This window comes from the organism of the source record quoted next, unplaced genomic scaffold (genome assembly GCF_019419815.1).
Source record: "Pyrus x bretschneideri cultivar Hongxiangsu unplaced genomic scaffold, Pyrus_bretschneideri_v1 Contig28, whole genome shotgun sequence".
Classification (NCBI taxonomy): domain Eukaryota; kingdom Viridiplantae; phylum Streptophyta; class Magnoliopsida; order Rosales; family Rosaceae; genus Pyrus; species Pyrus x bretschneideri.
In genome coordinates this window covers 2,242,521-2,386,319 of record NW_025999590.1, presented here as the reverse complement: position 1 = coordinate 2,386,319, position 143,799 = coordinate 2,242,521, and the positions used below count along the sequence as shown (strand labels likewise).

The 143,799-nt window shown below is 36.5% G+C and overlaps 12 protein-coding genes, 2 long non-coding RNA genes and 2 pseudogenes across 14 annotated transcripts; 5 read left to right on the top strand and 11 right to left on the bottom strand.

Moving 5' to 3' along the window:
• Nucleotides 1-5,168, bottom strand: part of LOC125467999 — a 6,379-nt pseudogene extending 1,211 nt beyond the window's left edge.
• A 25,186-nt stretch (nt 5,169-30,354) lies between these two features.
• LOC103949771 lies at nt 30,355-36,178 on the top strand (annotated as a pseudogene).
• Nucleotides 36,179-37,879: 1,701 nt separating this feature from the next.
• Nucleotides 37,880-41,771, bottom strand: LOC103949674 (glutamate receptor 2.7). The gene is made up of 5 exons (XM_009360783.3): nt 41,314-41,771; nt 39,777-41,122; nt 39,354-39,666; nt 38,845-39,251; nt 37,880-38,682 (listed from the first exon to the last, which is right to left on the bottom strand). The coding sequence occupies exons 1-5, from the start codon at nt 41,594-41,596 to the stop codon at nt 38,128-38,130; spliced, it is 2,904 nt and encodes a 967-aa protein (XP_009359058.2). The 5' UTR covers nt 41,597-41,771; the 3' UTR covers nt 37,880-38,127.
• Nucleotides 41,772-49,736: 7,965 nt separating this feature from the next.
• On the bottom strand, nt 49,737-53,277 carry LOC103949772 (glutamate receptor 2.8-like). The gene is made up of 5 exons (XM_009360893.2): nt 52,995-53,277; nt 51,513-52,855; nt 51,118-51,430; nt 50,612-51,018; nt 49,737-50,370 (listed from the first exon to the last, which is right to left on the bottom strand). Exons 1-5 carry the CDS (start codon nt 53,275-53,277, stop codon nt 49,783-49,785), a joined length of 2,934 nt encoding a protein of 977 aa, XP_009359168.2. The 3' UTR covers nt 49,737-49,782.
• Nucleotides 53,278-55,649: 2,372 nt separating this feature from the next.
• Nucleotides 55,650-57,623, bottom strand: LOC103949675 (transcription initiation factor TFIID subunit 10). Its single transcript, XM_009360784.3, has 6 exons — nt 57,448-57,623; nt 57,299-57,363; nt 56,671-56,733; nt 56,404-56,461; nt 56,266-56,316; nt 55,650-55,923 (listed from the first exon to the last, which is right to left on the bottom strand). Exons 1-6 carry the CDS (start codon nt 57,559-57,561, stop codon nt 55,843-55,845), a joined length of 432 nt encoding a protein of 143 aa, XP_009359059.1. The 5' UTR covers nt 57,562-57,623; the 3' UTR covers nt 55,650-55,842.
• Nucleotides 57,624-58,424: 801 nt separating this feature from the next.
• LOC103949676 (uncharacterized protein At1g32220, chloroplastic) lies at nt 58,425-61,699 on the bottom strand. The gene is made up of 10 exons (XM_009360785.3): nt 61,515-61,699; nt 60,958-61,075; nt 60,679-60,767; nt 60,309-60,364; nt 60,165-60,220; nt 59,820-59,913; nt 59,655-59,734; nt 59,465-59,507; nt 59,140-59,231; nt 58,425-59,047 (listed from the first exon to the last, which is right to left on the bottom strand). Exons 1-10 carry the CDS (start codon nt 61,568-61,570, stop codon nt 58,874-58,876), a joined length of 858 nt encoding a protein of 285 aa, XP_009359060.1. The 5' UTR covers nt 61,571-61,699; the 3' UTR covers nt 58,425-58,873.
• Nucleotides 61,700-68,769: 7,070 nt separating this feature from the next.
• On the top strand, nt 68,770-69,777 carry LOC103949677 (protein GLUTAMINE DUMPER 5-like). Its single transcript, XM_009360786.3, has one exon. It carries the CDS (start codon nt 68,963-68,965, stop codon nt 69,545-69,547), a length of 585 nt encoding a protein of 194 aa, XP_009359061.1. The 5' UTR covers nt 68,770-68,962; the 3' UTR covers nt 69,548-69,777.
• A 6,431-nt stretch (nt 69,778-76,208) lies between these two features.
• On the bottom strand, nt 76,209-76,952 carry LOC103949681 (protein BOLA4, chloroplastic/mitochondrial). Its single transcript, XM_009360790.3, is given in 2 exon segments — nt 76,209-76,835; nt 76,837-76,952. Coding segments are annotated over 2 exon segments (477 nt in total). The 5' UTR covers nt 76,870-76,952; the 3' UTR covers nt 76,209-76,391.
• Nucleotides 76,953-80,727: 3,775 nt separating this feature from the next.
• On the top strand, nt 80,728-82,022 carry LOC103949680 (zinc finger protein CONSTANS-LIKE 4). The gene is made up of 2 exons (XM_009360788.3): nt 80,728-81,439; nt 81,525-82,022. Exons 1-2 carry the CDS (start codon nt 80,741-80,743, stop codon nt 81,846-81,848), a joined length of 1,023 nt encoding a protein of 340 aa, XP_009359063.1. The 5' UTR covers nt 80,728-80,740; the 3' UTR covers nt 81,849-82,022.
• A 1,646-nt stretch (nt 82,023-83,668) lies between these two features.
• LOC103949678 (probable protein phosphatase 2C 59) lies at nt 83,669-88,967 on the bottom strand. The gene is made up of 9 exons (XM_009360787.3): nt 88,773-88,967; nt 88,328-88,597; nt 87,023-87,150; nt 86,125-86,223; nt 85,863-86,021; nt 85,469-85,555; nt 85,298-85,389; nt 84,982-85,056; nt 83,669-84,103 (listed from the first exon to the last, which is right to left on the bottom strand). Exons 2-9 carry the CDS (start codon nt 88,405-88,407, stop codon nt 83,945-83,947), a joined length of 879 nt encoding a protein of 292 aa, XP_009359062.1. The 5' UTR covers nt 88,408-88,597; nt 88,773-88,967; the 3' UTR covers nt 83,669-83,944.
• Nucleotides 88,968-92,813: 3,846 nt separating this feature from the next.
• On the bottom strand, nt 92,814-98,662 carry LOC103949682 (uncharacterized protein slr1919). The gene is made up of 14 exons (XM_009360791.3): nt 98,363-98,662; nt 97,974-98,100; nt 97,640-97,874; nt 97,430-97,471; nt 97,189-97,260; nt 96,940-97,075; nt 96,615-96,772; nt 96,379-96,463; nt 95,670-95,872; nt 94,951-95,112; nt 94,161-94,310; nt 93,743-94,003; nt 93,332-93,610; nt 92,814-93,202 (listed from the first exon to the last, which is right to left on the bottom strand). The coding sequence occupies exons 1-14, from the start codon at nt 98,418-98,420 to the stop codon at nt 92,954-92,956; spliced, it is 2,217 nt and encodes a 738-aa protein (XP_009359066.1). The 5' UTR covers nt 98,421-98,662; the 3' UTR covers nt 92,814-92,953.
• A 3,188-nt stretch (nt 98,663-101,850) lies between these two features.
• Nucleotides 101,851-102,676, top strand: LOC103949683. The gene is made up of 2 exons (XR_667558.3): nt 101,851-102,287; nt 102,364-102,676. It is a non-coding gene; the product is annotated as an uncharacterized LOC103949683 (long non-coding RNA).
• A 10,465-nt stretch (nt 102,677-113,141) lies between these two features.
• Nucleotides 113,142-114,324, top strand: LOC103949685 (protein ENHANCED DISEASE RESISTANCE 2-like). Its single transcript, XM_009360793.3, has one exon. It carries the CDS (start codon nt 113,231-113,233, stop codon nt 114,146-114,148), a length of 918 nt encoding a protein of 305 aa, XP_009359068.2. The 5' UTR covers nt 113,142-113,230; the 3' UTR covers nt 114,149-114,324.
• A 6,004-nt stretch (nt 114,325-120,328) lies between these two features.
• Nucleotides 120,329-123,139, bottom strand: LOC103949689 (aspartyl protease family protein At5g10770-like). Its single transcript, XM_009360797.3, has 2 exons — nt 122,891-123,139; nt 120,329-121,891 (listed from the first exon to the last, which is right to left on the bottom strand). Exons 1-2 carry the CDS (start codon nt 123,072-123,074, stop codon nt 120,585-120,587), a joined length of 1,491 nt encoding a protein of 496 aa, XP_009359072.1. The 5' UTR covers nt 123,075-123,139; the 3' UTR covers nt 120,329-120,584.
• A 1,930-nt stretch (nt 123,140-125,069) lies between these two features.
• Nucleotides 125,070-127,318, bottom strand: LOC103949688. The gene is made up of 4 exons (XR_667567.3): nt 126,516-127,318; nt 125,936-126,039; nt 125,683-125,713; nt 125,070-125,581 (listed from the first exon to the last, which is right to left on the bottom strand). It is a non-coding gene; the product is annotated as an uncharacterized LOC103949688 (long non-coding RNA).
• Nucleotides 127,319-137,644: 10,326 nt separating this feature from the next.
• Nucleotides 137,645-140,231, bottom strand: LOC103949686 (aspartyl protease family protein At5g10770). The gene is made up of 2 exons (XM_009360794.3): nt 139,987-140,231; nt 137,645-139,203 (listed from the first exon to the last, which is right to left on the bottom strand). The coding sequence occupies exons 1-2, from the start codon at nt 140,168-140,170 to the stop codon at nt 137,897-137,899; spliced, it is 1,491 nt and encodes a 496-aa protein (XP_009359069.1). The 5' UTR covers nt 140,171-140,231; the 3' UTR covers nt 137,645-137,896.
• Nucleotides 140,232-143,799: the final 3,568 nt, after the last annotated feature.

Genomic DNA, 143,799 nt, shown 5'->3' with positions numbered 1-143,799 from the left:
ATATAATCATCAAGAATCTGGCCAAGTTGCTAACCACTCTCTCCCCTGTAAAAGTGGTTTTAAAAAAAAATGTACCAAAAATAAGTGAATGCCATTAAGATTTCTTATTTTGAAATTAGCTAGTAAAGAGATCGATAATTACTATGCGAAAACACCACGGTGGAGAAGGCGAACCAAAAGCTTGTGCCAACTTGATGTGAGGGAGGGCCGCGAAAGTCTTCATTAATTTGATGTTCAAGTACCCAGACGACGAAACCAATGAAGATGAAGAAACAAAAAGTCGTAAGCCACAAGTCCCATGTCAAAGGCTTCAAGAAAACCCATGCATTTTTGCTCCTGGTGTCTCTGATTGGCACAACCATTACTACCCCCGATTCTGTGTAGGGCATCGTAAAGTCCACGTACAAAGACCTGTTTGCCCTAATCGTGGTATCTCCCACCACAGCATCAAATTTCTGTCAACAGAAGATGTAAACAGAGAAAAATATAAAATGCGGGTCCAAAATGAAATCAGTTCTGATATTTTTATTGTGACATATAAGTTTACCTCAAGATATACTTGATAGACCAAATCATTGTAAGTGCCAGCCATTGTTCCATTACAATTCTCATAGGGAATGAACTCGAAAGGAAGAGCGTATGGTAGTACTTCAACTGCAGCCTCAAAGACATCAATGCTGAACCCAGTGACTTCCGTTGTGTTAGTGCTAGGGTTCTTGGTTACCTTAACAAACTCACTAAAACCAATTTTTACAGGAACTCCAATTCTCAGCTTCTTGTCATTTGTTGGGATCTCCCATCCCTTGGGAACAGAGAGAGAATCTCCAGGCCATATAATTGGTGAAAGATTGCACTTGGAAGTTGAAAGTTTGCTTGTGTTTGCTGAATTCAGTGTCTTTACCATACCATTTTCCGGTGTCCAAAATGCAATAGTTCTTACTCCATCACCATTTACATTAACTATCTTAAAATTCGATGCCTGAAGTTGCCCATCGTCAAGCCTGAAGTCACCAGCTATACCTTTGAATGAAGTATTAGATATGGCTTGTGAAAGTTTTAGACCATATTGAGACACCTCAAACGTATCAAGATCTGTTGAGTTGACGGAATCATTCCTCTTTTGAAAATCAGAGTTTGTATTAAACCCAACTTCTTCTACTGCAAAGGCTAGTGCAAAAGCTGCATCATAAGCCCGAAATCCAAATGCATCGACATCAACATCGATGATGGCTGGATTGTCTTGTTGGAATCGTCTTTTCCACCGCATTTTGAAATTTTTAAGCTTCTCTGTTCTTGGAATGTCAGTTTCCACACCTAATACCCCTTGCATTGAATTCAGATCTGGCGGAGGGATTGACCATAAACGATTTCCTACCCCGTTGGTCATGATCCAAACATATCCTTTTCTCATCATTCCTACCTCTTTTGCCTTGGCAAATAGCTTAGTGCAAAGATTGGGCAACATGTGCACAATGAAGACTCTAGTTTGCATTGTCATTAACTTGTGAAGCTCTTTTTCAATTTGTACATCTGTAGCTGATGCGGGAATGACACTCCGATAAGGGACATGAGTATCAACCTCTTGCAATGCATCAATTAAAAAGGGTATGACTCCCTCGCCGTACGTATTGTCTACATAAATTGGCACAACTTGTCTCCATCCGAAATTTTTAATAATGGCACTTATGGCTTTCACTTGGTGAGAGTCGGTTTGTGTGATTCGGAAGAAGTAAGGACTTTGGAGTGAAGTAAGAGAGGGGCTTGTTGCAGAAAATGATAAAATGGGCACATGAGCTTGGTCTCCAAGATTAACAACAAAGCTAGCCTGCATTGATGTCACTGGCCCCAGGATTGCTTGCACTTCTACTTTCTTTATCAGGTCTAGAGCTGTGTCCCAATAAAAAAAAAAAAATTGATTAGTGTGATTGACTAATTTGATGATATTGACTGAAATTAGGGTTCCACCATAAAATCAATTGGCAGTGTGGAGAATAACCCAAAATCATATAAGCCCCCTTAGCTAGACTTGTACACCATTAACTCTCAACACCCCCTTGCACGTGTAACTGATTTTCAAGTCTACACATGAACAACATGTGTGTGATGCATGAACACGTGTGGCCCTTTGGGCTTTCAGGGACAACTTGCTCTGAATATCATGATGAAATTAGGGTTCCCTCATAAAATCAATTGGCTATATAAGAAATAGCTTAAGATCATATAAGCGCTTAGTTAGACTTGTTCGTCACCAATGTGGGACAAACTCTCCACACACCATCAACTCTCAACAGATATTAGACATTCTTTTTCTAGTTAAAATGGTTAAATCTTTATGAATTGCATAGTTAAGTATGATCAGATTATACGAAACGATGTCAATATTCTCTAATACCCCGATCCACAAAGAGACAACATTTTGGTTGGTCATTGAAGAATTTATAAAGCTTGACGGACCAGCTGCCTAACACTGTTTGATGAATATAATTAAAGGAACTTTAACGAAAAATTCATGGTAGTGTTTATTTTAACGAAAAACCGCATTTTATACTAAAAAGTCAACCTTGATATTATTTACTTTACCCTTTATTTTGTCTTTATCGTTAAAACTCAAAATTGTTAAGCTTTTTTCATTAGTTTTCCTTATAATTAAAAGACAAAACTGAAAATCGTACCGTTTTCCCCTCTTGCTCACATCCCCTTGTATTAAACATGTGTGGTTGAAAATTGTAGGGTTTTGCACGTTGCACTTACAGACACACCCTTGACATAAGTTGTTAGAATTCATTTAAAAATGTTTTTAAAATGACTGAAAACATTTTTGGTAAAATTGATTTTGGGTTCCAAATTTTTCAAAAGAAATATCAGATATGTGCTTCTTGCAAAAAAGTGTTTTTTCAAGATCCACTCATATTTTTATTAAACATTGGTTTCAAAAATATTTTCACCAAAATGGTTTCAGCCATTTTAAAAGTATTTCCAAACGAACCTTTAATTGTTACATTGATTATTTAAGGGGGAAACTTGATATAAGTCCAATTTTTTAGTCAACAGTAAGAATAATCCAATTTATTAAAATAAGTCCAATTTCTTAAATTTAATTATTTAATTATCAATAATTATCTCTTCAATGATAAGAATTATTATAAAAATCAAATTTCTTCGTAATTATCTCTTTAATTATTTCTTTTTATTTTATTTTTTTGTTATTTCTTTGTTCTTCCTCCTGCTTTAAACTCCATTTGTAGATTTTATTTTTAATTTTTATAATCAACCTATATTGCAGGTTAATTGTATTTTATCTACCTATATGACATATTCTTTTTTATAAACATCCTGTCATAGATTAATTGTCTTGTTTGTAAGTATTTTTTTTCCTACCTTTTAGTTAGGTTTCATATCTCAGTTATAGGTATAATATACATTCATACATTTATTACTTGAGTTAGGGTATAATGTTTTGTAGATAGATTTATGTTAGTATATATAACATCTCACATCGACCAATGGAGAGAGGGCGATGTGCCTTATATGTACATGCCCACCTCCATATAACACGAGACATTTTGGGAACTCACTGGCTTCGGATTTCATCGGAACTCCGAAGTTAATCGAGTTCAGGCGAGAGCAATCCTAGGATGGGTGACCCACTAGGAAGTTCTCGTCTGAGTTCCCAGAAACAAAATCGTGAGGACGTGGTCGGGGCCCAAAGCGGACAATATCGTGCTACGGCAAAAAACGTGAGGGCGTGGTTGGGGCCCAAAGCGAACAATATCGTGCTACGGTAGAACCGGTTTGGATGTGACAGAATGGTATCAGAGCCATTCTGTCGTTTGGTGTGAGTGTGCCGACGAAGACATCGGGCCCCTAAAGGGGGTGGATTGTAACATCCCACATCGACCAATAGAGAGGGGGTGATGTGCTTTATATGTACATGCTCACCTCCATATAGCACGAGGCTTTTTGGGGACTCATTGGCTTCAGATTCCATCGGAACTCCGAAGTTAAGCGAGTTCGGGCGACCAATGAAGAGGGGGTGATGTGCTTTATATGTACATGTCCACCTCCATATAGCACAAGGCTTTTTGAGGACTCACTGACTTCGGATTCCATCGGAACTCCGAAGTTAAGCAAGTTCGGACGAGAGCAATCCTAGGATGGGTGACCCACTGGGAAGATCTCGTCTGAGTTCCCAGAAACAAAACTATGAGGGTGTGGTCGGGGCCCAAAGCGGACAATATTGTGCTACAACGGAACCGGTCTGGGATGTGACAGTATATTAGTTTTTTTTGTTATAAGATATTGATTAGATATTTTGGAGTTGGAAAATACATAATATTAGAAGATTTTAATTGATTTTTAATATTTTTAGAAAATATAAAATGAGTATAAGTATAAAAGAAATAAAAACATATAATTAGATAATTGGATTCACCCCTAAAAACACTCTATGTTTTTAGACTTGAATCTAAAAGTCTCTTATTTAAACAAATTCATATATAGCACACTCTAGGCATGTATCATCCATTATAATAGGACATCATCATATGAGAAAGAGAAAGAGAGAGAGAGACAGAGAGAGAGAACCTGCAGCAGCTGCACCAACAACAGATTGCTTGGAGTCCCTAGTGTTCAAAACAAGCCTGGTCTTGAAGTGAGCATGAGATGTATAGAAGTCGTCGATGGCCATTTTTATGCAACTCAAATACATCTTCCCGCTCTGATTGGGTTGATCGAGGTCAACAACAACACCCACATTCACTTGGATAGTTGTGTTTTCCACCGCCGCAACCGCCGCCACATTGAAAATCCATGACAAAAGGAAGAGAAAGCATAAAACGACCATACAAAGTTTCTTGACGGTACCCATGCTTATTTGAACAAGTGCTTTCTTAAGTTGCAAGACACTTCTATTTGTGAAGCTGAAGCATATATAAATATATGAATATGCAGAGTAGGTACACATGAAAAGTACCAGGAAAATCACAAATGAAATGTCCCTGGAAAATCCTCAAAGAATCAGCCGGTCGTCGTCGCCATGACCCAATCTATACGGGCAGAACAAATACGTAACCATATAATATGAAAATTAAGATATGTACATTGAATTAACAATATTATATGGGAAATTAAACTAATTATTATTGACTTTGTGGTACTCTCTCTGTGGACAGACCGTAGTAGCATGAGTCTCGACTATTATGTGGAGTGTGTGCATTCATCCAATAAATTTTTTCGTACTCATTTCTGGTATCCTTCTTATACTCATTCCTATTGTTGTTGTCTTTTGGTAATTCAGCAAACAAATTATAGTTTGAATTATTTTTTTGTATGTGTTAAACTGTAATTTGCAAATAAACTAAGATGAATAACTTCTTACATGTAAAGACATAAGCATTATTTGTAGTTTAATACGCCTAAATGGGAAATAGTCGTAGATTCCACCACTTAATTCAAAGTTGAAGCATACTCCTCTTAAGTCTTGATTACGCTACATTGAAAGCAGCCAACTAGAATTTAAAATTACGGATATAGAAATTTAATTGACGGGAACTACCTATATATAATCTAATGCAAAACTGACTTCGTATAATACAGAATAGACTTTGAATTGTTTTTATCTTTAAACTAATGTAAATTGTGAAAGAAAATTTGAAATTGAGTGCATAGGGGAACATTCACTCTACAGAATGTGGCTATGCTCATATCTACGTATTTGAATTGTTTTAATAATAAAGAATTAAATGAATGTAAAGCTGGACAGAGAGCTCAGAAATTTTGAATCTACGTGATATGTGGTTCAAATTAGAATTGAATAATCAACTTATATAAATAGGTTATTCTAGGCCACTCTTTTCTGTTTCTTTTTCTTTACCACTTAATATTGTTTTCTTGATTAATTAGGGATAGCAAGCTGAGATATTGGAACTATGTCCGGAGACGAATGACAAGTAGTAGATGGAGTTTGTTGCCCTTCATACAATCCGAAATCCTTGTATGTGTGGTTCAAATAGCTGAATGGACTTTCTTAATCAGACGAGTGTATGGTTGAGAGTATGGAAGATGTTAAACTTCCCCTCATACCGCCGAGGTTTAGAAAAAAGGAAGATATGCATTGCAAATGACGCCAAAAAGAAAGTCATCTACAAGGAATGGAGTATTCATTTGAAATTTTCAAAGATTATAAATGAGGTACAAACTTTTTTTTTCTTAAGTCTAATTAATCCACCACTTGATTCAAAATTCAAGGATGTAGCATACGTTCTTGACCTAAAAGGCTCAAGCATTTGCCTTACGACTTTGTCTTAGAACGTCACATATGACTTCCTGATAGTGTCAAATTAATAATTTAAGATTCTACTAAGAAGACTCAAGTCCACGAAATGCAAAACTGTATGGTTAAATGAGATTTTCTTTTCTTTTCTTTTGGATCATTGGGGAGGGGGATTTAAACTCAAGAACTCTCCCAGCATTGTGGGGGCGGATACTAAACAAATGCTGTGCAATGTCAAGTTTATGCAAGCCACAATTTAAGTCAGAATTTTTTTTGTTTTGGTAGTTCATGTAGTTTCATAGGAAGTTAAGACTAAAATTTTCATCGGAAGAGGTCCCAATTCCACACAGGCTATGGATTAATTAAGAACCAAGGCTCATCGTCACAACCTGTTGCAATCATTTACTACCGTGAATTAATCAATAACTTGTTTTCTTCCATTGAACCTATGGCATCCCCATCCCCTCAAACATTTAGAGATGGACACCTCTAAAAAGTGGTTGAAGAATATTTTCATTGCAATTAGCAATTGAGAAATATGTGCAGTATTAATTTTTACGCTCATATTTTTTAAGATCCTCGTACCGTCATATATGTCACACGTGTGTGATTTTCTATATATATAGAAAAAAATTAAAATGTCACAAATGTTTTGTTGAAAAATATGGTGGGGGAGATACTAATTTTGTTTCCTTCCAGAATTTGGAAGTTTAAAGAAGAGAAGCCAGCCCAGCCATGATGGCAATGGGGGCGTCATTTGCCTCTAAAAAAACAATTGACCTATTCAGTCAGATCCATGGTGGTTTCAAAGATGAATTTCAGCTCTCCAAATTTCTCATGTGGCATTTGCGGTGGCGGCGGCCGGTTCAATGCAGAATCAAAATTTCTGAATCTGACTCCAGCTTTACATGTATCTATTGTACTATATAAATGTTTTGTACCTAATGGTTTGATTAACGAATAATATTTATCTGCCTAACTAGGTCCTAGTTTGTGTGACCAACGCTTCCCAATCCCTTCTCGGTCTAGGTTTTTCCTGTTTTCCATTTTGTCTCTCCTCTCACCTGTCTTCCTCTTCTTCTACTTCTTTACCCGGCCCCAACACCAAACTTACCAAATCCAATTACGTTGTCTGGCCATGACCTATGGAAATTTGTTGCTGGTTTTCATCCCATTCCCCCTGCTACGATCCCCGACCCCAAACAAACAAAAAATAAAGATGGCAACCATGCTCAACCATGCTCAACCATGCTCCCCTTATTCCTATTGAGTAACCGAATCTTTCTCATTACCTCAGATGAAGCCTTTTCTTATTATATTAGTCAGTTTTTTCAGAAACGGTGACACTATTTTTAGAAATAGGGGTAGAGATGCACTTTGGTAATTACTGTTCAGTAAAGGTAATTAATGTTCACTTGGGGGCTATTAGGATGGAAGTGCTCTAAACGATTTCCTACCCCGTTGGTCATGATCCAAACATAGCCTTTTCTCATCATTCACAACTCTTTTGCCTTGGCAAATAGCTCAGTGCAAAGTTTTAAGTTTGGGCAACGTATGCACAATGAAGACGTTGGTGAGAGTCGGTTTGAGTATTCGGAGGAAGCAAGAGCTTTGGAGTGAAGTAAGAGAGGGGCTTGTTGCAGAAAATGATTAAATGGAGACATGAGCTTGGTCTCCAAGATTAACAACAAAGCTAGCCTGCATTGATGTTACTGGACCTAGCCTAGGATTTCTTGCACTTCTACAATCTTTATTAGGTCTAGAGCTATGTCCCAATAGAAAAAAGTGATTAGTGTGATTGATGAATTTGATGATATTAGACATTCTTTTTCGGGTTAAAATAGTTAAATCTTTATGAATTGCATAGTTAATTATGATCAAATGACGTACAAAACGATTGTTGAGTAATAATCAACAATCAATGACAAATTTATATATATAGAAATAAATTTGAATATGCTAATAAGTGATAAATGCAACTCAATAAATTGAAAGATTATGAATAGACGAAATCAATATCAAACAAATAAAACAGTGACCAAGGCTAGCGTACCGCAATCTCTTTGATACAAAATTTCATCTCTACTCAATGCTTGTAGTTCAATGAACATCTGCTTCACCAGGATTCAATGATCAAACCAAGATTCTAGCACCAAAAAACTTGGTTTATGATGAATGACTTGTAAGAAGGATGATTTTTCTACACTCCAAATGCAATGCAGATGGATCCACCATCTATATATGCATGTTCGCAACATGTAATGCATCTGCTCTGAGGGGTGCATTGCTCTTTGACGTTCTATCGTCGTCTCAGATTCAGATGAAGTCTTTGATTAATTATTTATTTTATTAATCATAAGTTATTTAACAAATTATTAATTTTAATTATATTTTATTTATTAATTATTACACTACAAAGCCAAACCCAAGGTTTGAACCTAATTTTGATTTCTATGGTCCATCTCTCAAATCATTTTGTAAGAGGGCAAAGTGTTATAAAGTGTAGAAAACTTTTGGTGATAACCAATGTGGGACAATGAGCTATAATGAGATTTATATTTAAAAACTCCAACAACGATGCCAATATTCACTAATGCCCGGAATCTACAAAGAGAACATTTGGGTTGGTCATTGAAGAATATACAAGCCTTGACTGGACCAGCTGCCTAACATGATTTGAAGAATATCATTAAAAGACAAAACTGAAAATATACCATTTTTCTAATAAAATCTATGGTTTGACAGAAAAAAAAAAAAAAAAAAAAGAAGTTACCGTTTTCCTCTTTCTCACATTCCCTTGTCCTATATTAAACATGTTCGGTCGAAAATTGTAGGGTTTTGCACAATTCCGCTTACGGACACCTCTAACATAATCTGTTAATTATTACACTAATTATATAAACAAATTCATAAAATAAAAATAAAAATCACAATATTGAATAAAACTTGAAAAAAAAAAAAAAAAAAAGTCAAATTCATATATATAGCACACTCTAGGCATGTATCATTCATTATAATTGGAGATCATCATATGAGAGAGAGAGAGAGAGAGAGAGAGAGAGAGAGAGAGAGAGAACCAGCAGTTGCGCAGCAGCTGCACCAGCAACAGTTTGTTTGGAGTCCCTAATGGTCAAAACAAGCCTGGTCTTGAAGTGAGCACATGATGCGTTTTGGTTTCAAAATGAGAAAGAAGCCGACAACCCCATTGGTTTGATGAGATCATGTTATACCATATATTTTATCATATTCTTAGTTATAGTTTATTGGTTATTTTGGTAAAATTTTGATACTTATTTTCAATGTAGAACATTCGACTTCCTCCAGCAAAACATGATCAAACAGATGAATTTTGAAGTGATTCCAATTGAAGGATGTTTGTGAGTCTTTCAAGATTGAAGTCAGTTCAAGAGAAACACAAACATCGATGGAGGGGACCCTATTTGATCACAAAGATTCATTCACATAAAAGGGCAATTATAAAGGCTTCAACTACTGATAAACATCAAGTCACACCGTACCTACTGTTAGCCTTTGATGCTGTCAAAGAGTGGTTAATTCTAAAAGAACAAATCACGTGATTACCAGTTTCTTTCAAATCTGTCTAGCTATGGACGTTAACTAAAGTGCTAATTAGGAGGTAACCCAATTTTTTTTAAACTCTATTCTTCTTATGTCGTTCATTTTTTTGTTCTTTTCTTCCTTTTATTCTTTATCACAAAAAATAAAAAATAAAAAAATCAGAAAATTGAAAAACACAAAAATAGAATTTTTTTTAATTAATCAGTATTTTATTTCTAATTGGATTTTTATTGTGTGATCTTTGCAGGTTGCATTTGGAAGCAATTCGGCCCTAAATATCTACTGAACGCGCAAATTCAACTGAATCATGCATTCAGCAGCATTCATCATCAACAAAAAGTGCAGAAATTAATCGATGCAGAAACATGCACAGGCAGAGTTCCCGAAATACTCACATTGGGGTTGGCGATGAAGCCCTTTTTGCATTGCTTGGCACCCCATCTCACTCAACCACTCGGTCGCATTTTATTTAAAATATTATTACATACAAGTTTGGGGATGGGATCCAACTTCCAAGCAACACAGAAGAGAGCACAGGATCCCTTTGGTGCAACGTTTAGCTCAATATTCATCACATTTATTCAGGGCAGCATGCATACAAAAGAGAAAAAAATACACGAGTATAATGGAAACTGCAGGTCTATGGATGTAGGACAGAGACCACACTGGATGCAGAGAAACTGATTCAACTCCTAGCACAAAACCGGGATGCATGCACCAAAAAAACTTAATCACAAATTCAAGCACTATTTTCAACAGATGTATATCGAAAAATAAGTTTTCGGGGGGTTGAGACTTATACCTGTAATTCTGACCGTGAGGATTTTGAGATGTCTGCTACTTGGTTTCCCTTTGGATTTGTGCACCCGTGCCAATTCTAACTCTGCGCCTCTTCTTCTAACCACGAATGGGATCTGCATCAAACCCAACTCACATGCATGAGGAGTCCAGAGTCTTTTTCAGAATAAATAAAGCACTGAGAACATATTGTGAACCAAAGGAAGATCGTGTACCATTTTTTTTTTTTTTTTTTTTTTTTTTTTTTGAAGAATCGGTGAGCTGGGGCTGCGGATATGGCGAAGTTCTGGGTTTCATTTCTCAAATCCGAAGTTTGGGGGTTGCAGGTTGCAGTGTGATCAAATGCGCTCCCCTTGGTCCTAGCAATGGTTGCAGGTCGTGGCACGAATAGAAAGTAGAGATGGGATGAAGCTTAGAGATAAGGAGTTTTCACGGCTCTGGGCACGAGTGAAATGCCGGAAAGAGAGGAGTAATGTTATTCATACATCTTTTTATACTATTTCTATACCACCTTAGATGGTATCTAATGTGGATAGTCACATCATTTGAAAATTTCCAAAACCAAGGAAAGGAATAAGAAAGACTCCTCAGATACCACAATCATCATTTAATTAACTAATTTTTCTTAATTATTATTTTATTAAATAATGAATTAAATTTAAAAATCTGATTAATCTAAATGATATAGTTGTTTACATCAAAAATACCACATAAAGTGGTATGAAAATATTGTACAAAAATATGATTTGAATAACATTATTGGGAAAGAGAGAGATCTCAACGCCTAGGGTGTGAAAAATGAGGAAATGAGCAATGGAATCTGAAAAGCTTAAATACGGTTTCTATCGGCCCGTGTGGCTTCATCAGTGTTGTCCGTGCGTGTTCCATGTGTGCCAGCCTGGCAGGTTGCGGGTTCGACTCTCCAAAGCACTGAGATGGTCATTTCTTTTTCATTATTTTTCTAGTGCGTATTCTCCCCGCACCAGGTCACCATTTCGAATCCAGGTGCCTCTGTTTTCTTTTCTTTCTTTATTTTTCTGTTTTATAATTTCTTATTTGCTTGTTTTTCTTTCGTTTTGTTTGTTTATTTATTTTTAGTTTTTATTAGTTTTCTTTGGTAATCTTATTCATTTGAGTTCTTTTTATAGTCTTATTTTATTTTTGTCATGTTTATTTTATTTTTCACACCTTGAGGATAATGTGTGATTTAAGTTTGGGATAGGAAATAAGAATTTTTAGATTTTTTTTTTTTTTTTTTTTTAGTCAAAGTTTAAAAAATTTCATCCTTTTTAAGTTAATATCCATAGATTATTTTAAACATTAGAACAAACGGACAGGGTGAAGGTTAATCCCACAATAGAGTTTTTTTTTATTTATCGTTGCATAGACACTAATTCATGAGTTATACTTTGAAAATTTGCACATTCAATTCAACATGGTTTGTGGGGGATGAGATTGAAATACTTGCTTTTTGTCTAAGTAATTTTTAATTTTTGTTCTAAATAAAGTAAAGTCAATTGATGTTATCAATAAAGTAATAATTGTTGCACCCGAGATTTTGCTTAGTAACTGGGCCAGGTGTCACATCCCGGCCCGGGCGGGACCACTTCCCGGGTCCAACTCCACCGTAGCACAATATTATCCGTTTTGAGCCCTCAGCACACCCTCACGGTTTTGTTTCTGGGAACTCACACAAGAACTTCCTAGTGGGTCACCTATCATGGGAATGCTCTCGTGCGCTACTTGCTTAACTTCGGAGTTCCGATGGAACCCGAAGCCAGTGAGCTCCCAAAAGGCCTCGTGCTAGGTAGAGATGAGAATATACATATAAGGCTTACAGGATCCACTCCCCTGGGCGATGTGGGATGTTACACCAGTCCTACCTAATCAACAGTGATTCTCGCGTCAAATGGTAGAGTCTTGACATGGAGCAGGGTAGTTAATTGGTTTCGTAGCCTTTTCAGCTCGAGTTAATAAGTTATTAGGGGTGTTCTATGCCTAATGCCCTAAAGCCTTTGTGGTTTGGGAGTTATTGACCTAAAGCTTGTTACATGCGTAGGATCGAAAGCTTAAGGGAACTAATATTGCACAACCACTATTGTTACCAAAAAACAAAAAGAAAAAAAGCGAAAAAAGAAAAAAAAAAAAAAATATATATATATATATCAAATTATTATGTGTGAAGTGTTAAATAAAGAGAACGAAAGGTAGGGATTTTAGTCGAGTCTTCTTAACTATGTTGGTTCACTTTACAGCAAATGAAGTTCATGAATTCTTTTCTAATTGATTCTAAATGAGACTCTGAGGTGGGATTGGTTGGAATTTTTGGAAAGTTGTTTTGATTTTTAATGTTTTCTATGGATTGCAACTTGAGGATGAAAATTTTGTCTTAGTTGAGTTTTAATAAAAAAATTTAAGTTTGTTAGTTTTTGTTTTTGTTTTTGAGTTTTGTTTTGCTTGAGGACAAGCGAAAAGCTAAGTTTGGGGGTATTTGATGAGTCCATGTTATACCATATATTTTACCCTATTCTTAGTTATAATTTATTGGTTATTTTGGTAGAATTTTGATGCTTTGTTATATATTTTCAATGTAGGACATTTGACTTCCTTTAGAGCAAAAGATGATCAAACGGATGAATTTTGGAGTGATTCCAATTGGAGGAACTGTGTCAAAATTTCAGATTTTTCTACTAAGCCGTTTGACCGTGACAAAGAAAACAAGACACAACGCGCAGCTTTCCAAGATTGATATCTCTGGACATTTTGGGTATTTTGAAGGTCAAGATGGCATATATTAAGAAAGCTCCTTATGAGGATTTGTTAGGTACGTCTCAAGCTTTAAAAAGAGACATTTTGGGATCAAATCGGAGTTGATTTGGTCGGTCAAAAGTCTAATTTCTTGAGAAGTCTGAATTTTAGTTCAAATAAGAAAGTTTTTATTTCCTAATTATCTTATTATATTATGTTTCCTAGTTTTAGAAGACCTTTTCTAGGTAGGATTTTATTTTGTAGTAGTATAAATAAGGTTATTTAGCCATGAGAGAAAGGGAACACATCAATTTGGAGAACTTAGTTAGGCTTTGACGATTTGTATTTCAAGGGGTTTTCTATCCTTTTTTCTATTTCAATAAAATTCCTTTTGTTTTATGGTTGTCCGTAACTAATTGCCGTTTGATAGGGCGATGCCTTGAGCCTTAGAATGAATATGTAATTTTTATTTAATTGCTTATGATATTATGCATGCATGCTTTAAATTATTAATCACTATGTTTAAACTGTCTCTATATCTTAATGCTTAGCTACCATTAGGATGTTTAGATAAGTAATCAGATGCAATTCGGTTGGAATGTCATCAGAGGATTGAGTATTGCTTCTTGTGATTGATAGTTGTAAGTTCATCTAGGGCGAATGTCATGTCTTAGGGGTTGCATGGTTTTCAAAAGGTTTTCACCAAGCGTAATGATTCATGCGTGTTTTTATTTTATCCGAATACTATAGACAGATTGCATATTTGATATACGTTCTAACTTGAATGACGCAAGTAGAATATGCATAAGGAAAACCTAACCTTCAAAGTTGCATGTGTAATTTATAAGTAATTGGTAAAACTACATAAGATTGTTAAGGGGACGGCGGAACCCTAGTATCCTTTTATCATTATTTTCTAAGATTGTTCCCTTTCAAATTGGTTTCTTTAATTGTTTTAATTTAAAATTCGTTTTTAATATTCTAGGTCATAAAATCAACATTTTCGAAACTTTGTTTTAAATAGTTAATTAAGAATTAGTGTTAATACAAATTATTCAATCAATTCCTGTGGAAACGACCTTGCTTGAGCTGCTATACTACGATAATCTTGTACTCTTGCAAGTATTTGTAAGTGTTTTTATCCCTACTTTTGCAAATGGTAAAATTCCTATCAGTTTCAATGGAAGAGAAAAAGAAAAAGAAAACAAAAGAAGAGAACTCTAGGGTCTTTCTACGATTTTCAATTGAATTATGTATACATTTGTCCTTTTTGTGGTGATTAATCAAACAATGGTTATGTAAATGGAATTTGAAAGATTAATCAACTAATCAAACAACTTAATTATATGTTTATGGAAAGGACACCTAGAATACACCCACCATTATCTTGTCATGTGTGTATGGTCGGTAGTATGGAAGATGCTTTGCAAATGATGCCAAAAAGACAGTCATCTACAAGGAATGGAGTATTCGTTTGAAACTTTCATAGATTTCAAATGAGGTATAAACTTGCTTTTTTCTTAAATCTAATTAATCCGCCACTTGATACAAAGTTCAAGGATGTACCGTCATATATGTCACACGTGTGTGAATTTTCTATATAAAAAAAACTAAAAAGTCACAACTGTTTAATTGAAAAATATGGTGGAGGGAGGAAATACTAATATTTTCGTTCAAAATAATTTGGAACTTTAAAGAAGAAGAAAAGGCAGCCCAGCCATGGTGGGTTTAATGGGGCATCATTTTCCTCTAAAACAACGAATCTATATATTTGTAGAGTAAAAAATAATCTAAAAAAGCATGGAGCTAATACATGGATTATTTCTCAAGAAAGACAAGACTATCCCTATTAAATGCGCAAGGAGAAGCTTCATTCACCTCGCGCAACTGAGGTAGAGCAAACAAATATCAATGACTGCACAAGGCACCTCTGATCGTAGGAAAAGTCAAATGTATTTATGATAGAATAATCATTTATTTTTATAATAAATACATTCCTAATCAGAGAATACCTCTTTGAAATAAATTATCCTAATTCTATTTATTTAGGATATTTACCTAATTATTATAAGATATTTATTTACACAAATATCTTATAATATTTCACCCAAAATACCACCTAGGGCCGGCTACCCCTAAACCCTAGAGGACCGGCCCATCTCCTCCTTTTCTCCTATAAATACTCCATTTATCTCCAAAATGCAAAAAGCTTTAGTTACCCCTAAAGAGGCTTTTTGCTTCCCACAAACACTCAAACACATTCTTTACAGAATTCTAGCTTTAGTATAAGAGATTCTTTGCCCAAAGCCCCCCTCCCCCCCCCCCCCCCCCCCAAAAAAAATTCATCGACTTTAGCATCAGAGATTCTTTGCCCAAAGTGCCCGCCCCCCCCCCCCATTCATCTTGAGTACGTGAGGCTTTTGACCTTAATATTAGGTGTTATTATTTTGTAGATGCAGATTCGTCAATCAAGAAAAGGCAAAAATTTGCATCCACAATATTCAATCCGATCCATGGTGGTTTGAGAGATCAATTTAAGCTCTCCAAATTTCTCATGTGCCATTTGCGGTGGTGCGCTCACTTCATTGCAGAATCCAAATTTCTAAATCTGACTCCAGCTTTACGAAGGTTTAAAGTCCTTTGATTGTTTTCAGGTATTCATATTCTTCTAGTAATTTATCAATAATTCTTGTGAGAGTTCAGCATTTTTATTTGTGAGCTTATTTAGTTAATCAAATCTATAGCAGGATAGTTGCAATATACGGAAGATTTTAGAGTACTAGTATTTGTATCATTCTAACCAAGTGTAATGTTAGGGAGGCCAAAATTTTAAACCAAATTTGCAAACCAAATGATGTGTCACCAATAGAAGATAAGCACGTTAATCAACGCTTAAGTAATAATCCAATCATCAATAACCACATCATTTGGTTTGCATATTTAGTTAAAAATTTTGATCTCCCTAACATAATCCTTCTAACCAATCATGTATGTGAAATCAATTTGTTCGAGAATTGATAAACATGTGAGGCTCGTAGTCTCTATTAGAGGTCAAAAGTCAATAGTGTATACATATATATGTGTATATGTGGGTGTGTGTGTGTGTGTGTAGCGAGGCTATGTAAGGGACGCCTCAATGTTAATAATGAATTTCACATTGATGGGAAGAGGGACTTTGTAAGGACTTATAAGAAATTGGGTCATCCCCCATATTATCAATTAGTTTATGGTGGAACCCCAACTCTCTTCATGATATCAGAGCAAGTTGTCCCATATGTGTGAAACTCAATGACCACACGTGATCCATGTCATCCGATTTGCATTACCCACGTATTAGACTTGAAAATTCGCCACACGTGAAGAAGAGTGTTGAGAATGAATCTCACGTTGATATGAACATGGATTTTGCAAGGGCTTGTAAGAAATTAGGCCACTCTCCATATTGTCAATCAATTTTATAGTGAGACCCCAACTTTTTTCTACTAATTCTTTATTAGTCGAGATGTATTATAAATCGTTATCATTGTATCTGTTATTTAATAAAGAATATATAATTACCATTTTTGCATTTAATTACATGAAAAGAAAAAAGACAATAGTAGTGAGTAGGAGGGACAATATACACGGTTGTCAACTATGTAATATACATTAATGGCACACCAGGTCAATAACTAGGTTGTTATACATTGTTAATTCATCGTAAGATTTTTTTTTTTTTAGTAATCCTTAATAGTTACATTAAGCGAAGAAATGCCGAATTAATTCATTTTGTTTTGTGTCTTTGGAGTTTTGAATTCTCCCGCAGGGGCTTTCATTTCACATCTACCTACTGCATATAAAAATTAGATATCAACATCTCGACATGATAAACAATAATTCAGTACGTACCCAACCATCCTTAATTTTCTTCTTGTTATTCTTTTAAGTATTATATTATATATATGTGTGTGTGTGTGTGTGTGTGTGTGTTTCATCTTCAAGATAGAGTAGCTTGCAACTAGAAATGCTTGCATTCGAGTTAACATGAGTGCCATCAGCTGGAGACTTTTTTTCTCTTTCTGCTTTCTCTTGTCATGGATTTTCGGTGTGGCCGTGATTGCAGCCGGAATCACAAGGATCCCGGTGAATGTGGGAGTTGTTGTCGACCTTGATCGACTAGTAAGAAAAACACTTTGCGCGACGTACGTAACTTCGTCGCGTAAAGTAAAAAATCGTTGCCTAAGGGCTTGCGCAACGCAACCTTCGTCGAGTGCTAACCGTCGCGCCAAGGCAGTGACGGTAAGGTTTGCACGACGAACAAGTAACGTGCGTCGCACAAAAAAGGGGTTTACGCGACGCACATCCTATGTCGCGCAAAGATGCTTTGCGCGACACACATCCTACATCGTGCAAAGTATCTTTGCGCGACGTAGGATGTGCGTTGTGCAAAGAGGCTTTGCACGACACAGGATGTGCGTCGCGCAAAGAGGCTTTGCACGACGCAGGATGTGCGTCGCGCAACACAACGTAGGCATGTGTCGCGCAAACCCCTTTTTTTTTATAAAAATTATTTTGTTTTGGTCAAAATTTTTTTTTTTTTTTTTTTTTACTTTTTGATAAATATTATAATTAAATTCTAAAGAATAATTAATTAACCAAGCAAAAGTATTTAATTATAAAATATATGAAAATGTACATACAAAATGTTTGAACAAAAAAGAAAAAACTACAAGTGAACTAGGTTTAATACATCAGGCTACTGGGTATCAACAGGGCAAGGTGGCTCTGAGGTCGAAGGTGGAGCAAGATGAGATGATGGTAGTGGGATTTGCAGGCTGGACATCTATATGGCTTGCATAAGGTCTCTCATCGTCCTGGCATAGTTCCTCATCTGCTTGCCCTGGGCCCTCAACTGCGTCCCATCAGTTCACTCTGGGCCATCATCTGCGCCCTCATCTGCTCGCCCTGGGCCCTCATCTGCTCTTCCTGGATCGCAAGCTGACCCTTTAAGGTTGTCACTTCCTCCTTCAATGCATCAACCTCTGTTGTGTTCGATCTGGAAGAAGAAGCACCTGTCTCACGAATCCACGCTTTGCCCATACACCGAACAATGACGACCTAAGTTCTGATCCAAGACATCAGTCATGATCTAAAAACCTACATCCTCGGATACCATGACATCCTCGATCAGGGTCTCCAGGGGAAGCTGCGATGTTGCTTCTTGGAGAACAGCAATACTCTTTTCCACCATAGTAGCATGTATTAATAAAGAAAAGGCATATAATGTTTAATAACAAAATATAAATAATATTTAAACGACTCATACATATAAGAATATTAATAATTACATATACTTACATGAAGCTGCTTAGTGTTCTCATTATTAGGTCGTTTATAACGTAAACGTCCTTGAACATGTCGATCTCTGGGAACTTAGAACCCTCATGAAGAAAAAACCATTAAGAAAATTCTATTAATCAATAATAATAAATCAATTGTATAAAATTTCAAAGTTAATATACTTTTACCTGACATCGTGCCTCAAGCCTATACAAAAAGGGCTTCGAACCGGAATGGTGGAGAAGTGTCTTTAACGCCCGAGCTTTCTAGCCAACAACAGATTTCTTCTGTTAAACACACAATATACATGTTAGTACGACTATTTGAAATAAATTAATAAAAAAAGCTTAAAAAATAACTAAAACAATAATAAATTATTATTAAAATATTATGTACATACCACAAATTCTGGGTCCATAAAATGTTTGCAGAGCCACTCCCAATCCTCTAGCCGATCCTGGAACTCCGTTGGAACATGTAGGCGAGCAATCTTTGGATTATCCCATCGCTTAAAATACATGTGAAAATTGTTCTTCCATTGTTTGTACCGGATTACAAAGGTCTTCTCTAAATAGGCCATGGTCTCAGGGGATATGTCCTCAAGATCATAAATGACCTACGAATATGAAAAATAATAAAATAATAGTAAGAAATTTAATAATATTAAGATAATATATTTTGGTTTTTAATATTTGTAAACAAAATTACAAAAATGATAAAGGCTAAAAATTAATATACTAACCGACAACTTGTCTCGCACACAGTTGCCTCGTCTCCTCAGGAATGTCTGCCCAAGACTCCGACTGGAAAGAATAATTTTGTTGAACAACAACACCACAGCTACTAGCAATGCTGCTATGCTGTTGTGAGGTAGCCGCTCCACGATGTCGCGAGTTATACGCAATCTTGATCTTGGAGGCGCCCTGACGTGCGCTCTGTGCCTGCTTCAACATTCGACTAGGCCCCCTGGTGTTTTTTTTAGCTGGCCAAAAATACTTAAATGGTGAAAACCCTAAGCTTAAATTTGAAAAAAAAAATTCGACACAACCTCCTCTAATAGTATAGCATTTCCCAAAACCTTAAAACAGTAAAATAACAGTAATTCACAACCCACAACACATTTTCACAATCCAGGAAATTTTCACCATCATAAAAATAATAGTTTTAAAATGAAAAAAAAAATACAACATAGTGAGAATTAGAAAAAACTACCTGGTTGGGAGGCCTCACCCTTGACTTTGGATGCCAAGGAAGTGTGAACAGAAGGATCTGGCTCGCGGTGGCACCGATGAGGCCATCGTGCACTAAGCTGCTGAACGGACACTGATGATGTCGATGAGACGGGCACCTGGGACGCCGTAGAAGTAGCCTCAGTAGGGGTGTAGGCTCCCTAATCAATGGAGCACTCACGGTTGGAGCAGTAGATGCTGCTAATGCGGGAGGCGCATTGGTCACACTCGGACGACGAGTGATCAACTCCGACATCTATACATTTTTTGAACCATAAAAATATAACATTAGAAACTATGGGTCTTTTGATATGGGTCCAAAACCACTAAAAACTGAACCTATTTCAAACGTCAAAAGTCAAAAGTCACTAAAAATTGAACATATTTCAAAAGTTGGGCTGTAAGATTGGACCTATTTCAAAATTTCCCTAGAAACTAATCCTTTCTTGCATTTGAAACTAGAAGAAAAAAGCAAAGAAAACTGAACAAATAAATCGTATGTGAAAAAAGCATTGATATGACATCTTCCTAGTAAAAACACATTTCAACCCTGATTTAAGAAAAATACATTTAAAAAATCAATACGCTACCAAAATCAGCAACAAAAGTGAAGCACACAACAACAAATAAAAGGACCATGGTAATACATAAACAATGCAGCTACCAAATGCCAATATGGAAGTAATCCATGTTTAAAAGGTCAGTCAAACACTGCTTCTATTTAACAAAGCTAACATAAATAACAGTAACTGAAAAGAAATATTTTATAAACTCAATAGAACCAGAAAACACGTCCTGTACATCTCAGAAAACTCTGCCTACCATATGTTGTTCTTGTTTAATAACTATGCATATTCTTTTACAATTGAGCCATTAAGAAAAAAAAAATGAAAATTCTCCATAAAAAAAAAAAAACATTTGATAATTTTATCAAAAAGAATGACAAAAGATAATATAAGGTGGTTTCTCAAGGATCAGACTCTTCTAGTTTTTCCTTTAGAAATGTACGTTCCAATAATAACTGCAGCAATATCCGTTTACACTTAATAGTTTTTTTTTCCTCAGCAAAGGGACGTTTAAAAACATAAAAGGACTTCCATTCAAAGGTCAACCAGATAACAAGCACACATAACTCAAAATTATTCATCCCTGTAACTATGACTTTCTAATAATAGATCCATACAAACATTTGGAAACGCAAAAGCACTTCCTGCCTCATCAACAACTATTATGTATTGCTCACCTGAACATAGCAAGCCAATGTAACAAACATACCAAAAAACCTATGTCCAAAAATAAACGGCTCATGGTGGAAATGAACTTTTGCAAAATCAAAGTGCATTTTTTCTTGTCATGGTATTACCTGCCTTACCTTTGGATGAGGTTCTTCAACTTTAGATTGCTCACCTGACAATTCAATGAAAAAAGTTCAGTAATTATGAATTAAGTGCATAAACTCAGAACAACTAACTTGATTTACTTTTCATTAATTACACAAGCACCAACAACAAAAGATTGTTAAGACAAAGAACATGATCAGACAGGGAAGTATTTCTTGATGCAAACAACAAAAAAGAACATAAAAGCAAACATTTTCACTGAGTAAAAGATCTTGCCCTGTAACCCAATGACTCTAATTAAAAGGGATTATCAGGACTTGCAACTTGTCACAGCCAGCAAGCACATTGGCACTTGCAACAGCATGCAACATGTTTGCTCTAGCACCCTTAAACAGTGACTGAGCACCCTCGTTTTTTATTTTTCTTAAATGCATCCAAAGAGCTACTATATTTAACTGTTGCTTCTTAGGTCATCATCATTCGTGGCACACTGTGTCAATGGGGCTAAGAAGCTAATCTAGCACCAATCGTAATTCCCCATCCTAACAAGAAAACAATAAGCTAGCAAAGAAGCTATCATGCAGGCCACCAATTAAAACCACATGTTTTAGAGAATCGTACATTCCAAAGTAAAGTCCACAACACACGATAATTCCAACACAACTAAACCATTGAACTGCCTTTCAACCACCATTCTTGGCAGCCTTGGCATCACTTGCCAAGCACTGACCTCGTATTCAACGGGATGATGCTATTGAAGATGGATGCCCAGAAATTGTTAGCATTTTCCTCCATGTTCATACACAAAACACACATAACGAAAATCGCAATTTGACCCTAAACCAGAACCAACATCCAATTTTATCTGGAGATTTCAACAAAGTACTCAAAAACCCATCGCCCTTACCTTGATTTTGGGACTTGATTCGTCGGGTTCGAAAGCGTGGCGGCCCATCGTTTAGAATGAGGGGGATAGATTCGCATGGTGGTCTACGGGAAAGAGAGAGGGAAAGATTCGCGTGGTGGTTCAAGGTTTGGGGTTCACGGGAAGGAGAGATGGAGAGATGAGCGAGAAGGAAGAAAGAAAGAGTTAGAGGTCTACAGGAAGAAAAAGTTGGGGTTCAACATTTGGGGAAAGAATTGGAAAATTGAAAAAAAAACCGCCTATTTTTCACTATGGTACCGCCAAAATTATCACAACTAGCGCGACGAACATATACAATTTGACGTCGCGCAAAGTGGTTTTTTTTTTACATAAACCCCACAATAATATATTTGTGACATCCCACATCGCCTAGGGGAGTGATCCTTAAATGTATATTCTCATTCTTACCTAGCACGAGGTCTTTTGGGAGCTCATTGGCTTCGGGTTCCATGGGAACTCTGAAGTTAAGCGAGTAGCACTCGAGAGCACTCCCAGAATGGGTGACCCACTGGGAAGTTCTCGTGTGAGTTCCCAAAAAATAAAACCGTGAGGGCGTGGTCGGGGCCCAAAGCGGACAATATCTTGCTACGGTGGTGAAGCGGGCCCGGGAAGTGGTCCCCCCCGAGCCGGGATGTGACAATTTGGTATCAGAGCCTAACCCTGGTCGCGAGTGTGCCGACGAGGATGTCGGGCCCCTAAGGGGGGTGGATTATGACATCTCACATCGCCCAGGGGAGTGATCCTTATATGTATATTCCCATCCCTACCTAGCACGAGGCCTTTTAGGAGCTCACTGGCTTCGGGTTCCATGGGAACTCCGAAGTTAAGCGAGTAGCGCTCAAGAGCACTCCCAGGATGGGTGACCCACTGGGAAGTTCTCGTGTGAGTTCCCAAAAAACAAAACCGTGAGGGTGTGGTCGGGGCCCAAAGCGGACAATATCGTGCTACGGTGGTGAGCGGGCCCGGGAAGTGGTCCCCCCCCGGGCCGGGATGTGACAATATTTTTCTAACAAAAACACACAATAATTTTTTTTACATATATATCATTCAATTTCTTAAGTGTTATAAGTACAAAATAAATTAATTAAAATATACTTAGTATATATCATTGAACTTCATGGGAAATGCGTGCTACGGTGGTGAGCGGGCCCGGGAAGTGGTCCCCCCCCCGGGCCGGGATGTGACAATATTTTTCTAACAAAAACACACAATAATTTTTTTTACATATATATCATTCAATTTCTTAAGTGTTATAAGTACAAAATAAATAAATTAAAATATACTTAGTATATATCATTGAACTTCATGGGAAATGCATTGTACGAAACTAGTTTCAAAGATCCAACCGTCAAACTTGTTTGTACATGTTTAAAATTAATCAGAGTCCATTAATTTTAATTTTCAAATTAAGTTTTCAATTAAATTAATTTAAAAAGTTTTGATTAATAAACACAACTGTTTGAAAAGAGTTGTACGGTTTCAGATACATCCAAAAGGTATTTGAAGATGTATGAAAGAGCTTATATAACTGAAGTCTCAGTTCCATCGTATATCATCTTTCCATTTTCCCATCTCTCCCATACAAAACCTTACAGAGAGCAAACACACAAAGCTTCGTCAGAATTCTATAATCCAGTACAGGTTGTAGAATTAAATAGTTGTATCCTAGTCGAGCAGACGTCATAGAAGCACAAGAGTGGGATGAAAATATTGTTTGAAGAACATAGTTTTTGCGCTAGCCTCTATATGTGATTCAATCAAGTTAGTATCAATTTAATTCTTGTATTTATTTTTGTTATTTCATTCTGTATTGCAAGTATATTTCGTAAATAAAGAATTAGTATTTCAATTTCTGTTATTTTATTTATTTTTTGAATTGTTCTCCAACACTTAGTTATGGTTTATTGGTTATTTTGGTAGAATTTTGATACTTTGTTATATATTTTCAATGTAGGACATTCAACTTCCTCCAAAGAAAAACGTGATCAAATGGATGAATTTTAGAGTGATTCTAATTGGAGGATGTTTGTGAGTCCTTCAAAATGATTGTAGCAAAATTTCATATTTTTCTACCAAGTCCTTTGACCGTGGCAAATAAAAGAAGTCCTAGTGCACAGCTTTCCATGATTGACGTTTATGGACGTTTTGGGTATTTTGAACATCAAGATGGCACATTTTGAGGAAGATTCCTTCTGAGATTTGTTAGGAACATCTCAAGCTTTAAAAAAGACTTTTTAGGACCAAATCGGAGTTGATTTGGTCAGTCAAAAGTTTGATTTATTGAGATGTCTGAATTTCAATTCAAATAGGAAAGCTTTTATTTCCTAATTATCTTAGGGAAGTGTTATTGGCATTCCAAAATTCTCATTCTACACTCCTCACAAGTGTATTTTTCTATCCTAATATAGAAAGTTCGGAATGTAGAATGAGATTTTTAGAGTGCTAATAACAATTCCCTTATCTTATTATATTATGTTTCCTAGTTTTTAAAAGACATTTTCTAGGTAGGATTTTATTTTGTAGTAGTATAAATAAGGCTATTTAGCCATTAGAGAAAGGGAACGCATCAATTTGGAGAACTTAGCTAGGCTTTGACGGTTTGTATTTCAAGGTGTTTTTTATCATTTTTCTATTTCAATAAAATTCCTTTTGTTTTATGGTTGTTCATAACTAATTGCTGTTTGCTAAGGCGATGCCTTGAGCCTTAGCATGAATATGTAATTTTTATTTAATTGTTTATGATATTATGCATGCATGCTTTGAATTATTAATTATTGTGTTTAAACTATCTCTATATGTTAATGCTTAGCTACCATTAGGATGTTTAGATAAGTAATTAGAGGCAATTAGGTTGGAATGCCACCGGAGGATTGAGTATTGCTTCTTGTGATTGATAGTTGTAAGCTCATCTAGGGCGAATGACAGGGGTTGCATGGTTTTTCAAAGGGTTTTCACAAAGCGTAATGAGTTATGCATGTTTATATTTGATCTGAATGCCACAAACGGATTGCATTTTTGATATATGTTCTAGCTTGAATGCCACAAGTAGAATATGCATAAGGAAAACCTAACCTTCAAAGTTGCATGTGTAATTTATAAGTAATTGGTAAAACCACATAAGATTTTGTTGACCCTAGAAATTACAAAGCCTACGTGGTGCGCAAGCCGAGTAACTAATAAGATAACTACGTCCTTCAGTTGAATGCGGGGCGTGCCAACTCGTAGGCCGAGGAGTAAAATTTGTTGATGTTGTGTTGAGCGCGTTGCTGACTTCTTTATCTTGCGACTGCGGTAGAGGAAGGAACAAATCTCGGCCTTCGGATTCTCGAGCCTGAAAACAAGGCTGCTAGTTCTGCGAAGTTCACAAATCGTCGGTGCCGGATTCGGTCACAGTGATTATATTCGTGAGAGTATAAGCATGTCGAATTAACACCAGACTGTACGGACACAAGTATTCAAAGGTGATGTATGTCTTGATGGTGAATGTGGTTCGACCGTCAGAATGCCAAACTATGAAACTCACTTATGAGTATCCAATCAAAAAATCACTCGGCGTTCAATGCGCCGAATGTCGTAACTCGTAACACCTTACTTCGCCGAGAAGGCTAATAAGATGACCTCTGCCAATAAGGATTCGGAAACCCTTCTCGACCGAGACTTGGATAGGTAACCAGTCGGCCTCGATGTAGTGCTGTTTATCCAAACTGAAGGTGTTTGCCAGTTGCCTTCACATTGCTGTTTATCCAAACTGAAGATGTGTCCGTGGAGAAAAGAAAATGAAAAATCTCAAGATGTTGAGAGGTTTTGCACAGGGCAATTGTGTGTTGAATTGGCGGTCCTCCAATTGTTGCATAATGTTTTGTATTTATAGTACCGAATCCTTCTTGAGATCGAGTCAAAATCATATCTGGATTGGAACTTCTTGTTCTGTTCCAACTTTGCTTCGACCAATCCTACCCCCATTAGGACTTTGTACTCACCCCTTTTTGAGGTTTTATTCATTGTTGGTCGAGAATCCTAATTGCCCTAGGACTTCCTCATCCCATTTGCTTATCCGAACTACTCCTTCTTGTGATAAGACTCGACCATCCTTGCTGAATGGCCTGAGATTACCAGACAGCCCATAGTATTTTGGAAACAGCTTTGGGCCGAGCATAAACCTACACTCGGCCCAACAATATCATTTTGGGCCCAAACAGATTGTTAAGGGGACGATGGAACCCTAGTGTCATTTTATCATTATTTTCTAAGATTGTTCTCTTTCAAATTGGTTTCTTTAATTGTTTTAATTTAAAATTCGTTTTTAATATTCTAGGTCATAAAATCAACATTTTCGAAACTTTGTTTTAAATAGTTAATTAAGAATTAGTGTTAATACAAATTATTCAGTCAATCTATATGGAAACAACCTTACTTGAGCTACTATACTATGATAATCTAGTACTCTTGCAACTATTTTTAAGTGTTTTTATCCTTACTTTTGCAGGTGGTAAAAATCCTATCAGTTTCAATTGAACAGAAAAATAAAAAGAAAACAAAAGAAGAGAACTCTCGGGTCATTCTACGATTTTCAATTGAATTCGGCATACATATTGTCCTTTGTGGTGATTAATCAAATAATGGTTATGTAAATGGAATTTGAAAGATTAATCAACTAATCAAACAACTTAATTATATGTTTATAGAAAGGACACCTAGAACACACCCACCATTATCTTGTCATGTGTGTATGGTCGGTAGTATGGAAGATGCTTTGCAAATGATGCCAAAAAGACAGTCATCTACAAGGAATGGAGTATTCGTTTGAAACTTTCATAGATTTCAAATGAGGTATAAACTTACTTTTTTCTTAAATCTAATTAATCCGCCACTTGATTCAAAGTTCAAGGATGTACCGTCATATATGTCACACGTGTGTGAATTTTCTATATAGAATGTCACAACTGTTTAATTGAAAAATATGGTGGAGGGAGGAAATATTAATATTTTCCTTCAAAATAATTTGGAACTTTAAAGAAGAAGAAAAGGCAGTCCAGCCATGGTGGGTTTAATGAGGCGTCATTTTCCTCTAAAATAACGAACCGATATATTTGTAGAGTCAAAAATAATTCAAAAAAGCATGGAACTGACACGTGAATTATTTCTCAAGAAACACAAGACTGTTCCTATTAAATGAACAGGGAGCAGCCACATTCACCCCGCGCAGCTGAGGTAGAGCAGACACATATCAACACCTGCTCAAGGCACCTTTGCCTGTAGGAAATGTCAAAGGTATTTATGATAGAATAATCTTTTATTTTTATCATAAATACATTTCTAATCAGAGAATACCTCTTTTAAGTAAGTTATCTTAATTCCATTTATTTAGGATATTTACCTAATTATTCTAATATATTTATTTACACAAATATATTAGAATATTCTGCCCAAAATACCACTTAGGGCCGGCCACCCCTAAACCCTATAGGGTCAGCCCATCTCCTCATTTTCTCCTATAAAATACTTCATTTATCTCCGAAATTCAAGAAGCTTTAGCTACCCCTAAAAAGGCTTTTTGCTTCCCACAAACACTCAAACACATTCTTTACAGAATTCTAACTTTGGCATCGGAGATTCTTTTGTCAAAGTCCTCATTCATCGTGGGCGTGTGAGGCTTTTGGCCTTAATCTTAGGTGTTATAATTTTGCAAATATAAATTCATCAATCAAGAAAAGGTGGAAAATTGCATGCACAATATTCAATCCAATCCATGGTGGTTTGAGAGATCAATTTCAGCTCTCCAAATTTCTCATGTGCCATTTGCGGTGGCGGGCTCACTTCATTGCAGAATCCAAATTTCTGAATCTGACTCCAGCTTTACGAAGGTTTAAAGTCCTTTGATTGTTTTCAGGTGTTTCATATTCTTCTAGTAATTTATCAATAATTCTTGTGAGAGTTCAACATTTTGATTTGTGAGCTTATTTAATTAATCAAATCTATAGGAGGATAATTGCAATGTACGGAAGACTTTAGAGTACTTCTAGTATTTGTATCATTCTAACCAAGTGTAATGTTAGGGAGACCAAAATTTTAAATCAAATTTGCAAACCAAATGATATGTCACCAATAAAAGATAAGCATGTTAATCAATGCTTAAGTAATAATCCAATCATCAATAACCACGTCATTTGGTTTGCACATAGGGTCGTCTCTCAGATTTTGGGGGTTCTGTGCGAAATTTACAAAATGGCTCATTTTTAAGATAGTTTTTATTTTTCAAAAAGTCGGACAATATCTTGGTACTAGAAAATAATAACTTAAATCAAAACAACATTTAGGACTCACTGATTCTGATTGTAAGTTTACAAATGTCATTAAATAAGTAAAAAGAGTTACAGACATAACATTCACTAAATAATCAAAAACAGTTCAATCTTAAGCAACCAAATAAAGAAAAAAAAAAGCTTAAAAAACTGTAACTTTAAAGTTTCACTTGAATATATAGTATTATTATATAATAAAATTGAAAAGAAAAATGTTTTTTAAGGTGGTGTTATTGGCACTCCTACCATCTCATTGTGAACTTCAAATTTTTACATTTAGAAAGAAACAAATTACACTTACAAAAAGTACACTATAAGATTTTAAAGTGCTAATAAAAGTATATTTTTAATAAATAACATTATTACATATAAATATAAGATATCAAAAAAATTTTGGGGGCCCTTCAAATTTTGGAGCCTTGTGCGATTGCACCTTTCGCTCCCCTTCAATGCTGCCTCTGTTTGCACATTTAGTTAAAAAAATTGGTCTCCCTAGCATAATCCTTCTGACCAATCATGTATGTGCAGTCAATTTGTTCTAGAATTGATAAACATGTGAGTCTCATTGTCTCTATTAGAGGTCAAAAGTCAATATGTGTGTGTGTGTGTGCGCGCGCGTGCGTGCGTGCGTGCGTGTGTGTGTATACAGGCCATTTAAGGGCAAGGATCCCCATTTTTCAAAACAAATGGGGACACCCTCTTGACCAGTAGATTTGACTTTAATGAAATTATGTGGCTAAGATTAAATCACAGGCCCCAGAATCTCAACCACAGAATTTCATTAAAACCAAATTTAACGGTTAAGAGGATGTCCCCATTTTTTTTGAAAAATGGGGATCCCTTCCCTTAAAAGCTTCATATATATATATATATATATATATATATATATGTGTGTGTGTGTGTGTGTGTGCGCGTGTGTGTGTAGTGTGGCTATGTAAGGGATGCCCCGATGTTGATAATGAATTTCACATTGATGGGAAGAGGGACCTTATAAGAACTTTTAAGAAATTGGGCCATCTCCCATATTGTCAATTGGGTTATGGTGGATCCCCAACTTTCTTCATGGTATCAAAGCAAGTTGTCCCATATGTGTGAAACTCAATGGTCACACGTGATCCACGTCACCCGATTTGCATTACCCACGTGTTAGACTTGAAAATTCGCCACACGTGAAGAAGAGTGTTGAGAATGAATCTCACGTTGATATGAACAAGGATCTTGCAAGGGCTTATAAGAAATTGGGTCACTCTCCATATTATCAATCGATTTTAGGGTGAAACCCCAACTTTCTTCCGCTAATTCTTTATTGGCCGAGATGTATTATAAATCGATATCATTGCATATGTTATTTAATAAAGAATATATAATTGCCATTTTTGCATTTAATTACATGAAAAAAAAAAACAATAGTAGTGAGTAGGAGGGACAATATTCACTGTTGTCAACCATATAATATACATTAATGGCACACCAGGTCAATAGCTAGGTTGTTATACATTGTTAATTCATCGTATGATTTTTTTTTTAGTAATCCTTAATAGTTACATTAAGCGAAGAAATTCCGAATTAATTCATTTAGTTGTCTTTGGAGTTTTGAATTCTCCCGCAGGGGCTTTCATTTCACATCTACCTACCGCATATAAAAATTAGATATCAACATCTCGACATGATAAACAATAATTCAGTACGTACCCAACCATCCTTAATTTTCTTCTTGTTATTCTTTTACGTATTATATTTATATTATATATATGTATGTATGTATGTATGTATGTATGTATGTATATGTTTCATCTTCAAGATAGAGTTGCTTGCAACTAGAAAAGCTCGCATTCGAGTTAACATGAGTGCCATCAGCTGGAGACTTTTTTTCTCTTTCTGCTTTCTCTTGTCATGGATTTTCGATGTGGCCGTGACTGCAGCCGGAAACACAAGGATCCCGGTGAATGTGGGAGTTGTTGTCGACCTTGATACGCCGAGTGGGAAGGTTTATTTGAGTTGCATCAAAATGGCTCTGGACGACTTCTATGCATCTCATGCTCACTACAGGACCAGGCTCTTCTTGAAAACTAGGAACTCCAAGGAAAATATTGTTGGTGCAGCTGCTGCAGGTTCTCTCTCTCTCTCTCTCTCTCTCTCTCTCTCTCTCTCTCTCTCTCTCTCTCTCTCTCTCTCTAACATGAGATTTTGAACTAGCTAGTTAGCAAGTATTACTAGTTACGGAATGCTTTACCTTTATATACATATATACATACATATATATAGGATTGGACAGAGATCAATCCAGACCTTACTGTCCAGAGCCTAAGGAGCAGACAATTTGGACTACTCAAATTGAATTCGGCAGTTCCTATTAACTCATTCTGCTGGTCTACCTCACACAAACCAAACACTTCGATTTCTCATTTACACAAACCAAAGGCCTAGATTTTTTGGTCCTTAGGCTCACATGATTGTGATACACATTTTGACACCCACATTATAGGGCCCACTTCATAATGTATTTCAACAATTTGAACTGTCTATATTTTAAAACATCATTCATAAATCATATTAGACAAATCTAAAACTATTAAGACATTCATTTGTAGTAAAGAAAATAAACAAATATGGTTCTACAAAGAACCTCTAAATTTAATGCAACAGTGTTATAGTTTTGGATTTGGGTGATTTTTGATAGACGTGATCACCTTTTAGAGAAGACCTAAAATATAGACGACTCAGATCGTTGAAATACATTACGGAGTATACTCCATAAAAAAGTGTATCAAAATGTGTGTAAAAAATGTGTGTCCTCAGATCCTAACCATATATATATGACCATGTCACATAACTCAGTCAAGGAAAATGATTTGTGCACAATACTTTTTCTTCTTCTACACACTCTTATTTATTATATATGTCCCTAGATTCTCCTCTTATTTATCTAATTTAAAAGTCATAAACAAATCTTTCTCAAAAAAAAAAAAAGTCATAAACAAATAGGGGTGTACAAAGAAGTAAAGACATGTAGAAATCGTTTCCTTTTAGTCAAAAACCTGTATAGGACGAGGTTCTCTCTCTGACATGAGAGTTTGTACTTGTTAGCAAGAATTACTAGTTGTAAGGAATGCTTTAGATCATCTCCAACCCATGAGATAAAACTTAAAATATAAGCTTTAAAACCCCCTCCCCATCTCCAAAACTAAAATAAGCCCTGGGAGAATATATATCTTTGGGCTAAATTTCCTCCATAAATTAAGTCTGGCTTAAATTATTCTGAACCCACCAAACTATCGTATTTCAAACATTTTTTGGGGTTTTTACTTATAATCAACAACTGTGATCAAATTAGATCAAATATAACAGTTAAAAATAAAAAAAAATTGACGGTCCAAAATTAAATCTAACATCTAAAAAAATTTTAAAAAAAAATATTTAAATCAAATTTCATTTAAAAATTTATAAATACATATGTATTTGTATGATTTTTAATTACTTATCGGAATTTAAATATTTTTAGATAAAAATGTTCATAAAAATAAATTAGGATAATCTACATAAATTTTATTTTCAAAAAAGTTAGCAAAAAAAAAAATTAACCATTATTTAATAATCTCGGTCTAAAATTTTAAGCCATAACCATTGGGGGAGAAAAACAGTTTTTGGGTTATGGCTTAAAATTTTTTGGCTTAAATTTTCAAGTTTTATCCCTGAGGGTTAGAGATTGTCTTAGCTTTATATATATACACATATCGGGTCATACAATTCATTCAAGGAAAATGATTTTTGCACGATAGCTTTTCTCCTTTTCCGCACTCATATTTATTGTATTCCTTGGTTTTTCTCTCATTTATTTAATTTAAAGACCATAAACAAACAATGGTGTGCAGAGAAGAAAGGCATGTAGAAATCATTTCTCTGTAATTTATAAACAGAAATAATTTCCCTTTAGTCTAAAAATCTGTTTTAAGTCAAATCTTGAGTTTTGTTCCAAAAAAAAAAAGAAAAAGGACCATGTATTAATCAAAATCTTGAAGCTCGTACATGAGTGTGCGGTTGATTTTTTTGGATTACCTGTTGTTATGTAAAATTTAAGAAAGCTTGCACTAGAACCTAGAGATTCAAATGACAAGAAAACTAAATGTTTGAATAGTAGTAACAACTTATGAAAAATAATCCTACTCAAAATTATTCATTGGCGATTCATAGAACTTCATCTTTGTGATCAGAAGCATTCATAGTAAAAATAGCTCTATAAAGATAGCATATGCAAAAAAAAAATCAATTAAAACTAAGGTCTTTTAATCTTATCAAATTAATCAATCACAATTTTGAACATTCTTTTTTTCCAATGGAACACAGCTCTGGATCTGATTAAAAATGTAGAAGTGCAAGCAATCCTAGGGCCAGAAACATCAATGCAGGCAAGCTTCGTTGTTAATCTTGCAAACCAAGCTCATGTCCCAATTTTATCATTTTCTGCAACAAGCCTCTCTCTTACTTCGCTCCAAAGCCCTTACTTCTTCCGAATTACACAAAGCGACTTTCACCAAGTGAAAGCCATAAGAGATCTTGTCAAATATTATCGATGGAGACAAGTTGTGCCAATTTATGTGGACGATATGTATGGGGAGGGAATTATACCCTCTTTAATTGATGCACTACAAGAGGTGCATGCTCAGGTTCCCTATCGTACTGCGATTCCCCCATCAGCCAATGATGATCAAATTGGTAACGAGCTTCACATGTTAATGACTAAGCAAACGAGAGTCTTCATTGTGCACATGATGCCTAATCTCTCCTCTAGACTATTTTCCAAGGCAAAAGAGATTGGAATGATGAGTGAAGGCTATGTTTGGATCATAACGAATGGGGTAGGAAATCGTTTATGGTCAATCAGTCCTATCCTCCAAAATGCAATGCAAGGTGTATTAGGTGTGGAAACAGATGTTCCAAAAACAGTGGAGCTTAACAAATTCAAAATACGGTGGAGAAGGCAATTCCAGCAAAACAATCCGACCATGAATGTGATTGGTGTGGATTGTGATGCTTTTGCACTTCGGGCTTATGATGCAGCATTTGCACTAGCCTTGGCTATTGAAGAGGTTGGGATGAATACAAGTTTTGGTTTCCGAAAGATGAATGATTCCTTCAACTCAACAGATCTTGAAGCTTTCAAGGTCTCTCAACATGGTCTTAAACTTGCCCGAGCATTATCAACTACTAGATTCAAGGGCATAGCTGGAGACTTTAGTCTTGTCGATGGGCGACTTCAATCATCAACTTTTAAAATAGTCAACGTAAATGTTGATAGGGTAAGAACAATTGCATTTTGGACACCGGAAAGTGGAATGGTGAAAACATTGAATTCAACAAACACAAGTACACTTTCAATTTCGAAGAAGTGCAATTTTGGACCGATTATATGGCCAGGAGTTTCTCGATCTGTTCCAAGGGGATGGGAGATCCCAATAAAAGGCAAGAAGTTGAGAATTGGTGTTCCTGTGAAGGTTGGTTATACAGAATTTGTTAACGTAAGTAAGAATCCTGGCACTAACACAACGGAAGTCATCGGGTTCAGTATTGATGTCTTTAAGGCTGTACTGGGTGTACTGCCATATGATCTTCCTTATGAATTCATTCCCTATGAAAACCCTGATGGGACCAGCGCTGGCAGTTACAACGATTTGGTCTATGAAGTAAATCTCGAGGTAAAATTTAATCGGCATTATAAATGCTGGTATAACTGATTTCAGTCAAGATTTCATCCATTATATACTGTTCCTTGATTTAAAATTCTGTCTTTAACTCAAGTATAACTGATTGGCGTTGTTCTCATATTTGTTAACTGATTTGATCATTTATCGTTTGCTGGACAGAAATTTGATGCTGTGGTGGGAGATATAACAATTAGAGCGAATAGATCCTTGTTTGCGGACTTCACAATGCCATACACAGAATCTGGTGTAGTGATGGTTGTGCTAATCAGAGATACGAGGAGCAAAAACGCATGGGTTTTCCTGAAGCCTTTGACATGGGACCTATGGCTTACAACTCTTTGTTTCTTCATCTTCATTGGTTTTGTCATTTGGGTGCTTGAACATCGAATTAATGAAGATTCTGTGGCCCTCCCTCGCATCAAATTGGCACAAGCTTCTGGTTCTCCTTCTCCACCATGGTTTTTTCACATAGTAATACTCCATCACCACTTCCTAGTTTCAGTTTATGAATTCCAAATATTTTGACTGTTAAAATTTCTTCCCTCAACCTATGCCTAGGTTGACACATTTGTTATACTTTTTGCAGGGGAGAAAGTTGTCAGCAACTTGGCCAGATTCTTGATGATTATATGGGTATTTGTTGTGCTAGTACTCACACAAAGTTACACAGCTAATTTAGCATCACTATTAACAGTCCAACAGCTCCAACCAATCACCCAGGTAAAGGATCTTTTAAAAAGTGGAGTTCATGTTGGTTACATGAATGGTTCTTTTGTTTACGAACTCCTGAAAGAAATCGGTTTTGAAGAGTCAAAGCTTCAGGCTGTTAATTCCATGGAAGAATCTGATGAAGCACTTTCCAAAGGGAGTGGAAAGGGTGGCATTGCTGCTGTTATTGATGAAACCCCCAACATGAAGCTTTTTGTTGCAAAGTATTGTTCCAAATATACGATGATTGGTCCAATCTTCAAGACTGATGGCTTTGGCTTTGTAAGATCTTTCTCTCCTTTTATATATATACAAACAGCACGCACATGGAGGCAAGAAAATGACTTCTTTGATATGACTTAATTTGCAGGTGTTGTTGGTATTCACAAGAGTTTACTAACTCAATACCAAAATATGTGGGTGATAAGTTTACAAACTCTATCACACCTCTCACTTCCACTCTCAATAAAATTGGACAAAGAAATAGAGAAATGAGGGAAGCAACAAGCTTTGGTAAAACACTTGGACTTTGATATATGAAAGAAGTAGCAAGCTTGGTGATAACAAACACTTTGAAATATTAGAAGAGTTTACAACTCTTAAAGCTTACAAGCTGAAAATGAGAATGGAAATGGGATTTGGATGATATTATCTAAGGCTTAGCAAGATGGCCTATTTATACAAAAACAGAAAAAATAAACAATCCAACAATACATATAATGAATGATGGTGTTCCACATCTTTACACCCTTTCAAACACATGCAGCAACTTTGATAGTTGGCATACACATGCATTGCATCATGGCAGGTTGTAATACCTTCCTTTCGGCTAACACATGGAGAAACACTGCTGTCTTCCTGCTAGCACATCACATGGCAGCACACTTGCTGTCTTTCATCACCATTTCAGCTAGCACATGGAGGAAACTTTAGACTTTGTAGTTGCAGCATGTGTGGATACAACCTGTAAAGAAACTAACAACTAGCAGCAACCTTTTACAACCTGTTTTTATTTGAATTTCCAACAGGTGTTTCCAAAGCGTTCTCCTCTGTTATGTGATGTTTCACAGGCGGTCCTAGAACTAAGGTAATCTCTCACATTCTGGTGGAGAAGAAATCATAAAAATGATAAAACCCTATAGGCTGACGCCACAAATTCCACCCAAAAAACCATATATCCAGAGACGCATGACCATGGTGTTTGTTGCCACTCGAATAATACGAAGTCCTTAACTCTGTCGTTCAAATAGCTGAATGGACTTTCAGGCCAGTTATCTGGTGAGGTTTTGGCTTCATCCTGAACACCAGCGGTTCCATCTTATTGTTGAGCTTTTGAAAGTACGAGAGCTCATATTTTTGCCATAAAAAGTTTCGAGCGTGACCCTAATCCTTCTCCAAGTAGAAACTCTTGAATCACCATTCAAGACACGCCTATTTTTATATAGAAAAGAACCTAAAAATATGATGAGAGATAGAACTGAAGCCGTCCCAGCAATAAGAAAAGGGCCCCAAAAGCTGTTAAGGCCAAGACTGTTGCTTGATACTCTTGGATTTGAATTATCTTAGCAACTGCTCTCTTGACTGAACCTTTTTTTTTCAATGCTCATTATCTTCTCTTCCTGTGAAACGTCATGTACGAGAGGTGAAAGTTTCGGAAACACCTGTAAGCAAAAAAAAGGAAATCATGTGAAAAAAATCAAGTCCAAATAATAGACAAGTGTTATAATTTATTAAAGAGTAGTGATGAATAATTACTATGTGAAAAAACCATGGTTGAGAAAGAGAACCAGAAGCTTGTACCAACTTGATGTGAGGGAGAGCCACAAAAATCTTCATTAATTCGATGCTCAAGCACCCAAATGACAAAGCGAATGAAGACGAAGAAACAGGTTGTTGTAAGGCACAAGTCCCATGTCAAGGGCTTCAAGAAAACCCCATGCAGTTTTGCTCGTGGTGTCTATGATTGGCACAACCATTGCTACACCAGATTCTGTGTAGGGCGTTGTAAAGTCCACGTACACCGATTTGCAAAATTGGGATTCGGAGGGAGCATTGCTCAAGTCAACACCTAGGTCTGCAACACAGATGATCGATATACAAGCTTAACGAACTTCACGATCAGTCAACTAAATGAATTTTTCTAATTATAAGGTTTTTTAAATACGGAATAATCTGAACAAAGTGGTCAGTAATATTCTTGGATTCTTGTGGACTGAAGAGCCAGAAAGTCAAGCTTCTAGTTTCAGCAAGCCTGATATGCCCAAAAAGACATATATACATACTCAAGACACCAAAATTCCTTTTCGCAAGCCACAGTCTTTTGAAACGTGTCAATTTATACCCTAAATCCTAATAAGAGGCCGCAGCGCTTCATAAGAACAAAACATTTTTTGGCTTCTCTAATTTTTCAAAACGTGTAAGTTAGTATCCTAAACCCTAATAAGAGGCCAGAGCTCTATAAGAACTACGATCATTAACTAGTCTGGGCCGGGCCATCATATCCAGCCCTCCCTCATTTTGTATTGGGCACACATTGATTAGGTGCAATGCAACCGAAAACTTAATTTGTGTGTGTGGCAAGTCAACGTCCTCATATATATGAAAACTGGCACGCATAAATCGTAACAAATATTATTGTTTGGATAAAATATACTAGCCGATTAAGGAGTGTGATTAATTCTTAAAATTTTAAAAAGAGTATGAAAAAAATAATGATGAAACAATTTTTCTTAATAAGTGCATATTTTATCTTAATATTACATAATTATTGTTTTGTCCTCCTTCTGTAAATATTGTGTATTAAAAGTGAGAGTAGGAAAAATAGGAATATGATTGTCATTTTATCAAAAGATACAAAATTACTATTTTGTCTTCCTTATGTAAGTATTGTGTATCAAACGTGATGGCAAAATAGGAAAAAAAGTGGTAAAAAGTTAACAATGAGGGTTCTCTTAATAATAATAATAGTAGTATAGATAAATTTATTGACTTGAGGTGTACATATAAAACAAGTTAATTAACAAAGTCTCCCAAAAGGTTATATACAATGCTACCATATTAATCCTCCCCCTCCCAGAGTATTGAAGATTCAACTAATAAAGACCCAACTTTAGCTACACTAACTTGACCTAAATCGCCCTCACATATATATACATGGATGACTATATTATTATCATAGAAAAAATTTACAAACTTGTACGTGTTAATTAATTATTGGTTTCCTGAGCTCCTTCAGGAGTATTTGGTATTTCACCAACAGGTGTTCCTTGTTCTCCGAAGAAATCTGAGTCTGGATCTGTGTCGTTTGAACGGCCTGATTCAGGGCTTGGCGGGCAGGTGGTGTTATTGTTTGGTGAAGCCTCAACAGCTGCAGCTCCAACATTAGAGGATGTTCCATCTCGAGCGCCACACTTTCTAAAAGTATGAGAGCTGAGGTCTTTTTGGTCAAAGAATCCAAGCATGACCCTAATTCTTTTCCATCCCGAGGCGTCCGTTGTCATGAAAATGTGCCGATGCCTATAACAGAAGGAGACTGCAAATATGATAAGAGCTGATAATGAAGAGACCCCGGCAATGAGGAAGAGACCCCAAAAGCTATCAAGGCCAAGACTGTTGGAATTAGAGATGGTCGGTTTTGTATCCGAACATGTGGTATCTGCTGTGAACCATTTCTTTTCAATGTCCTTCATCTCATCTCCCTCAGTCACGTTGAGAATCGCCCTCGAAACATCTGACACAAGAGGTGAACCTTTTGGAAAGACCTGTACGGGAGGGACGTATATTATTAGACACACGAGTGGATTTGTAGTGTGTATTTTGTGCGTGCGTGTGCGTGTAAGGAACATATATATAATACACAATATACAACAATAATGTGATTCATGTAGGATTAATTGTGAGCGAAGTAAAGAGGGAGCGCTTACAAAGCCAAAGCCATCAGTTTTGAATATGGGGCCAATCATGGTGTATGTAGAGCAATATTTTGCAAGAAAAAGCTTCATGTTGGGGGTTTCATCAATAGCAGCAGCAATACCTCCGTTTGCACTCCCGTTTGTTAAAAATTCATTACATTGTGCTGAAGAATTATAAGGCCTTAGTTTGGAGCGATCAACACCATTTTGTATCAGAAGTTCGCCGACAAAAGAACCATTAATGTACCCGATATACTCCTTCTCCTTTATAAGAACGCTTAAATTCGTAAAAGTTGGCTGAAGTTGATGAACTGTTAATAGAGAAGTTAGACTGGCTGTATAACTTTGAGTCAGTACCAGCACCACAAACACCCATACAATCACCACACACCTTGCCAAGTTGCTAATCACCGTCTCACCTGTAGATTAATCAAAGTAAAAAATGTGGATACAAAAATAATTAATTGTTGAATTTTGAGTAGTATATAAATATGGTTATGAAGTTGTATAGTAGTATTTACGGTGTGCAAAAACCATGGTCGAGAAGGAGAACCAAAAGCTCGTCCCAACTTGATGCAAGGGAGGCCCTCGAAATTCTTCGTTAATACGGTGTTCAAGAACCCAAACCACAAAACCAATGAAGACAAAAAAGCAAGAACTTGTCAGCCAGAGGTCCCATGTCAAAGGCTTCAAGAAGATCCATGCATTTTTGCTCTTGCCGTCTTTCATTGGCACTACCATTACCACTCCTGATTCCGTGTACGGCAATGTGAAGTCCACATACAAAGACCTGTCTGCTCTAATTGTTGTGTCCGCTCCCAACGCGTCGAAATTCTGTGACATAAAACATGATAATATATCACATCACCAAATTATGAGCACTGCAAATGATCATGAAAATTGAAAAGATTGAAGAAAATCAAGTTCATATTAATTTCACATACCCCAAGAAAAACTTGATGGACCAAATCACTGTAACTGCCAGCACTTGTACCATCAGGCTTTGCAAAGGGAATGAAGTCATAAGACACAGCATATGGCAATTTTCGCATTGCAGCATCAAAGACGTCGATACAGAACCCGGAAACTTCGGTTGTATTGTTGCTAGGATCACGTACCACCCTCACAAACTCAGCAAAACCATCAATTACGGGAACTCCTACTTTCAACCTTTTGCCATATGTCGGGTTCTCCCATCCCTTGGGAACCGAGGTAGAATCTCCTGGCCATACAATAGGTCCCAGATTCGATTTAGAAGTTGAATATGTAGTGTTTTCTGTGATTGTGAAATTCAATTTTTTCACAAGTCCACTCTGTGGTTCCCAAAACCCAATTGTTTTTGCTCCATGACCAATAACATTCACCATTTCAAAGATGGAAGGTTGTAATTGCCCATCAACGAAACTGAAATTCCCAGCGAGGCCTGTAAATTTAGTACTTTCCAAGGACTTGCCAAGTTCTGGACCATTTTGAGAGCGCCCCAAAGCTTCAAGATCAGTTGATGAGTTGGTGGAACCGTTCATCTTTTCGAAGCCAAAGTTCCTAGTCCCGACATTTTCAACTGCCATGGCTAATGCAAAAGCAGCATCATAAGCCCGGAGTGCAGGAACATCTAGTTCAGCATCAATTATGTTTGGATTTTCCTTTTGAAATTTCTTTTTCCATCGAACTCTAAAATCCATACGCTCCACCGTCTGGGGCACATAAGTCCTCACGCCCAATGCACCTTCCATTGAATTAAGGACTGAAGAACTCATTGTAGTTATATGATTGGTTAACCCACCAGTCATGATCCAAACATAGCCTTCATTCATCATTCCTATCTCTTGCGCCTTGGCGAAAAGGCGATTACCAAGAGAGGGCAACATGTGCACAATGAAGACTCTAGTTTGCATCGTCATTAACTTGTAAAGCTCTGCCTTAATTTGATCATCACTGGCCTCCGGAGGTATGACACTTCGATATGGGATACGAGCTTCAACTTCTTGCAAGGCATCGGCCAAGTAAGGTATTACTCCCTCACCGAATTCGTTGTCCACATAGATTGGCACCGCTTCTCTCCATCCAAAGGCCTCGATGATAGCACTTATAGCTTTGACTTGAGAGGAATCATTTTGCACAGCTCGGAAAAAATATGGACTCCGAATTGAAGTGAGGGAAGGACTTGTAGCTGAAAATGACATTATGGGCACTTGGGCTTTCTCTCCAAGATCAATTACAAAGTTGGCTTGCATCGATGATTTCGGTCCTAAGATTGCTTGCACTTGAAGATTCTTTATCAGGTCTAAAGCTATTTTTCAATAAAAAAAAGCACAAGTTACAGTTTTTCTTCTTTTCAAATAAAAGTAGTCTTATCAGATAAAAAGCTACATACGTATGGATGGGAGTCAAAATTAAATTGCAAAATTTAAATGAAACCACAAGATGAGAGAGAGAAGGAGGGCGAGAGAGAGAGAGAATGAGAGAGAGAGGGACAGAAACCTGCAGCAGCTGCATCGACAACGTCTTCTCCCGAGTATCTAATGCTCAAGGCCAGCCTAGTTGAAGAGGAAGCACGGGAGGTATAAAAGTCGGAGAGGGCCATTTCGATGCAGCTCAACCAAACTTTTGTACTTGATGAATCAAGGCCATCAAGGATTACACCAACTTTCACCGGGATTGTTGTGTTCTGTGACTTCTGTCCCATGACCAGGGAAAGATTACTGCTTAAAGAAATAAGCAAGAAAAAAGAACAAACCAGGTTGGTTCGTGTCCTCCTCTTCATGTTGGTATGCCTTTTGCAACTCCGGTTGCGTTATTCAACTCAAGTAAATATATGTATATATATAGAATGGAAGGATTGCAGACCAATATAAATCTGTTAAGATATTAAAAGAAATAAACCCTTCGATTGACAAGTTTCCGTTTACCTTGACCAAATCAAAGTGCTACACGTGATGTTGAACGAAACTATACATACCAAATCAAAATATTTTGGAGTATAGCATACTTCAAAGGGATGCTAGCTAGCAAAACAATGAAGTCGATCGACGAAGACCGACAAACACAGAAGAGTAATTATGTTAATTTGTCTTCTTCATCCCTCAGATCTTTCTGGAAGATTAGTACTTAGCAAGAGGTTAAGCAACCGGTCTGGACTGATTAGTCAGTTTTGACTTTTAGCTATATATCAAGATGCTTCCAGGAAATTTACAACTTTGTGTGGTCCACCAAAATGTACATATTTGATTTATATGCTCAACCGTTGACCCATAAATCAAATCATATGCTGCCTGTCCAAGTAATAACTAACTTGTTAGTTATTTCAATGTTTCCTGTTTCTTTCAATTTTTCCGTGACGGGTATAAAAGTCGAAACACATCATAATCGGTGTAATATTCTGTAAGATTCAACGAACTTAATGGAGGAAAAAAAATATAAACTCATGTATAGTTGTAGCAGAGTTGGAATATGCTTAAGAAAATGAGTATTGGATTTCCCTTCTTTTTCTTTATCCTCAAGAAAAAAGGGATTCAAACTTAGAGCATCTTCTAATATTGGGAAGATAAGTAATTAAGAAAATATTACTCCTATGGGAGACGCATCAACTCGGGCTGTTAATTTATCTACTCATGTTTTGGCCTTATCACTAATCACTACTCATACATCAACTCAAGAAGTAAAAAAATTGAAGATTTAAGAGCCGGCCGGCATGACAAATATAACATCATGGCCTGATGGTAAAATAAGGAATCAAAATTAAAATAAGTAGTTTTTCCATGTAATTTCCTTGATGGTGACTGGTATGTCCTCACTTTAACAACCAAAATCTTCTAAAATATATAATTATCGAAGTGTTAAAAATTACTAAGAAACTAAAATAGAAATCTGGAAACGGAAATTTTATTTAAATCCATGTAACTTCTTTCTACATTCAATTTAAATTTTAAATATAAATTGTCTTTTTTATCCTATTGCATAATTACCATTAAGTACAAAAATGAAATTAATAATAAAACCAAAATTTATCAATAAACCCACACACTATAATTAAATCTTACCATCACTAATTGTTTATCATGCATTCATTCTGGCTAAAACCCAAATAACTTTTATAGAGGAAAACAAGTTCTAATTTTTTATTGATGGATGGTGATTTTGAAGATTTGAATTCTCCAACTACAGTATGACTTGATTTATGAAAACTTTTTGTCCATCTGATTTTAATGTTTTTTAGAATGTAGAAAATGAGTATTTGGGTTTCAACTTTTTCTTTTTCGTCAATCCAGGCTAGTCTATCCTCCTATACAAAACCCTTTCACTTCAACTTCATTTTACATTTGTTGCCGTTCCGATTGACATTTGTTCTCCTTGTAATTAATTGCTTGGGGTAGTGCATGTTAGTGAGTGCAGGTTAGATCTTTCATCAAATAAAATTAAATAATTGCAGCAAAAAACACAAATAAATAAAATACAGCAGCCATAGAAAATGTTATAATGTTGTACGGAGCTCCAGTAGAAATTGAAACTTTACCAAAAAAAATCAAATAAGATGTAGTGAAGCTAAAATTTGCAGAGAAAATTTTGAAAAACAAAAAGCTCTGTTTCTAAAGAGCTCATCAAGGTGGAAGGGAAGACAAAGGACTCAGATGATTTTTGAATTTCAAGTTTCTTTAGGATTTTATTTTATAATGGGTATAAAGATAAAATACATTTTAATTGGGTTTGGGAGGGTACTTTGGTAATAAATTTGAATTTAAAAAGATATTAATTTTTTAATTAAAAGTAATATGAGTTTAGAAAGTAAATTAGACGTAGAAATAAATTAAATGAGTTCAAATAAAATTTTTCGTATGGAAATCTTAAACGGAAAGCAATCAACTGCGGAATCTGGACTTTTTTTGGTGATAGGAATCTGGACTTTGGACTTTGAAGAAGAAAGCACAATAATCTTCCAGTGTTTGAAGTTTGAACTTTGAAGAGGATTCGAGAACAAAAAAGAAGTCAAGTCATGGAAACAGTAGTTAGTCTACGATTCTACCCTATACTTGTTTTATATGACATTAACTATTTTATGTGTAGTTGGAAGTACCCCAGTCCAACTGCCTCCCCCCTCCTACCGGAGACATTTTAAACGATACAACCTTTTGAAATGAGGTCAGAATTGGGGAAGGTGGCAAATGGCAATGGTGTGCTTGACTCGCACTACAAAACTAGGGTCTTAAAATTAAGATACTTTTCGGTTGTTGAGGCTCATTTGATTATAATAAAACTTTTTTTTTATTAACAGAAGTCTTTTTTTCCCTATTAAAAAAATAGAAGGAAAAAAAGGTAATTTATTTAACGTAACAAAATAATCTCAATCATATGATTGGGTCATTTAGAAATTTGTGCTTTTAGGTATAGAGTAGTTGTCACACGCTTACATTTGTGACAATTTCCTTGTTTGTATTTTATTTTCCTAAAATAAAAAATCTATGATCATTTTTCTTATGTGGACATTGTCAGTCTTCTAATTTATTTTTGTTTTAAATTGAAGAAGAGAAGAAGAAAGTAAGAGAGAACATGGGATATTTAGATAGTTTTGGAGGTGGCTAGCATGTTAATTTGTTGTTTATGTCATAATTCTGAGGAATTTACGATTCATCTTTTCTTTGGTTGTCGGATATCTAGGCAGCTATGGAGGTGGCTAGCATATCAATTTGGTACCTATCTGTCTTTTTTAGATTCTCTAATTGCTTTTTGGAATGCCTATGTACGTAAGCTTTTTTCCAAACAATTGCCCAATCTTTGAATTTTTACAAGTCTTTCTACTATTTCAGCTATTTGGAAAGTTTGAAATAAGTTTATTTTTTATGGTCGCCCAATCTATTTTCGTCATATTTGCATGTCTATCAATTTTGGATCATTCATGGTGGGGAGTTTATTCCTAGTTATTCTCAAGGTTTTGACACTCGTATCATTTTTTCTATGGGGGATCTAGCATATCCCTCGCAAGACGCCAACTATTCTTCATGTGCTTTGGTCTTCTCCTTGGTTTCCTTGGATTAAACTTAATACAGGTTTCGACTTTTACGTTTGGTTTTAGAGGGGTTAGGTTTTATGTCCCCCCCTCTTTTTCTCATATCTTTATTGTTTGCGTTTCTAGAAGGGTGAGGTTTATGCCCCCCCCCCCTTTCTTTTACATATACTTTGTATCCATTTTTCTTGTATTATGAGGGGTTAGGTGTCACGTCCCGATCCCAACATACGTTCAGGATCGACACGTGACGTCACCAATTACATGTATATCTAACATAAAACACCTTCAGGATATGAGCAAAGCACAACTCACGATCCAACTGTGTAGTAATTTTTTGTACACTTTATGGCTGCATCTAACCTCCTCGTTAGACTACCTACGTAACCTTCTCGTTATTCTCAAGGTTTTGACACTTGTATCATTCATAGTTCACCATTCATTACACTTCAACATTTATCACAGTATGTTCAAAACGAAAAAGCAAAGCATTCCTCAATCAATTATTAGAACTTAACAAGCATGAAATTACTAGGTTCAGGGCTACATAACAAACCCACATGATATTCAAGGTTTCCATTGCATCCATCATATAAATCACTATGTTTTCAACACGATACCTCCAACCACAGCATGTATCATATCAAATAACCAATGAAGCATAGTATTATTCTCAAGCCACATTAATCAACTAAGATAATCATAATAATAACAATCATATCCAACGTTATTCCACAATCCTATCAATTAATCCATTCATGAATCAAAGATGCATGATCTTAGCATTTAACTACATTTATCAACCAATGTGATAACATATCATTTCACAAATTTAATTAAAGAACTCTAAATAATTTCCTACTTGGATTATGAGTAACAACATGGTAAATCTAATTTTTTTTCACAATGTCTATTGTGAATAATTCTCATTCACTCGAAACTAGGGTTCTAGACTAACCTTTTGGAAATGTACAAGAGTAAGGATTACGAACCACTCAAAGGAATCCAACCACATCGGGTTCTGAACCACTCAACGGAACCAAAATATTAAGCGGTTTCTCGTAATCTACCCAGATCTGTCGCATGTAAAATCAATGCCTACATCATGGGAATGGTGCACTGGCAAACCAGAACTTGGATAAGTTGCGAAACTCGAGTGAGTGACAATAATACAAGTATGTGATAATCAATAAAAAGAAAGACCATCGATCACAGTTTACAAACCTCAAATATAAGTTCTTAATTATGAAAACATAGTCAAGTCTCTAAAAACTCTAAAAAAATCATCCAGACATCTAACGGCTTTTCCAACTCAAGCCCCAAAGATTCTCAAAAACTATAGTTCATAAATACACTAAAATCTAGGGCTAAATGGACGTAGTTCGGCCGAAGCCTACATAAGTAACCAAACAGGAAGTGGCCCTCTATAGCGGATTAACCAAGCAGACCCACCCCTGAGTAACCATGTAGGTAATGAACCCCCATCACAGATTAACCAAGCAGAGTCATTCCTCCGAATCTGCTAGGCAGTGATCACCCTTAAGTATGTATGGCCATAAGGATAGCCCATCACAGATTAACCAAGCACGATCCATAAATAATATAGTCCTCCACCACAGATTAATCGAGCAGGGTCAAGATAACCAAGTAGGTAGTGACCCCCCATCGCGGATTAACAAAGTATGATCACTCCTAAGTATACATGGCCATAAGGATCACCCATCGTAGATTAACCAAGCATGATCCATAAATGGTATGGTCCCCTATCGCAGATTAACCAAGCATGATCATCCATGTACCACTGCTACATGGTGCAGACTCAGTGTCACCTAACCGCGTGACACTAGGGTAACGATCATCTACTAGCCCTCAGTTTAACAAACATTTCAATAGGCACTTCAAATAACTTTTTCACAAATATTTCCAGTCCATGAATCAAATCACATTTAATAAAAATAGATCGATGGCCAATTCTAAAAATCACATTTATACAGAAAAACACTTTTATAAAACTAAGTCATATCCGCAAAGGATACTAATATAAGAAAAACAGGATAATAATCATCTCACATATATTAAAATCACTCACCGAGACAAGTCTGCAAAGCCCCACTGAGTCTCTAGTAATACTAATTTTAGTAATTCAATGGTTCAAGAACTATTGACCAAAAGTCAACTTTCAATCAACGATGGGGTCCACACCCTAGTAATTTAATCCGGAAGAACCGCACATTGTATTTCAGATCCGTAACTTCCTTGGGTCCACATTATGCTCCTATAATAACATACTAAAATCTCATCACGATCTGACGGTCGGATCTCTACCAATCTCAAATTCAAGTGGCGGTCAACAATTAGTTTTACAAACTTAAAAATCCACTTCGGGTGAGCTTCGATTCTCCTTCCTTGGTGCTCCAACGTCCCAAAAACTGGTTGGATCTTGTGCCTAAGTCCAAGGGGAGTTGATTAAGGATGGTGATGGGTGGTGAAACTCGCCGGATCGGAGGAATCAACGTCGAGTACCTCCGATGCTCCGGTGGGGTTATACATGGAAATGGACCTTAAACCTTCGAATTTGGGTGGAGATGGTAGATGGGAAGTTGTGGAAGAGGTTGTAGGTGATGGATGGTGATGATTCGACGGAAAAAATGGTGGAATCCGTCGGAATTAGGTCGGGTTGGTGCGCAGGTGTAAGGACCAACGGGAAGGTTGGGAGCTTCCCTTTTTTCTTTTTTTTTTTTTTTTTTTTTTTTTTTTTGCCCTTTCTTTCTCCCCTTCCTTGTAGCTAATTGGTCCCTTTCCCATTAACTGATTGGGCCGAAACCAAGCCCTTGATTGATTCTCATTCCCACCTAATGGGAGTTTAATTTATTTAAAAATTATAGTTTAGTAAAACGATTTTAAATGTTCGTACTTATACCGTTACAATCCGGACTCGGAAATGGTTTTCGTCTATTCACTCGTGATTTTGAGATCTATTTGAAAACATTAATTGTGACCTCAAAAGGTCAACGAATTTTAAAGATTAAATACAAAAATTCAAACCCGATAACTAAACAATTTAATTCCTAAAATTAACGGAATTAAAATTAACTAATAAAGATAACGTAAACGTGAAATACGAATTTAAATTACAAGATGCGTAAAGAATAGTGAAATTTCGGGAATGGGATTTCACATGAGGTTTATATCCCCCCTGACTAGGTATAACTTCTTTTTCGTTATCAATAAAAATTTCCATGTACCATCTATTTCCATAAAAAAAATTTAAAAGAACGTGGGATTGGGGAGAGAGAGAAAAAGGTTTTTTTTTTTTTTTTATAAAAATTTTGTAAACAAAATATAGCAAAATTTTGTTTTGTAAAATTATGTTACTATCCTTAACTTTTTTGTTGTGATAAAAGACTAAATAGTTTTTTCACCCTCTTTTGGTAACAAGGAAAGTTATATTAATATGTAGTTTAGCTATATTATTTACTACTTTAATGTGGTTGCTTTAATTTTTTTTTTTTTAACAAACGATATTATCTAAATTAAGGGAAAGAGGGTGGACTAGTCTTACAATGGACTAACAATAATAATGTGGTTCAAATTCACCTTTAACAAGAATCAAATCTAATACCTCTCACTTACAAATGAACAGAAATATCACTAGACCGTAGTACTAAATGATTTTTTAATTTACTATTTTATATATGGAGATGAATGAATATTAATACAAAAATTGTTTTTGCTGATCTATGCTTGGAAATGAAATGATCATAATGGATGTTGAAATATGAAAAAAAAAAAATAGTCAAAACTATGAAATTATATATTGACTCAAACTATATGTGATTAAAAAAAACAGATATTGACAATACTCAAAATATATGCGAATAAAAAAAACAGATATTGACACAAAATTACAAATAATTTGTACAATATCAAGGAACTTGTCAAAGCATTTTTCAATTAGTTATCAAATTTTAAGACATCGCTTATTTGCATGTAGTTTTAATATCCTAGTGAATAGGGTATTGAGTTTTCACTCATATATTCCAAGTTCGAATCCCCTCCCCCTCACACAAAAATTATTGTAATGGTTTCGAATCATTCCCCATCCCCTTAATAATAATAAGTTTATTAATAAAAAAAAAACAACAACAACAAAAGGAAATGGCTTATTGATTGGTAATAACATGTGATATCTGAATGTCACACTAAAAGTTGGTCACCACAGGAAACTCTATCCAAAGTTCAATTGATACTAAGTAGAGTTGTTTATTTTGGATGATTGTGCAGATTTAGTCTCTTAACTATCACCTCAGTAAAAATTAGGTCTCTAAATTATTTTTTCGGTAAAATAAGTTTCTAAATTCATTAAAAATTGCTAATTTCACCCCTACTATTATATTCAAAGCTATTTTATCCAATTTTTCGTCAACTTAAATCACTTGACATATTTTAGAGTGTAATACCGTCATTTTCTCGCCTATAACCCTTAACATTTCATATAGGCTGCGAATCTAACGTCTAATTTACACATACACTATTTCTTATGTAAAACTACCAATTTACCCTACAAAGTTAACTCTATACACTATTTCTTTATGAAAAACTAACAATCTACCCTCCAATATGTACCATAATCAAGTAATGTAACCTAAATTGATGGAAAATTGAATATAATAGCTTCGAATATAATATTATGGATGTAATTGGCAAATTTTTATAATTCAATAACTGATTTTTCTGAAGAAAAAAAAAATTAGGACCTAATTTTCACTAACGTAATAATTCATGGACTAAATTGACAGTTCATCCTTTTGCTTATATAGTTTAGGGTTTAAGTCTTTACAGAAAAAAAAAAAAAAAAAAAAAACAAATATAAGTAACCAAGTAGAAAATGGTGATACAAATTCCAGTCAAATAAACTACACAAGAGAACTAAGTTTGCTTCGGAACCCACGTCACGGCGTCCGAAGGATTTCTCCTGGCTGTTGCGGAACTCTGTCTGAAGTTTGAGCCTCGGACCTGTTCTGTTCACCCATGCGTGGCTGAGCTCCTTCAGCTGTAATATGTATTTCTGGGTGGTCTGAAAGGCCTGAGGCAGGGCTTGGTGGGCAGGTGCTGTAACTGTCTGGTGAATCCTCGACAGCCGTAGCTCCAAAATTGTAGGTTTCTCTATCTCGGGAGCCACTACTCTTTCTAAAAGTATGGGAGCTAAGGTCTCTTTGATCAAAAGTTCTAAGCATAACCATAAATCTTCTCCACACAGAGTCACCTCTTGTCGCGATGAAGATATGCCAATGCCTATTAAAGAAAGAGACTGCAAATATGAGAAGAGCTAAAGATGCGGAGACCCCGACAATGAGGAAGAGGCTCCAAAAGCTATCAAATCCAAGACTGTTGGAATCGGAGATGGTGGGTGATGTATCTGAACATGTGCCTTCCGGCGCAAACCATTTGTTTTCAGCATCAGTTGTATCATTTCCCTCATTCACGACCAGGATCGCCCTTGAAACATCTGGCACAAGAGGTGAACCTTTCGGGAAGACCTATATAGGTGGGCACCCCAAAAAAAAAAAATAAATAAATAAAGGAAATCATATGAGGAACATTAGAATGATAAAACCATCTCGAACTTGCTCTTGTACAGCGTAGATTTGGTACCAAATCGCTAATAGAGGTGAGACTCAATGACGCTAAAATTGAATCCTACCGGTATTAGTAATGTGGTACACAATGTATAAGCAGGTGACACATTACTTCTGAGAGAAGTAAAGAGAGAGCTCTTACAAAGCCAAAGCCATCGGTTCTGAAAATTGGGCCAATCATGGTGTATTTCTTGCAATATTTTGCAAGAAACAGCCTAATGTTGGGGGTTTCGTCGATAGCAGCAGCAATACCGCCTTTGGCACTCCCATTTGTCAACAATACGTCACATTCTTCCCTAGACGTATAAGGCCGTAACTTGGAGGGATCAACACCACGGCCTATCAGAAGGTCGCGGACGAAAGAACCCTCTTTGTACCCAATATACTCCCTATTGTTTATAAGATCGAGTATATTCGTAAAAGTTGGCTGAAGTTCTTGAGATGTTAACAATGAAGTTAGACTCGCAGTGTAACTTTGCGTTAGTATCAGCACTACAAACATCCAAACAATCTCCACAGACCTTGCCAAGTTGCCAATCACCCTCTCTCCTGTAAATTGATGAAGTAGAACATGATGATACAACAATTAATTGTTGAATTTTAAGTATAACTATGAAATCTTTCACGGTTGTACTAGCTAGTACTTACGCTGTGCAAAAACCATGGTCGAAAAGGAGAACCAAAAGACTGTGCCAACTTGATGAGCAGGAGGACCGCGAAATTCATCATTGATACGGTGTTCAAGAACCCAAACCACTGAACCAACGAAGACGAAAAAGAAAGCACTTGTCAACCAAAGATTCAGTGTCAAAGGCTTTAAGAAAATCCATGCACTTTTGCTCTTTCTATCTTTCATTGGCACTACCATCACTACCCCTGATTCTGTGTATGGCAAGGTAAAGTCCACATACAAGGACCTGTTTGCTCTAATTGTTGCGTCTGCTGCCACTGCATCGAAATTCTGTCACAGATTATTAGTATTACAACTAATGATAAAATTGTTAAACAAAGTGAAATCTAAACTAGTTTCTAGTACTACATACCCCGAGAAATACTTGATGCACCAAATCATCGTAAGTGCCAGCACTTGTACCATCTGGCTTGGCGAAGGGAAAGAAATCATAGGCAACATTGTACTTTAATTGGCCCATTGCAGCGTTGAAGATGTCAATGACGTAGCCAGTAACATGAGTTGTATTAGTGCTAGAGTCATATACTACTTTCACAAATTGAGGATAGCCATTCTCCACAGGAACTCCTACTCTCAATCTTTTGCCGTCTGTCGGGATCTCCCATCCCTTAGGAACTGAGGTAGAATCTCCGGGCCATATAATAGGTCCAACATTGGATTTAGAAGTTGAATAAGGATCACTTGTGTTTTTCGAGTTCAATTTTTTCACAAGTCCACTCCGTGGTGTCCAAAACCCAATTCTTTTTGTTGCATCACCGAACACATTTACCATTTCAAAGACGGATGTTTGTAATTGCCCATCAACAAAACTGAAATCCCCACCAAAGCCTCTAAATTTAGTACCTGATAAGGATTTGCAAAGCCCTGGACCATTTTGGGAGATCCCAATTGTTTCAAGATCATTTGATGAGTTGGTGGAAGCATTAGCCTTTTCATAGCCAAAGTTTTTAGTCCCAACATTTTCAACTGCCATGGCTAATGCAAAAGCAGCATCATAAGCCCAGAGTGCAGGAACGTCTAATTCAGCGTCGATAATTGTTGGATTCTTCTTTTGGAATTGCCTTTTCCATCGATTTCTAAAATCGACATATTCTTCTGTTCTGGGCACATAAGTCCTCACACCCAGTGCACCTTGCATTGAATTGATGACTGAAGCATTTGTTGTACTCAAAAGGTTGGTTAACCCATTGGTCATTATCCAAACATACCCTTCATCCATCATTCCCTTCTCTCGTGCCTTGGCAAAAAGGCGAGAGCCAAGAGAGGGCAACATGTGCACAATGAAGACTCTAGTCTGCATAGTCATTAGCTTGGAGAGCTCTGCATCAAGCTGGTCCTCAGTGGCTTCTGGATGTATAACACTTCGATATGGGACATGAGCTTCAACTTCTTGCAAGGCATCTACCAAGTAAGGTATTATTCCCTCACCATAATCGTTGTCTACATAGATGGGCACAGCTTCTCTCCATCCAAAGGCTTGGATGATAGCACTTATGGCTTTCACCTGAGAGGAGTCATTTTGTGCGGCTCGGTAAAAGTATGGACTTCGAATAGAAGTGAGGGAAGGATTTGTTGCTGAAAATGAGATGATGGGCACCTGGGCTTTGTTCCCCAGATCAATTACAAATTTGGCTTGCATCGATGACTTTGGGCCGAGGATTGCTTGCACTTGAGTATTCTTTATCAGGTCTAAAGCTGTTAGATCAACAGAAGGCACAAGAAGTTAGCTACAATGCTTCTTTTACTTAAAATAGAATCATATTGTTGCAAACTGAAATAAAACACGGTCGACGGAGAGAGAGAGAGAGAGAGAGAGAGAGAGAGAGAGAGAGACCTGCAGCAGCTGCATCGACAGTGTCTTCTTTGGAGTCCCTAACGTTTAAAACCACCCTGGTGGAAGAGGAAGCGTGAGAGCCGGTATAGAAATCTGAGAGGGCCATGTTAATGCAGCTCAACCAAACTTTTGCACTGAGTGAATCAAGGTCATCAAGAATCACACCAACTTCCACTGCGATTGTTATGTTCGGAGACTTCTGTCCCATAGCAAATGAATTAATGCTTAAAGAAACAAGCAAGACGAAAGAACAGACTAAGTCGGTCAGTTTCCTCTTCGTCATGGTCGTATCTGCTTCTGGATGGAAAGGTAGTCATCCAAAGATACTTGGATCGGTATTTCTGATTCTAATGTAGTTATAGCATACAGAAAACTCGGGGTGTAAGATACGTGGTTAATTACATAACAATTTCGTCGTAAATTACTAATACCTCTTGTTGGAGTAGCTCCAAGATAAATTTTGTCAAGAATTAATAGAAACAAATTAAGCCTGTGTACGTAAGTTTCATTTACCTGGACCAAATCGCCTTACAAGCTAAACATGATGGTGAAATGCGTAGTACAAGACAGAAGTACAATTAGAATAATGATATCCAACTGTTTTCTTACTCCCCAAAGAGCTTCTGGAAAGCAATGAAATATTAAAATTATATTAGCATAGTAATTGTGAAGGTTAAGCATCAATTGGTCGGCTTTTTTAATTTTTAACAAGATGATATTTTCAGGAAATTTACCAGTACTGTGGACCCCATCAAAATCTACATCGTAATAAACCTACATAAAATTACTATATTTGCCCTATTTTAACACAGAATATATACTGTTATTGTCAATCTCTGCATTTGGTTTTGGCCTCATGCAATAATATCTACTTGAAGCTTAAAATAAAACATAAAAACCCAGGCCAAAAGGTGTGCAAGTTTTCCATGATCATACAGAGAAGAGATGATCGATACTTCCGCGACGGTGAGGCCAATTTTAACACCTTAAGTCAAGGATGAAACTTAATTGTCATTAGTGGCTTTATTGAGGATTAGTCAGCCTTGATCAGGAGTTGCTGTTAGTTCTGGGTCCTGAAGGTCAGCCTCATCGGCAGCAATAACTGGAGATTCATGCGATCTGTGTCACGGCCGAGGAAACACTAGCTAGAAGAAACAAGGAAGAAAACATAATGAGAGAGGCTGGTTCTTTTCTTCAACTCCATGCAAAGGTAATGAGTATAGAGCCTGAAAGTATTGTGCCAACTTGATCCGAGGGACTGGAGGGCCACGAAAATTTACAGTACACAATGTCGAAACCAGTCCAGATGAAAAAGCAAAGACTTATCAGCCAGAGATCCCATGAAAGAGGCTTCAAGAAGATCCATGTATTTTTTATCATGTTATTTATTGCGAAGAAATTTATATGTAATTTTGGGATGAAAATTCACGATTACTTAACCATTCGAAGCAATTTCTTTGCACTCTCTCCATCTGCAGAACGTGTTGGAGTAGCACACAGATAATACATTTAATTGTTAGTTAATAAGGAACTAAAAGCCTCTGCAGGTTCTTTGCACTCTCATCAAAGTAATACCTTTTTTTTTTTTTTGAAAAAAAACGATATTATCTACTCTAAGGAGAGGGGGTGGGTTAACCTCATAATAGACTAACAATAATGTGGTTCAAATTCGTTTTTGGCAAGAATCGAATTTAAGACCTCTCACTTACAAGTGAAGAAAAACATTATTAGACCGTAGTACTAAGTAGCAGTACTACGTGTTTTTAAAACACACAAAAAAAGTACATTAATACTAATGTCAATTTTGTTTTGAATCTCCAACTGCTAAAATGTCACATAACAAAATTAGTCTACATGTTACACGCTTGATTCTACACAAGGTTTTAGGTTCGATTCTCGCTAGGACGAATTTAAACGACATGTTGTAGTGCTAGCTCGAAACATGCACCTTTTTTTTCTATGTGTAGCCTACTAAACTCTTTGGTTGAAGATGGTGTTTTACCGCAATGGCGGAAAGCAATAATGCACACCATAGTGCGGATTCAATCCTCACCAATCCCACTACCCTTAACATTTTTTTTTTATGGGACTACCCTGAACATTTGTTAAAATTCAGTAAACTAGGAGAATTTTTTAATTTTTTCTTAATTTTATTATTAAGAGGGGAAAAGATTCGAAACTATTACAACTATTACAATAATTTAGAGAGTAGGAATTTCAAATTTGGAATGCATGGGTAAAATCCCAACAGCATATCTACTAAGATATTAAGAACATGCAAGTTTGGAACTACTTTACTCGACTAGAATATCAAATTTTAATTACCACAGACAAATTATTAGATTATAATATTGATTTTCGAATTTTGTTTTCTTTAATTCCTTGTTCTTTTCTGCTTAATGTTGTGCATAATCGTTATATTAATTACAAAGCAGTTTCTAGATCTTTGTAGTTTATGTTCACGAAAAGCAAATCATAGAATTGCCTAAAAATGCAAGCACTTTACAAAGACACCGTAAAACTAATTGGAAACGTGAGAACAAATTGTGCTCATCCAATCTAACTTTGAACAAGGCAAGTACTGAAAGGGTTCAGGGTTAAGAGAAGATGAAGAACCAACAACGTTGTTTCAAAAATCACTACTACGACACGAAATAAACGAGATGCAATCGTTTTACTAATTAATCCATACATGTACAAGTTAACTACTTCATATCAAGAATATCTTCCGCCGAAAAACACCAGTAGACGAAGCAAAAGAAAAGAGCGATCGAGCATCACCTAATCCATGTAGAATTACTAATACAACCACACACTGTAAATGGAATAACGCGAATCCAATTGCAAATTACTCTTCCCTTGTTGCAGGATCCATCCCAGTTGAAGGGCTGTCCGCAAAATACTCTTGGTGCTTCACATTGACGCCATGCTGCTCAATGGAGAATAACAAGATGAGCACTTTAGGTAAACGAAAACTAACATAGAAGCAATAAGTGAAAACAAAATCAGTTTAAAAATCTATTTAGGGCCAGGCGATCTAGATTGAGCTATTCTAGAACTGAACACGAGACTTTACTAATATTGACGATTCTATGAATCCCACGCTTCTACAGAAAACGTACAAAATGCAGGAATAATATAGAGGAGAACAAAAAAAACCCATTTGTAAGTTCAAAAGGCTCTCCAGTTTTGAAAGAAATAGAGGAATACTGAGGTGCATGAAAAAGGTAGCCTATCAAGCTAAAGTAATTCAAAAGAGTGTAGTCATTACCTCACGCAATGCCCTTGACAGGTCTTCCATCGTCAATATTAGACGCTTATCCTGTTGCAACATTAAAGTTAAGATGGCATGTGATTAAAATTTAGATAAACATAAACACTCATCTCACCAGAACAATGATTGGAGTACCTTTTGTTGTTTGTCCCTTTTGTCTTTGACTACAGAAGCCTGTCTCGCTTTGCATTGCCTGTTTAGCGGCATAAGCATGTAAATATCTTCCCCAATTGTAATACCTTATACACTGGCTAACTACAAGTACAATAACCTACGAATATAACTAATTAATACTGGACCAACAGCCTACTATTGCAATTATACATTTCTTGTCCAATATTCGACAAATCATAAATGTGAGCTTGTGTCATGAGGCAAGAGGTGAATAACTTAGTGACTTACTGAAGAGCATCAGTTGCAACCTCAGAAACAAACTTTTGCGTGGCGACAGCTACCAGCCTGATTCTGCAAATGAAGTAAAGTACACACTTCAGCATACAAGTGCAAGCAAAGAAATACATCCAATTCAAATTGACGAAAAACAGAATAAAACTAGTGGCACTTTGCCATTGTCAGCTCAAATGGAATTTACACTGAATTTCCTCTACATTAATGGTTGCAACGGTGCAATCTAATCTATGTCAAAAAGTACAAACTTTCACCCATCAAACAGGTGACCAGTTAGCGCAAATTCGAAACCGCTAATTGGAACGAAGGCTAGGAAGCAAACGAACGAATGTATAACATAGATACGGTTCCCACACCCAAACGAAAAGAAGGAAACAGATCATAGACAACAGTGAGAGTCTCATACCAGTTACAGAGTCTACCTACAGCTTAATTCACATAGCGTGAGTATCTAATGAACTACAACTCTGAATTTTCGACCAGAAACATGCTTTACACTTAACAAAATCAAATCATACTTAACAAACTCAAATTATTAATCTCACAACCCTAACCGCAACTGAAATCTCAACTGAGCAAATTGCAAATCGTCCCAAAATTTGAAATTGGAACAAGTACCTACAATCGAACGTCGGGGCACTGGAAGCCGCTCTTGGCCAAGTAATGCTCCACGAGCTCGTCGGGTATCTGAAAGCAGAAAAAGTCAGGATTTCGATTTCGATTTGATCGGAATTTGAAGGAAAAAAATAAGATTGGAAAGTAGGGTTTTACGGTGGGGGTGTAGTCCATCAAGGAGGCGAGGAAGTCGGTGAGGGCGGCGTCATCGTCGTGCTTTCCGCCGTCGCTCGGTTGCTGGTTCTGGTTTTGAGTTGGGTTCTGGTTCATCTTCTTTCCCTCTCTCTCTCTCCAAAATACGATCTTTCGTGATGAGTCTTCGACTTTGATTTGCAGATTTATTGGCCTATTTTATAAACAAGTAATTTATTTAACCGGGTCGGGTTGTACCTATTTCCTCATCCAACTATCCGTTTTGGTTACTAGTGCAACTGACTGTGCAGAAGGGAAAGGGATTTCTTCGATCCCTTCTTCTTAATCCATCAAGTTTAAAGATTCGGCTAGTTAAAATTTAATCCAACGGTTACAAATAGGAATCCACTTTAAAAATTATAATAACTTTAACCGTTTGATCAAATTTTAATGGTCCGGATCGTCAAACTTGATGGATTAGGAGGAAGGAATCCAGAGATGATCCTTTTATGTGCATTAGTACCCAATAGGACTGTAGGATGTGTTCCAAACTTCCAACTAGCCGGTTTAAAAGTGCTTTTCCAAAACAGCCCTACTCCGAAAAAATAGTAGCAGCTGCAGCTGAATCCAATCACAAATGAACATATGTCCACCTGTGATTAATGGATGCTATTGTTTCAGCAATCTTTCTAAAGAGCGGTTTTACAAGACATATTTGTCACAACTTCTGAAAGCTAAAAGTGTTTTCTATCAACTAGGAGGCTTTTAACTACATTTGACAACTTATTGTTTGAGTTGTAAAATTGTAAAAAATAAAAATAAAAAAAAAACACCATCTAGCATCTTCAACTCCCAAGTGCTTTTTTAGGAAGCATTTAAACTTATAATGAGAATTCCAACGTGTCTATAACAAAAGCACTTGTAAGCAAATGCTGATTCCAGTCCCACGTAAAAAGTCTCAAACAAGAAGTGCATCAATCTTATGAATAAAAATCCAAGTGTGCTTGCAACTAATAAGCATTTGTTAATTATTATTAAACGACTTCCAAACAAAAACACAAGCTCTTATTTCACCCAAATAAGAGAAGCAACACAGATGACTATTTTAAGGTACTAATACCAATTCTATAAAAATCTGAGGATCGGACTTTGCTATTAATCTCAGGTTGCAAGGGACCAAGATACACACTGATAAATCAAGTGAATCAAAAGTAGCGGCCACCCTCTTCCAGCCAAACTTTTAACATGTTCAGCTGGGGAAGAAATTATTGAACAAGTAAATCTCTACTTTTCACACGTTATTAAAAAAAACCCCGATGTAATCTTCGTATCAAGATTCCGGTTAACAGAGAAAAACCAGGATCTTCACGAAGAAGACTTTGACACCTTTACATCACACTCTGCAGTCTGCATTGACGAACCAAACAAAAACGAAAGGGGCACTACGCGTCTACTTCTTCTGGGTATAACGCTGGATCCCTTGGACATCTACGATCTCAGGAGGGAAGACGGGATCAGTAGCTGCTCTAACGGCAACATTTGCCACGGAGGTGACATTCACTGGAGGAGTAAAGAGAGGCCCAACAAGCGGAAGCTGGCTCAGAGGTCTTGTATATTGAAATAGCTGCAGTCATATGTTTGAATATAAATCAGATGATATATCTTTTTCTCGAGTGGAGGACTAAATGCAGAATATATGAAGAACTACAACTTTACCATCTCAAGTGGATAACCAATTACACCGAGAGGTAACTTTACACTGCCAACACTTCGAGTCCCATAAATAAATCCAGGCCTCAAGATCACTCCTGAAGAGGGCATGTAAAGTGTTACACAATAAAAGTGTCCAATATTGTCAGAAACATAAGCCATATAACTAATGCTTCAGTCTCCTGTGCTTGGTCTCAAGAAACATGGTAACTTAATGTTTTATGAAGATATTGATTGAAATTAATGAGACAAGATGTAACCAATGGCTAAATAAAATTTCTCAGATCCTAGCCATCAATCGAAAAAATGATGATAGAGTAAGAAACCTCACCTCCGTAAGGAAATTTGGTTAGCAGCTCTGTCTCTGCAGCTCTCTAGATTGACAAGATACAGTAAAGGATTTTGTGTCAGATAAGATTAGACATGTTAAGCATTACAAGCAGACTAATTATGCTAATTCTTCCAGCAGCCCCTAAAAACTAGCGACCAACATACAAGTAAACTTAAACAAAGCATGGTACCTTTCCCTCATAATATCCCCGCAATAAGTAATTTGCCACACCAAAATCAGCAGCAGAGATATAAACAAATCTTTTCACACCTGCGGATCAACACCAATTGTCTAACAAGTAAGCCAAAGAAGTAGCCCGATACAAAAAAAATAAAACATATATATGTATATATACCTTGTTCAGCGGCAGCTCTAATTGCATTGATGTTAGCAGTCCCATTAATCTTATACATGTAGGAATTGGAGCCAAACCCACCAACACAGGATATCTAGGACAAGAAACCATATTAGGAAAAGGAACCAAACATCTGATCCATTAATGAAAGCTAAGCATGAAGAACAAAGGGGTAGACAGTTTCCATTCTATACAATAAACACATTCTGAACCAAAATTTGAAGAAGGGGGGAGGGGAAGGACAATATATCACATGGTTAGAGAATATGTCAGTGTGTGCATGTGTCTTTACTACGTATTGGCGGATGGGAATAAGGTTAAACAGAGCATTATGGGACTTCATACCACAGACGTGACACCATCGAGGGCATCCTTCCATGACTCAGGCGATAGAAGGTTTCCTGAAAATGGAAATACTTTTAAAAGGTGTTTCTACATTAAAAAAGAAATTATGGGTCATCAATCAAATATTATTGCAAGAAAGTAAACCTTGATGCCAGGTCATACTGTCGGCCCATGAATCATGTAATTTTGACCTACCAGACCTGAGGAAAAAAAAATAAGATAGCACTAAAAGTGAGGTTCCAATATCGAATCAAAAAACAAAAAAAAATCAAATAAAAGGTGATACAATCATAGAGGTATAAAGATTTCTTTGAGTTGGAAAAGAATTAGGTAAAATGATCTTTGAGTTGGAAACAATTACTTCACAGTCGGATAGTATTGCGTTCTTATATATCATACAAGCATTGAGATGGGCACAGGCCTAAACTGAGCAACACTAATGAACAATTCATTGCCATCAACTTAACACCAGCACGCAGATACCAACCATCAAATACATAAAGACGAGTTATACCTGCTAAGGCTAGCGACAGACAAGCCCCGCTCCAATGCTTCTCTACAAACATGTGAGCCAACAAATCCATTTCCACCCAAGACAAGCAACTGTATTAAGAAGCTTAGAAGTCAACAAACATAACACTATAGCATAGAGATAAAAAATAAAAATAAAACAACAAAACCTTTTCCCACTAAATGGGGTCAGCTGACACTATAGCATAGAGATGAAGACAATAAAATTATATCACGAAAAAACAGTTTCCAATTTTCAATGCTTTTCGAAACAAGATAGTACCTTCTCAGTTGGCGGAGGGGGAGTGTTTACAGTCTCTGCTTCCACAACTTTGAAGGGTTCATCAACCTTATCAGAGTCTGTTGTCAGATACCTACCATTCCTCGGTGCATCCGATACACTGAATTTACAAAATCAGGAAGTAAGGAAAACCCAATTCTCCTCTTAACTATCTTTATTTAATTCATTTTCCAACCACAAATTCAACAATGTAGAACAACCCATAGCAGTACAAATAATCCGAAAACCGAATAATATCCATGAACCCAGATGATTAAATTTCGTATAGAACCCCAGAAGTAGAAAACGAAACCTAATAGTCTAAGATCCCAATTAGTAAATTTAAGGTTTTTGCATTAGTTTCCCAATTCCCACGCTTTCTCGACAGCCAAACACTCACTGCATAATAATTCGATAAACAACAGCACCAATAGATTCAATACCAAAAAAGAACCACAAACACATTCAAAACCATAAATTAGCAATGCACTGAGTGCAGCTATACAAATTGAGTATTAATTCCAATTTATATATATAAATAATTGAAATAAAAAACTTACAAGAGCCTGGGAAGTGATGATCTTGTATGGATCAACCGCGAGACGACCGTCCTCATTTTTTCGAATTCGCGGTTACACACAGTCCCCTTTTTTCTAGGGTTTCTTAAATTTTGGTTCTTCAATTTGCTTTCTCGGAGAATGCCCGGAGCGCAAGTAACCGGAAAGTCTGTAGCTTCTTGTTTTACAGACAAGAAGGAACAGATGGCGCGTAACTGTGGAGACAAGTGGTTCGTGCAAGGCCTTAGGGAAAACGCAACGTGTACACACTCACACCGCAAGTTTTGTGTTTCACGTGGCGCGAATATGGTGTTTTCTTTTTTTTTTTTAATTCAAAGTTTTTTTTTTTTTTCTCTATTGCCGTTATGTCATTTTATTTGCAAATTTTATTAACAAAACTATTTTCTTTAACATTACCTTTCAATTAATCTATTTCGATTTATTTACTAGGATTGAGGAGTGTAAGAGAACGGATGTACTGCTCATAACTAACTGATCTGACCTAAATTCGACTTCTAGTACCACAACTCGCAATTGTACAATCTCACAAACAAAGCACCTTAGTGACTTAGTCCCCCAATAGTTTCACATTGATACCTTTAATTTTACAGAACTTTAATGAAAAGCTTCCGGTACTATTCACTTTAACGAAAAATCATATTTTTACACTAAAAATTTAATCTTGGTACTATTTATTTTATACTTTATTTTATCTTTATCGTTAAAACTCAAAATTTTCAAATCATTTTCATTAATTTTCTTCTAATTTTAATCAACCACTGTCTGCAAAGATGGGCTACTTTTCAAGATGGATCTACCGAAGTTCTTCTGACCCAAGACCTTCTTGGTTAGTAAACTGGCCCAATTTATGGATTCTCATTTTCTGGCCTTGAAAACCTTGTTGCTTAGTCTACACTGGCCTGGATTTTGAGCCAAGCTGAGACGGGCTGAAATTTTGAGCCCAATATCGTGTTGAGAGGAGTGTGGAGCTTTAAGACTGAGGAGTTCCTCCTCAATTTACTGTGTGTTCGATTCGTAAAACTTCACGTTTATAGTTGGAACCGTTTATATTATATACACTTTGTAATAAATCATCTCTATAAAACTTCAATTAAAATTAAGATTGTTTAGTCAATTAACTATGACAAATAGATTGACGTCCATTGAGGAGCCAAGTTAATTCTTATTGTTTTCAGTTCCTGCATTTGATTGCAACAAAGATTATGGAGGTAAACCTTTGTATTAAGTACTTATATTTTAACCAATGGAAGTTCTTCTTTGCACATTTTCTTCACAAGTGAAAGGTTGAGATTTAACTAACTGATAATTTAGTTAATGCTCAACTGTTTAACATAAAAAATAATGTGCAGATAAGCCAAGCTCTTGTAACCAAATCTCAAAAATTGAACATTTTATAAAAAGAGGAACTTAGTAGACAGTATCGCGTTTTAGTAGCATAAACGAGTCACTAAAGCAGTGTCAAATCAGCATGATCAGATAAAAATCTTAGTCCCAATCACTCAGATCTTAATAGTTACGAAGAAAACCAGATTTGATATATTCCTCTCTCTCTCTCTCTCTCTCTCTCTCTCTATATATATATATATATATATATATATATATCTAATCCAATTTGTTCTACTGGCATTGGCATCCATGAATCCATTCCAAAAAATGAATCTGTCCAGTGGCCTCCACTGTGCACGTTGACTCTTTTGCGCTGTGAGTGAAAAAGGAAGAAAAAGAACATCCTGCAAACCCTGATCTTTTGTGAATGCCAAAGGCCAACACAGTGGAATTGAACATCTGATTAGAATCATGATTTGGAATAAATAATGGAAACAGAATTTTGGAATTTTGAATCCATCAAATTTTCACACCTTGCATGGATGCAGATATGCAAATATGCAGTAGTACTATGAGAAAAAATAGAAAGAGACATTATCCGAATATTAGCCAAAGTGCGCATAAACTAAGAAAACGACTCGAGTCTGCCCTAGCTGTAGCCTTTACTTCTGAAGCAAATATCTACTAAATTGCTCTACGAAAATGACATAAAACTAACTTAATTCCATATATCTGAGAAATACAACTTTTAAAAGTGTGAGAATATATGCAGCATCCAGGATGTTGCAGAACTCACTGCCCCAATTTAAGATTTGGTTCTTGTCCAACGTATGTATATGCTTAGGTACATGAGAGAATTGCTTTGTAATAGTTGCAACTCTCATGGTGCATGTTTTGAGAGAGATAGATACAAGGGTATATAGATTACAATCGGGAATAGCTAAGAATCCCTCCAAAATACTGAAGAAAAACATACCTGGAATGGAACTAATATTTCTACACCAGGCATGTCGCTCCTTAGTATTGTAGAAACAATAGTCTCATTATTTTTTTTTCTTTGAGCAAAAACACTTACATTTCTTAGAAAGTAATGCAATACATATGTGTGTGTGTGTGTGTGTGATTTGGTGCAATGCAGTATGTGACGGCTGATGTATGAGCAGTGCCAGTGCTAGTTCCCTTGTCTAAATCAAAAGGAGAATCATACATTAAAAGGATAGCAACGTCACAAAACCACTCAGGTAGTGGGAACAAGTGCCCCCTCTTTCTCCTCATTTTCTATGTTGGGGCAGAAGATTCCAACACTTAACCCTCACCAGGGTTTCTTTCTTTCTATTAATTAGATTAGTTTGGACGCTAACCTTTTGTTAAATACGAACAATTTTTTGCTTAATCATCATGCATCCTATCCAATGTATCCATTACAAGTACTGTACTATCCAATAGATTATTACTATAATAATAATATATTTCACATCGTTCGGGCAATCCCTTCATATGTATTTTAATTAAATCGATACGATATTATTCTCCTCTTTTAGTTTTAGCTATATGAAGTTTAATTAATTATAGAACTATCATCACTTGGCAATTAATTACTCTTTAAAAATAAAGTGGCCGGGCAGAAACCCTAATTGGTACTGCACTCAGAGTTGGTGATGTCAATCTGAATTTTATATATAGATATACATACATACATACATACATACATATATATATATATATATATATATATCTGTGTGCGCGCGCAAGTCTGCAAAGGCTTTTTGATGAAAAGATATGATCCTTTCCGGTAATAGTTTTCTAGGTACAAATGAAAAAAAAACTAATTAAGTGGTTAAACAGGAAGGTTAAGTACAAAAGTTGAATGGATCTGCTTAACTATCTGTTTGAGTTTTGTGATGAAAAGAAAGGTGATACAAAAGTTAACTGTGGGGATATATATATATATATATATATATCTCCTAAGTGGCTTTCAGCGACAGAAAGGGCATATATATTTGACGGGATGAAGTAAAAATGGTCTCAAATCGTGTTTAAAGGCTAATTAATATTTAGTAATGGTTTAGGCTTATATGCACGAAATTAAACTACAATTAATGTAGAATATGGAATCCATGCCACAGCACAAAAAGGAGAAAGAATATTGTTAAATACTTAAAAGCGTTGATTAACATAAAAACACTTTGGTACATGTCCTGTTTATGTTGATAAAGTTCATATTCAAGCAGTAATTTGGTACCAAATGTCAGAAAACAAGGAAAGAATAAAGTTAACTTCCCTATTAAGTTTGCGTGCTATGTATGTCCCATTTTCGTTCGTAAAGTTTGCAATTAAACCATGCAAATTTTGATTGACCAAAAAAAAAAAAAAAAAAACATGCATTTTGGTTTGAGGTCATGACTTACAATTTTTTATTAACCATCACATTTTGATTTCTAACTACTATGAAACTTGTATAATTCTGATCACTGTATTTATATCTAAAAAAGTTTTGTCGAATATTTATCTCTAAAATTGATTTTGATCAATATATATGTTTCCATAAGTTAGCAGTCATAGTCTTTCTGTTAATATTTTTAACGTCTGACTGACAAAAGGATTAAGATTGCTAACTTATATATAACAACATAGTGACCAAAATTGTAGCAAATAAAACACAGTGATCAAAATCGATCTTAAACACAAACACGGTAACCAAAAAGTTCTTTAATCCATTTCTTTTATTTTGGAGGATCTGTAATATCAGGGCCGGTTTAAATGCCTATATGACACAAAACAATTAGAATTTCCCATAAACCAAAATATACATACACGAAGTAATTTCCCTTTTCTCTACTTGTCTGTCTTCTAGCCACATATCTTTTTGTCATGTTTATAAAGGATCCATTATCATTGACAGCATTCATGTGTAAAAAGAACTGTTAATAAAAGGTACATAGACAGACACACAGATGGACTCTTGAGTCATGAAAGATGCTTAAAGATGATAAAACCCTAGCTAGCTAGTTACAACATCATGCAGCATGCATGCCTTCCTAGGACGAACCAAATAAATAATGAGCCCATCTACTCATCTTTGATCCCTCACTGTATATGAGGAACTCGTGTATTGTATCAGAAAAGGAAAAAGAAAAACATTTCGATTATCGTCTAGAGAAAATTGCAACCGTTACGTACGATTACTAGTCTTATGTATAAAGCATCAGCATGCGGGTTTTTCCATGAGGTTTTCGAACTTAAGACCTTTTCAATTACACATAAAGTGTTGAAATACATATACAGATAGAGATAGGGTGGGAAAACGCAGGGCCAAGTGCCGGAGGCAATGGGACCTGCTGGGCGGAGAGGGTAGCAAGCAAAGCATAAAGTGGTGGCTGAGTGATCATGCTGATGCTGACAGAGGTGGGGGATATATTACAATGGCAACGCACCCAAAAAGTCATGATCCCCCACAACATAATTTCCTCAATGTTCCCTGGCCCCTACTCCCCCTATGTAGTCACAGTCTCCACCTGGTCTGCTTGGCTTGCTAGCTAATTCTCTTTACTTGATCAAATAATTGATCCTATGAAATCATAAATGGTTTGATTTGATCTCATTGTGGGTTATGTCTTACAATGGGTTAGCAATAATATGGTTTGACGAGAATCAAATCTAAAACCTCTCACTTATAAGTGATAAGGAATATCACTAGACTGTAGTACTAAATGACAGGACCCTATCAAGTCAATCCAAATCTACAATTTATACTTCCACAATCAAGTGTTAAATATCTTATTTCTAGTGTTCAGCAACAAAGCATGTGTCGATTCTACCACTTACGAACTAGTTTTACGACTAGAACTCGCACGCGACCTATTTCATACACCCATATCTCTCTATTCTCTCCATGTATCAACCATGCATGCAATATGTTTCATACACTTCTATCTCTCTTGTCTTGTGTTTTCTGGTTAACCCCCTACGAAAATTCAATTGGCAGCTTTTTAAATCTGGATTTCTTAGTTCATACAGCTTTTGGAAAACGAAAGTTAGCTTTCCCTTCCCTACACAACCAAAACCCTGCTCAAAAAAATCTGGCAAAATCTATCTTGTTTTTTAAAGGCTGTGTAGCATTATTTGCCTATCATTTATGATATTGATAGCACAAAAATGTTTAGATCATGGAATATATCACTACATCAGCAAGAGCTACATGATTAAGACCTTACAAAGTATATGCCCTAATCGTGCTTAAAATCTCTTTTAAGTGGATATCAAAGATTAAAGAAGCATGTTTAAGTGGAGAAGTGGGATTCATAAATAATTATGGTAGTTTGAAATTGGACACGCCATCAATGAGATCACTAAGCTAGTGATGCAAGTTTTGCTGCCACTTTAACCACCAATTGCCTATTCTTTTCTATCCTTATCCAATGATTGTTGTCATTGTCATTGGATACACACAATCTAAATTTCCGACCAATTAACTTAGTGGGATTTTACTGTGGCTTCAGGTATGGACCCAAGCATGTAGCAAAACCTTAAAGCAGAAGAAGTATGTCCGAGTGCATTGTTATTACGACATCCTAAGCAACCGACACAATGACGTGTAAATATTTTTTCTACTTAATATTGTAAATGATAGCAGTGTATCCATTTATGTAAGTTGATATGCTAAAACAATATATTTGTTAGACTTCACCTTGTAATGGAATTCAATGTGAAATAGTAAAAACTGTTTAGTTACATCATCCACCCAAAACATTCCGTTCTAGAAGCATCATTAGTGTAGGTTAGAATAACAAGTATATATTCCTCACCCCACATCTGTAAAAGTAACGAGTACAAATTACTGTGGGAATTGTTATTAGCATTCCAAATTTCTCTATCTAGACTCTAAATTTTCTATATTTAGAAGAAAAAAATACACTTGTGAGGAGTATAGAATGAGATTTTTGGAGTACTAATAACACTTCCCATTACTGTTGTTAGTTGAATTATGCTCTTCAAGTACCTCCACTCTTATCAAGGTAATAAGTTATTTGATCTCTTCAAATTAAGAAATTCTAATCCATTTTAGTACAATATTGACATTTTTAATCATTGGACAACATATTGGCCCAAAATAAATACAACGAAAATGGTCATTGGCCAACAGAAGTTGATTACTTCAGCAATAGGCACCATCTATTTTATTCTTTTTTTCTTAAATATATTGGAGCACTACTATATGTTGCTTTATTCTAAATTTGAAAAAGGTGTAACTGGACTCGTTTGGAATTACTTTTAAAATGACTGAAAACACTTTTAAAATAAATGTTTTGGGAACCAATCCTTGAAAAAATGGAAGTGAATCCTAAAAAAGCGCTTGAAGTGCTTCCTGCAAGAAGTATATAACTGGTTCTTTTTTTTTTTTGTAGAAAACACTTAAAGTGCTTTTGGAACACAAAATAAATTTCACCAAAATTGTTTTCAGTCAATTTAAAAATATCTAAAACGAGTATTATATAGCTTTACATCGATGGATATCTTAATAAAATTGTTACAATTTAAACTTCCAAATAAATAAAATGGTCATCTAATAGTATTGTTCCATTGTTAGACTTTTGTGCATCCAATTTTTAGATAATGAATCTGAACCACACATCATGACAAAGTTTTATTTTGATCAATAATTTAGAGTCTTTAAACTCACAATCTAATGAATTTAAATATTTTACTACAAAATATGACAAGAAAACATTAATAAATGTCCTTGAATCTTCTTCATTTATTCTGTTCGATGGCTAAAAATAAAGAATATTTTGTTAGAGGTAAAAAAGAGTATCGATAGCACCACCGAATATATATCCATATCCTGGCCCCATGAATCATTGGTTCATATATTTTATAGGCCCATAAACCCTTAATGCTCCATCGGCATGAGCCAACCGTGAAGTACACACAACCAAAAAAGGCCAAATCCGTGACACCATTGGAGGCGTAGAAACACATACATTGCCCCCGCTATAAATACCATAACTCACCACCTCCATTTTCATCAGCTCAAATTTCCTCACCTTCTTTCCATCTACTCAAAAACCTTTCTAATTTCCAAAACTCCAATTAAAAACAAAAATATGAGAACTGTAATTGCCTTCTCTACTGCAATTCCGGCAGCGAAATCTCCACCGGAATCATCACTGCAGCCAACTCCTACAACCAGGGGGCAGCAGCAGCGCTCGCCGTGGCACTCTCCGGTGCCCTACCTCTTCGGAGGCCTGGCGGCGATGTTGTGTCTGATTGCTTTTGCCCTGTTGATCCTGGCATGCTCTTACTGGAAGCTTTCGAGTCGGCTGGAGGACAGAGAAGGCGGCGAGGGTGACTTGGAGAGCGGCGACGACGAGAAAGGCGACGGGTCGAATAAACCAGTGAAGGTGTTCGAGGAGAAGATTTTGGTTATCATGGCGGGGAATGAGAACCCAACTTTCTTAGCCACGCCGGTTTCGGTTTGCTCGAAAGCTGCTACTTTCGGCGGCGGCGATGAGAAGGTGGTGGACGGTCAGGGCATGAGTAAAGACGGAGAGAACGAGGAGATTTCTGAGAAAGTGAAAGAGGAAATGGGGTCCCATGATCACGAAGAACCCGAAAATATTCGAAACCAAGACGATGTATCGGAGACTCAACCGAGGAGATTACAAGAAGTCCAACATGAAAACCAGTGAGCTCATCTCAGCTTGCTCTGTTTCAGTTTTGGCATGTTTACGAGAGAGAGAGAGAGAGAGTGCTTTGTTCTTTCTTTTTTGGGTCTCCTCTGTTGTCGTCCTTTCTTTTTTATGGTGGGGTTTGGGGAATTTTTATGTTTTTGATCCGGAAATGTAAATTTTTGATGAGATTTATTAGTTTTGATGAGATTTAAAATTAAAACATAATTAACTAGTTGATGTTAGAGGTTTTTGTTCTTGTCTTCCCATTTTAATTTCTTAATTAGTGGCGTATTGTACTAATTAAGAAGGATCATTTATCTTTCTTTGCCTTTCTTCCCCCACGCATTTTTCCAAACATAGAAAAGGTATGGGTTTGGAGCACAAGAAGTTCTAATGATGTTGAGGTTTCATCTTGACGTCTCGAGTTCAAATATCATGAACGATAATGACGCAAAATTAGGGATAGCAAACAAAATTAGTTACCCATAGAAACCGTATCATTTAAATCTTCGCTTTGAATACCACTAACTCAAACATTATGGGAACCAAATTGGTATAAAATGTTGTGGTGTCATGGAATAATGTTTTAATGAATACATTGTATAAAGATAAAAATATATAATAGGAAAAGGAATAAAGTAGAAAATGAAGACGTTCTCATAATGAGTGTAACCATAATATCTAAGCAGCAGTTTCTCAAGTCTATCATGTACATATAATATTTTGTAAATAATTGAAAATATTGATACATTACATTCCCGTTACATAAGTTATTAATGAAAAAATGGTACACCTCCCAACTCCTAATTCGATGCCTAGAAATTTTAAGGTTGGCTTTGTTCGACCTAAATAGTTAAAACGAACTGTGCTAACCTGGAGCAATCATGGATCAAAGTTTTTGTTTACTTGAACCTCAAGGAATCTTCTACACGCTACTAACCCTTATGCATATGTTAGGCGTGAAGGAATTCCTTGTATTTATGTTGGGCTTGAAATTCACATTTTTGGTCGAGTTAATGTTTGGATCCGATTTTGTGTGACTCGACCCATATACTATAAGTTGTTGGATGAGAGAAATATTAAGGATCAGGATTGGCTTTCGGATAAAGGTTGAATTAATCGCATAATCTATCTAGATTCAAAGTCTTAGTTGAAGACGATGAGACTTGGCGGCGATAAAGTTTCAGGCGAGAACTGATCTGAGTATGTTTAGAGAATATGCCTAGAAATTGGAATGTTATCAGAATTTTACAACTCAGCAGACTTGGTCATCACAAAGTTGCAACATGGAGAGGGCCATTCAACTCAACACATAAACCCAAATGCTCTACACAAAACCTCGCTCTATGTGAAACTTTCTCACACCTCCGATAAAAATACTAAATTGCTGAACCTAGTGCAAAGGATCTTGAACTTAGCAATGAATTGAATAACCTTGTCTTCAGATTCTAAAACTCTAGGCCGAGAGTATTCCTTACTTAACCGTTGTCGCTCAGTGCATAAGTCAACAACGCGCTATACACCACACCACCACATCCATTATACTCGTTCAACCAAGCTCGATCATAAGTTGGTACAACCATATTTACAAAACTCATCAATTGTTCGACATGCACCCCACGTAAGTTTTGTAATTTCTAAGGTCAATAACTACATAAAAGAACTCCACAACTCACATGGAAAGCTTCTAAGACCATCTCCAAATGAGATGTCAAAAATGTCACATAGACATATAACAATAACAAATAACGTAGAATTTACTCCAACTAAGATGTCAAAATTGACATGAAAAAAAGGCTAAGATGATATGGACAAAGAAATGTTAAATTTGAAGCTACCTATGATTTTTGTTATTTCCAAAGGCACTCCACTTATCTTACATTAAATGTTAGCATATTTAATTATTATTTTTATTATTTTTAAAGTAACAACAACTTAATTTTTAAGGAAAAATAATGAAAAGAACTTGAAAATTTTGAGTTTTAACGATAAGAACAAAATAAAGGGTAAAGTGAATAGTACTAGGTTTGACTTTTTAATGTAAAAATATAGTTTCCGCGGACTTTTCGTTAAAACTTCTTAATTTTTATTATTTTTGTTTAAAAAAATATAAATAAAGTAATAAATTTTGACATATCAGATGAAATTTTTTTTAATAAAATATCGAATTACCAATTCAACCATCTTTTGAATTTGACGTAAAAAAGTTCTAAATGAACGCATGTTGTAGTAAAGACTCCGAGGGTGCGTTTGACAAGTTGGATGGGGGATTCAGATTGGAGCACGAGAAAGCTGAGGTCAGACTTGGCTACTTACTTGGGAAGCATGAGAGAGATACACGCGTAAGTGTCTGATTGGGTTCGGGTCCATTGGAAAGCTACGCGCAAGCACGAGCCTTTGAAGCCTTTGAATTGTCCGGCGCGGCGCCACGCGAAGGCGCGTCCCCGCTTTAATCATGATCTTGATATCGTGATTACAGTCAACAGTCTACACTCTACAGGGCACAGAAGTCAGGTGTACATTTGTAACTGTAGGCGTGCAGCTACAATATCCTTACTGGGGCGCGGTCCATGAAGTTGGTAAAGGGCCGGACCAACAAAATAAAAACCACTAGCCCAATTGGGCATAGAAATCACATTAGGCCCGACCCGAATACAAAATTCGTCCTTCGACCCGGATTTATTTATTTATTTATTTTTATCAAACTGAATTTTACTTGAAATTGGTGGATGCACAATGAGCTCTTAGAATATTGATTACAAATAAAAGACATTTTTTTTATTTACATTTTTAGAATATGTAATTATGAATTTTACTTCAACGAGGGAGATGTGAATTTAAATTTTTATTTCACTTTTTCTTTAAATGACGGAGTCCACTATCTTAAGGTATAAAAAAAAAAAATTACATTTTAATCTATATTTTTCAGCCAAGATAAAAAAATTTATATTATGTACATCGAAGAGCTTTCCAGTCAAGAAAAAAAATATAAAATACCCATTTCAAAGCATTAGAAATCTCACCGGTCATTGGAGATCCTCGTTTAATTGTAATTCTCTTCACACTCTTAGAATAAAAAAGAAATATTGGGAGAAAATGATTAAGAGTTCGTTTGAAAATATTTTTAAAATGACTGAAAGCGTTTTTATAAAAATATTTTTTGAACTAATTTTTAATAAAAATAAAATTGAATCTTAGAAAATAACTTGAAATGCTTCTTATAAGAGCACATAACTGATGTTTTTTGCGAAAAACATTTTAAGTGTTTTGGAATTCAAAAATATTTTATCTACTTTCAATCATTTTAATGCACTTTCAAACAAACTCCAAATTCAAAATTTCGAATGCTCGTCTAAGAAAATAAATGTAAATTTCTTATGAGGTAGTAAATCTATATAGCAATCTCATTAAAAGCAAGCGCAATTTATTGCCACTAAAATTCGAATCCAAAAATTGCAAAAGTAAATAAAGTCAAACTCAAAAAAATCCAATTACAATTGGCAGTTACAAAAATATTAAATGCGTTTTCAAAAAAGAGAAATGACGTTATCACCTTTTTCTGGGTATATAAGAAAGAACAATGTGGCACTCTTGAATGCTACATTGACAAATACAAAGATGAAGGGGCAGGCTTTCTTCCCTCTGCTTATAGTCCTCCTCTTGGTTTTCTCTAACGGTAAATGAAATTCTCCTATCTTCGTTTCTTACACGATTATACTCCAAACTACTTTAATCTACTAAAAATGTATTCCAAATTCAAATCCAAGGACAACAGACGCACTGCATTTTTGAAATCCCATCATTTGTTTGAGAGAAATTACATTAATCAATTAGGTGTTTAACCTCGTTTTAACATTTTCTTGTTTGCGGATTAGGTACATTGCAAGGAGAGGCAGAACGATCATGCTCCAAGTCCATCCCTCTTGAGGGCTGCTCAAAAGAGGAATGTGTCTTAGAATGCGTTAGAGTAATTGGCGTAAGTATCAACGGTTGCTGCATCAATGAACATACATGTTGTTGCATAGAATAGTGTATATTTCTCCATCATCGACCGAGGGAGTAATCGATAAAGTAGAAACTAAGAGTTGATCGAGTAAATGATTATGTCTAAAATGTTATTTTGACTTACCAATGAATAAAATTCGGCTCAAAAGCTTGCTTATGTGTTTTTTATTTTATTTTTTAGAATACAATGGTATATTTATGCAATTGGGTGGGCGAATAAATTGTTCAAACTGCCATCAACGAGATTCAAATCTAAGGCCTCTCAGTTACAGGTTGTAAGCGAAGAAAAATATCACTCGACTTTAGTACTGAGTTACTCTCATATGATGAATCTGAGACTCAGCCGAGGAGATGTAAATTTTTATGTTTTTGATCCATAAATGTAAATTTTTTTATGAGATTTATTAGTTTTGGTGAGATTTAAAATTAAAACATAACTAACTAGTTGATGTTAGAGGTTTTTGTTCTTGTCTTCCCATTTTATTTTTTTAATTAGTGGCGTATTGTACTAATTAAGAAGGATCATTTATCTTTCTTTGCCTTTCTTCCCCACGCATTTTTTTCAAACATAGGGAAGGCATGTGTTTGGAGCACAAGAAGTTCTAATGATGCTGAGTTTCATCTTGACGTCTTGAGTTCAAATATCATTGAGCGACAGTGACGCAAAATTAGGAACCGAAAACAAAACTAGTTACCCTATCTCCTTGCTCCCTCTCTCTCTCTCTCTCTCTCTCTCTCTCTCTCTCTCTCCCCCCTTAAATTTTAACAACCAAAGTAAAAAATTTCACTGACTCTGTGAGTAGGCATATACTAGTGGATTACAAAGAAAAACCTTATTTTATTTTATTTTACATTTTTAGCATATATAATTATGAATTCTACTCCAACGAGGGAGATATAAATTTAAAATTCTATTTCACTTTTCCTTTAAATGACGGAGTCTACTCTCTGAAGGTGGAAAAAAGAAATTTTATATTATGTCCATTGAAGAGCTTTCCAGTCGAGAAAAAATAAAAAATAAAATACCCATTTCAAAGCATTTAACATCTCACAGTGGCCATTGGAGATGCTCGTGTAATTGCAATTCTCTTCACACTTTCAAAATAAAAAAGCGATATTGAGTGAAAATGATTAAGAGCTTGTTTGAAAATGTTTTTAAAATAACTGAAAGCGTTTTTATAAAAATATTTTTGGAACCAATTTGTAGTAAAAATATAAGTGAATAATGCTTCTTACACTTTAAGTGCTTTTGGAACCCTAAAAACATTTTCTCTACTTTTAATCATTTTAAAACATTTCTAAACGAGCTCCAAATTCAAAATTTCGAATGCTCGTCTAAGAAAACAACTGTACATTTCTTATTAGGTAGTAAATCTATATGGCAATCTCATTAAATGCAAGCACAATTTAATGCCACTAATTCGAAATCCAAAAATTTCAAAAATATTAATGAGTTTCCAAAAAAGACTGACAGTGTGAAATGACGTTAATCACCTTTTTTTGGGTATAAAACGAAGAACAATGTAGCACTCTTGAATGCACGTTGACAAAAGACAAAGATGAAGGGGCAAGCTTTCTTTCATTTGCTCATAGTCCTCCTCTTGGTTTCCTTTACTGGTAAATGAAATTCTCTTATCTTCGTTTCATTGATGATTATACTCTAAACTACTTTGAAAAATGTATTTCAAATTCAAATTCAAGGACGACAGAGACACTACATTTTTGAAATTCCGTTATCCGTTTGAGAGAAATTACGTTATTTAATTCATGTTTAACCTCGTTTTAACATGTTCTTGTTTGCATGTTAGGTACATTGAAGGAGAGGTTTTAACATGTTCTTGTTTGCAATTGGGTGGGCGAATAAATTGGTTTGAACCATCTTCAACGAGATTTGAATCTAAAACTTCTCATTTATAGATTATAAGCGAAGAAAAATATCACTCGACTGGTAGTATTGAGTTACTCTCATCTGATATTGAGAGGATGCATAAATAAATAGGAAAACTTTTTTAGGCTTTGCCCCAACAGGATGCAGAAGGAGCTTTTAGCCCAATCTAAATGTAATAAAAAAGATACAGAACAACGAGGGAGGTTGACATCTAGACTTCACTGCATAACAGAGTAACGGAGAAACTCTTAAAATAATTCAACTAAAATCGACATATTTCATTGATATTTCCGATATTTCGGTTAAATATCGGAGAAACTCTTATAGTTTGTGACATTCTCTAAAGTTGCGTTTTAAAATTTTCATCATTTCCATCGAAAGCAGCCGATATTGAAATTTATATCGAAATCTCCATCAACACCGATAATTTAAACACTAGCTACCACAAAGAAAAGGGAGCTTTATATAGCATTTGTTCTCAAAGACACAGATGAGGTGTTTCTTCCCTCTGCTGACACTGCTCCTGCTGTTCTTCTCTAATGGTATATTAACATCTAATCTCTTCTTAATATCGGGTTCTTTCTCTATTTTTTGCATTTTCTAAATTGTTTCGTGATTCTGTGCACTTCGAGGAGAGGCACGAAACCTGCTCGAATGCTCCTATCCTGTTAAAAATGCTCGAAATATAAATGTGCAAAGATTTAGAATAGCGCACTCGAGCTCCTCTGCCCGATTCCCGTTCTTCCATGATCGCTTATGTCCGAAGAAATGGTTGCACCCAAACAATTCAAAAAAATAATCTTATTTCAGGATGCATAGCAAATGCAACAATGTTTTTGCACTAGACTAAGGGGAGGGGAGAGTTTGAACCCGGACGCGGTGGCATTTAAGATAAAATCTTATTCACCACGACAATCCACCCACTGGCTAACAAATGCAACAATTAAACTTCATCAACAAACGCTTTGATCACTTCTTACCAGAAACTTCATCCGGGGTTTTGGTAGTCATCTGATCAACTGCATGAACTGTGTTCTGAAGCTCCTCCCATATGGCTTTGTACACCATCCTCTGCCTATTTACAGCCGACTGTCCCTCGAACGACGAGGAGACGACATCAATGACCACATGTCGGCCATCCCCACTCAGATCTTCTACGCTAACGGATTCAGCATTTAGCTCCTCCTTGATCTTTTTCTTCATGGACTCTATGAGGGGGGAGTCGATGGAGCCAGCATTGCCCACGCTCGAGGATCGAGGACTGAATCTCCTCACACCACTATATTCCAGTCTCATATTCCTCCTGTTTTCATTGCTGATTGCTCTATGGTGCAGCAATACTAACTGTGTTTTCCTTGGTTGAGAAAATAAGGATGGCAGAGCTCGACTAAGGGCGCAGGAGGCTGATAACACTGTATGGACGCACCATCATTGACTTCACCGCCATTCTTCCCTTTCTACACTTCTACTTGAAACCCTAAATCTCTAAGCTACGTATCGTTGCACTCCGTTCTTATGCAAGAATTGGGCACCTGTACGAATATGATGGTGCAAATTAAAAATGGAAAAGAATAAATCATATAACATAAAGTTTTGCTAAGCCAATTTTATATGAACATTACTCCCTGCAAGTTCGAATAACAGTCAATATTAAACCATACTGGGATTGCTGATTGCTTCTGAAAGCGCTTCTAACTACGTTTGGCAGAAAAACATAAAAATGCTTTTACCCATAATCTCTTTTTGAAGAAGCACCCAGAATTTTAATCAGAAATTCAGCATGTTTATAATACAAGCTCTTCTAGCATAAGCACTTATGAGCAGGCTTCCTACATAAGCATTCCTAAACTGTTTCAAACTGCTTTTAGAATGCTTAAAAGCGCTTTAGAAAACCAACTAAAAGGGCTTCTTTTAACATTTGGCATAAGTGCTTTCAAGAGAAGCACTTCCAAACTGCCCTTAAACTACACAATCTCCAATAAGTTGCAAAAGGGTCCAAATTTTGGCTCGCTTTGAAGTGCTTTTAAAATAACTAAAAGTGTTTTGCTGAAATAATTTCTAGGTTCCAAAAGCACTTTCATCAACAGTGTTTGGAGTCATTTTAAATCTGCTTCCAAACGAACCCTCTATCATTAGCTATAAGCCTGTACCAAATGAAAGTATCATTTACCATGTGTTGCTGAATCCTTCAACTAAATTCACACTAATCTTCAAAACTCACACTATCAAATCCAGTGATTAACCTAATTAACCATATTCAATTAAATCTTGAGTAAACCCAGAAATAGCAATCCGCTATTGAAGCCGTAAAACAGTAAAATCAGAAGGAAATTCCACAGCAGAGGTTAAAAAATGTAAACTTTACAGCAATTCGTAGGTTTTATTTACAGAGTCAGAGAAATTTACTTACCTCGCGGTTTGAATACGCTCGATGCGAGAGAGAGGTTGGGAGGTACAGAGCGGCAGAGCAAAGAAGAGGAAAGAAAGGGGAAATCGGTACGTTAGGGATTTTCAAGGGTAATTATGTAAAATTATAAAAAGAATAATGGAATATTTACTAGCAATTTGATCTGAGCTGTTTAATTTTCTTTAGGTACAAATCCGATGGTACATTCAATAACCCCGTCATGTAAACATATGCTTTCACATAGTACTATGGTCTGGTGGTATTTCTTCACTTGTATGTGAAGGTTCTTAGATTCAATTCTCGCCAAAGATGAATTTGAACCACGTTATTGCTAGTCCATTATGAGGTTAAACTCTCTCCCTCTCTCCCATATTATAAATAATATCGTTAGTTCAAAAAATAAAAAATAAAACAAAAACATATTCGTCCACATATTTTCTTCTTCTCGCACCTCGGAGCAACTTCACCCTCCCAATTGCTTGGGTGATTGAATACCCAAAAAACCCACAAAATCCTTTTCACCCTAAGCCCAACCAGTCGGGCTACAGAGGAGAGAAGAAGAGCCCGACTACTCAATCGGGCAACTATAGTCCAACCCATCGTCTGAAACCATTTGACGTCAGCTGACCTCAATTACGTAATAATTTTTTTTTCCACCAATGCGTGTGCTTCATGTGAGCGTGAGTGGTCCCACATAATGCAGGAGGGGAAAACGATTCTCGTCGGATTCTTTTCTTAGGGATCATAGAGATCTCGTGATCTTATCCGTTCATCGTATATCGTGTCGTCAGAAATCATTCAAAATTTAAAAATTAAAAATAAATATGAATAGTACCTAACGAAAACTGACTGCATATGGCACAACATGCATTATTAGATTACAAAAAAAAAATGGCATCCAACGATTCATATTAATTCTGTTAAAAAAAAGTTTAAAAATCATAAAAAAATACAAAAAAACAAAAAAAAAAAAAAAGAAAAAGTAAGAGAATATGAACCGTGATGTGACAGAGACGAGATTGTGATTTTGGAGAATAATACGTGACGTGATGAGATTGGTTAAAAATCCTATTTGAATTTATTTATTGAAAATAATGAATTTGAAGTCTTACATATTAATAACATCGTCTATTCATAATACTTAAATGATTGTAAGTGATGGATTAACATGATGATTTGTGTCTTCCTTTTCAACCTCTACCTCCCGAATTCAATTTTTTTTCCACTCCTTTTAGTCTAAAATAACTATCGCTTGTGTCTAAAAATAATAATACATAAATGACTAATTTCACATAATGCTTCTATTAAAATAGGATAATGTTAAAGAGATTAAATTTTTAAACGAAATTATGTGTCACTAATTAGAAACAAACACGTTAATAGACACTTAATTAAAACTACAACTACATCATTTAATTTGTAAATTTGGTATTCTTAACATTACCTATTACAGTAATCTAAACATCATTTGACCGTTTTAAATGAATATTGGTGACTGAGATTGGAAGAGAAGAAAAATTGACAGAAATTGTTTTTTTAAACGTTTTACACATGTGCACCGCGTTTGCACAAAATCCTCTGATTTGAAATATATGCCGACACACATAACAAATCTTTTCGAATTATATGTGCATTATTGGTGACATTTTTTCCATGTGTGGCAAATCATTTGTTACTTGCTATCTACCCGTTAGTCGAGGTGTTCATTTGTTATTTGCTATTTGCTATCTACCCGTGGTGGTTAGGGTGTGCCCATACCACCAGAGTCATACTCAACATTCTCATACAACTGTAGATCACGCGATAATTGAACGCGAGTATTACACGGGTGTACTCTTGATGGATCAGAGATACTAAATAATTCAAATTCAGAAATACAGACTTAGAGTTTATCACAAATACTGGACAACTCCATAGTGATTGACACAATAGGTTTTAGTGATTTGCTTACTAGAAATAGTGGGCCTCTTCCTCCTTATAAATAAGAGAACTTTAACGAAAAATTTCCGGTACTGTTTATTTTAACGAAAAATCACATTTTTACACTAAAAAATCAATACTGATACTATTCATTTTATCATTTATTTTGTCATTATCGTTAAAATTCAAAGTTTTCAAATCCCTTCTATTAGTTTTTGTTATAAATAATACACTTCTCCTCTCACAATCAGTTGAATTAACTCTTACGGTCAATTTTTCACGCGCAAGTTGGCACATCATTAATTTGAAGCGATTGATACAAATTACTCCACAAACATCAACGGTCAAAAATACATCTGGTAGGAGTAGCCCTAGCGTTTCCTAACCTACAAGACGGTCGATCTTCTTCTTCCTACATACACAGCGTATGGCTACTCCATTGAACACCAACTTTTTGAGCTCAAACTCGAGCATCGCGTGGGTCACTCACCCACCATTATTGTGGGCCCCACACCTACCCACGCTATCACGACACTGAAAAAGCTGAAGCAAAGGAAACTCAGAAGCCAATAAAGACGGAAGAGGATCCTCTATAGGATAAGAATTCTTCTGCTCAGCCTATCTGGACTGTTTAAATTTAATCAAACGGTTCCAAATAGAAAACTTTTTAAAAATTATAATAATTACAATCGTTAGATTAAATTTGAACGATTCAGATGAGCTGATCAGAGTATCCTCTTCCTGAGCTCAGGAGAGAGGATGCTCTTCCAATAAAGACCATGTCCCGTTGACCCCACCGTATGGCTAAGCTTCGCCCACGTATCGCCCCCCGATTGGGCCTTACCTAGATATCGAGGGCCCACAGGATAGACACCACACACTGAATCCAAACGCACAAAAGGAGAGAGAAAGAGAGTCTTTGTGTGTGAGTGACAAGAGTGAGTGCTTTTTAAACTTTACGAAAACTATTACATTGCAGCAGATTTCGGTCATGGCATCGAAGCTCTGCGACTCTTGCCAATCGGCGAAGGCGACTCTGTTCTGCCGCGCCGACTCCGCTTTCCTCTGCGTCAACTGCGACTCCAAGATCCACGCGGCCAACAAGCTCGCCTCCCGCCACCCCCGCGTCTGGCTCTGCGAGGTCTGCGAGCAAGCTCCAGTTCACGTCACCTGCAAGGCCGACGACGCCGCCCTCTGCGTCACCTGTGACCGCGACATCCACTCCGCCAACCCTCTCAGCCGCCGCCACGAGCGAGTCCCTGTCACGCCGTTTTACGATTCCGTGAACTCAGCTGCAGACTCGGTCCCCGCCGTCAAATCTGTCGTCAACTTCCTCGACAACCGCTACTTATCCGACGTGGACGGCGAGACGGAAGTGAGCAGGGAGGAGGCCGAGGCCGCCTCGTGGCTGCTCCCGAACCCCAAGGCGATGGAGAATCCAGATCTGAACTCGGGGCAGTACTTGTTCCAGGAGATGGATCCGTATCTGGATCTGGACTACGGGCATGTGGATCCGAAACTTGAAGAAGCTCAGGAGCAGAACAGCTGCGGCGCGGACGGCGTCGTTCCGGTGCGGAGCAAGAACATGCAGCCTCTGCTAGTTAACGACCAGAGCTTCGAACTCGACTTCTCCGCCGGCTCCAAGCCCTTCGTCTACGGCTACCACCACGCTCAGTGTCTGAGCCAGAGTGTAAGTCCTCTCAATTTTCTCCGTAACTAAACAGATCCTAAGAAAATTTTGCATTCAATCTCTGATCCTCTGCTTTGCGCCTCAGGTATCATCTTCGTCGATGGACATCAGCGTCGTGCCGGATAGCAACGCGGTGACGGACGCGTCGGATGCATACACCAAGTCACTGACCGCCGCTGTGGAGACATCGCAACTGGCGGTCCAGCTCTCGTCCGCGGATCGCGTGGCGAGGGTGCTGAGGTACAGAGAGAAGCGGAAGAACCGAAAGTTCGAGAAGACGATACGGTACGCTTCGAGAAAAGCGTACGCGGAGACTCGGCCGCGAATCAAAGGCAGGTTCGCGAAGCGCACGGAGGTGGAGATCGAAGCCGAGCGGATGTGCCGCTACGGCGTCGTTCCGTCGTTTTAGGTTAATAATGTAATTAACCGGTAATCAAGCTTTGTAATTTCGTTTTTGTTCCCGGGAAATCGGCTGTGGGTGTAAATATCGGTCGAGATCCGGTGTACCTGTACGATCCATGGAATCTTGGCCGTCGATTTTGTACAAGTTTTTCTTCTGCAGTAGTGAAATTTTAATTTGGTATTGGGCCGTATCAGAATCTGGATTGCTATTGGTTTTGGTGATTAGCATTAGGATTAATTTACTATATTAGGGAACCATTAAACTATTAATTTACTATATTAAGGAACCTTAACTTGCTAAAGCCCACATGCTTTACTTATTTTATTGTTAATTATTTCTTTTGTTCATAGTGATTTCTAGGGTCTTCCATTAAGGTCGGAGAGCAGGTGAACGATGTTTTCTGGGTCCCATTTGATTGAGCCGTGAGAGACTCACCTGCATATTCCACGTACTATGCGACGATATTTCAAATTAATAAGTATTATAAAAATAAAAATTGAAGTTATCGTATTATTGGTTTGAAATAATATAACAGTGTGTTGAAAAATGTATAAGCAAATGTCTAGGCTTTGATTTTTCTCGATCTTATCATCTCAAGTAAGGCGGAAGTTCCGCATGCATTCCTACAACGACCCAATTATGTAATTAAAGAGTTAAGGTTTCATCTTAAGGTTTCTCTTATTTCTCTGATATGGGTTTCATACTTTGAAGATTATATCCTGATCGTGTCTACTTTTTCTTGATCCCACCTAACGAGTCTTTGACCGACCAGTAATGTGATCCGCGTTCGGGCAAAAGAAACTTAAGCCTTGTTTGACACACCGTAAAGAACACCGGATAAGACTATTTTATACGAATCCGATGTTTGAGGCACTTTCGTATTAAATAGTCACCAGATAAATAAGCAGGACCCATATCTTTATTAGTATGCTCCACAGCGTACTAACAATCCACTCCAAAAGCCATGTATAATTAGTCGAGCTCAAAATAAACTAAACACCAATCCAAAACCAAACCTCTCGTCATCATCATCCTGCTCTTCGTGATGCCCGTTGCTGAATTAGTAGAACAATATTTCATACAACGAGAGTCTATAATCTATATATCTATTCAACAGGAGTACTGTGAGTATATATTATTCAACAGTGAGTCTATATATTTATTCAACTTATTTTATTAAAATGAAAAAAATACATTTCTGTACGGTCTACGGTTTTGTTGAGTTTTTGGTTTTTTTTTATTACCACTCACTAAATTGTAGACTGTTATATATAGAACACTGAAGAAAATTAATTCCTAATGATACCTGATTGTTCAAGGTATAAACATGCCCGCCTTGGTAAATTGGTAATGACACTGAACGAAATTGGGTATGATACAGCTAATTTCAACAGTGAACTCACTTTTTCATTCCTTGCATGTTAGATACGTCAAAAATGAAAAGATATAAATCATTTTGCATCAATTCCTAATAAGTAAACACGCCAATAGAGCTAAATTAAGAGAGTAGATGAGTTGGATAGAGAAGGAAATCAAATTGGTAATTTTAGTTTTATTTAGTCTTAACAGTCATTTCAACTCGAGGATAGAATAAGAGTTAGGAACTAAACGGGAGATTAACCGCATACATAAATTAGGCCTGTTTGCTTGAAAGCGTTTCCACCACATTTTTCTTCCTTTTGCACGCCCTTATTCATTCCTATCTTTTGAATTGAACGAATCAAACGAGAATCAAGAGTTTAAAGTAAATAGAGTGCGCCGAAGGAGAAAAACGGGGAGCGGATGTTACTTCCCGAAAAGAAGACCTAACATTTCAAACAGTTATATAACAAAAGAAACACTAGATTTACAGAAAACATAACGAGAAACACTTTACATACACATTGACATTTTTCTGCTACACTTACCAAGTTCTATGCTAGAGGCTGATGACATGTAATACATATTAACAGCCCGATAAGTTTCGATTTTGTCTCTCTATCCTTGTTACAGTACATTGCTACCACAGGTTTTTCTAAAACTATATCGAAATTTATTGCAACCCCGCCTACCAATCTGGAGCTCTGGTAGGAATCCAAGCACTTTGCGTCGCAAAAAGGTGGTTAGCCAGAATTGCTTCGTGAGGAACCCCCTTGGTTAGCCAGGAAACGCACCACAACGCACGTGATGTTATCTGCACTCCCCCTCTGATATGCTTCCTGCATTAGCCTCTCCGCTGCCTGCTTTGGGTCCTGAATTGGTTTGATCATTGCGACGGCCTCCTGGAAAAGAAAATGAATGATCAGTTGCCATACCAAGCCATCAAGACAGTTTACTAATTGTGACAAAACCGTATAATCCCAGGAAAGTAAGGAAGAGAATGCCACTGCCACCGCAGTTGGCAGTCCCACATCAGTGGGGCAGGTCAACAAGGGTGACTTTAAATATGATTACTGTACTCTAACTAATACTGAGGCATTTTGTACTAAAATCCCACACTTGACGGATTAAGCAAGTGGTAAAGTTGGGATGGTATCGGTGTTGTTAGTGCCCCCGGGCCCGTCGATCTAAGAAATTTCAACATGGTATTAGAGCCCACGATTATGGTACATGCAAGCCAAAGGCTTGTCACTAGGAAGCGTGAGCTTGGAAACAAGCTTGGACTAAGAGTCAGCCTCTGAGTTCTTAGGAGGCACTTCCTGAAAAGATTGAAAATAAGTCTGGACTCCATTGGAATTTGGAGCCAACGTCTGAGTTTCAATTGCCGATGTGTGGATCTCCATGTGTGAACCACTAAATGGGGTTACACGTGAGGGGGCGTGTTGGCAATCCCACATCGGTGGGGGAAGTCAACAAGGGTGGCTTTAAATATGATTACCCTACTCTAACTAATACCGATGCCTTTTGTGGTAAAACCCCACACCCCACACCTGACGGATTGGGTAGGTGGTGAAGTTGGGAACAGTATCGGTGTCGCTAGAGTGGGGACCCCCGGACCCGTCGATCTAAAAAATTTCAACAACCACATCGAGTAGTTAAGTAGTCAAATGCTGAACAATAATATTTTGGCTTTTGAAGGCATGCTGCCATTCACCTGCACTATCAAGTGCATGGACAAGAAGTACAGAACAGTAAATAAAAAGAAAAGTCAGGGGCAAACCTCATTGGTGACAACATCCCAGAGTCCATCACTTGCAAGGATAAGGAACTCAAGAGAGTTGTCAATCTTTTCCTCCTGCCAAAATAAAGCAAGTTAAACAGATATGCTGAAAAGCATCAGACAAGTATTATATACTAATAATATATACATACATATATATATATATATATATATGTATATATGGGTTACAATCTGGAGACACGCATTTGACACCCATTTTGTAGGGCCCACTTTATACTGTATTTTAATAATCCGATCCACCATATGTGTGTGCATCAATATATTGACTATTAAATATCAACACAAAGGACCAAACCTGGATTTCTGGATCAGCAACAACATACTGCTTCAACAGCCTATCACCAAATGCACGAGAAACAGCAAGAACACCTCCAACTCTCCAAGTTCCTATTGTTACAATCTCCGTTGTCAAGAACACATTCATATGCGATTTCATGAGAAATCTTAAAACAATGATAAACCTTACCAGCCCACATTACAAATCCTCCTGCATCCTCAATCCGTTGCCGCTCATCAGTCTGGTCTGGCTTGTGATCTCTTGAAGCAGCTATAGCTGCAGGATACAACAGAATAATATTAAAGACCATGAAACATGTTAACACCATAGAAATAGACCAATGATCCACAAAAATCTCTATAAGCATTAAGTAACAGAACCCTATATCCTTTTAGGTCGAACCATTTTCTTCCATACAGAGCTAAGATATTGGCGGTCAAAATTTCTCTCTCCATTCAGCGGTTATCCAATCTCACCAAACAATAGACACAGGACACAAAAGTCCCTTTACCCTGGAAATTGTAGTCTTTGGTACAATTATTATGCTAAAACACAATGGAAGTGGGGAAGTGCAAAGGCTTACCATTCCCACCCCTGCATATCACAGCTCTGGAATCCCCAACATTTGCAACAAGCAAACGGTCACCAACTAGGATCGCAGTAGAAGCAGTTGACCCAGCATCTCTATTCTGATTATTTTCTGATTTCAGAAATTCAGAGTCGGTATGGCTGTAAGCATCAGCTGCAGGAACAGGGAAATATTAGTTCTGAATACTGTTATTTACTTCCAAAATAGAAAATTGTAAAGCATTAATAAGTTTCGGGTTACTAGTAAGAAGACAAACCTATAGCAGATTTGGTGTCAGAGATAAATTTTGGATGACTGATCAAATTACTGAAAAGATTTTGCTTGACATACTCAGCAGCACGTGCACCTCCATGGCCTAATTCAATGAAAACGCAGCATTTCCATGTTACCTGTCTTCTTATTTCCAAAGGTATGCTATGCAAGTATATGATGATCAATCTTCGTGTTTTCAGAGGTATGCATATATATGATGATAGATGTATACACATATACTAAACCATATGAATATATATATCTTCTCTGTGTGAGAGTATGGTTATGGACAAATGTACTTACGAACTTCTAATCACCAACCAGCCATTGGCACATCAACCATGACCGACAAAATGACAGCAACAAGAAAATAATAGAAAGAATGATTACATAGACAGTCAAACCAGATGGAAACACAACCGAACTGCTGTTCCATGAGATAAGATTCAAGTCTGATTAGCAATTGAAAGTGAATTAAGTATCCCAAATTACAGCCCTAGAGGTTCATCTTGTCAGAGATCACCACGACAGTGTGGTAAAGAAGATATTCCACTGTCCAGCTAGAATAGCTCGAACCCCAAGACCAAACTGGCAAGTGGATCAAGGGTGAGATCTCAATTATGAGGCAAAGTAAAATCCAGTAAGCATTTGTAACTGACAAATGATCATACAACTACAATATTATTCAGTTATCAAATAATAAACCAAAGAAAACGAATGAAGATTATACCAAAAATAGAAGGATGGAAATTAACAGAGATCAAATACATATCCACAAACCCACATGCATCTGCCTAATTGTGTATACATCCCATCCTAAGCATGATATTATTTACACTTATCAATGTGTGTGCATGGGCATGCATGTGTGTGTAGAAAGAGTGAGAGAGAGATGTATATACCATCGAAAACTCCAAAAAGACCAACTACTTCTCCCTCGACACCATCAATTCTTGTCTCATAAAAGTCTTCCATAGAAGATCTTTTCCCTGGAGAGCTTGCATATCCATAGCTGAACTTTCCATTCTGACTGTTGCCACGTTTAACAACACACTTAGTGAGACAAATCCCAAATCATGGTTGAAAATTCTATGTAACAGAAACAGTGTTGAATTAAAAGGGAATATCATTATCCAATTCCAATCTCACATTAAAGAACCAAATTTCAGGGATCAACGCATGGAGGGAAATAACCGACTCTTGAGCAAAATTGGATATAAGCTCCAAGTTTCCCATAGGAGTTCCATTCTTGTACACACGCTAACACGTGGAGAAATAAGCTGACAAATAAACACAACTCTCTAGCAAAATTGGATGTAAGCTCCATGTTTCCCATGAGTTTCATTCTCACAAACGCACACGTGGAGGTAAAGGAAAAAACGGCTATTATGCGCACAATCATAACACCAATGGAAAGCTTGTTTCTGCTTGTCCACAATCACAATATTCCAGAGAATACCGTTCTGAAGATCCAGCATACGCAAATCATAAAAATTAATTTGCACAACCTTTACGTTTGTCTGTGACGAACACGACAAGCCGTAATTAGGCAGACGTACAAACAAGGGCACATCCCGACATGAAAAAACATATATTTCAAGTTTCTTCGATCATGCATGTCATATCATTTTCCTCTCTTGTTTTTGTCAAACATCTTTAAATGATTGGTGAATAAACTCTGTCACCCTTTGCCTGAACTATCCAGTTAATGTCAAGATATATCACACACTTCAGAACTAGTGGAGCATCCAAATCATCAACACCAAGACCAGGAAAACAACATAGGTCATCTCACGAAGGCATACAATATACAAAAAAACACATCATACCATCCAAATCACACGCCAAAACTTCCTTCAAAATTAGAATGCATACATTCGATATGACATAAACCCCAAATAGAGAACTGCTTCCTGGACAGCTAAAAAATGACTTAATAAATGTACCAATGAATCACAAATCACAATAATTACACAAAACAAAACACAAATCTAAAACCTCCCCATCACGAATGCGAAAATAGAAAGAAAATATGACATATGACTCATGATTTATCTCACATGCTTACCAAACACAACAAAATACAAATAAAAATCAACAAATAAATCAAACAAATTGCACCAAAACAAATTACAGCAATCCATGGAAACAAAAGGTAAAAAATTTAGATCCAAACAAAAAATTGATGAAGTGGAAAAGTGAACGACCTGAGGCCGCCACCGCTAACGGGTGGATCATCAGCTTGGACCTGCGTCGAAGGTGACAAAACCGAATTGAGATAACCCATCTTCTTCTTCTCGCTCGAATTGTCAAATTCCCCACTTCTTGTTTCTTTGAAAGTAATAAAATACTGAAGAAAAACAGCTCCAGCAATTGCTATATATAGAATTAATCGACCAATTGTTTCCACGTCAAATGATAATTAGCACTAATCACTCGAGGATCATATCTGAAATCATAAATTCTCAGAATTTAACCTGCAAATCACGCCAGAAATCAAAATTAAAAAAAAACCCCAAAATTTCTCAGATATTAAGAAATTAAATTAAATTTGATTAAAGACCCAATTCACGGATCTTGATGTTCGTCAATGTAAAGCTGTAAAGGAAACACCTTGGAAAATGAATGTGAAATTTTAGAGAGAGAGAGAACCTGAAGAGAAATGAAATGAAGGTGTCATGGATGGAGGAAGCGAGAAGTGACAGAGAGGTACAAATTTAGAGAGAGAAAATAAAGGGGAGGGAAGAAAAGGACGACGAGAGTGATGAGAGACGAGCCAAAGCGGATTCTCTCTCTCCTCTCCTATTTTTGGTTTCAGTTTTTTTGCAAACGCAAGCAGAGGAGGAGAGAACAAGCGATAATCATCACGGGAAATTATAGGAATAGTCCTCGACTTTAATTTAAAGAAAACTAATGAAAATGATTTAAACATTTTAAGTTTTAATGATAAGAACAAAATAAGTAATACAATGAATAGTATTATAATTGACTTTTTAGTATAAAATTGTGGTTTTTCGTTAAAGTGAACAATACCGATAGCTTTTCGTTAAAATTCTCTTAATTTAATTAGAGTAATGAACACTCAACTAAAAAATTTCGAGCATTTATCTCTCAATTCATTATAAATGAGTTATTTTTTGTCAATTTCGTTAAAATTTCAGTCAAAATAAGTATTATGTCATGTTAGTGAGGCTGAACCAAAGCACAAATATAGAAAACTAAATAAGAAAATTATAGTAAGTGTCTCTCAACTTTAACTTATTGGAGAAATTGTCTCTTAACTTTAGTCCAATTAGAGCAATGGTTTCTTAACTGTAACCCAATTATAACGATGGTCATCCAAAAATGACTAATTTTGATAGAAGTTCTGACGAAGTTGGCCAAAATGATCATAGTTCCATATTTTAATGAGTTAAGGAGCCAATAATCATGAATTTTTACTTGAAGGACCTTTGCTTGAAGTTAAAGTTTAGGGACATTACTATAATTTTCTATAATGATTATTGGTTATTAAAAAAATTGAGGAAAGAAAAAAAAAATGCAAAGTTCATGAAATTAATAATTTTGGTGATTAAAAATGAAATTAAGATAAATAATAAGGGATTAGTTTTGTTTTGATTTTTTTTTAAATGGATAACTAGTGACAAATCACGATTATCTACCATTTTTGAAGGCCAGGAAAACTCACATAAACATTTCAACCTCCTTCTTACCACAAGTCGAACTTCCACAACAACATTGAATTTCGAATCCAAAATCTCCGATTTTTAACTTCAGTTAGTTTTGTTTGTTGGGTTCGTCCGAAAAAGTGGAACGAGTCATACGAGTCGCCTTCTGCATGAAGCGAGCTTACACATGGAGGCTTGAGAAAGAGTCAAATATAATACGAAAAATGAAATGAATATAAATAGAAATTCAAATGCAAATGTTATGACTTTCGTTTTAAGTCATTTTCTTTTGAATTTTAGTGATTTTTTGGTTGCTTGTTGGAGTGGCTTTAGGGTATTTATTTTTTATTTTTTTGAAAACTAGGGTTTTCTGTTATTTGCATCAATAAAAGTTGACTTCTTTTTGGCGAATTAAATTATTACATTTTATGTTTAAGAGAGAAATTTCGAGAATGTTGTCGTACTATGGCGGTTTTTATATAAGGTGAAATAAGTGTGAGTACAGTAATACTAATGAGAGGAGTCAACAGTTGGGCACTGGTTTCCTTTGGACCTAGAAAACGTGCGGTGATGAGTCTAAATTTGGTGAACCGATTGGTCGCTCCTCTAGTTGAAGTAACGTGCCGCTTTTTCGTTGGCTAGGTTTTACCTTTGGAGTACCCCAAAGAGGAATTTTGCTATATAGAAAGGAATTCTGTGAAATATTTCTTATGTCTCCCGCCTAACGCATTTTAATGTGTGGTGATACTTGATTGACGACTAAAATACATATAAATCTCATGTTTTATATTTTACAAATGCCGTGATCTAGAAAGTGTTTCGATACAACTTTTTCTCTTATATTTACTGCATAATTTAACATGCATGAAAACTTTTTATTCACATTAACTATTTTCAAAATTTATCCCGCATTGGAAAAAATCCCTTACTTTTGAAATGAATACGATAGTTTTATTGCATAAACTCAACGAGATAACATATCTTGGTTGAGAACATCTCGAATAACATCTTAGTTGAAAACCCCTTATGGTTGTTCTATATTTATTTTATAAACCAATTTTCAAGGAAAAATAAGGCAAATTAGTGATCACAAAAAGTCCAAAGTTTGCCATCCAAGTCAAACCTCAATTAACACATGCATAAAACAACCAACACTAATTTAATTAAGTTAATATTATATGCTTAAAATCTTAATTGAAGGTAATTATACTAATAGTTTTAGCTAGTCTAAGTAGTAAGTATCTAAAAAAATCATATGTGCCAATTTTCTTTTGAATTTTTGTTTTGTTTTTTTGTTAAAGAGGGATAACTGGTGGCAAGCCACGGTTATCCACACCTTCCGGAGGTCAGAAAGACTCATAAAGGCATTTCAGCATCTTCCTAAACACAAATCATATGTGCCAATTTTCTTTTGAATTGTTTTATGAGAATTTGAGGAGTTAAATCAAATATTGAAAGATGGAAAATTTTTCATTTATGATTAATGGATTTTCATCCAAAATGGTTAATGAGATTGCTATAACTCCTTATTTTAGGTTCTGATAATAAAAAACGGTAGAAGTGGTCCATCCACTGTAAATTATTAAGGTCTTTTTGTGAAAAATCTTTCAATATCCATGTTAAATTGTTTCGTGAATGACCTTGTGACTCCCCTTTTGAGGTATTTTTGTCAAACCAACCCCTATACTTAACGAAAATATTGACAAATTTTTCACGGAAGGAAAAAATAGTTTATGGTGGACAAGCTTAAAAACTAGTTCTATCAATTTTCATTGTCAGATACCAAAATGAAGAGTTATGACAATTTTAAGAACTATTTTGACTAAAAAACCTTAATTAAAACAACGAAATACATCTTCTCAAAATCTTTACGAAAAGAAAAATACCGACTTAGCAGTGAGTGCGTAAGATGATGAGTAGAAGTAGGTTAGAGATTTTTACACCAAGAAAAATATTTTATTAAAAATTTATTTACAAAATGAGTAAAAAAGAATATAAATTTTAAGACAATAAGCAAATATAACCTAATAATTTCTTGATGTTTTGTCCAAATGTCATGCATTACAACTGTAAGGCTGCATGAATCACAACTTATTTTCTAAATTTAATTATTTGTCTTAATTGTAACCTGCTCTAATTTTTAAGCAAAAACCCAACATTGGATCTTAATAAATATTAAAAACACCGGCCGACCAAAAAGAAACATTAAAAACACCTTACTCATGTACTTGTTACTATAAAACTTGTATTAAAAAAGATTGGAAGATCCCCTTTCCAACGACATGGATTACCTATCCATAAAATCCGAAAAATCCCAAATGAACGAGGACAAAAATATGATGCTACATAACATTGTATCATGCTCCAAAGGCGTGAAACATTGAATTCACCGACAGAAACTAACGGGTTGCTCTCTCTGACTCTACGGAAATTCTACTATATTCTGATATATTTAGAACTTAGTATAAGAAATATTCAAACTACTTTCACTCTTGTAAAGTGGTTCTTTTGATCCTAAGAGCAATGGCAGCTCGACATGCATTAACAAGTCAAACCGCACAATATGTATCAACAAATAAGAGTCACACATTGGCAATGACGAGTAGTTGCCCACAAGCGGTGACGAGGAATTTCCGACACGCGCATGGGCCGACTATCTCTAGAAAGATCGTTATCGTATTTTTCAAACTTGTCAATGCAAACGATAATTCACGTTCCCTCACACATCATTCATGAAAATAAGTTGTATTTGACGATGGACAGGTCATTCTCAAATCTCAACGAACGAGAGCTATAAAATCTTCTAATCTTATCTGGTTCTCCTTGGTTCCCTTGCGACAAGGGCACGACGCTGAGGCTACGGCCGGTGCCCGGTACGTGCGGCCACGGTCCATCGTGGTCGTTGAACAACTTCTTCGGGTTCTCGAGGGTCGGGAAAGACCGCATAGACAAGAAGAAAAGAGAGAAAAGTGGTTTCGAGGTTACTGCTCGAAAGTAAAGCTTAAAGCAAAATAATCGATCTCACTGACAAAATTTACCGCTCGGTAACTATTTCGCTTTTCATTTCGAGTGTGAAGTACTCCTTACAGTATATACAATTTCGGAACTGTAACGAAACAGGCAAGAATTAAATTCGACGAAACTTGAATAAGACTACACCTAATCTCAAACATCAGATGAGCTGCGGTTTTTTTCCATCTTGTGCATAAGTCTAGACATACAAACAAACGTAGTTTCTGGAATTTTGCCGTTAAAATGAATGATTAACGATGAAACGACGTCTAATGTAAACTTATGAACCTCGGGCGTAACTGCCATGCGTATAAGCATTTCCGTCCACACCTCTGGGGCCAACTTTATAGCTTGACGGAGATACCGAAACCCATTTACAACCCTCATGACCATGGTGTGTGCCTGCAGAAACAAAAGTAAATTGGATAAGCAATCTCACTATACAAGATAATACTGCATGCTTCCGGATCCACTTGCTTGTTATTTTTTTCGTCAACTATGGCAGAGTAAACGTGAAATTTATATACCAACCTCTGACTCAAGTGAGCCTCTGGATTCAGGCTTCTCATCGAACATACGACCAACAACTTCATCCTCAAGAAAAGCATCAGCTGCAGCAAGTATATCCCGAACAAGGAATACACGCACCCTCTCACCCTTCTTAGAGAGAATGAAGTGGAAAAGATCTTCAGTGGCGGCAACAACTGAATGCATGTCAAACGATTTACTTCTCAACGGATTTGGAGTAGTCCCTGCAGAATTTGGGGACTCCTCAGCACTCTCAGAAGCCTGTTCAGATATTGCTGCAATCTGGAACAACATATAGATCCTGATTAACACATTGAAAGTAGAAAGAAATGCAAATACTTGACTAATTAATATTGTAGTAAACGGAATAATAAGTTGTTATGCACAAATACAAGTATGCTTTAGGCAACCTACCAGGCGTTCTAGCCTATTCCACCTTATCGATCCATCGTTGCGTATAAGAAGTTGTCTTAAAATTCTTCTCATATCAGGATTTGGGTCAGCCAGAAGTCTTCCAATCACAAAAGGATATGAACTCTCAATAACTTTGAAATTAGGATCAAGGACTTTGGCGGTGCCTTCTAGTGATCCCAGTGCTCTTATTACCAGGGCATAGTCCGGAGGAAGAGAGAAATTAAATTCGTACATAACATCGTAGAGTTGGTCCATTACTCCCTGGAATCCATTGCAACGGTTAGATCTAAGGAGATAATTAATTCTTCCATAAATTGTGGTGTCTTAATAACCTTATGCTGATTTCCATAATGAAACACTTGAACAGATAACTACCAAGTACGCTCATAGGATAGATAAAAGGAGTGGAAGCACAAACCTGGAAATCTTGAGACTGTCTAGTCCGGTCGCTAAAGGATGCTTGCAATGCATCCGAAACTAATTGTATATCAACCACTTCAGGAAGGAATCCCAATGAAAGAAAGTCATTTGCCAAACCCAGGGAGTCTCGATTAACAAAATGCACAAGCTGAAAGATACAGAAACTTATCAAATAAAACAACCATAAGTCAATTTGCCAAAACATTTAGCAACATCATACAAAAAAGAACAAGCACAAAACCGATTAACAGAACGAAAAACTACTCATGAGGCAACCAAATACAAACTCCTGTTGTTTTTGGGTGTCCAAAGAAACTCATCAAAGGTGATAAACTATTTATACATACCAGTAATCTGAAAACTATCAAAGACGATAAAATCCAAGCATAACAAAGCAATGTATGAAGCTATTTAATTCCTTTAGAGTCAACAAGAAGTATCACTGCAATCTAAACACTAAAAAAATTCAAGAAATGAGGTGGGTAAAGAAAACTGGACCACCAACAAGTGTTAAACGTTCATAAGTTGATAACAAAGCTAGCTTAACAAAAGGTAGCTGCCACTCAGCCCATCTTCCCAACCTCCCATGCAATGCAATAGTTTGGTTCACATCAGTACAAGGCATCAGATGGAGGTGAAAAATGGCCATGAATAGCTTAATACTAACAAAAGGCCATAAATGCATGCTTAAAAATTCTACGTTGAAAAAAAAAAAAAAAAAAAAAAAAAAAAAACCTTAAGCTACACACATGAATGTTTCAAGAAGATAATTATTCGATGGTTCTTACCACTTGAATAAGTCCCACACGATAATGTCGAGGAATTTCACCCATCATTCCAAAATCAAAATATGCAAGAGCACCAGTATCAGTAGCGACAAGGTTACCCGGATGTGGGTCAGCATGGAAAAATCCCACCTCAAGCAATTGTCTCAAAGAGCAGTATAATCCCTACAAGGAAAGATGAAAAGGATGAGATATTTTAACAACACAGCCAAATTACATGAAGTACTAGTACATAAGGACAACTTGTAAGCCCAAGCAGTCCCAATAAGCTATTGGACCAACCCTCTAATTACCATTTATCATATTCTTTAACTTACAAGTGAAGTTCATTTTGTTTCATGTTATGTTATTACTATCGAATATATGACTATAGTTGGTTCCAAAACGGTTAAAAGTTCACGTCTAACATGTGACTTTCTAAGGAGTTTGGATGGCATTAATAGAAGCATCTGCAAGGGCAGGCTAAGATCTTTCCAGTTTTGCTACAGCCTAGAGTAGAAGACTTCAAGAGTAAAATTAGTTAGTTTTGCCTAAGTAAGCACTATTAAACCAAATCTGATCCGACCTTCCTATGGTATTTGAATCTATAAACTTCATAATTAGCCCTTCAGAATTCAATTACTAAACTCTCTTTGCTAATCTGTAGCCCTACACTTTATCTTTTCTTTCTATAAATTAAAAAGTGCGAATGCACTAGATGTTGAGCAATTCCTTCCAAATACCTGGTCAATTAATCCTTTTCTGTTCAAACCAGCGTTCTCTAGGCCAATTTCATCTGTAAGCTTAATTCCATCAATCCACTCCATTGTAAGCACACCCCTACGGGTAAAATCCCAATATATTTTTGGAACTTTTATACAGTTCGCCTCATTATGTTTAAGATTTTTTCCAGCTGTAGGCTTTGGACCAGTCTTTTTCCCATCACCTGTCGATCACAAAGAAAAAATCTACTCATCTAACAGCTCACTTTGTAGAGAATTAACATAAACAGGACATGATGAATTCTCCTATAAAGCCAGTCCAATACATTTTGTCCATCCAGCGTGGCACACTAATTTTATGGCATGCATACTAGCTCCAAAAAATGAGCTAAAGCACCAACTTATAGAACAAATTCTTATAATTGAAAATTCAAACGAACTTATTTAATTTTTTTTATCCATGTCTCTTTTCTAGAAAGAAAAAAAAATCCATGGCAAAATAAGTGAAATATAAGCGTTTCAAAGCACACAGGAAGATATTGCTATTAAAAATTTTAAATGGGCTGACATGGCATGTATTTAACACAAGTTAAAAATCCTACACGAGAGTATGAGGAGACCATCATATATAATGAAAGTGGGATTCACACAAGAGGCAGAACTATTATGGAATGACTTCTGTATCTAATACAGTGCACTCGTTAGTCATTACAAACATACAAAAACTTACTTGGGTCTGAACCATAGAGAGAGGCAAAACGGTCAGCATTATTTGCCTCTTGGATGTAATCAATTTCATCAAACATATGCCTCACCTGTAGAGAGGGGGGGGGGGGGTGGTTTGGAATCACACACAAATATATGTTTAGGCATTAGAGAAGATTCAGAAGTTTAATTTCATCTACAAAATGGAGACATAGAGAAACAATAAAATGCATTCTACATGAGATGAAATCCACAACGCACCATCTCATTCACGGCCACTAGTAGATCTTTGCGGGCCTTGGCAAAACGCTTTAACTGTCCCCCAATCATATTGAACAACAAGGCGTCAAGGGTCAATACAAGTGACATACCCGGCCTTTGTACTTTAACTGCTACCAGCTCCCCAGAGTGCAAGTGAGCTGCAAAACTTGAAACAACAAAATAAACAAAATAAACATTTCCTGAATGGTTCTCACAAGTATGTATTTATTTTGTTGAACATCCATGGGAGACGCGCCACTAAATCAAAGGAAAAAAAATTTCCCACCAAGAAAAAGAGCATGACATTAAAATGGAGCTCTCTAACCTTTATAGACCTGCCCTAGGGATGCTGCTGCAATAGGCTCTGGGCTGATGTCGGCAAAAAGTTTTGAAATGGGGGCACCTAGCTGAGATTCAATAGATTTAATTGCAACACGCGATGGAAATGGGGGTATTTGATCCTGTTAGGAAAGGGTTCGATGATGAATAAGTAAAGAGATCTATAATACCAAGAGCTATAACCTTCAATCACATAACCATTATCATAGGTGCCTGCGTGAGAAAGAAGCTAAACCTGTAACTTAACAAGCTCTTGGCAGTATATAGTTGGCAGTATGTCTGGTCTGGTGCTCAAAGCCTGCCCGAGCTGTGAATTCAAAGTTCAAACATAATTGGATAAACTAGGTACATCTTGCATTGCACAATTAGAAAGAAACTGAATGACATAAGATAAGATTACATTCATTAGACATTAACCTCTCAATCAGGGAAAGAAAAGGTATCTTGAAAATTTCAAAACAAAGAAAGTGGCTTACCTTGATGTAGAAAGGTCCCAAGCGAATTAGAGTTTCACGAAACTGCAAGATCACATTAACCATTTCAGATATATATCTAAATTTAGGATCATAAAAGGAGAAGTACGTATATCTAACTACACACCAGCATCACTAAATCAATGCAGAAGTAAAAGCACATGCAACACCATATCATGTAAAATATATAAATAAATGTATCCTGTCGATTACCTTGACAGCACGTTTCTTTATGTCATGGACAAAGAATTGCCAGATCGTGAGCTTCACCACATGAAATGAAATAATTGCAGCTCTATACAATGCCAAAAACGGACCAAAACGGTAGACAACAGAAATACTTTTGGAGCCTGCATCAAGAGCATGCCCGAATTCACTTTCTAGTGATTCCTTCCTCAACTTTGCATACTCTGCAGATGCCATTTCACCATGCACACTGGTGGAAATACTGCATAAACCGATGAACACGAAGCATTTCAGATTTCAAACAAGAGAACACAAAACAAATGCCTTGAATTCCGAACACACAGAATACTCATAAACTTACGAATTCCGTTGTAACAATTGATGCGGAAACAATTTTTCTTGCTTCCATCTAATTTCAACATAGTTATTGTAACCCAATGGTATGCATTTTCGTATTACGGTCTCCACGTTTTTTTCATGGCGTAAAGCTGCACAAAAAACCCAATACGCAGAATTACTCATAGCTTAATCCACGAATGTAACAATCACAGCTAACTTATTGATCCAATTACGTAACCTAAGTGAGCAAATTCGATATAATTAGCAAAACAAATCGAGAAATTAGGAAATAAGAAATTGGATTGGATTACGGCAAGTGCGATTTTCTTCCCACATTTTCTCAGGAACCAAACAGACAATAAGTAAAATCTAGACGCGGGAAAACGGGGTGATCGTGCGAGCGGTGCTTACTTTGGGTTAGCAGAGTGACATGGCGGTGGCGCTTGAGCGCGGCAAAGACATTCCTCATCGGCGGGGAAAATACAGTGGAGCAAAAGCTCACGAAGCCATCACAGATTTTATAGATTTGCAAACTGCACCGCAAGTGTTTGTAGTATTGCTCCAGTGGAACGGAAACCAGAGAGAGATTGCTTTGAGAGCGAGAAAGCTGCCACGTTTAACAGTGAACTCGACACCTCTTACGGACACCTAAACGGTAAACCGCCTATTCGGCTTTTTGGTTTTCTTTTCTTTGGCCCGTTTAGGTGACGTTTGTTTGCCCTCACTAAGTTGGACTGGACTGGACTGGACTAGCTATTAGTCCAATACTGTATTTGTTCCATGCTGGGACTAACATTAATGAGACTAAAGGGGACTAGCATGGACAAAACCCTTCACTAAGAGGTCTTAGCGAGACCCCCCAATACCCATGGGACTAGCTAAGACTATCCACTCTTTCTCGTCCTCGTCATGCTCAACGACCACTCCCGACAGACTCCTCGTCATCTCCGGTCACCTAGATCAATCATTAACTTTCCGACTCTCTTTCAGATCCATTTCATAACCAACTTTCATATAAAATATACTAAATTGAAGCTGGGAGTGACAAGATTACGATTTTACTTGAATCGAGGCCAAAATGTGGTCGAATGTGGCCGGAAAATAGCCTGGAAGTCTCGGCTTGTTTGGGCTTCTTCAAATCCATGACAGATTCGAGCATTCAAAGCTAAGATCTCGGTCCAGGGATGGTGATGAATTTTTTGGCGGTGCTAACTTCATCCAATTTAATGAGGGTTGGCCGGAAAACACATCAGGAAACCTGTAACTCGTCGGGAAAATTGGAGCCGTGAAGTTCCGTTCGAACAACGCATAGCTAGAGAGGGAGGGAGGACAGAGAAATAGACACTAGAATCAATAAGGAGTTTGACCAGGAATGAGAAAGAGACATGAATTGAGAGGTCTAAAAGGAAAAAAAGAGGGAGAGGGTGGGACGATGAGAGAAGAGGAAAAGAGTGGGACGGAAATGGTAGGAAAAGATGGAGAAAAAGATAAGATCATAATAAAATATTAATAATTTATATATTAAATAATATAATATTAAAATTTGTGATTATCCAGCTTCTTAGTCCAATACTGCACCAAACGCTTCACTAAGTTAGTCCAATTTAGTCTAGTCTAAGCCAGTCCAGCTTAGTCCTTGAAGCTAATCCAGTCTGAGATAGTCCGACGCAACAAACGCCCCCTAAGGTGTTGATTTGGATTTGGAGATGATGATTCTGAAAATATACAAACTTGAGGTTTTAATTTGTTTACGTTTTCAAATCGGATCAATTTATGCATTATAATGTTTGATTTTTATTAAATTATGATGTTTGGTCATGCGATAAATGTAAAAGCTCGTTTGTAAATATACGCAATACAACAATGTATGAAGTGTGCCATTTACTACTACAGTCTAATTATACTTATTTTCATTTGAAACTAAGATGTTTTGAGTTTGAATTTCGAAAATATATATAGATGTACTTAGGAAAAAGTCTTACAAAGCCCACATCAAGAAAAGTGAGTGATTTATATATGTAAAACTCACGTATTCATAACTATGGTCTATGATATCATTCACTTGTAAGTAAGAGGTCTTAGGTTTAATTCTTACAAAAGACAAATTTGAACAGCCCATTGTGGTTAAGCTTACATTTCCTTCTTAGTGTAGATAATATCGTTTATTAAAAATAAATAAAAAAACAAGTAAGAAGTCTAATGACTTAGATGTCATGTTAAATTATGACATCTATGTTGGAGAAAATTTCGATATCTATTTGTTGACCCTAAAAACTACCAAGCCTACGTGGTGCGCATATTGAGTAACTAATGAGCTAACTAAGTCCTTCGGTTGATGCGAGGCGTGCCAACTCGTCGGTCGAGGAGTAAAATATGTTGATGTTGTGTTGAGTGCGCTGCTGACTTCTTGATCTTGCAACTGCGGTCGAGGAAAGAACACGTCTCGGCCTTCGGGTTCTAGAGCCTGAAGATAAGGCTGCTAATCTCGCGAAGTTCACGGATCATCGACGCCGGGTTCATTCACAGTGATTATATTCGTAAGAGTATAAGCACGTCGAACTGACACCAAACTATACGGACGCAAGTACTCAAAAGAGATGTATGTCTTAATGGTGATTGTAGTTCAGCCGTCAGAATGCCGAACTCTAAAACTTACTTGTGAATATCCAATCATAAACAACTCGACGTTCAATATGCCGAGCCTAATAATCTGTAACACCTCACTTCGCTGAAAAGGCTAATGAGATGACCTCTGCTAACAAGAACTCGAAAATCCTTCTTAGCCGAGACTTGGATAGGTAACCAGTCAGCCTCGACGTAGTGTTGTTTATCCAAACTGAAGGTACTTCGGGATCGGTTGATTTTACGGCAACAGTACTGTTTATCCAAACTGAAGATGTGTTGGCGGAAAAGAAAATAAAAATCTCAAGATGTTTGAGAGGTTCCGCGTAGAGCGAGAGTTTGCGCAAGGCAGTTTGTGTGTTGAATTTGACGGCTTTAATAATGCACTCCCCTCTATATATATAGCAGCAGACCTACTCCTAGCTGAACTAGAGTTGTATTCAGACCAAAACTCCCAAGCCTAATCTGATTAGGATTCAGCCAACCCGAGTTCTAATAGGTTTCTGAACCAAGCTCCATAATGAACCAGGTTCACTCCCATCTCAACGTCTTCAACTCTGAAATCCTCTTGTTGCATCAGGACTCGACTTATTTGCTCTTATCCAAATCAATCCTTCTTGCAATAGGACTTAGCAGACCTAATTGGGCAGCTTGTGACCACTGGACGGCCCATAACATTTTTGGAAGAGCCTTGGGCCGAACATAAACCTAAGCTCGGCCGAATAATATTATTTTGGACCCAAACACTATTAGTCCTAGTTAGCATATTTGACATCTCCACATCTCTTTTGGAGATGATCTTAAGAGTGAACCCATGTGGGCTAGTTCTCAAAGTAGACAACATCCCAACAGAATCCTAAGAATCCATGAATCGTGTCCGGTCATCGTACATTGTGCGGTCAGTTTTTGTCTACAATTTGTGTTTAATTTTAAATAAAAATATTTAAAATAATTTTTGACCGCACCATGTACATTGAACGAACACGATTCATGAATTTCCAGGATCCTCACAAAGAAGATCCGGCGAGGATCCAGATTCGACAATATCTTACTAGAGTGTGAGTCTCGAGGGGCTTATCGAGTAAGACATAGTGTTTTGTTCAATATATTTTTTAGATTTAGATCCTCTCTGGATCCCTCGTTGGGGATTCCAGAGATCAATGCATAGTAACCTTTCATCAAAGAAGATTGTGCGGCCACATTTGAATGCTTTTAATATTTATAAAAGTAAAGCAATCTCGTTTTGCGTAAAAAAATATATATAAAAAAAAAAAAAAATATTGGCCGCACGATCTTTGTTGAACGGTTACTATGTCCCCAGTAAGGGGATCCGAAGATGATATAAATCCGTCTTTTTTCATTCCCTTTTAATTGACAAAGATGACTTTGAGGCCAATAACAAGGCCCAATATTAACCGGGCTTATTTTGATACTTAATCGGGTCAAAAAGACCCGAAGCCTGCTCCGTCCCAATTTGCCTGTGACGGTCACGCTCCCCTCTGTCTTCTAGTAACTTCAGTAAACTATCGAGCTCGAAATCCCTCTCTGATTGCAGTGCTTCATCTCTCCATCTCTCTCTCTCATCTTTCTCTCTCTAGAACCTCATTGTTCCCATCGAATGACGAGTCCGCAGCCGGCGTCTCTGCGGCCATGGTTCCTCGAATTGGTGCCGATCGTGGTGGTTCTCCTAATAGTAGCTCACGTCCTCGCTCTGGTACTCGCTAATTTCCTTCCTCTTCCTGATTTTTCGCTTCAATTAGTGCCTAAAATCTGATTTGTCATCGTGTTAGGTGTACTGGATATACAGATTAGCTACTGAGAAGGAGAGGCAGCCCCAGAGGAGAAAAGCACACTGAGGAGGAACAGGTTGATTTGTGAAATTAAAGAAATTAAAAACCCTAATTTGTTGATTTCTTGTGGATTAGTATTAATTAAGTTTGATTAAGAGCAAGTGATTTCTGTTAGTTATCTGTGTACTAATAGATTGTGGATTTCTGAGAAATTGATCAATTACACGGTATAAGAATTGGCAGAGATCCATCTGAGTGTTGTGAATTATTATTATTATTTTTTAATATTTAATTGCAGTTTTGATTTGTGAAAGTATGAGTTCAGTGTATTTTACAACTAGCTCCTTTTCGGTTTCGAAGAAAATGTATTAGAGGGATGAACAATCTGTTAGATTTAGTTGCTATTTCCCATCAAGCTTATAGCTTGATATATGTTTGATTTGGTTGCTGAGTAATCCGAGGAACAATGTTCTTATCGTTCGAATTACCTAGCCAGACGGGCAATTTACAATGTGATGGTACCAAACTTGCTGTGATTGGTTCTCTATACTTAACCCCATGTCCAAATGATCTGTCCTTATACGATCATGCAGCACTGGTTTCCCAGTCATTTTTAGACGTTGGTGTTGTGCATCACCTTAGTTCTACAGCCGGTGCTGGCCATACAGTGCCGGCCAATCCAATGTTGCAGAGGATTAATGTTTTGTACTTGCTGTTTCGTCAAAGTTAGGATGTGTGCGTCTGAATGGATTTACATGTTATGAAAGGTACTTAGGGGGTTCTTTTAGTTGGAAAGTAGATGGATGATCCTAATGTTCAAGGTGTTTTTATGTGTTCTGGATTGCCCTTTCTTCTGAGATATTGGTCGGTGTGTCAAGGCTTCTTAATATGAGTCAGAATTTGGTGTGTTCAGATACTGAAAATGTCATTACAAATCTTGACATGCTGAAAAGCTTTTATATCATGTCAGGATGAGCAGCTGTTATCTATTTGTTGAGTTTTACCTTCTTTTTCTTCGACTTTTGCGATATGAAACCATATTACTTGAAACAATTTGAGAATCAAACTAGTGAGAAAATGTTTTCTTTCTGTAGATGAATACCAAATTCTGGCTTTGTGGGATAAGGCTTTGTTGTTGTAGATGAATACCGAACTTGAATGTTTAGATGTGTCTTGCATAGCATGTAACTTGACATTTGTGTATTCTTCCCCCAAAACATTATAGGAAGCGTTTTCTTCTCTGTTTTGGTCATGTTTGGATTTCTGCACACCAATTTTCACCTCTTGCATGCTCTTTTTAATTCCGGCCTTTGAATCTCCTTCGGTTTGTTCAATCCAATAACTAGAAAAAGGAGGGGTGTGTGGAAGTGAAATAACAGTGTGCAAAAACCTTAATGGATGAAGCTCAAGAAACACACTTCTTTAGAATCAAAGCCCTGCCTCATATATATTTGTTTACGTAGGTATCTAGGTCTATGTCTCACGATGTATATTCGAGTTGATTAGGCAGTGTGCTCCTCGTCGTCGTCTTGCACACAAGTTCAAGTCTCATTCTCGAAAATTAGAGTAATTCAAAATATCTCGATCATATTTTTATACTTCTTGTAGAGTCCATGGACTTTTTCCTTGGATTCTCATTGCATTTTCATATTTCGTTTTCGTTTCTATCATTTCCAATTTTTAATAGATATTTAAATGAATACAAAAAACAGTTAGAAATTAGTTTTGAAGTTAACAATTGTAAGCCGTCTACAAAGTCTCCATCCCTCTACAAAAGCCGTTAGGTCGGCATGCCCTATGGTAGCGTTTGGTACGCAGACGGGACGGGACGGGACGGAACGGAACGGGACGGGACGGGACGGAACAGATGTTCTGTGTTATGTTTGGTACGCGCAGGACGGAACAAGACGGTTGTTCCGTCCTGCGTTTGGTAGCACATGGACGGAACGGAACCAAAAGATTAAAATAACTAAAATACCCATGTTCCGCTGTTGTTTGGTACAATTTTATGGGCGGAACGGGACATGACTTTTTTTTTTTTTTTTTTTTTAATTTTAATAAGTTGTTCAAATTTGAACACTATTATCCATTATTTGTTTTTCTTGGTCCAAATTTTAATAGGTATATGTTGTGTTTCACATGCAAACCCCTTTAAAATTTGTAATTTTTCCCGTTTTCTACACCTCCATTCGAATTTTCACCACAAACCCATCAAATTTTATTGTGCAAATTGCAAAACCCACACCCCAATTCAATTTTTAGTCCCTAATTTTGGTCCTTTCAATTGTGGGTTGTTGTAAGGATGGATTTATAAGATGTTACAATCCTATCACTAAGGAAATAAATAATTTACATAAAATCATAATAAATTATTGAAGAGAGCTGGAGTATTCAAAGTAGGTGTGGATGGTTGGAGAAATGGCAACGAGAATTAAACTCTTCTAGTGAAAATTTGATGAAATGGAGTAGAAGAAAATTTAACAGAGGAAGGGAGGAAATTGATCATCTAATGCATTATTTGGGTTGCCTCCATGATAATTGGGAGGAACATGGTGAGCAGATTAAGGCCTTTATAGAGTGTATTAACAAATTGAAAGAAAGAGAAAAGAAGTTTTAACTAGGTCTCGAATCAAATGGATGCAGGTTGGGATTCTAACTCAAAGTTCTTTCACTAGACCACCATATAGAATAGATGATTTAATACAGTTGAAAAATTGCAAAACATAAAATATCACAACATTTTCTTCAATACACTTAAGTGGATGGAGAAATTCGCAATAAAAGAATGTGTAAAATTAATATAAGCATGCCTCAGCAAAAGCCGTGGGGCTGGATTCAATAACATCATCATCAATAGCCTCAACATCAATCGTATTAGGTGGTATGGGCTGAACTTGCAAAGTCGCTTGATTATTCTGAGGCACTGACTGAGTTGAAGTTCCCTCCTGTTCCCGACTGTCACCAGGTGGGGCACTATTGAGGTCCAAGTTCAACTCATTCTTTCTTCGCCGCCCTCTTGCATGTGGCGCCCTGGCCCCCCGAGTGCTCATGTTATATTAAATCTTGTATCCAAGTTGAAGATTTTAAAACCTACAGTTTTTTTAAGAAATGAAGTAATCTTATTCAAATACATGATTCACTTTGTCGGAAATCAAATGAAGAATTATAAAACAGAAGAAACAATAATAACATACTTCAGTATTTTCAAACCAAGGCAATAAAGGACATGACACTATGCTCTATCAGCCCATTTCCTTTCCTACAATTTTCATATCAAACAAGCCGACAATAAACTGTGCTGAACCATGCCAACGAATGATAAAACAAAAGTTTGATTATGATTCATTGTTTAACTTCGTTAACCTACCAAAAAGGAAAGCAAACGGGTTCAATAATTCGAAATTAAAATGAAAATCGTACCTTCGATCAGAGATTTTTGAGAGGGGAGGGAGTTACCACCGTCTGCCCCGAGGCACCGGGTCTGCAACCCAAAATGCAAATCCTCCGTTCAAATCGCAAACCCATAAAAATATTCAAATCTGAGAGAAACCCAGAACCTAAAATCAATTAGAATCGACTACTAATTAAATAATAAAACAATTTTCTTAAAGCAAACCAACCAACATAAATAACCCAGAACCTAAAATCAATTATTATCCAAATAACCCTATCACAAGATTTTCTCCAAATTAGAATCGACTACTAATTAAATAATAAAACAATTTTCTTAAAGCAAACCAACCAACATAAATAATCAAAACCAAAATTATCTAATTCAGCTGGGAAATAAACTACGAATCCATAAATCCAATAATTACCAATCCATATTTATTGTAAACAGAAATAGTTTACAAATGAAATCAGGCACTTATTAATACTGTAACTGACAAACAAATCTTGATTTTGTGATCACCAATTCAAACATTCAAGTTACCCAAAAATACAGAGGAGAGAGAGAGAGAGAGAGAGATACCTGAGGACCACCAAGTTCGCAGAGCTGCTACACGGAAGAGGACGAGGAGGAAGGTTGCGAAGGGGACGAGGAGGAAGGTTGTGAGGCTGCACAGAAGAAGATGAGCAGGAAGGTGTTGCGAAGGGGAAAGGGATGTAGAGGTGAAGAGAAACGGCTGAGAAGAAGAGATTTTGTTTTTAGGGTTTGTAAACTGATTTTGAAGTTGTAAATTTTGAAAAAGACCAAGGGCATTTTTGTCTAAAAATATTGGAAATTTCTGTCCCACAGACGTGGAACAACCCGTTCCAGGGTGGGGGTGTGGAACAAAAAATCATCCAAAATCTGTTCCGTGGAACAGCGCGTTCCACTCATTTTAGGCGCACCAAACGCGGGACGGAACGCCTCGTCCCACTCTGTTCCGTCCCGTCCCGCGTACCAAATGCGACCTATACGACGGAAATTAGAACAATAATTCTCCGAAATTGACAACTAAATATCTAATATGTATGTTTGTACCATACTGTAACTAATTCTTTTTAAATTAAGTAAACAATGGGGCTTCATTACTGAGTGGTTTTATTGATACACTTATTTTTTAATCTCTCACACGTTACTTTTAATTTATGTCTTTTGATTTTTAATTTATCTAATTTAATAGTCAAAAATTGAGAAGGTGTGTGAGAGGTAAAAAAAAAAAATATGTGAATAGCAAACCTAAATCAAATTGTCATGAGTTGTTAGAAAATAGTGTCATGATATAAACAGGCAACATATTGACATAAAACAGAACATAATAATCAAATATGATACCTCAAGCATAAACATGTTCGCAAGTGATTTACTTTTTCATTTTTTTTGTAAGTCATATACTAAAATACTCTAATTTCTTATGTTATAGTCTATATAAATGTCTTATAATTTAGTTTCAAAATTTAAGGGCTAGCTTGGTATTATTGTGCTTTTTAAAAAAGACTGCTTCTGATGTGCTGGAAATAAACAACTGTAAAATAAAGTAGTTGAGTGTTTGGTAAATTTTTTTTGTAAAAGTTCTTTTAATAAAAAAACAAAAAAAGCAATGTGAGAGTATTTGGTAAACTTTTATATAAATTGCTTTGAATATGTTAAATGACTAAAAAGGGTATGGTACTTAGGGCCAGTTTGGGATTGCTGTGTTTTTTTAAAAAACTACTTCTGCTGTACTTTAAGAATAATCAACTGTAAAGTAAAGCAAAGTAAAGCAGATGAGCGTTTGGTTAACTGTATTTTATAAGTGTTGTGAGTATGAAAAACAATGTAAAAGCGTTTGGTAAATTTTAATGTAAAAATGATATAATTGTATAATGACAAAATGGACCTAGTTGTAAGAGTGAGGGCGACAACAGTAGTGGCAGGGATGCTAGCATGGCGGTGGTGACAATAGCAACGATGGAGGTGTGATGGTGGTGCTAATAGTGATTTGATGGTGATGGTGCTAATAGTGAGATTTGATGGTTGGGGTGCAGATTTAACAATAGTGCTAGGGGTGGTAGTGTCGATGGTGGCAGTTGTGGTTGTGGTTGTGGTGACGGTGGTGATGGTTGCGGTTATGGTGGTGGTGGAAAAAATGGTGGTGACAATAGTTGTAGTGGCATGGTGGTGATGGTTGGCCTTGCCCTTGGCTTTTTTGCTATCAAGGCATTCTATGCCCTGCCCTTGGAGGTTGTGGTTATAGTGGTGGTGGTGGCAACAATAGTAGTGATAGGTGGTAGGAGTCACTTTATTCTCTAAGGGATAATATGTGTGAAAGGCTAAATATGTCATTTCCGCTTTTTTATTAAAACAACTTTTAAAAGCAACCTACATGCTATTTTTAAATTTGTTATTTGGAAGTCATTGGTTTTAAAATAAGCAGGATATTTTACTTTTACCAAACATTTTTGTACAACTTAACTTTAAAGTGAACCAAATTTTGGTGAAAAAAGCAATACTAAACGGAGCCTTAGTGTGATATAATAATTGTCTAAGACAATAATATAGGGGGAAAATTATAATTTTGTAAAACATGTGGGGATATACTTGCTATTTCAAAATTTCATTAAATGAGCATTTATTGCTATGCTTTGACAAAAATTAAAAAATTAAAAAAATTAAAAGCATGCTAAATCTTGCTTCTTCTTTTTTATGTTTTTCTACTTTCATTGACAGCAATTTTTTAAAAAAGTTTTTTTTATTTTTTTATTTTACCAAACACATTTAATGTTCAGATTTTTTTAATAAGCTGCTTTTTTAAAAGCAACATAATCCCAAACCAACCATAATTCAATCAAAACGTAGCATTTAGTTTGTTACTATCTTGACTTTACCCAACGCGTTTTCTCCTAGTTTCTCTCTCTAAAAACCCAGATCCAGAGCCTTTTCTACGACTTCAACTTTCAGTCGCCGCCCCTTGCTTTTGCTTAGGGTAGGCGGCAACCCACTACCTCCTTCTCTTTTTAGTCTCCTTCTTCCCTCCTCATTCTCTCTTTCCTTCATTCCCTCATTTGCCTTTTTCTTATTTTCCTCCCTTTTCACTTCTTCTGCTCCATCCCTTCCCAGCATCCATCTCTTCCTTTCCTATTTCCAGTCTCCTTCTTTCATTTTATTCCCGGTTCTCTCTTTGTTTATCTTAGTTTTTCCTGTGCTGGGTCTCAACTATTCCCTGAGTTTGTCTCATATCTGGGCTTCATGCCTCTTATCCGGCTTTTGCCTAATTTTACTGCTTTCTGTCTTCCCATCTCCTTAGCTATGATACTACATCCTCATCCCACCATGTACTCGGATATGCGCGCTCTGATTAGGAAATAGATACCAAATCTACTACCCTCCGTCACTTCCCCTCCCCCAACTGGCATACCTATGCAAGATCCCATTGAGGCCAAGTGTTGGGTATTTTACATATCCCTTTAGCCTCACCCTTTACCCGTATAATACTTTGTTTGTATATATTTGCAGGGGTAGCAATGTGGTTTTTACTGCTGGAGATAAGGGTTTTTTACTTTCTATTTTCTATTGCCTTCAGGCTTAAAACTTATGTGGGCCTCTCGTTGTATCTTGGGTTATTGCTCTCATTTTGCTTGGGCCTTTTACTTTCCTGTAGTTGTTTACCAAGTTCTTTTTGGGCCTTGTACTAGTTTTATCTTAATGAAAGTTGACTTTCTGATAAAAAAAAGTTTGTTACTATCTCAACAATTCTATTATCCGTTAATAATAATTTCATAATGGGAATTGTTATTAGCACTCCAGAAATCTCATTTAGCATTCCACACTTTCTATAATTAGAAAAAAAAAATACACTTATGAAGCGTGTAGAATAAAAATTTTGAAGTGCTAATAACAATTCTCTTTCGTAATTTGTTTGGTTTTGGTACTTTCAAATAGCCATAACCAAATAGACTACCCATTTATTTATGACTAGTCAATTATGCCACAAATGTTTCAATATCGTAATCACATCAACGGATTACAATCAATAATACAAACATTGATACCAGTTGTGGAGACTGTTAGCACAAGCCTCCATGTGCCACATGTCAAATTTGAGCCACTAAACCAATGAGATACTTTTTAGTGCAATCGAAACATAAATTGGTACACAGCATGTCGTACGTAGTTGGAGCGAATTTTTTTTAAGGTATCTCTATAATTATATAATGATATGTAAACTAACGTCTTCCGATCACACAAAAAAATATCTTTAAACGAATATGAATTCTCCAATTATTCAACATTTTGTTATATTTTTATTTTCTGAGTACGGATATTTGTTTTCTTAGTTAAGACCTAGAAGTTGGCATGAAAAATCAGATTGTCAAAGGACGAAAATGTTGAGGAGGCGAATGCCCTTTACATAAAGATATTAACACGTGTCGCTTTCCAGATGCTCAGATTCGTCAAGTCAAACGGTTTGTCAAGGCCACACCGTCCTAAGGGAGTACGGACCATTTCTCAGTTTTTCATATTCCCATTTCACTTCCGGAAGTCCCCCCGTTGTGTTGAGGAATTTACAGAAAATGCCCCTTACTCTAGCTTTACTCTTAAGAAAAGTAGAAATTAGGAAAAACAAAAGGTTTATCAAAGTCAGTTTTCAATATTAAATAGAGAATTTCGTTTCCTGATAAAAATACAAGACAGAAATTTGTTTTAAATATTAATTTTTTTGTCAAATAAATATTATTCTTTTTTTTATCAAATAATTTGGATGTTAAAATCATATATGGGTGATGCTTAAAAAAAAAAAAGTAAAATTTATAATTTTGTAATTACTAAATTGCCTATAATTTTTATTTCTATTCAATTTTAACTAGAGGGTCATAATAGTAATTTTCTTCAAATTTTAGTTAAGAATCAGAGTTTTATTAATACGTAGTTTAAATATAATTAAATGGTAAGAATCAAATTAGAAATTAGTAAGGAATCCAATATTATAGGAAAATACAATTTCTTAGTTGTCACTTGTCATGCATGATAGAGCTTCACACCTTATTGAGTACATGGAATCAAAAGAGCAACCACGCTTAGATTTAGTGCTAATTATATAGTTCGCTTTAATGAAAGTGTTAGTCAGTTATCCGCACATAATAAAAGTAGAAATAAGTACTTCCAAAAAAAAATTGTTAGTTATGCCCTTCCATGATTTTATGTTGCTGGGAAGGGGATTAGATATTTAAAATTGAATATATGGATTTTTTTTTTTAATAGAATGATGTTAATCTTGCGTTTGGTTGGAGGTGTGAAGCATGATTTTTCAATTTTTTGCTCCATACGACATATCTTTGCTTCTCATAACAATTTCAAACAAAAATGGAAACAAAATAGGGGTGTGTAGATTTCCACTATCAAAATGCAAGCATGCATTTCATTTTGTTTTTACAAACGATAGAGTTAGTGTCACATCCTGGTCTGGGGTCCACCACATCAAGAGCCCGCTCCATTACCGTAGCACGATATTGTTCGCTTTGGGACGTGAGAAATAACAGGCGTTACGACGAGGGGTTACTGCCTTTGGTAATTGAAATTGGTTTGAAAAGTTTTGTTTCACTCATTCATATTTTCTATTTTTGCACTCCTCTAGGTTCTAGCAGCAGAGTTCCGTATTGACAAGTATTCGTAGCACTTTTCGGTACAAATGTATTCTTATGATGGTATAATTATTATCTTACCTTACTGAACTATACCTATACTCTGTATCACACGTGAAATGGGTCCAGACCCGCTCACTGTGCACTCGTGTACTTAGGCACTTTTAGATTTTAATTTATTCACATTTTATACATTATCACATTTTATGGCTTCGTCACCTTCCAAGTGTCGGCCAACACGCCTCGATTCAGGGTCCTAGTGGACATTCTGGGTCTGGATGTGTCAGTTTGATGGGTGCCCCACTGGGCCACTGGGAAGTTCTCGTGTGAGTTCCCAGAAACAAAACCGTGAAGGAGTGGTCAGGACCCAAAGCGAACAATATTGTGCTATGGTGGTGGAGCGGGTCTGGGATGTAGTGGACCCCAGGCCGGGATGTGACAGTCAATGAGGATTGAACATGCCCTATAATGCACAAACATTATTGTTTTCCATCAAAGCGTCATCTACAAAATGTAATCATGCATTTTTGATACTTGAATTGACAACAAGAGTGACGATTACTTCCAAAATAAAAATAATTTTATAATACAAAATCATTTCACCAACTGCATTTTAAAATTAATTTCCAATTTAATTTTCCACTATTTAAAATTATTAAATTTTAGACTGTATTTAAGTTCGAGTCTGTCTCTCATTATAAAAAGTTAAGCACACTAACTATAAAATAAATTAGGTACAATGGGACATTATTTTATACAAGAACACATGTGAATTTATTGGTGCACACAATTTTATTAGTTTTTATTCAATTAATATGTATTCTAATTCTTTGATTTGCTACATGCGGATTTATTTAATCCAGGGCATGTATCAAAGTGAGTGTATGAGTGTGTCTTCTTTTCCAAGAGTCAATGGAAGGTTCAAGCAGAGACCAAATGTTCTACATTAAAAATGGGTGCGGCCTTTTTGCGGCCCCAATAAGTGATTGATACATATATATTATTTTAACTTTTCTTAATTTTATTGTTATAAATTTAATATATGTCAAACACATATTGGGATCATAGAGAGGCCACACCTATTTTGGATGTAGAAGATTTGATCTCGCATGCCAAATTATAAATCCATTTGAATATGTTATGATGATAAAAAGAAAATAAATGTGAATTAATGGTTAAAAATGAAAAACAAACAATTAAATTGTTTTTATGATGTGGTATTTTTTTTACTATAATTTTAAAGTTAATATTTTTGAGATCTTGTAGCCCTTTTTGATGTAGGGTTGAAACTTGAAGTTATGCATATCATTTCTTATAAAAAAAAATTATTTTAATTTGTATAAAAGGGAATTTGAAGACACCGACTCTCTAAAAAGTAAGACTGTTCATAAACTTTTAGTCACTTCATGTTTTTTACATAATGTTTTCTGATATTGATACGATAATTAACGTTAAATTGATATAATAGAAGAGTCCCTAGTATCTCTTGAGAACAAAGAAATAAACAGACTACATATAACCAGCATTACTTGCTTTCCGAAAAAGGAGAAGAAAAAAAAAGAACAAAAGAATATATGAGCCGTGTAAATTATCTGTCCCAGATGCGATGAATAATCAAATAGGAAATAAATATACAAAATTAGCTGTCTCAGAAACGATGGCAGTCTCGTAGTTTTCTCCAAAGCGAAGGGTACTTGTGTTTCCCTGGCAATTAAACACCGCGGTGGCCTCGACAAATGAGGCGCTCGCTTCTAAACAGGAGAGAGTCATAGTGCGAAACCAAAATAACAGAGACGAGTAGAGAAGCACCACTGCCACCATGTGTCCAACAAAGCAAAAGCACCGGAGCTCCGTCCCCGACCACGCCGGAAAATGCTCCAAATCGGAGGATTCTACAACCTCCACCGCCGACTGGATCTCCGAGTCCGTCCACGGCGGATCCTTGCGCCATGTGGACCTCACCACCGGAACCAACGGCTGGGCGTCCCCTCCCGGCGACCTATTCTCTCTCCGCACCAAGAAATACTTGTCGAATAAACAAAAAGGCCCCGCCGGCGACTACCTACTCCAGCCGTGCGGCACCGACTGGCTCAGATCCAGCACGAAACTCGATAACGTACTCGCCCGCCCCGATAATCGCGTGGCCAACGCGCTGCGGAAGGCTCAGTCCCAAGGGAAGTCGATGAAGAGCTTCATTTTTGCCGTGAATCTCCAGATTCCCGGCAAGGACCAGCACAGCGCGGTTTTCTACTTCGCGGCGGAGGATCCAATCCCCGCCGGCTCTCTCCTCTACCGGTTCATCCACGGCGACGACGCGTTCCGGAATCAGCGGTTCAAGATCGTGAACCGGATCGTGAAGGGGCCGTGGATCGTCGTGAAGACGGTGGGGAATTACAGTGCGTGTTTGCTGGGGAAGGCGCTGACGTGTAATTACCACAGAGGACCCAACTACCTGGAGATTGACGTCGATATCGCGAGCTCGGGGATCGCGAAGGCCATTTTGCGACTCGCATTGAGGTACGTGACGAGCGTGACGATAGACATGGGGTTCGTTGTGGAGGCGCATGCGGAGGATGAGCTGCCTGAGAAGTTAGTCGGCGCGGTTAGGGTATGCCAGATGGAGATGTCGTCGGCGACGGTCGTGGACGCGCTGCAGACGACGATCGTAGCGCGTGGATTGAGTTTTGCGTCGAAGGTGAATCATCATAAGTCCGGCGACGACGACGACGACGATTGAGAATCTTAACCGGCGGTAGCTTTTTATTTTTTTTATATTTAAAAAAACGTTTAATTATTATTTGTTGTTAATTGTAATTTTCACTTGGTGGGTTCATCCCTTTTTTCATGGGGATTGATGTGTAGATAATAAAATTGAAAATCGTAACAACAAATGACAATGCAACTGATTTCTCACTTTCCACATGTTTTTAAGGTTTCTGGATTAATATGGAAAACACAAATTTCAACCTTTAAATTCTTTTAATGATAATAAATAGTGTGGCGAGTAAAATAATTCTCGCGGATGTAGAGATCTTGGTAGTGGGATATGGTAACAGCAAACACGTCACAAAAGGCACAAATGCAGCATGCCTATTAAGTATTGGGTCTTCAAGTGGTTACAAAAATATTTTTTATCAAAATCGGTTTTAACTATTTTAAAAGTACTTTTAAACGAATATATGTCGTTTTGCTTGTAATGACATTATTTGGGGTAGTACATTGTACCCTAAGGCCTTGTTTGGTAGTGTGATTGTGACAATACTATTCCATTGGAAATGATTCAGTGTCATAGTGTACATTGCGTTAATTTATAAAATTTAGAAGTAGAAATAGACCTTATCTCCAAGAATTACGGATTAGAACTTTTTTTCCCATCCTATATCATCCCCTTCCATTCTCTCGTCTCACACTCTCTTTTTTTGTCTTATACTCTATATAAAAAATTCAAAATAAGATGTAGACGTGCCGTAATTGCAACCGTTTAAATAGAAGGGGATGAAAGGAGAAAGAGATGAGGAGAGGAGGGAATCCTACTCCAAGAATTAGACACTATGGAGATATTTCTTTAGAACCAATACATAGGACCTATTGTCCTTATCCGTTCAATAGTTGCTTAGTTTAGCAGGTGTCCAATAGATGATGGTGAATTGATTACATGAGAGATATCTCGACATTATGGGATTAGACGCAGTATTGTCTTGAAGTGGCAGAGAACTAGGATATAATTATATTATAACATCTATCGTTTATTTCTCATATGTAAGATAATGTGGAAGCAAAAAAATTACTCCACTAAGCAACCCATTAAGATGTCAAACATGGGGAGTGGAGCTACAATTAATCAACCTAATATCCATTCCACAGAACATGGAGAAATAGAAGGAAATTGAAACTTGGGGCCCAATACTTGAATGCCAAAGGCTAATAATCCCACCAGTATAGGGGGTTGGGGGAAAAGAAGAGGTATGAGATTGTTTTATGTTTTACAAGTATCCTGAACAAACATTGACTTGAGCGTAAAAGTGTTTTATTGTAGGTCTCCCTCCTTCCTCATTGATAGCGAGCAAAGATGGTTTTGTGGACCTCTCAACATGGTTACAAGATTACTTTGTTGGTGGAGAATTGAAATACTTGAAATTTTCCGCTCCAACAGATACTTATCACAAAAACACAACACCTTGAAAAGTTTAATGCCATTTGATTCAATGTGAAAACTGTAATAAGCATCTGAACAAGATTTCTCGGTTTCTTTCCTCCGCAAGAGACCTAATTAGGGGTGGTACTAGTACGATTACCATACCAAAACCCATGTACTAATTACCATACCAAACTTTTGGTATGACAAAATCTATTACCATTACCGTGCCAAACTTTGGTACACCGAATTTCGGCATGCCAAATAGTTCGGTTGACATGGTATGGTAATGGTAATTATCACTTTGTTTTGGGCCATTCTTTTGGCCCAATATTTGATTTTTTTTTCAACCCAATTCAAGGCCCAAACGTGTTTTGGCAACTCGCTTTGGGTTTCTAAATTTTTTTTATTTAATTTTGAGAATTTTATAGAGATTCATTTAAGAAACAAGAAGTAAATAGATGGAAGAATTGATGAAAGAACCCAACATCCCTAAAAATAATAATACACAAATTTCTAAGTTCCATCTCTAAATTCTTTAAAATTGTACAAAAATTAACTTGATAGATGAAGCCAGGGAGAAAGACATCGCAATTTGATGAAGGAGAAGATGAGATGGACTACGAAGAGACAGAGATAGAGAGTTGCCGGAACGGGAGCAACATAGATGAAGTGGATGGCTAGATGATTGAAAAGATGAAGAGTCGTAGCATAAGAAGGCTTAGGTTTTTTTATTGGGAAAATAGATGTTAGAGGATGAGATGATTGGATAAATGACAAGGAAAAAATAAAATAAAGTGCATATATAATGATAATAATACCTAATTATATATATAAATGATATAATATTAATAATAATGGTACGGTACGGTATATCACTGGTAATGGTTTTGAATATCATTACCGTACTGAAAATATATGATACGGTACAAATACCGTACCATTACCAATGGTACAAATTTTTTGGCACAACTTTGATATGGTACGGTTGGTAATTTGACAAAAAATTCTTCCCTGTAGATCTAATAACTTCCTGATGTGGGGTTGGGGTTGGTGGGTACGAAGGGGGCATGCCTTAGCCTAGCTTGCTGAAGTTACTAGCCTACTGTGGTAGTACCTTTTACCCAAATGAAACAAGAGGTTAATGTGTTTTCGATTAGGACCTTTCGGCCGATTATTAAGTGGCTGAGGGAAGTTTCTATCGAAGACGAACAAATAATACTTTAGTTGTACCATTTTTTTTGGTTTTTTTTAACTCGTCTTGTCACAATATTTTTCTTGTTTTTTTATCCATATATTTTTGTTGATTATAATTTATAAACTATATACAAAATGTCCAAGTTCGAATCATTTTCTCTTTAATACTTTTCTAATTTAAGTCGTTACCCCTTTAATTTAAATTAGTTTTAAATAAAAACATTTAGTGTTTCTAGTGTTTAAAATATTCACGAAATTATCGATATTTCTATCAAAATATCCCTAAAATCATGAATTAATATGGAAAAGGGGGTGAAATGCAAACTTCACCTTATATTGAGAACATATAGCAATTATAAAAATTTCGTCATAACTCATTGCAGATTTCGAATTTTAAATTTTTTTCTTTGAGAAATTTTTCTCTAATTTCGATTAAATTTGAATGAGTTTGTTATAAATAGACAAAAGTTAGAGAGATAACCTTTCTAAGGACATGATCGAAGCAGGTGCAAAATATCACACTATGACTTTAGTAGCTATAACTCAAAAAAGGATGGCAGATAAAGAGAGGGAGGGATACTGATATTATTTCTCTTGCTTTCTTTCGCAGTGCATTTGATAATAGACGGAGTGCTCTATTTATAGAGCGACTCTCGTAACTACAACCATCAAAATACAATGATGATACTTTTGAAAGTATCAAACACTATTACTCACTATTACTAAGTCTTTGGGCATTCTTTTGAGTAGGCATTCACCCACTAATTCTATAACAGAGTTGATATACTCACTTCATTGTAAATTTCTTTAACGATCAATATTGTTTGATAAATTTAACTATGTTTTCATAAATTTGCATATCGTTAATTTTAATGTTGAAAGCATCTAATTGCCTACGTTCCAATCAATCCATCAGTTGAAATAATAACAAATTTTTGTTTTGCAATCGAAGTCTCTCAATCAAGCCTCATATCAAGAATCTAGAGGGGCCCGACTCTTTTGAGCCTTTTATTTCTTGAATCATTATTCACCATCCACTTGTCAGAACTAGGAATGCCCGACCAATTTTGATATGCTTTTTACTTTATTTATTTTTCCGTAATCCATATTATTTAAAATTATCATTTTGTCCTAGTCGCAATTGTTTTTTGTTTTCTTTTTTCTTTTGGCAACTTTCAATGTGCTTGGCTGCTATCTTAGGCAACTTTCAGTAAATTGTGACATAGAAAAGAAGATGAAAAAGATGACCACTTCTCAAATATTGTATGTTAATTTTTCTCCTTTTATAAAGATTTTTTAATGTGTTTAGAAAACGGGCGTATACGCCATATGTCATTGCACAAGTGGAGGAATACTTGAAAAAAAAAAAAAAAAAACTCCTTAGACTTGTGCTACATATAGTGTACTGACATGTGTTCCGAACACATTAAAAAATTTATGCTCGTTTTATAGGTGAATCACTTGTTCATTGATTTTTGGAGAGAAAACTGTCATTCCTCGTATAAATATTTGGGATCTTGGAAATTGTTTTATGTTGAGACAATGGACTTCAATTTTGGTTTTGAACTTCTTGTTTCCACAAGCTTATGAGAAAAAAAGAGCCTTCCTAATTTCGCACACTTGGAAATATCATGTTTGTGCATGTAAAGTGAATTCAACTATTTATGTTTGTGAAACTTACAAACGAAGAAACAATGCAAGAAAGACAAACCTTACCACTCTTCTTTCACATTATTATCATGCCTTGTGTGTTTTCAGAAAGATTTTTCAGTAGTGTGTCATAAAAATGGTCTAGTAAACCAAGTATTTTAATACAAGAGGTTGAATACTGAAAAAAATAATTTTAACTACTTATATAATGATACTTAATGTACCAAATCGTTTCGCAACACTGAAAAATTTCTCGTGTATTGCGGTGCATTATTTTCAGTGTCCTGGGATTTCATCCACACAAGAATAAGTGGACTCGTGAAGTCTATAAAGCATGGTGGAGTGCTGGCTTAGGCATTAGTGAGAACTTGACCCACCTAATTCATCGACATTTTCCTTCTTTTCTTTTTCCTCCATCTTTTTAATTTCTCTTTGCCCTTCCGAGACATTTACGAGTGACAAAAAGGTAAAAATGAACCACTTTTGCCTCGTCGTGTACAAGGGGAGATGCAAAGTTTGAGTTTTGTTGACCAGCTGCGTTTTTGGTAAAAATAAACGACTTTTGACTCTTGCTTGGTCTTCCTCGAAGAATTGTGTGTAACATTCCTGATGATCTGTAGCGGTTTTGGTTTTGTGTTGGTTGGGTTCGTGGCAATGGCCATGCATGTGCACCGCTAGTTCTGATGCATGTTTCTTCTTGTTGTGATCTGAATTAGTGAATCAATTTTCAAACCTCTGTCATCAATTTCAAAACTTAAGCCATCAATTTCAATTCCCCTTTCCCATCCTCCACATCCATGGTTTTATTCCTTCCTTCTCCTACTCTTCCCAGCTGGCTCCGGGTTTCCTCGACCCCACATATTTGTGGATCTTCAGTTACTCTCCTTCATCGCGTTTTGACGCAATTCTCTCGGGAAGTGCATACCTTTTTAAGAGGATTTTTGTCAAACTAACCCCTTCACTTAATGAGGATATTGACATATTTTTCACAGAATGATCAAAATTTGTATTATATTGCAGACTCATACTATTTAGGGCAACGACTCATACTCTAAACATCGTACTAGTAATCACTTTGAACCTCATGTTGTACGCTATACGTATGATGTGTCAAATAATTGGTATTAAAATGTTTAGATATAGTTGGTGCCAGTAGGCCAAAAGGAGAGATTGTTTAGTGTCCATAACACTGGAGTGAACATCATATGTCATTATACAATTGGAGGGACGATTAAACTATTTGTATAATAAGGATGTCCCAATTAAAAAACATCATGGATAAGATCCTTTTGATGACGTTTCTGTTCTAAACCACATAAGTTTTATGTCATTAAAAGACAGTTTTTTTTTTGTAGTGTAAGTGAGACCACACCTTTAAAAATTTAACCCCATTTTCATAAAAAATCAATCTAATTTTGTCTTTTTCTCTATTTTTCTCTTTACTTGTTGCATTGATAATTTAATACTCATTCATGTTAACAAAAGTACGCAACTCAATATGAATATAAACATGAGATCGGGAGTAAGCAAACAAAGAAGGGGGCAGGAAAACTTAATAACTCAACTAGAATTTTGTAAATATTTCAACAAGATTAATATATATACTAATTTTTCAACTTGAAAAAGGTTGAGAGAGGGTATGTGCCCCCTCTACTTATACTTTCTCTAGCTCTAAACGCATGACAATATTCCGAATACATTTCAAAATTATTCTCGACATACATACGCAACATTACTTAATATCTTTTTTTGGTTGTGAAACCAATATTTATTTTTAATTAACTAGCTGTATTACTAAGACATAACCTATCCACTTTGTTTATGTGTATAAGTATTACAATTGTACCTGTTGGCGATTTAAATTAGCAATGGTTCTCCTAATAAATGTTAGAACCAAACAAGGATATCAAAGAGCTTTGTAAGTGCAAAGTACGATTACGCTTGTAAGCTGGGATAATTCTTATTGAATTGAAATAACAATTATGGCTATTAAATAGCCTTACATCAAAACAGGAATGGGAATAACAGCCCACTATTTTACAGGACCTAGAATCGTGGTAAGTGACCAAGTCATAAACAGAAAAACATACTTGTCCCTCAAATCTAGGAGGGTTATTAGCACGATCTGGAATAAAACCATAAAAACAAGGAGCCCTATAAACTAGGAAATCCCAACAACTTCAACAATAAATCATTGGCAACCAGCAGGTGCAAATCCAACCTTTCCACCAGCGACGTCATACACTACCTGCAACCTCTTCTGTTGAACGTTCCCAATAATCCCAAAACTACTATCATCTTTGTTTCCGGCAAACGCCAAGCAAAACTGCGAAGCACTCTGCGGGAATAATATTCCTGTTGCGTCCACGTCTACCGTAACCCCATTGCCAAACACAAACCCTATCGTTGGAAGGGTTATCGTTTTGAATCCACTGAAGTCGTAACACGTGTCCAGCACGGAAAAAATCGGCTTAGCAGTTGGGTACCTCTTCATCGCTTCTCGAAATGCGTCCCGCAGCGCTGTGTACGCTGTGGCTGGGAGGCGCGTGATGACCGTCCCCGAGTCGATGATTGTCCCCGAAGTCGAAAATACTGATGCCGAAATTGGCAGTTGACTCCCACCGATGTTGATGCCGACCAGTCCGAGGCCGTAAAACGACGCGCCTTGAGATAATGTGGTGAGCGGCGTGAACTTGACGGCGTTACCTGAACGTCCGTTGTCGGAGTTGCCTAAGCTGAGGTAACCGGTGGAGCTTGAAGTGGAGGGGAGGCAGTAGGAGAAGAATCTGTTGTACTTCTGAGCGGTTTGTTCAACAAGGGAGATCTTGCTTCGATCGAGACCGATCAAACCGGCGATGCCCCTAAATGAGCCTTGGTTATACTGGCCGCAGCCGAAGACAAAACCAGTAAAAACATCTGTTGAAGTCAAAGTTAACTTCTCGCTGGCAAGGAAGCCGGCTGTGAAGGAGCCGTCTCCATACTCTTCGCCGTAAATACAGGTGGAGCCGGAACATTTGCTAGCGATACCGGAGGCTGGAAGTTGAGAACAAGCGGCGGAGTTGCAGGAGATGTTGGAGTAAGAGGTAGAGATTGAAGGGTCGAAGATGGGATCTTTCTGTTGGTAACAAGATCCAGCACATGGTTGGCACTGTGTCCAAGTGAGACCGCTGCCGGTGTCGAATACAAGCGAGAGTTGCTTCTGGGGCGAGCCTAAGCCGACACTGACGATGTAGTCTCCAGAACCAAGTACGCTGCCGGATTGGGCAGGAATCACGGTGGCGTCGGATTGTGCAACTGGGTCGGGGATTCCGTAATTATTGTTTGGGTCGTTGAAATGGGAGTGAATTGAGTGGACTCGGGCTTCGTCTTGCTTGAGGATTTGTATGTGATATTCATCTTGATCGGAAGGATTACTGTTTGATTTGAGTTGGTGGACTTGGTTGCATGGGCCATGTTTGTGGACCACTTTCAGTACGGATGCCGCCTTATTGTCATGACCTGAATTGAAAAATGTATAGGTTTGTTATTACACACATTTTTTTTTTTTTAACAAATAATATTATCTACATATTACGTAATCCCAGTTACTTTTATAAAATATAATATGTATATATGGGAACATAATGGTGACACAAGCTGTTTTTACACATGTTTTTTTATGGATCCCCTTCGTAATATATTTCATTGATTTAAACCGTCTATCTTTTAAGTTTTCCCTTAAAGATTTTGTCTACAAAAAATGACCCAGATCTAAAATCATATGACCGTTGGATTAATGATTTAGGTTTTTTTTTTTTGTACAACCGTATTCGTCAATTTTTTTTTCACTAAAAGATAGACGGTTCAGATCGTTAAAATACATGACGGAATGTGTACAAAATTAAAAAGGGATGTGCTATCCACACACCGTTTTTTTACTTTTCACACACCCTTTGTTAATTTTTGTTCGTAGAAATTCTTTAATTCATCCGATCCGCCGGCCAAAAGTTATAAGGGTGTGTGAGAAATTAAAAGAGGTGTGTGGATATCACACCTCAATTAAAAATAGAAATATACGATACAAATTTTACCCATAAATATAAACATACCAAATGTAACATTTTTTACACTAAATAGATTTATTTGAAAAATTAAACTTAAATATGCTAACATGTAAATATTTCATTACTAAAATACCGACATGGATAAAAATAAAAAAATAAAAACTTGATAAAAAATTAAAATAAAATAAGATTTCAATCGATGAAATAGAAAAATAAGATTTTAATTGATTTTTAATATTTTTAGAAAATATAAAATGAGCATTAAAAAAATAAATACATATAATTAGGTAATTGGACTCACTCCTAAAATATTTCCATGCACTTAGCACTCATTCAACACCATGCATGCAATGATCCATATATAAAGCAAGTAGAATACGCTCCATTGAGATTGAAAAGACAACATATGCGTGCATGGATAGAGGAGTTAGCTAGAGAGACATATGGGATCGACCATTGGTGGAGGGTCTGCAGGTGTTTGCTGGTAGAAGAGAGATGACTTCAACTGTGTAAGTACGTGAAGGGAGGTTGGTTTTTGTATCTCTTACTGCCAAGGAGCAGAGAATTAGGCATAGATATGCTGATAAACCAATGGAAAATCTAAGGAAGGAGGAGGAGCTAGAAATGGGAGTTGCCATGGATAGCAGATTAGCAAGTCTTCTTGCTATTTCCTCTAGATTATGTTGCTCCTGTAAGCATACGATCTCAACCTTATACTAATTGGAAATTTGGAATACATGCAGGGATGGCGACTGTGTTGTCGGGTTCAATTATTTTTCTGTTGAAAGGTCACATAGCATGATCAATTGGTGATTATCCACCACCACTCAACTCGTCATAGTCCATAGAGACCATATATACACCTAGGGCTGGAAAAAATTTCTGAAAATATCAAACCACACAAAAAAAAATTCTGATCCCAAACCAAAATTCCCGAAATTTTCGGGATGACATACCGAACCGATCCCAAAATTTCGGTACCGTATTGTCCTCTCAAATTTTTAGTAATCTCGTACTGAACCGAAAATAAATACTATATATGATAATATTTATATACATATATATGTATTATACGTTTGAATTGTTGCTAACTACTAGCAGCAGTATAATTGATGTGGTTTATAGGTACTAACCCAAACCCTTTATCCCCACATCTGTAGGTACGAACCTCCCACACACACACTCACCCATTGCTACTTCTCAATCAAATGTGTCTATTTCTTTGACACGAAATCAAAAAATTGCATTGTAAGTTTTCGAACATATTAGGTTTGTAACTTATTTTTTTGCTTTTAGGTTTGTTACTTATTTTATTTTGGTTGCATGTGAATTTGACTTGGTATGAATGATTGGTATTTCAATTTGTATAAAATTTGGGAATACCGAACCATCCCGAAATGACACGTCCCGATCCCGATGTCTGTGAGACATCGGAATGGTCACGTGTTGGCCGACACCCGAGGGTGACGAAAGCCATTTATTGAAAACATGAAAACTAAAATATGAATAAGATAAAAGAATTTAAATATAATTAATATGCAAATGAGGAATGTGTTCAGAGCATACAACTAACTAGAACTCTAAAAGAAATAATATAAAATTGAATGAATAAAAGAATGGGTTCTACACCTAGAGGACTCGAAGATGCTGATGCGGAAGTGTCTTGATGCGGGGATTGTATGCCTCAATTCTATGTCTTGAGGGGGCGCAAAAACAAACATGAGTAGACCAAGTTGATATATATATATATATATATATAAAATACAACAGTTATCAACATACTAACCCCAAAAGTTATATATATATATATATATATAATACAACAGTTATCAACATACTAACCCCAAAAGTTTTATGAAAACATCAATAGCATAGTATGTAGTAGGTTTTCCGAAAATCGTATCATGCCATAAAACCTTTATAAAACGTATCTCATATATAGTGTGCTAACTAGTGGTATCATAAATGACCCGTAAGCCCCTACATCACGCGACTCGAAGGCCAATATTATATCTCACGACCCGAAGGCCCCAACATCACCCGATCTGAAGGCTAACTAGGATATAATTATAGTATAACATCTGTTGTTTATTTCTCATATGTCAGATAATGTGGGAGCAGAAAAATTACTCCACTAAGCAACCTACTAAAATGTCAAACATGGGGAGTGGAGCTACAATCAATCAACCTAATACCCAACCCATATAACATGGAGAAATGGAAGGAATGTGGGACTTAGAGCCCAATACTTGAGTGCCAATAAAAGGCTAATAATCCCACCAACATAAGGGGTTGGGGGAAAATGACAGGTATGAGATTGTTTGATGTTTTATAAGCATTTTGAACAAACATTTACTTGAGCGTCGAAGTGTTTTATTGCAGGTCCCCTTCCTCTCTCATTGATAGCTAGCAAAGATGGTGTTGTGGACTTCTCAACAAGGTTACAAGATTATTTTGTTGGTGGAGAATTGAAATACTCGAAATTTTCCGCTCCAACAAATACTTATCACAAAAACACAACACCTTGAAAAGTTTAATGCCATTTGATTCAATTGAAAATTGTAATAAGCATCCGAACAAGATTTCTCAGTTTCTCTCCTCCGAAGGAGACCTAATAACTTCTTGATGTGGGGTTGGGTTAGTGGGTACAAAGGCGGTATGAGGTAGATTGTCTGCCCTTCCATTACCATGCCCTTCCTATCCCCTCCTATATTGTGCGGTCACGGTTAAGCCACGCCAATATTTTATATTGATTTTTTTTATAAAGATAATAAGACAAAAAGCAATAGAAATATAAAATATTGATGTGGTTTAACCGTAACCGCATAAATAGGAAGAGATAGGAAGGACATGGTAATGAGAAGGCAGACAATCTGCCTCTAAGGCAGTATGCTTTAGCCTAGCTTGTTGAAGTTACTAACGTATTGTGGTAGTATCTTTCGGCCAATTATTAAGTGGCTGAGGGTCTCCCTTCCCACCGCTGAAAGCAATTGTGGGCTCAAATTTCAAAATGAATATATGAAAAAATTAAAGGGCATAGCCCTCTTCTTCTTCTTCACGAATTGCAGGTGCTTCTGCAACTTGGAGAATTATCAAACTTTCAACGACTCAAATTGATAGGCAAGAAAATGCTTAGCCAGAGAACCTGGATGCAGAAAACCAGAAAAAAAGCCAGTGCAGAAGCAAGTCAACCACAAACAACACAATCAAGAACAACCCAGAAGTTGAAAATTAAAGGAAAATTACCAGAAAAGCAGTACTCGATTCAACTTCCCAGCTGAAAACAGACACAAATTTTCAGCTAAAAACAGTTCTAATGCATAAAAATCTTTCTTCACAAATTTTCCCACAAGACACCAATCAACCCATCCATTAATTTCAGTCAATAAAACATCATAAATGACCACAATAACGCCAAGATATACGCCAGAATAAACTGCAAAAGCCAATGCCATTTGGCCTTCCCGATTGACAAATTGAAAATCAAGGATTCCAACACCTTATGGCGACTTTTTGTGGTCCTCGTATTTGTTTCCTTGTTTGCCAGTTGAGAGAGACCTACAAATTTAGTGGCTCTTGCAGTTCTGAGATGAACACCTAGACCTTGTTGTGCCTTGGCTGATTATCTCACAACATACAAACCCACAGTTGAATAGTTTAAAATACAAGAAATAAAGACACCGAGAAATTTACGAGGTTCGGCAAAAACCTGCCTACGTCCTCGGAGAGATATTACTCTTCACTATGAGAAAAACAGTACAAGTTACACATGAGTTAAATCGACATAACCTAATCCCATATCCTTGTACACCCACTCACAGAATTTTCTCAAGAGCCTCACTCTACCCCAAGAGTTCCTTACTCTCACTCTCTAATTTTTTTCCTTTTTTCTCCTCATATGCTCTCTTCGGCAAGCCTAATATTTATGGCTTTGAAAAAGCCACAAAACAAGGAACAAGACAAGCCACAAAATAAGGAACAAAACAAGCCACAAAACAAGGAAACATAATCCTCATCATGATGTTTCTTCATCAATATTGTTTTGTTTCCTAGCCTAATTTGGCCACTATCCAACAGACCCTGCACACTTGCTGCAATGGGCATGGCTTTCTCAAGATCTCGTAGTGGAACTGTAAGAAAATCGGGGAGTTTTGGATAAAGATTAAACCAAAATATGATATCAAATTTCTAGCAAAACGAAACCAGGGAATGAAGAAAAAAATCACTTCAACTTGCAAAAACTTATCAATCAATTCATAAAAGGAAAAATAGCAGATAAATTGAAAACAAATGGGTAGCAATCAAAACCCAAAAATAAAAACAAAGAAACCAATCAAATCTGAGAAAGCAATCAAACCCACAAATCGATCAAAAACAAAAATCTATTAAAACCCAGTAATAATTTCATGAATCTTCAAAACAAAATTGAAAAAAAACTAAGAAGAGAAAGTGGCAGAGGAAGCCATGATTTATGAGGACGCGGCGGCGGTCCTGGGATGGTCCGGCGAGGTTGTCAAGCAAGATGAGGAGTCGAGCAAAGCGAGGAGTAGAGTGGAACAACGCGAGAGAAAAGAATGGCCTTAGCAATCTGGTGGTATTTGGGAGGTCTTGCTAAGACTACCTAGCGAGCCTTGTAGTAGAGGTGAGCGAGGTTTAATCCCACTAAAGCTAGTCCTTTCCTCTAACAAACATAAAACTACACTAACACCTAATTCAGTCTAGTCCAGTCCTATTTAATGAGGGCAAACAAACGTCCCCTTAATGTACAAAACCGTTTCTCGATATTGAAAAATTTCTGGTGTATTGCGATGCATTATTTTCAGTCTCCTGGGATTTCATCCACACAAGAATGGTGGAGTGCTAGCTTAGTCAATGGTCATAGCTTGACCCACCTAATTCATCGACATTTTATTTCTTTTCTTTTTCCACTAGTTTTTGGCTCTACCACTAGTTGTTAGTGGCTTAGTCAATGGCCTCTACCACTAGTTTCTGGCTCTACCACTAGTTGGTGGCTTTCGATTGCGAAATCGGAGCGTTGTCACATTTTTTGGTTGAATATCCTTTGGTGGCCTTTAGACGGGAGTAGATAGAATCGACTCGTGCTTGGTCTTCCTCGAAGAATTGTGTGTAACATTCATGATGATCTGTAGCGGTTTTGGTTTTGTGTTGGTTGGGTTCGTGGCAAGGGCCATGCATGTGCACCACTAGTTCTGATGCATGTTTCTTGTTGTTGTGACCTGAATTAGTGAATCCAAACCTCTGTCATCATTTTCAAAACTTAAGTCATCAATTTCAATTCCCCTTTCCCATCCTCCACATCCATGGTTCTATTCCTTCCTCCTCCTACCCTTCCCAACTGGCTTCGGATTTCCTCGACCCCACATATTTGTGGATCTTCAGTCACCCTCCTTCATCGCGTTTTGACGCGATTCTCTTGGGAAGTGTATACATTTTAAAGAGGATTTTTGTCAATCATAATGAGGATATTGACAGATTTTTCAGACTAACCAAAATGTTTACTGTGGACAAACTCAGTGATCACTTTTATCGATTTTCATTTTCAGAGAACAAAATGAAGAGTTATGCCAATCTCATGAAACATTTTAGTGAAAAAGCCTAGAACAAAATAAACCTAGAATCCTCGTAGCCACTAATTATTCAATATGCCAATCCATTTGTTCACACCACCACCTCCCATGGATCAGGAAATGTGTTTTACTCCGACTTGGGTGTTCGCACTGCCACCTCCCATGAATTTGTCCTTGGCGGCTTCGTTGCCTTCGGTGACCTTGTTGTTGGTGGGCCATCTTTCACTAGCTTTCTTTAGTTTGTGGTTGTTTTGATCTAGATGGTGCTTTGTGGAGGTTGTTGAAGTCGCCTTTTCCATCATTTTTGCGGATTTGATTGGCTATTTGGAATTCTGTTTCTCGGCAATGCTTTGCTTCTGCGGCAACAGTTCAAGCAGGATTGTAGGGCCTTTGTTGGGTTTTTCTGTTCTGGGTTCAAAACTTTGTTTTGGGGGTCCATATCTTTTTTATCTTACTTCTTTTTTTTTTTTGGTGACCGGATCTCTTTTCTTTGTAATTTGGTGTGCTGTTAGTAATAAACAACCAACTTAGCCCGCGCGATCCCGCGAGTCTAAAATCATGTTAAACGTATATAATATATTAAAATATATTTACTTCTACATCAAAACATATTTACATCTTTATACTCGATAAAAAACAAAAGATACATGTTTGTACAATATATTACGACACTCTGAGGCTCGTGTATTTAGTTCTAGTGATTCATACTTTGTCAGCAAATAAACATGTAACTTAAATTTAGTTAAGAAAATATATTAAATTTAAGAGCAAGAAATTAGCAGATAGCTAAATCATGTAGAAAGTCATAATAATAATCATAATTTAGATGAAACACATGAAACTGGAGTGGTCTTAATGCATTTATACCGAATTCAAAATTAGAAGAAAATTTAATTATGCTGGAATGGAAAATTTTAAGCTTTTAACATAATAAATTTATCGGCACATACTGCTCATTCGATACGTGGTATGGCAAAACTCTAAAACTTATCCAAGTTTACACAATCATACATGGCACTCATTAGTTTTCACCTATTACAAATGCAGAGCAGCAATACATTCCAAAGTTAATTTCAATAGCAAATATTCAAAATGGTTGTTTCATAAATCCTTGTGGGCATCTTGAATTCGCTGAATCTCTTTCTGGTGTTCCAGTCTTTGGGTGGAACTCCCACACCTGGGAGTCTGGGACTTGCAGCCATGTTTCCAATTGTTGCATCTCGTGCATCCCGTCCCCATTGCGTAAAGGAAACATGGCTGCAAGTCCCAGTTGTGGGAGTTCTTCTCATTATACCCTTGGTAAATATAAACAATCATTGGAGACCAAATAGCACACACTCATCAATAAAAAATTAGCAACCTTTGGCTTAGGATAAACATAATGCATACAGAAAAATAAAACTATAACTAAAATCTTGCGCACAAACTTTTGCATTGAAGATGATGAGAATTAAAAATATCACACCAGAACTTCCACTTTCAAAAAAAAAAAAATCATGGACCTACGGATTAGGAAAAAGCCGTGAGGCACTTCATCGCATTTGTCTGGGTCTGATATCTGTGAGCCGTTCACATATACCTATCAAAGTGAAAAACACCATCAAATGCTAGGGTTGACATCTATCTGTACATCCATAAAATAGAAACAGTGAAGGAGACACAGAAAGCAAACCAAAAGTACTACTGTTTTGCAGTGGAGGCTATATAAGTGATAGTTTCAGCAACCTGTTGCTGAACCTGCATTTATCAAGACGTAACAAAGTAAAGCAAACAAAAAAAGGTATTGTTAAATCTTCCTAACTACAAATTCAAGACTATAAAGTACCTAGACATTTTCTCACTCCAACCAGGGACAACAAAAAGTAAACGAACTAATATCTCAACTGATTGGTTAATGTCCTGTAAACCTTCCACTTGTTGTTTATATGAGGATATCGCTGCAACAAAATTAAATATAGTTATAATAAATTCAACCAATATGACATGCAAACCATGGGAATTAATCATATGAATTGAGTCAATTGCCTAAAAAACACAACACAAAACATATTAAACCACCAACAAAACAGATCGATGTCCAAAGTTTGCAGTGAAAAACACACAGAGACTTAAAAATTAACAGGAAGAAATAGTGACAACCATTGTTAAAAATACACTCAAAGTGTTAGTAAGATTAGATACAGAACATTTAAGCATTCATAAAACAACATGATTAAATAGAGGGAAAATGAACAAGTCACCCTATAGAAATTAATCAAACATTTTAAGCCTGCAATGAACAAAACAAACAGTGAAAATTATAATAATAAAAAAAAATCAAACATGCAAAAATTCAAAATAAATCAAACATGCAAGAATAAAAATTAAATAAAATTAAACACCACATCAATCCAAAACCCAATTTTATTTCTTTTTCTTTTCCTCCAAAACAGACCCCCCAAATCCAAAATGGATCGAGCCTAAAGGAGCTGCAATTTTTCACCGGTTCCAGAAGCCACATGCCCTGCAGTGCTATAAAGGAATCATCACATATTATTCAATGAATATGCATACTATAGACTACAGAATTTCCAGAAAATAAACTTTGTAAATTATGCAAAAAAACATTTACAATGGCAAAGATTCATATTTGCAAAGGGAAAAATATACAAATTCATTCAAACAAAGAAAGCAATAATTGCAAAAGAAAAGAAAAATTGTAGACCAAAGATTTATGGTAATAATTATTATGAAGAAAGAAATTGTTCTTACTTTTCTACTGGCTATCAATGTTGTTACAACCATTGATAATTTTTTAAGAGCTTTCATAGTTGTTAAACTAATTGACTTTTGTTGTTGAGAAGGGTGCCTTCTATAGGAAGAAAACAAAATATAAAGTTAATGCACAATATAATGAAAGTGTGAAATTACATTAATTGCCAATTTACCATTGATACCATTAAAAAGGCATACGGACAATAGTTTATAAAATTGTAGGTTGCTTTCTTTCTTCTTGTGTTTTAACAAATTTAGTGATGAATGGTGTGAAGGTGAGGCTATAAAAGATGAAATTACCATCAGGAGAAGCTTCCTTTTAAAAGTCTTGAATGGAAGTAGAAAGAAATAATTCATACTGCACATCATGCCGAAGCTCATACAAATTCTCATGAACAAACATCAATTTCCTTTTAAAAAAGAGAGTTTTAACGAAAAGCCCACGGTATTGTTTACTTTAACGAAAAATCACATTTTTACACTAAAAAGTCAATCTTGGTATTATTCACTTTACCCTTTATTTTTTCCTTATCATTAAAACTCAAAGTTTTCAAGTCATTTTCATTAATTTTCCTTTAAAAAAGTTACACATGAATTTCAAGAGAATCTAATAATCCACCAATAAACTAATCTCAAGCAAAAAGAGTTCAGCCATAAGTTTTACCTCCATAGTAATAGGCAGTAGGTGGATAAGCGTTCGGGAGATAGCACATATCGGATGTACGAAGTCATGTAACAAAGGGGTAACAGAGTGCTCTAATGGGATCTGTCCATTTGCATTATTGATTTACTGTGTGATTCCAAGGTCTTTCTAGTTTTGCATAGAGAAGATCAAATAAAACTCTTGATTACGTGCTGTTGGAAACAAATAATAAATATACAGGGAATTTTATAGAAAATTAGGATTAGATTTTAACGGTTCTTACCCAAATTTGGCCAAATTCAAGCCTACGCTCAACGATTCCAAATCGTAAAGCCTCAACTCAACTTCACACTGAAGAATGTTAAACATGCAACACGGAAACGAACCAATTCCCTAAACTTTCGAAATTGGGGATGATCTGAATATGGAATAAAACCTAGAATAACTTACCATAAGTACATAAGGTTTTAGAAAACGATTGAAGCCCATAATTTCACACGGCAGTGGCCCCTAATGGTCGCGGTGGTTCCGCTACAAGAGAGAGTAATTGAAATATGCAGAACCAAAAACCATAGAAACAACAGAAAGAAAAACTCAAGATTTTTAGTAAAATTAAGAACAAAAATCACTAATCACACAACCAAAATTAATAGAAATAAAAAATCAGTATGCGCGAAAGACCAAAATAATCTTTGAGGGGGAGGAAATCGACAAAACATCGAACCTTGAGAACTTGATTTTCTGGGCAGTGAGTGGAAGAGCAGAAACGTGCTTGAAGAGGGTGAGTTCGGTTGGATTGTAGGGCTTGATAGGTGTGCATGCAGTCGAAATCGGTGATGGGGAGACAATTGATTTCGTGCAAGAGATTTTTTGTTCGAATCAAGTCGAGCAGGAAGGAAGAGAAAACTGAGTTTCTCGCTTCAAATAGTGGATGGCAAAATTATTTAATGGACAGAGTCAGAGAGAGTACAAAGTACAAACCTCTTCGACCAAGAAGAAGAGGACCATCGGCTAGCATCCAGACCAGAGCTTTACACGGAGAAAAACTGCAGAAGGGTTACAGATTTTCACCAGAGATGTCGTCGCCCCGTTCGTCGATGCAACAGTGAACAGAAACTAGAGTGTAGCGGAGAGTTGATCGATGCCGTAAGGAACATGAGTGGGCCGAGCGGCATACGATTAGGTATTATTGGTAAAGTGAAGGTTCTGATTGCTGAATGACCTGATTGCTCTATCGTGTGGGGTTCCCATGTGAGTGAGGTTTTAAAATTTTCTAATGACCTAGCTCAAAACGATGTTATTTTGGCCAAGTCATTCTGAAAAAAAAATTTAGCTTTCTTCTTTCTCTTCCTGAAATGCACAGCATGCCGTTCTTCTCCATCACTGCCCAGACTTGGGTGGTCCTTGAAGATCCTCACAACCATTTTTTCGAGCTTCGGGTGGTCCTGGGACCACCTTGGTCCCTTAATAGATATGCCCCTGATTGAGAAGATATAGCAATTATAAAAGTTTCATCAGAACCCATTGCAGATTTCGAACTTTAAATTTTTTTTCTTTGAGAAAATTTTCTCTAATTTCGATTAAATTTGAATGAGTTGATATACTCACTTCATTATAAATTTCTTTAACAACCGATATTGTTTGATAAATTTAACTATATTTTCATAAATTTGCATATCATTAATTTTAACGTTTAAAGCATCTAATTGCCTATGATCCAATCAATCCATCAGTTGAAATAAAAGCAAATTTTTGTTTGCAGTCGAAGTCCCTCGATCAAGCCTCATATCAAGAATCTAGAGGGGCCCGACTCTTTTGAGCCTTTTATTTCTTGAATCATTGTTCACCTTCCACTTGTCAGAACTAGGAATGCCCGACCAATTTTGATATGCTTTTTACTTTATTTATTTTTCCGTAATCCATATTATTTAAAGAGATCATTGGTCCTAGTCGCAATTGTTTTTTGTCTTCTTTTTGCTTTTGGCAACTTTCAATGTGCTTGGCTGCTTTCTTAGCAACTTTCAGTAAATTGTGATTTAGAAAAGAAGATGAAAAAGATGACCACTTCTCAAATATTGTATGTTAATTTTTCTCCTTTAATAGAGATTTTTTAATATGTTCAGAAGACGGGCGCATACGCCATATCTCATTGTACAAGTGAAGGAATCTTTGAAGAAAAAAAAAAAAAAAACTCATTCCGCTTGTGCTACATATAGTGTACTGACATGTGTTCCGAACACTTTAAAAAATTTAAGCTCGTTTTATGGGTGAATCACTAGTTCATTGACTTTTGGAGCGAAAGCTATCATTCCTCGTATAAATCTTTGGGAACTTGGAAATTGTTTTATGTTGAGACAGTGGACTTCAATTTTGGTTTTGATCTTCTTGTTTCCACAAGCTTATGAGAAAAAAAGAGCCTTCCTAATTTCATACACCTGGAAATATCATGGTTGTGCGTGTAAAGTGAATTCAACTATTTATGTTTGTGAAACTTACAAACGAAGAAACAATGAAAGAACGACAAACCTTACCACTCTTCTTTCACACTATTATCATGCCTTGTGTGTTTTCTGAAAGATTTTTTAGTAGTGTGTCATAAAAATGGTCTGGTAAACCAAGTATTTTAATACAGGAGGTTGAATACTAAAAAAAATAATTTTAACTACTTTTATAATGATATTTAATGTACCAAATCGTTTCTCAACATTGAAAAATTTCTCATGTATTGGGATGCATTATTTTCAGTCTCCTGGGATTTCATCCACACAAGAATATAAGTGGACTCGTGAATTCTATAAGGCGTGGTGGAGTGCTAGCTTAGGCATTAGTGGGAGCTTGACCAACCTAATTCATCGACATTTTCCTTCTTTTCTTTTTCCTCCATCTTTTTAATTTCTCTTTGCCTTTCCGAGACATTTACGAGTGACAAAAAGGTAAAAATGAACGACTTTTGCCTCGTCGTGTACAAGGGGAGATGCAAAGTTTGAGTTTTGTTGACCAGCTGCGTTTTTGGTAAAAATGGACGACTTTTGACTCTTGCTTGGTATTCCTCGAACAATTGTGTGTAACATTCATGATGATCTGTAGCGGTTTTGGTTTTGTGTTGGTTGGGTTCGTGGCAATGGCCATGCGTGTGCACCGCTAGTTCTGATGCATGTTTCTTGTTGTTGTGACCTGAATTAGTGAATCAATTTCCAAACCTCTGTCATCAATTTCAATTCCCCTTTCCCATCTTCCACATCCATGGTTTTATTCCTTCCTTCTCCTACCCTTCCCAGCTTGCTCCGGGTTTCCTCGACCCCACATATTTGCGGATCTTTAGTCACTCTCCTTCATCGCGTTTTGATGCAATTCTCTTGGGAAGTGCATACCTTTCAAAGAGAATTTTTGTCAAACTAACCACTTCACTTAATGAGGATATTGACATATTTTCACAGAATGATCAAAATGTTTACGGTGGACAAACTCAGAGACCACTTTTATTAATTTTCATTATCAGAGAACAAAGTGAAGAGTTTTGTCAATTTCATAAAACATTTTAGTAAAAAAGCCTAGAACAAATAAAACCTAGGATCCTCCTTAACCACTACTTATTCAATATGCCAATCCCTTTGTTCACACCACCACCTCCCATGGATCAAAAAATACGTTTTGCTCCGACTCGGGTGTTCACACCGCCACCTCCCATGAATTTGTCCTCGGCAGCTTTGTTGCCCCCAGTGACCTTGTTGTTGGTGGGTCATCTTTCACTAGCTTTCTTTGGTTTGTGGTTGTTGTTTTTATCCACATGGTGCTTTGTGGAGGTTGTTGGAGTCGTCTTTTCCATCATTTTTGCGGATTTGGTTGGCTGTTTGGAATTCTGTTCCGCGACAGCAGTTCAAGCAGGATTGTAGGGTTCTTTGTTTGGTTTTTCTGTTCTGGGCTCAAAACTTTGTTTTGGCGGTGCATATCCATTTTTCCTTTTTTTATTTTTATTTGTTTTTATTTATTTTAACTGGACCTCTTTTCTTTGTAATTTGGTGCGCTGTTAGCAATAAATTTACCTTCTATAAAGGAAGACGTATTATTCATGATAATTACTGTTACTTATCCATGAATACTAGTTTCAAATAACTTTTTCATACCTTGGTTGGTTATAAATATATATGAATCACACATTCATTCATACAATAATTGAATGTGGTGCAAAAGGGAAGTTAATAATGGTAAAGGTAATCAATGGTTCAAATTTTTGAGTGAGATAATAAATACACCACGAAGTGTTAACAATTTAGAATTCATGTGATAATACGCGTTATAATTATTAATAATATATATACATAAATTTATCATTGATCCATGTCATATTATAACTATTTGACATGGTTTGCTAGTGCTGCTATTATAGTGCTTACTACATAATGATGTCAGCGTAGGACGTCCTTGCATGCTGGACTTGCGGGAATATGGAATCGTGAATTTTGATTCAAGTAGTAATTAGCAGGTCAATGGCGGTCCACTCTAACTTTGATATTTAAGTCGTTGTGTTATGCTAATTGCTAAAAGAGTTTAATTAGGTCTGTCTTATCAGTTCAAACAACCCAAAAAATTCAAACCCATAAGAAAAATCAAACCAATACTTTGAAAAATCAAACCAATATTTGTATTATATTGCAGATATAGGCAGATTTTCCAAGCTAGAAACTACGTAGTACGTAGGCTTATTTCCTAGTTGCACATTTAGATGTCCCTTTTACAAGTAAATACTAATTAAATCATCACCTCGATTACAAATAATATTTAGGGCAACGACTCATACTCTAAACATCGTACTAGGAATCATTTTGAACCTCATGTTGTACGCTATACGTATTATGTGTCAAATAATTGGTTTTAAAATGTTTAGATATAGTTGGTGCTAGTAGGCCAAAAGGAGAGATTGTTTAGTGTCCATAATACTGCAGTGAACATCACATGTCATTATACAATTGGAGGGACGATTGAAATTTTTTTTCTTCTCTATTTGTATAATAAGGATGTCCCTATTATACAAATTTAAGGGAAATCCTAGTCAGACTAAATTTGTGGACAAAATTTTATAAACTAAATGACATAGAAGTTGATGATTGAATTATTACTTAAAAGTTAAACATGCTCGTTTCCATTGGTAACACATTATTTAGTTTGCAAATTTAGTCGATAAATTTAATCTTCTTAGCACTTCCTTAAAATTTATGGCATTGAGAACAAAAACGTCATTAAAGGATCTTACCCATGAAGGTTATTTATTTATTTATTTATTTTTATTTTAAATTTTCCAAACGATCTCACTCTCTCCCATGACATGTAGTTTAAAAAACGTCATGGGTAAGATCCCTTTGATGACGACATAAGTTTTACCTCATTAAAAGGCAGTTTTCTTGTACTGTAAGTGAGACCACACCTTTAAAAATTTAACCCCATTTTCATAAAAAATAAAGCTAATTTTGTCTTCTTCTCTATTTTTCTCTTTACTTGTTGCATTGATAATTTAATACTCATACATGTTAACAAAAGTACGCAACTCAATATGAATATAAACATGAGATTGGGAGTAAGCAAACAAAGAAGGGGCAGGAAAACTTAATAACTCAACTAGAATTTTGTTAATATTTCAACAGGATTAATATATATATATATATATATATATATATATATATATATATAGACACACACACACACAAAATTTTCAACTTGGAAAAGGGTGAGGGAGGTGGATTGTCTGCCCTCCTATTTTCATACTTTTCCTATGCCTTCCTGTGATGTGTGGTCACGGTTAAGCCACGTCAACATTCTATATTAATATTTTATAGAAATAATAAAACAAAAAGTAATAAGAATATAAAATGTTGACGTGGCTTAACCGTGACCACACAAATAGGAGGACATGGAGAGTATGGAAATGGGGAGGGCAGACAATCTACTTATACTTACTCAAGCTCTAAACACATGACAATATTCCGAATACACCTCAAAATTATTCTCGACGTACATACGAAACATTACTTAATACCTTATTTTGGTTGTGAAACCAATATTTATTTTTAATTAACTAGCTGTATTACTAACACATAACCTATCCACTTTGTTTATGTGTATAAGTATTACAATTGTATCTGTTGGTGATCTTTAATTAGCAATGGTTCTCCTAATAAATGTAGAACCAAACAAGGAAATCAAAGAGTTTTGTAAGTGCAAAGTACGATTACGCTTGTAGGCTGGGAGAATTCTTATTGAATTGAAATAGTAATTATGGCTATTAATAGCCTTACATCAAAACAGGAATGGGAATAACGGCCCACGATTTTACAGCGTAAAATCGTGGAAAGTGACTAAATCATAAACTGAAAACAAACTTGTCGCTCAAGTATAGGAGGGTTATTAGCACGACCTGGAATAAAACCATAAAAACAAGGAACCCTATCAACTAGGAAATCCCAACAACTTCAACAATAAATCATTGGCAACCAGCAGGTGCAAATCCAACCTTTCCACCAGCGACGTCATACACTACCTGCAACCTCTTCTGTTGAACGTTCCCAATAATCCCGACACTCCTATCATCTTTGTTTCCGGCAAACGCTAAGCAAAACTGCGAAGCACGCTGCTGGACTAATATCCCCGTTTCGTCCACGTCTACCGTAACCCCATTGCCAAACACAAACCCTATCGTTGGAAGGGTTATCGTTTTGAATCCACTGAAGTCGTAACACGTGTCCAGCAGGGAAGAAATCGGCTTAGCAGTTGGGTACCTCTTCATCGCTTCTCGAAATGCGTCCCGCAGCGCTGTGTACGCTGTGGCTGGGAGGCGCGTGATGACCGTCCCCGAGTCGATGATTGTCCCCGAAGTCGAAAATACTGAAGCCGAAATTGGCAGTTGACTCCCACCGATGTTGATGCCAACCAGTCCGAGGCCGTAAAACGACGCGTCTTGAGATAATCTGGTGAGCGGCGTGAACTTGACGGCGTTACCTGAACGTCCATTGTCGGAGTTGCCTAAGCTGAGGTAACCGGTGGAGCTTGAAGTGGAGGGGAGGCAGTAGGAGAAGAATCTGTTGTACTTCTGAGCGGTTTGTTCAACAAGGGAGATCTTGCTTCGATCGAGACCGATCAAACCGGCGATGCCCCTAAATAAGCCTTGGTTATTCTGGCCGCAGCCGAAGACAAAACCAGTAAAAACATCTGTTGAAGTCAAAGTTAACTTCTCGCTGGCAAGGAAGCCGATTGTGAAGGAGCGGTCTCCATACCCTTGGCCGTAAATACAGGTGGAGCCGGAACAATTGCTAGCGACACCGGAGGCTGCAAGTTGAGAACACGCGGCGGAGTTGCAGGAGATGTTGGAGTAAGAGGTAGAGAGAGAAGGGTCGAAGATGGGATCTTTCTGTTGGTAACAAGATCCAGCACATGGTCGGCACTGTGTCCAAGTGAGACCGCTGCCGGTGTCGAAGACAAGCGAGAGTTGCTTCTGGGGCGAGCCCAAGCCGACACTGACGATGTAGTTTCCAGAACCAAGTACGCTGCCGGACTGGGCAGGAATCACGGTGGCATCGGATTGTGCAAGTGGGTCGGGGATTTTGTAATTATTGTTTGGGTCGTTGAAATGGGAGTGAATTGAGTGGACTCGGGCTTCGTCTTGCTTGAGGATTTGTATGTGATATTCATCTTGATCGGAAGGATTACTGTTTGATTTGAGTTGGTGGACTTGGTTGCATGGGCCATGTTTGTGGATCACTTTCAGTACGGATGCCGCCTTATTGTCATGACCTGAATTGAAAAATGTATAGGTTTGTTATTACATACAATTTTTTTTTTTTTAACAAATGATATTATTTATATACTTACGTAATCCCAATTACTTTTATAAAATACAATATGTATATATGGGAACATGATGGTGACACAAGCTGTTTTTACAAATGTTTTTTTATGGATCCCCTTCGTAATATATTTCATTGATCTAAACCGTCTATCTTTTAAGTTTTCCCTCAAATATTTTGTCTACAAAAAATGACCCAGATCTGAAATCATATGATTGTTGGATTAACGATTTAGGTTTTTTTTTTTTTTTTTTTTTTAAGAACCGTATTCGTCAATTTTTTTTTCACTAAAAGATGGACGGTTCAGATCGTTAAAATACATGACGGAATGCGTACAAAATTAAAAATAGAAATATATGATACAAATTTTACCCATAAATATAAACATGCCAAATGTAACATTTTTTACACTAAATAGATTTATTTGAAAAATTAAACTTAAATATGCTGACATGTAAATATTTCATTACTAAAATACCGACATGGATAAAAATAAAAATAAAAACTTGATAAAAAATTAAAATAAAATAAGATTTCAATCGATGGAATAGAAAAATGAAGGATTTAATCTAATTTTTCTATTAAAATATTTCCATGCACTTAGCACTCATTCAACACCATGCATGCAATGATCCATATATAAAGCAAGTAGATTACGCTCCATTGAGATTGAAAAGACAACATATGTGCATGGATAGAGGAGTTAGCTAGAGAGAGATATGGGATCAACCATTGGTGGAGGGTCTGCAGGTGTTTGCTGGTAGAAGAGAGATGACTTCAACTGTGTAAGTACGTGAAGGGAGGTTGGTTTTTGTATCTCTTACTGCCAAGGAGCAGAGAATTAGGCATAGAAATGCTGATAAACCAATGGAAAATCTAAGGAAGGAGGAGGAGCTAGGAATGGGAGTTGCCATGGATAGCAGATTAGCAAGTCTTCTTGCTATTTCCTCTAGATTATGTTGCTCCTGTAAGCATACGATCTCAACCTTATATACTAATTGGAAATTTGGAAGACATGCAGGGATTGCGCCTGTGTTGTCGGGTTTAATTAATTTTCTGTTGAAAAGTACATAGCTTGACCAATTGGTAATTGCCCACCACCAGTCTACTCGTTAAAGTCCATAGAGACCCCATATACACCAACGTTCTCAACACGTTCAAGTCAACTATAATACTTCGTTGCATTCCTCAAAGGAATATTAGAGAATATTACTCGAGTTCATCCGATTGTGATTAAGAAATCTCGTTAAACAAATCTTATAATTGAAATTGTTTATTTTTTAATTAAAATTTTTGCTACATTGAAGAGTTTCAAACAATAAATCTAAATTACTCCTACCTATCAACCTAGACCTGCCCACACCACTAGTTTTCTTAATCATAGTTTAAATATGTATCATCTCTACCCAAAAAAAAAAATATATATATATATATAATAATAAGAGAATATTTGTAGTGCATAATGAAAATTTTAAAGTGCTAAATTAGCACTCATTCATCATTTCAACTAATTTTTAATATTAATAGAAGTCGCAGATGATGCTTTATTGCGTAGGGGTGGGTTGAAAAAATCGAAAATTGAAAAAAAAAGAACTGAAAAGTGACCAGTAACCGAAAAAAATTAAACCAAAAGTACAAAATGGAACCGAACCGAATAAATTATAAATTAGTATTTTTTTATTTAAATTAAATTATATGTTAACATCTTCGAAGCCCAATTCCAAACATTAGTTAGTTTCAGCACAATTTACAGAAGCCCAACTTCAAGCCGAAAACATATCAATATTATAATTGTCCATTACCTAAAAGGAAATCCTATGATCGGTATAGGGGATGGTACATTATGTGTCATTATATAAATGGTGAGATAAATATGTTAAAAAATTAATAACTTAAAACATAAAATTTCCTACTACTTATATAAAATCACGTGGTGTATCCCCGTGTATCGGTCACAATGTAAAATTTCTCGCCTATTGGACCTATTCCTTTTCTCTCCCGTTCTGCAAATTCTTAGTCAACACCTTCTGTGTGATTCTTGTGAATTTGTTCAAAGAAGGGCTAGGGGATTTGCATGGGTGAAAAGTTGTGGTAGGTATGGTGGGGAATTGCAACTTTATCTCATCTGTGATTCATCAGATTCTACTGTTTTTTCAGAATATTAATCTGTTTCAGTTAGATTTCAGATCCTATAATGTATATGATAATTTTTTTTTTTTTAATTTGATTGGACTTATTATAACAGGTGTGAATGTCACAGAGCAAAATTCCATTCATTGTCATTTTGGTACATATGAATCTGTTGATTGCTCCGTCACTCAGCAATGAACTTCTTGTGAATGTTAAAAGAACAAAAATAAAAATAAAAAATTGAACCGAAACCGAATAAAAAATAACCGAACGAAAAGCAAATCGAATTGAACAGGAAATTCGGTTTGGTTTTTGGTTTTGGTAAAAAAATAGAACCGAATGAAATCGAACCCACCTCTATTACGGTAACGGAAAAGAATTATACATGCACCTTGGTGCGAATTTGATTCTCACTTATTATCCTCAATTAATAACTAACTATTATCCTCAAATATCAAAGATATGCATCAAATCAATGAATCATGAGCATGCAGAATAACTCAACAACCACACTGAGGCATGGCTCTTCATGAAGTGGGGTATAGATCTCGTTGCTCCGCCCAGGAAGGCCAAAGGAGACAAAGAATATCTTATAGTAGCAAGTAGCAACGTACTACTTCTCCAAGTGGATTAAAGCAGAGTCTCTGTGATTACTGATGCGGTGGTCAAAGCTTTTGTCAAGAAAAATATCATTTGCCGATTCGGCACTCCACATACCATTCTCACCGACAATGGTCTGCAATTAACCAGCTCCAAGGTCACAGACTAGTACGAAAAATTCGGAATCAACCCTCACACTTAAACAGAAGCTTCAAACTAAACGATCACTCAACGCTTGAAGTAAACACTTGAGCAAAAGAAGCGCAAATGGCCAGAAGTGTTACCCGGAGTTCTATATGCGTATCGCACTCCTGTTCGGAAAGCAACAGGAGAAACTCTGTTTTCCATGGCTTATGGAATTGAAGCTATGATCCTAGTCCAAGTCACAACAATGTCAAACTTGTATACTAAAGAACGAACTGAATTGAAAAATGTCGGAATTCTCTAGTTCGAACTTGACTTTGCGGAAGAGCACAGGGAATGCTCCCAAGTCCGCTTGCAGCCTATCAACAACAAATTCGGTCATACTGCAACAAAAGGAGTTAAACCTCGAAACTTTCAAAGTGGATACCTTGTTTTAAGGGAAGTCTTCGGGAACACCAAAGTACCTGCAGAGGGCAAGCTCAGGACAAACTGGGAAGGTCTATACATGGTCCTTAGAGTAAGAGGCAAAAGAACATACAATCTTACACAGATGGATGGAACTCCAATCCTTAAGAGGTTGAATATGATAAACCTAGTTTGGATAAATCTCTACACCCTAACGAAAGGTCCACATCAGCACCACCAATTCAACCTTCCCGCTGCAATCTGCTGTACAACCTGGACAAGCTGTACAACCTGGACAACAGACCGAAGGAATAAACTCAACCTGCACAATCACATGGCTACTGCCACCTTTATTCACATGGCTACTGCCACCTTTATTCACATGGCTACTGCCATCTTTTATTGTTGTTTATCTACTATCTTTATGGTTGTTTTTTTGTATATAAACCGCTGCCATTGCAGCATTGAGAAATATAATTGATCAAAGCAATATTCATTATGGTATCTCAGAGCTGACAGTCTAACCGACCAAAAGCTTTATTTTATTTTATTTTTTTTTTTCTCTCCCATGGCGTCCAGTTCAAGTCCCTCCCATCTCTCTCTTCCAAATGCTTCCAACTTTCTGACTATCAAGTTGGATCGTACCAACTATCCCCTATGGCATGCCCAGATGTTGCCCTTACTTCGCAGCAGGAATCTGGTGTCTTTTGTCGATGGAACCAACCCATGTCCTCCTGCCTTCTTAAAGGACGATGCTGGCCAACTCACTGATAAAACCAATCCTGACTTTGATGCATGGATTCAGCACGATGCTATGGTTCTCTCTTGGATCAACAGTTCGGTTCATCCCACAGTTCTTGCCTCTCTTATTGGTAAGACTAGTTCTCTTTCTGCATGGACTTGTTTACGTGACAGGTATGCTTCTCAGTCTACTGGCCGCCTCCTCCAATTGCGTAGTGAGCTTATGAATACCCATCGTGGTGATTCCTCTATTGCTGAGTTTCTTGATCGTATTAATTGTCTTGCTGACACTCTCTCCCTCTCTGGTTCTCCTGTGACTGACTCTGATCTTGTTGCCATTATTTTAAATAATGTTGGGCCTGCTTATGAGAGTACTGTTGCTTCTGCACAAGCACGGGATGAGGCCATCAATTACAATGCCTTGGAGGCTCTTCTTCTTGGTGCAGAGAGACGTCAAAAGCTTCATACTATGTTTGAAACTGGGCCCACTGCCCTTGCTGCTGGAAGAGGTCGTTTCGGCTCT

Bases quoted from the DNA above. Each gene is read 5' to 3' on its own strand.
- LOC103949682 (XM_009360791.3), bottom strand. From the start codon at position 98,420: ATGAGGAATGTCTTTGCCGCGCTCAAGCGCCACCGCCATGTCACTCTG. The intron at 97,875-97,973 runs GTAAGTTTATGA...CGGTTTATGCAG, and splicing joins CAATTGTTACAACGGAATTC to TATTTCCACCAGTGTGCATG. The intron at 94,311-94,950 runs GTAAGAACCATC...TGTATCTTTCAG, and splicing joins GTGTGGGACTTATTCAAGTG to CTTGTGCATTTTGTTAATCG.
- LOC103949675 (XM_009360784.3), bottom strand. From the start codon at position 57,561: ATGAACCAGAACCCAACTCAAAACCAGAACCAGCAACCGAGCGACGGC. The intron at 56,462-56,670 runs GTAAGTCACTAA...GCCGCTAAACAG, and splicing joins GTTGCAACTGATGCTCTTCA to GCAATGCAAAGCGAGACAGG. The intron at 55,924-56,265 runs GTAATGACTACA...TCCATTGAGCAG, and splicing joins TGTCAAGGGCATTGCGTGAG to CATGGCGTCAATGTGAAGCA.
- LOC103949680 (XM_009360788.3), top strand. From the start codon at position 80,741: ATGGCATCGAAGCTCTGCGACTCTTGCCAATCGGCGAAGGCGACTCTG. The intron at 81,440-81,524 runs GTAAGTCCTCTC...TTTGCGCCTCAG, and splicing joins CTCAGTGTCTGAGCCAGAGT to GTATCATCTTCGTCGATGGA.
- LOC103949676 (XM_009360785.3), bottom strand. From the start codon at position 61,570: ATGAGGACGGTCGTCTCGCGGTTGATCCATACAAGATCATCACTTCCC. The intron at 60,221-60,308 runs GTTTACTTTCTT...TTCCATTTTCAG, and splicing joins CAGTATGACCTGGCATCAAG to GAAACCTTCTATCGCCTGAG. The intron at 59,735-59,819 runs GTATATATACAT...GTTGATCCGCAG, and splicing joins TAGAGCTGCCGCTGAACAAG to GTGTGAAAAGATTTGTTTAT.
- LOC103949674 (XM_009360783.3), bottom strand. From the start codon at position 41,596: ATGAAGAGGAGGACACGAACCAACCTGGTTTGTTCTTTTTTCTTGCTT. The intron at 41,123-41,313 runs GTTTCTGTCCCT...ATTGAAAAATAG, and splicing joins TGTCGATGCAGCTGCTGCAG to CTTTAGACCTGATAAAGAAT. The intron at 38,683-38,844 runs GTAAGCGCTCCC...CCTCCCGTACAG, and splicing joins AAACTGATGGCTTTGGCTTT to GTCTTTCCAAAAGGTTCACC.
- LOC103949685 (XM_009360793.3), top strand. From the start codon at position 113,231: ATGTGTCCAACAAAGCAAAAGCACCGGAGCTCCGTCCCCGACCACGCC.
- LOC103949677 (XM_009360786.3), top strand. From the start codon at position 68,963: ATGAGAACTGTAATTGCCTTCTCTACTGCAATTCCGGCAGCGAAATCT.
- LOC103949772 (XM_009360893.2), bottom strand. From the start codon at position 53,277: ATGACGAAGAGGAAACTGACCGACTTAGTCTGTTCTTTCGTCTTGCTT. The intron at 51,431-51,512 runs GTATGTAGTACT...AATCTGTGACAG, and splicing joins TGCATCAAGTATTTCTCGGG to AATTTCGATGCAGTGGCAGC. The intron at 50,371-50,611 runs GTAAGAGCTCTC...CCACCTATATAG, and splicing joins GAACCGATGGCTTTGGCTTT to GTCTTCCCGAAAGGTTCACC.
- LOC103949678 (XM_009360787.3), bottom strand. From the start codon at position 88,407: ATGGGTTATCTCAATTCGGTTTTGTCACCTTCGACGCAGGTCCAAGCT. The intron at 85,556-85,862 runs GTAAGCCTTTGC...TGTATCCTGCAG, and splicing joins GATATGCAGGGGTGGGAATG to CTATAGCTGCTTCAAGAGAT. The intron at 85,057-85,297 runs GTTTGGTCCTTT...TTATTTTGGCAG, and splicing joins TTGCTGATCCAGAAATCCAG to GAGGAAAAGATTGACAACTC.
- LOC103949686 (XM_009360794.3), bottom strand. From the start codon at position 140,170: ATGGCAACTCCCATTCCTAGCTCCTCCTCCTTCCTTAGATTTTCCATT. The intron at 139,204-139,986 runs GTTGATCCCATA...TTTTCAATTCAG, and splicing joins CTGCAGACCCTCCACCAATG to GTCATGACAATAAGGCGGCA.
- LOC103949689 (XM_009360797.3), bottom strand. From the start codon at position 123,074: ATGGCAACTCCCATTTCTAGCTCCTCCTCCTTCCTTAGATTTTCCATT. The intron at 121,892-122,890 runs GTCGATCCCATA...TTTTCAATTCAG, and splicing joins CTGCAGACCCTCCACCAATG to GTCATGACAATAAGGCGGCA.